This window comes from Spea bombifrons, chromosome 8, assembly GCF_027358695.1.
Source record: "Spea bombifrons isolate aSpeBom1 chromosome 8, aSpeBom1.2.pri, whole genome shotgun sequence".
Taxonomy (NCBI): Eukaryota; Metazoa; Chordata; class Amphibia; order Anura; family Pelobatidae; genus Spea; species Spea bombifrons.
The window spans coordinates 30,480,698-30,624,876 of NC_071094.1; the positions used below are offsets into that span (position 1 = coordinate 30,480,698).

General features: G+C 41.1%; 5 protein-coding genes across 8 annotated transcripts in view; 1 reads left to right on the forward strand and 4 right to left on the reverse strand.

Moving 5' to 3' along the window:
- Nucleotides 1-11,245, reverse strand: part of GPR50 (G protein-coupled receptor 50) — a 19,689-nt gene extending 8,444 nt beyond the window's left edge. Inside the window, exon 1 of the mRNA XM_053473562.1 lies at nt 11,053-11,245. Coding sequence (XP_053329537.1) covers nt 11,053-11,245 — 193 coding nt within the window. The remainder of the gene's footprint in view (nt 1-11,052) is intronic.
- A 15,822-nt stretch (nt 11,246-27,067) lies between these two features.
- Nucleotides 27,068-31,603, reverse strand: HMGB3 (high mobility group box 3). Its single transcript, XM_053472446.1, has 5 exons — nt 31,495-31,603; nt 29,218-29,374; nt 28,974-29,113; nt 28,703-28,877; nt 27,068-28,585 (listed from the first exon to the last, which is right to left on the reverse strand). Exons 2-5 carry the CDS (start codon nt 29,365-29,367, stop codon nt 28,442-28,444), a joined length of 609 nt encoding a protein of 202 aa, XP_053328421.1. The 5' UTR covers nt 29,368-29,374; nt 31,495-31,603; the 3' UTR covers nt 27,068-28,441.
- A 25,626-nt stretch (nt 31,604-57,229) lies between these two features.
- CD99L2 (CD99 molecule like 2) lies at nt 57,230-91,777 on the forward strand. Of its 2 annotated transcripts, XM_053473420.1 has the most exons (12): nt 57,230-57,425; nt 73,991-74,053; nt 75,701-75,739; nt 76,995-77,096; nt 77,889-77,984; nt 78,238-78,261; nt 79,862-79,915; nt 88,202-88,264; nt 89,207-89,251; nt 89,594-89,713; nt 91,240-91,305; nt 91,585-91,777. In XM_053473420.1, exons 1-12 carry the CDS (start codon nt 57,365-57,367, stop codon nt 91,641-91,643), a joined length of 792 nt encoding a protein of 263 aa, XP_053329395.1. In that variant the 5' UTR covers nt 57,230-57,364; the 3' UTR covers nt 91,644-91,777. The 2 variants fall into 2 exon arrangements, with proteins under 2 accessions (XP_053329395.1, XP_053329396.1); XM_053473421.1 differs by lacking the exon at nt 78,238-78,261.
- Nucleotides 91,778-96,533: 4,756 nt separating this feature from the next.
- On the reverse strand, nt 96,534-117,223 carry MTMR1 (myotubularin related protein 1). Of its 3 annotated transcripts, XM_053473738.1 has the most exons (16): nt 116,910-117,223; nt 114,539-114,644; nt 109,581-109,631; nt 107,545-107,620; nt 107,171-107,265; nt 106,614-106,721; nt 105,903-106,004; nt 105,126-105,209; nt 104,438-104,587; nt 103,673-103,861; nt 103,379-103,564; nt 102,803-103,009; nt 101,404-101,496; nt 100,969-101,082; nt 99,680-99,856; nt 96,534-97,276 (listed from the first exon to the last, which is right to left on the reverse strand). In XM_053473738.1, exons 1-16 carry the CDS (start codon nt 117,050-117,052, stop codon nt 97,112-97,114), a joined length of 2,046 nt encoding a protein of 681 aa, XP_053329713.1. In that variant the 5' UTR covers nt 117,053-117,223; the 3' UTR covers nt 96,534-97,111. The 3 variants fall into 3 exon arrangements, with proteins under 3 accessions (XP_053329713.1, XP_053329714.1, XP_053329715.1); XM_053473739.1 differs by lacking the exon at nt 109,581-109,631; XM_053473740.1 differs by lacking the exons at nt 109,581-109,631; nt 114,539-114,644; nt 116,910-117,223 and adding an exon at nt 110,940-110,983.
- A 5,486-nt stretch (nt 117,224-122,709) lies between these two features.
- MTM1 (myotubularin 1) lies at nt 122,710-142,992 on the reverse strand. Its single transcript, XM_053473626.1, has 15 exons — nt 142,877-142,992; nt 136,964-137,036; nt 135,191-135,263; nt 135,009-135,103; nt 134,321-134,431; nt 133,793-133,894; nt 128,336-128,419; nt 127,280-127,429; nt 126,452-126,640; nt 125,416-125,601; nt 124,788-124,994; nt 124,196-124,288; nt 123,954-124,067; nt 123,298-123,474; nt 122,710-123,198 (listed from the first exon to the last, which is right to left on the reverse strand). Exons 2-15 carry the CDS (start codon nt 137,024-137,026, stop codon nt 123,031-123,033), a joined length of 1,812 nt encoding a protein of 603 aa, XP_053329601.1. The 5' UTR covers nt 137,027-137,036; nt 142,877-142,992; the 3' UTR covers nt 122,710-123,030.
- Between the last annotated feature and the right edge of the window lie 1,187 nt (nt 142,993-144,179).

Here is a 144,179-nt window from a genome sequence, read left to right on the forward strand (position 1 = left end):
TGCTAAATACATATCAGCCAGAACACTTTAAAAAATAAATACAAGCTATTGCCCATAGACGTGTGGTTCATTTTTTGTGTGTCTCTTTGGGGCCACGATAGAATAACAACCTCCAGCATCCAGGCGATTGGCTGCTGCTACTCCCTTCGAACGGGAGTCTTACTGGGCATGTGCAAGAAGCATATTGTAGTATACTCTGTGCTTTCAGGAGTTAAATGAGAAAGCGGTGTGCACGAACTGCAGTAAAATACACTAGTAGCATCGCCTGTCCTCACAACCAGCCCCCCACCCAGGTAAAAAACTACCCCGACCGCTCCAAGAAAGGAGTGATAATCCCTGTGTATATAAAAGACCTGTATCCAAGAACATCTAATATAGTGCCTAATTTGGGAATTAACAGAGATTAGTCGTTATAAATACTTTGGTGGGAAGGAACATTTATATCTACATAAATAATATCAGATGTGCTCAAAATGTGGTTTTCATTTTGACCAATAAAAGAAGCTGGTTCTGCCCACAATACCGACCACAATCAAGAAGAAAGCATCACTTATTTCAAAGATGCAAGTATTCCTTAAAATAAACAGGTGTACTTCCATACCGTTCCGCTAAACTTATTCTGGATCCTTTTATAGACTGTTTCAGATGATTGGCACATCTTAATTTTCGAAAGAAAAAAATGAGAAGCTATTACTAACCAGCACACATGAGCATTTATTTAATACATATGGGGCACATTCATGAAATGTTCAGTTTTGTTATTTTAGTATAATTTGTGTTTTTATATTCTTATTTTTTTTCATTTAAGAATTTCTGTAGTATTGCTAATGCAACCTTTATCTGACATTAATTTACTGTTTTGTCTTCCAAGTACAAAGTTATGAAACATATAACACAGTCTATGTTTATAACATATAATTTAATGTCCCAATCTGATCTAATGAGGTTTATTAACTTGGAAATCAATGGTAAAGGGTTCACTAATCTGCAAGTTGTTTGTGAGAGCATGCAAGTGTATGCAAGTGTATGCAAGTTTAAATGTTGCAAGTTGTCCTTGCTGGAAGCTTTCAATACCCCCCGAGCACTACAATTAATAACAAAAACACATTTAAAAACACATTAAAAAGAGATGGGTTCCCCAGGTCCATCTCTCACCCAAATGGGCAATGATTGCCCCCCTATTCCCCATCTTGTACCTATTATATATCCTAAATATATCCCCCTTCCCCTGGGCATAGACCCAAAGCATTGATTCACTCTTACCATTGATCCTTATCTTGGTGGGATGGGGGATTAAGAGCGGTGCAAAAAAATGAACAATTAAAAAAAGAAAATCACTAAAAAGTGCAAGATGCAAACAATCCATGCCCATCCAGTGGACAAAAAATGTATGTAAAGTCCACTTCTCTACCCACTAAGCTAAAATATTTTTAGATTTTTCAGATTCCTGGGTTGCTTCTAGAATAATAATGAACACCTATCTAAAACATAATATTGGAGATTCCGTCAGGTGGCGGGCGAAGAAATACATGGCCATATAGTGTGACGTAATCCCCAATATTCTTTCAATGTTATTAGATGGGTATGGGTCTCACTTTGTTTCATATATACAGCATATTAATATATACACGTTTACTTTATCCCATGGATAGAAGCAAAATTATAAATTACCTAGCAAAATTATAAATTATTACAAAAAATTGTTTTCCCTCTTAGTGTTTATGGGTTTATGGGTAAGGTTTCAAAAGAGTCTAAAAACTGAAAACACAAAGTATAATGTGGGCAGGTAAACTAACTGAGAGGTAAATTACGGTCAAAATCTTCAGCTTGATTCTTTAAGGGGTTAATTAAAACGTTGTGCTGGCTGATTTAGTCACCTAAGAAAAAGTGCAGTAGAGCATCAAATTATCTTTCAATATTTTATTCACAAATTTGCCATTTGTAAAGAGAAAACAGCAAATTGCTCTCATTGTGACGTTTCTGGCGGTGTAATTACTTGATAAGCTTTCAATCAGTCTTTCACACACGCAGTCATTCGTCTTTGCTCTGTCTATACATATTCATAATTATTATACTTTGTAGACATAAATAGTCCCTAATTTCGTATTTGCCAAATAAGTGATTAGTAGAATGTAAAAAAAAAATCAAAATAGCGGTCCTATTTCATAAAAGAAGAGCTTACGAGTTGATGAAGGTCAGTAACGGGCCTCTATTTAGGCCTCACACAAAAAACTCTGTTGAGACCTTCTTGTCTTCCTTTCACCCCTTTCCAAACAAATTAAAAATATTTTATTGAAAATAATTAAAAACAGACATTATTATGGAATGGACTGAGTTACTTTTAGCCCTGGGAAACAGTTTATCGGTTACTCAGTGCTGTCTGCTCTGGAAGTTTCTGGTAATGTAAATATGGCAGCATGCACAAGGAGGCCAATAATACCCTAGCAGGATCAAAGCCAAGATGTCATATGATCTGACTTCTCCGATGGGGATAGCAGTGCTATGAAAAATGAGATTTAAAATAAAATAGATAAATTAATTAGTTGGTGTTTTATGAAACCGTTTCTGTTGCTGATCATAAAAATGAAAGAGCATTAAGGAATTTTTAGGTTAACACCTAATGTTGCAAATTCACTGCTATCCTCTAATTTAAAAATTATTTTAGCTAATATGGTTTTATGTAACGCTCTTTATGCTAGGGAAAGTGTGCCTCTATCAGTCTTTTTTACCCAGTTTTGTTAACTAGAAGCCCCAGTGGTCCCTGCGGTTGTCCTGTATGACACCCTTTAAAAACTGGGAATGCTACCATGAACTATGATGGTGAATCATTGCGGTGTGTTTATTAAATTTGATGTCTTAGGTGAGTCTTGAGGATTTTACTCAGAGACTTCCCTTGGCCTTCTGAAGTATAAACCCCCGTGCATTATGCATGGCCAGCTCAGCCCTTATTACAGAAGAAGCCCTGATGATTTGGCCCATCAAAGAGTAATGAGAAGGAATGTTCAACTTTCCTGCAAACTCACACTCTACTTGAATCCCAATAGCTATGCTGGCTTCTCACCGGTTTTAACTAGATTGTATTTAACATCTTGTGTGACTTATAATATAGTGCCTCAGCCAGACGAGTCACTCACCTGGGTCGACCTTTCAGAATTCATAATGATCATAGTGACATCAAATGTTTCATCCCGCCTGAACACGCGAATTAGTGAATAAACCCCAATTTATCTCTTTATGCAACATCCTTAGAGTTCTGGCGGGCAAACATGTTTATCTGTATTACAACTCTGGGTCATATTACATATTTGGATAAAGTCCACATTTAGTAGATTTCTATATTAGCTTCAGATACAAAACTTGGCAATCACAGGCCCATTATGATCATTTCATTACTAAAAAAAGACCTTTTTAGGTAGAATCCACGAAAACACATATCTGTTTTTTGTATTAAAGCTATTTTGTCTCCATGGCTTTCAACTGGACAATCATTATACCCGAGATCCAAAGTTGCCTGTGGCCAAATATAACAACCTAATTCACTTAAGACCTGTTTTTACATATAATTGGAATCAGCTTTTTGGATATTTTCTTTTAAGCTGTGTTGTGTATTATGTGAAATAGATACTCTTTAGAGTTTTCTTTATATTCCGTACAGATTTAACGAGAATCCAGAATGGCTGCTTCCAGTCTGACATACCTAAAGTCCATTTCTAATAACAAAGTATACGAGAGAGAGAGAGAGAGAGAGAGAGAGAGAGAGAGAGAGGAAGAGAGAGAGAGAGAGGGAGATCAATTCATCAACCTTTCACACAATTTCCAAATAAAATTGAAGGTACCACGAGAGAGGGAGAGAGAGAGGAAGGAGAGAGAGAGAGAGAAATGGAGAGGGAGGAAGAGAGAGGAAAAGGGGGAGGAAGAGAGAGAGAGGAAGAGAGAGATAAATTCATTTCACACAATTTCCAAATAAATTGTAAAGTACCCAGATATATCTTTCAGCCAACAGATACAATAAAAAAAGTAGCACCCCAGGAATTTTGTAAAATTTTGTGTTTCAGTGCCAGCTAGGGACTTTTAACAAAAAGAGATCTTTTCATTGTTTGTGTATATATGATGTTTACTCTACATGAATTATTATTCCTAGGTAAAACATAGATTGCTTTGCATTAAACATTAAAACAGTCCTGAAGAATCTGATATGATAATTGCCTTAAAAGCTTTGGTTGATCTAGTTCCATTCCCTGATGTTGTTATTAACTCCATATTTAAAAGAACCAAGTAAAGCTGTTCCTTGCAATCAATTTGCACGTCATAACAAGTGACGTTATGACATAGGGTGAGACTATATTGGCAAATGCCCTCAAAATAATTTACTGTGCCTGAAACTAAGAGTTAATTTCCTTTTTGTCTGGGAGTTATATCACAGAGCGGTACTTTAAGTAAATTAGCTTTTTAGTAGTACATGAGAATAACTGAGAATGTTACCCAGGTTTAATTCCCTATAGTAAATGTTATAGCTTTTATATTAATAAAAAAAAATGTATTGGTTCAATACGAAAGTGCCGTTTAAGCCTTTGATTTGATCGACTGGATTAACAGAACTTTTGGAGTGGACGTGTTTGCTTCCCTAAAGCTTGCCTCATTGAAAACTTTCATCTTAACTTGATCCGTATAATATTTTCTGGACACTCAATGGTTTTTGAATCTGCGGTAGGCCATGGGTGGTGTATCGCCCTATCGATAGTATTCACCTTACCCTCGCTTATCCCATAAATCACAGCAGATATGATACAAAAATATACTGTATGTTACATATGTTTTATCCTTTTATTTATTTTAATATTTTTTGTATGGCTTATAAACACCTTTAAATGCTATTGAACAGAAAATAAAATGATTAAGGAAAAAAGGCAGAATAGGGTTAATGGTATGTATCATTTTACTTCTACTTCATTAAAAAAAAACAAGTGGCAATATTCATGTTCACTAAGCCTTCAAACATGACCTCTAGTAGAACCGATTTTGCTCCTGAAACCGCATACTGAAAGATTGGACCTTTTCATTTGCAAGAAAAAAGGAGAGTGGTTAACTTATTTTTAACCCCGTTTCATAGTTTTGTCACATTCTGCGCTATTTAAGTTTTCAGCAGTGTTTTAGGTATTTCCATCCGGAGTCTGTGGTTTGCAAGGCTGGGATGAAAACGTTCACATATAGCTAATTAGAGAAGACGAGTCAGAGTTTTTAAAGTCTGCAGTGAACTTCCCCGTTTGCACAAAAGAACAGTTTTTATAAAAGTTGGTAAGTGGTAAGAAAATGTCTGACTATAGAGGTTTTTTCGTCGAGTTACAGAAGGTTCAGCACCCTATTGCTGGGATGATGTAAACTCCCAACAGATAATGGCTGGTTATATTAAATTCTCCAAGCGTGGGACCATCTTTAATTGTTTTCTTTGAACGTGTGTGTAACCGGGAAAAGCAATTTTAAAGAGGTTTTATCGCAGCGTTCTTACACGGCCAAAGGTTTCAAATACAAGTGACCAAAATCTCGAATCCACCGGAATAAAGAGAAGCCCAGAGAAGTGTCCTTCCCTCATGGGAATCCCCCAGGCTTCTTTGTATTAAATGTTATTAAATCATTAAGTCACCAGTGAGCAGATTCAGATATTCATTCGGACTTCAAATCACTTTGGCGTTAGTGATTTCCCTTAAACTAATTGGAATGGCAATGTTTCACCGCAGTCTCAGAGCGGCACTTTGGGGATGCACAATCACACACACACACATCAGATTTACGTGACCTCACCATCATGCATCAGAAAGCTGGGAAATTAGAATCTCTTGTTCTATGTGTAAAAAGAACGAGTAAAATATATTTGTAAATGTCTGATTTCATCTATAATTTGAGCACATTCATTGATTTTAAATTGTTAAACGTTGCAAAAAAATATTGTATAGAAATGCCACTTGTGTAAATAGCCTACTGTCCTCTAATATTTTGTTTCCACATAGAATAATTAATTTATAGTTTATCCATTGGGGAGTAATGTAAACATTTTGAGCTCCATATGGTCTGTTCATAATTCTTTTTATTTGATGAATCTAATTATTTTTGCCATACATGATATGTGTGTATTTGTACTCTAAGGGGAAGTAGAGATTCAAATGTCAAACTTTTCATTTACATAGAAAGGCCAAAAGTGCTTAAATTAAGCCAACTGCATTGGGAACCTTGCTCCCTGAGAAGTCTTGCCTGTATCAAATAGCTTGTTTTGTCTATAAACAGCATTGTAATGTATAAAAATTAGAACGTGGGTGCTGGCTTCTTCATTTTTTAATCCTGTCTATAAGACTTCACAATTGCAATCTGATTTCTCACTTAAAAAAAAAAACAAGCAATAACTAATTGTATTTTTATCACCAATTTTAGCCCCTCTTTGCCAAAAAATCATCTAAGCATATTTGAAAAGCATCTATCGAATTTGATAGCACGGCATCTGTTATTGGGGTATTCCATAAACCCCCCTCCGAAAATGCAGGTACCCCAAATCTGTGTCTTTAGAACCTCTAGTAATCGGGGAAACGTAATTGGGGAACACTCTGTACCAGGGGAATGGACCCCTTGTGCCCGTGCCCCCCCAAAGCAGAGCCCCTTCCAAGGCCAGGGATCATAGTCTGTAGGAAGCAGGCTGGCCCTCGGGCCTGAAAAACAAAGTAGAAATAATCATGTTTCTTAATAACAGACGCTTTGTAAAAATAAAAATGACATTTATTTATGTAAAACGCAGACTAAATAATTCCAATGAGTCCCAATACCATCTCAGTTCTTGTTGCTTTTGTTTATTTACAACGTTTGATGGAATGTGATGAGCAATCAGATTATCTAACTCAGTATACAAAACACTGTCTGTTATACATAACAAGTTCCTCTCTCTCTTACTTATAATTATCAAAAAACAAATCTTTATCATAAGACTATCTACTGCCGCACACTTAGCCTTGGGCTGCGGAGGGACACAGCGCAATTATTATCAGGAGCATCTATGTATGATTTCATAAAGTAAAATCGCAAACCCGATACAATGTGGTGATACAGTTCAGTACTCACAATGCTCTCTGGAAGGCTTTAGAAACACAACTCATTTTCCATTTTTCCCATTTCCATTTCCAAACACTAAGGTGACAATTTAGTATCCCTGACAGTATTTAAATATCCATTCTTCAGAAACAGAAAACACATTTACCTGAGGTAGAAACTGCAGCCTTGCAGTGGCAGCTGCCATCCTCTTCCATGTTCTCACTATTAGATCTCCAACTAATCAACAGGAGCACTTTCCTCATAGAGGCACACAGAGCCGACCGCAGAGATCCCCCAAGCTAGCGCTAGAGCTGACTGGAGGGAATTATAGTACATGCATGGAGACATGTTTGCCCGAACACATCACCTGCATGGAAAATAGCCTTGGGCACAGTAATGGGACATCACAAAAAATGGAAAGGGACAACGCTGCTATCATATGCAGTAAAGTACATATAATGGCTGAAGTGTCCAAGATCAATTAACCCCTTAAGGACAATGGGCGGTCCCTAAAGCCATTGAAAACAATGCATTTTGAGCCCGTACATGTACGGGCTTTGTCATTAAGGGGTTAATTTACATAAGAAAACCTTTTTAATGAAAATCACATCACACCTCCTTATAGATCTATACTGAATCCAATTAATTATGCAGTTCTATGAACACAGTAGTTTAAACTGAATTTTAAGAATTTAGATTCCCAGTTTAAGATCTAGTTAAGTTTTTCATCCAAGGCCACATGCTGCTTCTACTTTTTCAGCAACAAAGAAAGTAGAACAAACGCTTTAAATAATATTAATCACTGAACTTAGCCTTTTAAGAACACAAGATGACCACGTTAAGGACACTGAGCGGCATTATTGTATAGAACGCTTCCTTTCCAGTGATTATTATCTAAGCAAATGTCAGAAATGTCAACAATCTACAACAATGTATGCAACACAAAACATTTACATGTTATGTATAGTCAACTACTATAAAAGAATGAGCTATAAATAAACCACACCACAAATGTCAAACACATCAAACTAATCTAATATTTTTTCACTTATTTGAAAATTGTTTCCCAGCACTTGTACACTTCACCTCTCAGTGACACAGTGGCACTGAAGCATAAATCCCAATGGGTCTATTTAGTTCTGCAGTTGCTTCCCTTTAGTATCAAAACTCTCTGGCACTTCCTTTGTTTTGTCTCTAGCTTTATCCAACTCTTGTTACCAGCTAAATGTCAGTACAGAAAGACACAGTACTGGTACTGGCCAATGCCCCATAATGCTTATCAAAGCAAGGAGTAGAAATCAGCATTCAACATCCAGTTATGTAGATCGACAGAAGTAGGCACCAACATTGCTCATGGTGGACATTTACTGGGGTACATTGGGGACAATTTAATGATGGGTTTTATGGACCTTCACAAACCTTGTCACAGGCACTAATATCCTTGTATGGATCCCTCAAGATTACTGTTCTATCGGCAGCGCAAAGAAAACGGTTGACAAGAACAAATGTCACTGAAGACTTACAGTTACAGAGCTCAGCAGCCCGTAAGCCGCCATACTAAACACAGCTGCATGTACGTGGTTGGCATTCTGGATTGAGTCTGCCAACTACAAACTTTATTGACGCTTCATTGATTTCTACACACAGTACATTTCTGATTCAGATCCAAATTCAAATGTCAGAAAAACTATTACTTATTTATGAGATCATACATGTTTCATTTTTGTATATTACATGGTAAACAATGGTGATGAAAGGTCTCTAGGTTCCACAATCCAACAGTCTATAACTTTTAGGTTTAGAACTGAAGATTGATCACACGGCATATCAAAATTCACGATCTTAACTTCACAGTTATAATGTGTTTTAAGCGCCTTTTGTCCGGTGGCAAATTCTGGCCTAGAGGGAACAGTTTAGCCCACTTCCAACTCCCAAATAATGCAAGGCTATTTGGGGCTAGAACAGGCTCATCACATGGCTAGCCATGCTCGTCACGCAGTTAGCCCTGCCCACATACATGGCTACCTCTGCCCCATTGCGAAGCTCTATGTAGCCTGACCTGGGAAGTTCCCAGCTATTTATATATACTAAAGCTCCATAAATTAACCCTACAGAGTAAGTACCGGTAATTATACTATTGCTCTGATGGCTGTCGAAGCACAAAAATAATAACTTTAAATAAATAGATGCTTATATCTCAGACAAAAGCAGTGCTTGCAATTAGTGCATATATATTCCATCTTCAGTAGTAGCTCAGAAAAAGCGTCCTACAGCTTTAAAGGTAACAATAATGTGTACAGAAGCAGCAGACTAGCAATAGCTTTAAAAAGTATAAATTTATTATAAATGTTGAAGGTAGGGCTAACACAGAACTGCTATCCCAGTTTTGGGGCAAAAAAAGATCTATCTTCTGCTTCCCACTAGAAGCAGTATGGTCACGGAATGAACTCAGTTATTGAACTTTTGTTTTAGGGACAGAAACATTTCTATTTTTCACACTCTTCTATCTTATGTTCTACATAATTACCTGCGCAGGTATTATTTAGAATAACATGTAAATGGCCATGTTCAATAACGTTCAATAGAATTCAAGCTCTCCAGGTTAGTGCATTTAGTGCATCTCCTCCCTAACCTTCCTCAGCTTTATATTAGCATATATTATATATTAGCATCAAGTGAGTAAATTAACCATTAACATAGAAAATGTGTACCACAGGATAACATTAAATTGTTTCTGCCCTGTAAGAAATTTCTCCTTTAAAGTATCTAGAGAGCTTTGAATAATCTGTTACGAGTAGGAATGTAATAAATGGTCATAGTCCCCATTCCCAACATTGAAAACCAACGAGAAAGCTGAACAAACACTGACTAAGGAACAATGTAAAACAGAGTGCATGCTTTTAGTATAATGCATAAAATTATAACCCGATATTAAGCTCATATAGTAATTAAGGAAACCAAAAATATTTGGAAGTGTTCGTAATACATACAAGATCATTGTTATGTCACGTAAAAAATATCATCTTAAAAGTATAAATCAGCATGCTTTCAATGCTAAGGGATCTTACTTAATTATGATGTTAATCCAGTTGAGATCTAGAAAGTACACAGAAACATAGAATAGAAACATAGAATTTAATGGAAGGTAAGAACTTTTTGGCCAATCTAGTCTACCCATTTATCTTTAGCAAGCAAAGAGTTAAAATCGTATAGCCTTATTTTTAAGTAACATCTGAACCAAAAACTCAAAGGGAGCTGGTTTGCTTTTCATCTAAATCACAAGTTTAGAATTCAAGTGTGGTTATTGGTAGCTGTAAAAGTGACCATTACTCTGTATATGCCCCATGCAATGTTGAGTTCAATATTATATTATAAAATCATATTAATATACAGATGTTCCTAAAAAGCATAATATTCTGTACCAAAAGCACAAAAATACATTTTGTATGCAGTCAATAGTTTAATGTCATTGTCTTTTCATTGTCTCTGATTAGCCAAAAAAATGAGAATGTTTTCATCCTGGAATTTTCAGAAAAGACCCATATATTCAGAAATGTTTTAGAAAACAATAAGAAAAAAATATATTTTGCTTTTATAGAAACAAAAGAAAAAAATATCTGTACATATAATCCCTTTGTCACAAAGATACCATTATGTATTTATTTTAATTTCTGTACATTTTGTATATTATTGCGATATGTTTTGAGTATCTAGGCTTCCTCAAGTGTTTTAGAGAATGGTGAGAATACTGAATTAGTGGATCAGGAAGACCAGATTGTTATTTAAATTTATGTTGAGATTAAACTCTTAATATGAATGGGCTGCAAGTCTAGCAGGATAGATGAGAAGAGGGTGGTAGGGTTCTTGTTAATGAAGGTGCTGTCAGGTGAAGCTCAGAATTACACACACAGACACACACATACACACACACACACGTGCAGTGACCTAGACTTCCAGCATGCACATGGCTTTTATACCCACCAGCGTTCTGGAGCTTCTTGTTCCTCAGAACTGACAGAATGACCAGTACGTTGCCTAGAATGTCCACAACGATGGTGAAGATCAGGACAACAGCAAGAGCAGTAGTCAGTCCAGGAGAAGCACCTTCATCTCCCCCTATGCCATCAGCACCAGGTGGCAAGCAATCCATGCAGGTCCTGTTCACCTCCATCATCTCTGCCAAAGGGGAAATCAGGACAGGAGTGTGCCCACAGGACAACACTGAATATCTTGAGTGGGTGCCTTGCTCCGCATTACAGGGGGTGGGGCAGGTCTGGTGGACCACTTGCAGTTGCCCCCACACGAGCCACTTGATGCAACCCCTGTGGTTGCAGCACCTTCATCAGAGTAGAAATAGGCAGAGATGGGAAGGTGTTAAACCAAACCCCCTTCTTTGACTTTTTGGCAGCTTCTTAACCCATGCCATGCCAGAAGGGACAGAGCACATGATCAGTAGTCCAGAGATGAATAGCAGAGACACCAGCTTTGTGGAAGCAGAAGGAGGTTGTAAGATGCAGTGAAGGCTTTGCAGTGTCTTTCTTCAGGCTGTAAGTCTACACCTCCGCTGGATGAGGATGGAGGGGTGAAAGTATTGTAGCTCTGTGTGCAGGATGAAAGTCACTGTCTCTGCTCAGGCTGGGGATGGAATCTGCTCTGGATGATCCATCAGAGAGAAAAGACAGCTCAGATGCATCCGTTGGTGATTACTGAAAAAATGCTGTTTCAACTAAAACAGTTTTTTTGTCTTTGGGACAATCATTAAAAAAAATGTGTTCCATTTGAGTAGAGAAAACTATTTACAAATAAGACACATGTTTGCATAACACTATGCTACCTTTACTGCCCAAGAAGAAAGCTGAAGCAGCTAGTAATCTGTCATAAATCAGAATCTCTGATCTGTTTCAACAGGGCTTTGGGGCATTTTACATCAAGCAGAGAATACCAGTCAGACTTCTGTGTTTATTCAGGAGTGTAGCTTCCTCAGGCACAGTAATAACAAGCAGAAGGGACCAGCTTGGTACTAGAAAATTGCTCTTCTATGCAGAGTATTGTCTATATGCTACACTTTAACTCCATGGGTGCCAGGAGGATACAAAGGGGTAAAATATATGTGTGACTATATATATATATATATAGCATCAGAATCAGTGATGAATCACACAAGGGTGAACTCCTTTAAACGAAAGCCTGGAAGGCTTTGGTATAGTGGTAAAGATGTTTAAATAATATATTATTACCCCATTTTTTCCCCATAAATTCCAACAAAAATAGCTAAAGTAAGTAAAGCTAAATAATTTTGTCAAAAGCTTCCACCACCCCCTCTTTTGGTAAACTTACACACAAAACAAATCTGTGCCAACTTGTCATTTATATTGAGAGCACTGGGTGTTTTTATAATGGAGGGTCTCTCTAACGCAAGCCCTGATCCTTGCATGGCAGCAGGGTAGCATGCTAGCTGATGCCACCTGATTTCACCATAATTACCAGCATTCTGCCTCTAACATTTTGTGTTAATATGGTAGCAAGCAGCCACATTGGCTGCCTTCTCCATGGACCCCTTTAGGGAGCAATTGATTTACTTGTACTTAAATTTCCCCAATTAAATAATAGAGCGATTAGCAGGCTTTTCTTCTCCCCATGCTACAGACCCTTAATCTTGTTTAAGACTCATTTCGAGACATTTGTCTTTAAGTGTGACTTTAGCTAAAGATGGCAAAAGAATCTCCACTACACTTCAGAAAAGTAAAATGATCAGCTTTAGAGAACAAATTGCTGCTACACTAGAGATATGCACATGTGGGGCTCATTGCATGAATATTTAGCCAAGGATGGACCCTGGCCACAAAATTCAGTTTGATGATGTACCATATATCCTGGAGGCCAGGTTGATCTTACAATGTAGTGTGAAATAGGTAATCCAAAATACAACAGGGAATACATTGCTGTTATAAAATACCGCTATAAAATGCATGAAATATTCAATGTTATTGGAGCTGGAATATTTGTATAGTGTGTAACCCTTTTTCATGAAATTATTAGGAGCATCACAATTCAGGTGCATATCCAGGCTGGATTTATTATTCTGTCTGAATATTAGGTTGCTGAGATTAACTTCTGGTTTTAATCCGTTTGTGCAAGTTCAATCAGCAAATATTTAATTAAAAAACTTTCTTTGGATTGCAATTATGAGCAATTATCTGCAACTGTTTCAAAGTATGAATCCAAACAAAAACAGTGTAAATCTTAACAATACAAAACATTCTAAACAATTTATATCTTAGGTTTCAACATTCCTGCCATCTAAGTCTACTCTCTGTGCAGGGTTCTACGCTGTCAGCTTGGAAAGGACATAACCTTTGTTCCTTATGGAAACTGCTCCCTTGCACTCTGAATACAAGTACATGCAGTTTGATTTCTGCAGCTTGATACTTGGGGAATGATTCAGGATCAATCGTGCAATTAATCAAAGGTTGAGATACCTACGTTCAGTAAACTGGAGACTTGTAACACTAGCTCTTTATCCTGAGTGGGGTTATGGATAATATAGTAATTAGTGCTGTAGATAAGCTAATGAGTTATAGCGATCACACATTATTTAGCACCTATAATGCATTAATTATATTTATATCAAATATTTTTTTGTACACAAACTGCAAATTACATGGCAAGGACACTGCATATTTAATGAATGCAAACTAACAAGGATTACTTAACCTGGCTGGCAGAGAAAATGACTAGTTAATTGTATGTTTATCACTCCGACCACTGACAAAAGTTAATTACAGAGGTCTGTTGATTTTTAGAATAAAAATGCCCTATTACTATAATATGCCATAAGAAGCAATGGCAAAAATGCATCGCTGTTTCCCCACATTTCAGCCTCCTAGCTTCATGCAGCAGGGAAAAAAAAACAAAACTGGATACTCCTGTTATGTAACAGAGCCTCCATGCCAAAACACATCCAGTGTTTTGTTCAGTAATGAAAATGACATAAGTTCAATGCGCTGTTACATCATACAGGAATGAATGACATACGCCACTGACCACTAGTAATAATAGCACTTAATCATAATCTGTAACTAGGCCCAAAAAAAACAAACAAAAAAACTTCTATCATTATAAAGAAAGCTGGACACAGACAGTGGTACACCATGACTTTCATCACTATATACTGGCCCAGACATTGACACTGGCTCAGCATCACTATAGATTAAGCCAGTCACAGATAGTGATACAGCATGACTGCTATCATTACATAGACATCCGGACACAGACGGTGGTACAGCGTAACACCCATCACAATACTGAGCCAGACATTGACAGTGGTATAGCATATCTCCCATCTCAATATACACAAGAGATATTAGAAGCAGTATTGAAGTGGCTTTCCAGATAACCGGTAAGTTATTATTACACTTCCCTTGTTACGGATATATTTATTTTTCCTTCCTCCAAATAGTTTTTCCTGCTCCTTTGCCTGTAACTTATAGAAACACATAAATAAAGCATTACAAATGCCCCAGGATTTCATTTTAAAAATCTGACTCAGACACAGGATATATAAATATGTATAGATATGGGGTTAGTTCAGGTTTCTTTGGTAAAATAAATACAGATACAACCCTCTCAGCTTTTTCACGGTGGACCTTGGGACTTTGTTCATGCTTTGGTTACTGTGTTATTCAGGCCACGTATTACCAAGACAGAATCCACACAGGCCATGTCACTTCAGCAGGAATAATCTTAATATTAAGGTTTTTATGTAGGTAATCAGTTAAGTTTTCACTGAGCACAGGGCTGGTAATAGGGTTTGCAGGGCTAGGTACAAGATTTGTGAATTTTTGCGTTATCTTTTTTTTTTACATTTTTTATTTGATTTTGCTTTTTTAAAAAATATGTTTTCATATTATTATTTAATATTATTTTATTTATTGAAAAGGGATAAACGTCTTCCCACTGATTACATTGTCTGCTGATCTTATGGTTATCTGGTTGTATGGAGGAGCGGTGTTATGGAGGGCCGTATATGTTAGTACCGGGATTTTAAATTTAATTCTAAAGGTAATAGGGAGCCAGTGGAGGGTTTCACAGAGTGAGGAAGCAGAAGAGGAGCAGCGTGCTAGGAAGAGAGTCGAGAGAGTGGAATGCCCACCAGAAGAGTGCTGCAGTAGTCAAGACGGGAAATGATAAGTGAATGAACCAGAGTTTTTGTGGATTCTTGGATGAGGAATGGGCGGATGCGAGAGATGTTTTTTAGGTGCAAGTGGCAGGATCTGGCGAGGGACTGAATGTGAGGGATGAAGGAGAGGTTTGAGTCAAGGATGACCCCAAGGCATTGGGCCTGGTTAGTAGGAGAGATAGTCGTGTTCTCAATGGTGATAGAGAATTCAGGTAGTGGAGTGGAGATGGAAGGAGGATAATGAGATAATGAGTTCAGTTTTAAAAAGATTAAGTTTCAGGTAGCGTTGTGACATCCATGTCTTTAGGCCTTTGGGCACATTGAGTTTCAGCATTCATAGCTAATAGCACCGGTGAGGCAGACAGGCAAAAGATAGTAAGACGTCATTGTTCTGGACTTTAATAAGTCTAAAGCTTGAGACACGGTACAATATTCTCTAAGCGTTGTAGTAACAGTCACTAAGGTGTCACACTGCCCCCATGTGGCTTAACATAGATTTACCATATGAGTCTTTTTTTTTCCAGGACACATAGATCATGTTGCCAACCAGCACATTAAAAAGTGCTGTCCGCCAGGATATATAAACTCTCAGAAAGGAACCTCACATACTGTAGGGCAGCACTTTATATGTGATGGTCAGCAGCAGATATATGCACTTACTTTTCATGTATGAACCGCACGTGTCGACTCATTCTTGAAATCACATGACCAAACCTTATTTTGCCCCTTCACTCTACCCCTTTTTTCTTTCTACCTTTCACTCATCTCTCGCCCCCTCATTTTGCCTCCCCCTCCTCGCTCTCTCCAACACCTTCTTACTCTTCCTGTATCCCCTGCTCCTTTTTCTCTCTTCTCCTGAGTTTTTGGTATGTGGTCTACTATCAGGAAGAGACTTCCGCATTGTGCCTCTCTCGGTTAAGCTTAACGCGTTATGCGGCACTATTCTGATGATGTCAGCTGGTCTCTCTGAAACAATAGTATAAAGATCCTGTATACAGCCATAACAGCATTGCCAAGGAAGGATCATTGGTCTGATCCTGCTGTTCTCGCAAGATCTCTGCAAGTTATTTTGATTATTCACTTACTTCTTTCTGCACACCAAGTGTTTTTTTGCTGATAAGGAGCTCCTATTGCTACACGTATGGCTGAGATCTCTTCATTTACTATTTTTTTGAACATCGGGTTTTCTCTGTGGGCGATCTGTGGACTTTGAGCATATGTTGTTATGAAAAACTATTATTTTTGCGCAGGAGGCATTTATATTTATTCATTTTTATATACCAAATTACCATTTGGACTGATGTCATATGTGCCCAATGCTAGGCAATAAGCTACATACACATGAAAAATAATTTTGGGGATCCTATATTTTTTATTTTTTATAAAAATAATTTTTTTATTATTCTTTTTTTCACTTTTTTGAACCATAGATAACTTCTAGACATTGACGTTGCTCCACTTTAGTCAAATATGTTTCTGTCATTTAAGTAAAAGGAATAGTTTGCTTGAAAATGATATATTATGTGTAGTCCTGCTTTTTTGGAGGTTTTTATACTAACACACTCATACAGGAATACGATTAGGAAATGGACCTCCAAGGTAGCATTTACAGAGATACTACTTGTGCCATGCACTGAACAACTAAGACAGAAGGAGATTGGGCATCTTAATGCATGGCTGGAGTCTTGGCTGAAAGTGGTATTTGTACTTGGATAGGGACCTTGTTGAAAATGGCACATTGTTCAGCTGGACAAAGCTCTTCAGTGACTGTCCTTGAGCTTGGAAGAATGTACTGGAAGCAATGTCACAATTATACTGTAGTAGATGATGCACAGTAGGATGTTGTTTCTTTGCAAAAGGATTTAGACAAATGGGAGATTGGGCAGTTAATTGGCAGATGTGCTTTAATGTAGATAAATGTAAAATCATGCACTTGGGTAAGAAATGCTACTTGTACTCTAAATGGTTTTGTCTCATTCTCTATGGAAAAGGATTTGGGTGTTCTTGTCGACAATAGACTTTGCAGCTGTGCACAATCTCAGGCAGCTGTTGCTATGGCACACAAGATTCTAGCATTTATTAAAGGGGAATAGGTTTGTCACAAATCAGAAGATCATTTTGCCTATTTATAAGTCATTGGTAAGACCGCATCTAGAATATGCAGTGACGTTTTGAGCACCAATAGAAAAAAAAGGACATACTAGAAATAGAAACAGTTTAGAGAAGGACTGCAAAAATGATTAAAGGAATGAAAAATTTCAGCTGCGGAAAAATGCTGTAGAAAATGGGATTGTATTCTCAGGAGAAAAGACGACCTCGTGGGGATATGATAAACCTTTACAAGTATGTCCAAGGTTAATACAGAGGTCTTTTTGTAGCTTGTATCTTCCAGACAACACGTGGGGATCCTTTAAGATTGGAAGAAAGGAGCTTTCGTCTTAAACATAGAGCAGTTACATTGTGGAATAGACTGCCGTCTGAAGTTGTTTTGGCCAATGTAATCAATATATTAAAAAAAATACATACAGGGTCATCACATGTAAAAGTACATAAGATAATGTTAATCTAGAGTCCAACTGCCTTGGAGTCAAGAAAGATTTTTCTTTCCCTTTGAAATTACATTACGGTCTTCTGGATCAACTATGAGTTTGTGGAATGGTTGAACCTAAAGAAGGTAGGCAGCCTTCTTTTTACCTACTCCCCTCCGCTGCCTACCTTCTTTATCTACAAATACCAGTGTGGGATAAAGAAACTCCTAAGGAGACTACACTACACTCTATGTATGGGCATATTTATGCCCTTTAAATTGTAAGGGTCCGATCTGCTTAATAGCGTTTTTTTTAAGACCTACTTTGATATACTACACCATAATTTTTTCTTTCTTTTTTCTCTTCCTTTTATACGAACCTTTTGAATACTGTGTGTGGGAACGCTCGCTGGAAGGGTATCTTTATATATATTATTTTTGTGTTGCACATATAATTTACTCACTTATTAATTGGGTGCGCAGACACTTGTGTGGTTTTGATACTGTACTTCTTGTATGAACCACTGAAGTAGGTAAAAAATCTTATATGCGCTCAAACATGAAAATTGATTGCTTTTAATCACACTTAGGGTCGTTAAACTGTATATTGTTTCATATTAACTCTTTGAGAGGCCAGACCCATTTCCATTGTTTCACTGTAGGTAGTGCCTTACACATTACCCAGGGAAACTTCTATATTTTTTTCAGGAAAATATAAGGTTTAAGACAAACTGGGCATCTGATCACATGGTATAATTGTAGACATACCAAAATCACCAAAACATTGTATTAGTTCCCCTATTATTCCCCTATAAACCAAATATTTGAGTGCCAAATCAAAAAAAAGTAAAAGTAACAAAAACAAAATAATTTTTTATAAAAGCCGCGCCCTTTAAAGTTACATTTAAAAATGTAAATTTGACCAATAGCTGTAGTTGCATTGCACATGTAGTTGATATAATTCAACATACATCATATACACTATATCACCCCAGAGTATGTGGACACCTGACCATAACTCGTTGGACATCCCATTCCAAAACCGCCTCCACAGACCATTTTTGCTCCTTTACCAAACTCTACAGCAGGCACTAGGTAGGTAGTGTTCTCCTGGCATCCTCCAAACCCAGAGTCATCCATCAGACTTTCAGATAGTGTAGGGTGATTCACCTCTCCAGAAAACATGTTTCCACTGCTCCAGAGCCCAGTTGCAGCTCATCTCACACCACCCCAGCTGAAGATTGTGCTTAGTGATCTTCAGCTTGTGTGCGGGTGCTCGGCCATGGAAACCCATTTTTTGAAACTCCCGACGCACAGTGCTTGTGCTGATGTTGCTTCCAGTTTAAATCTCTGTAGTGAGTGATGCTACCGAGGACAGGTGATTTTTATCTACATGCTTCAGTACTGAGAAGCCCGCTCTGTGAGTGCGTGTGGTCTAATGCTCTGTGACTGAGTTGTTGTTACCCCTTAACCCCTTCCACCTCACAATAAAACTACTTATAGTGGTCTGGGGAAGATCTAGCAGGGCAGACATCTCACAAACTGTTTTGTGGCAAATATGGCATCCTATGACAGTGTCACATTTGAAGTCACAGAGCTCTTCAGTAAGAGCCATTCTACTGCCAATGTCTATGGAGTTGGCTGTCTATGTGCTAGATTTTATACACCTGTTAGCAATGGGTTTAGCTGAAAGACCAGAATTCAATAATAAGGTTTCAGGGCAACTTGGCTGAGAACAGACAGCCGCTTATAGTGCGTAGTACATGCTTACAATGACAAAGGACAAATCTCCAGTCTATATTAGTCTGATCGTGCCCAAAAGGGCAGTCTAGAACTAAAATGCAAGGCACATTTTCTCTACATGGGGCATCCCACAACCCAAGATGTACATTTTGGCTTTTATAGGCCTTAACAGTGGTGTGTCCCTCTAAACACAAGTGAGCAAGAAGGTCCATGTCTGGACTCAACCAGGAACAGACAGCTGCTTAATAACCTGCTCCACGAAGTGTCCCCACTTCAGGTATGCTTTACCGGGCTGATCCTACCACTTCTCCCAAAGCTGACACCTGCCTTGAAGCTACGCTTACAACCCCTAAGTACTACTCTCAACCCACATCGAAGTTTAAAAATCTCTTGTAAAATGACATGCAGTTTTATGTCACAACATGTTCTTAATCCTTTCTAAAATCATCTTATGCGAGATGACCATCTTACCTGTTTTTTTAAAATAATTATTGTATAAGATAACGCAAGTAAAATCTGCTTTACACAGAAGGGGGGTCTGTAGTGTTCATTTTCACTTTACATGCTCGCTTGCTATAGAGAAATACAGCTGTGTTATATCACCATCTTGTGGATAATTGATATTATTGAAAGAGCCACTCACTTGAGCGACAGAATACATTCATTCTCATAACAGTTTTATTTATGGAAACTGTCTATAGTGTGTGCTTTGTATTAGGCATTCAGTGTAATTCTTATGGAGATGTTTGGTTAGCTTTATGAATAGTGTCAGAACCAGCATTTTCTGATCAATGTCATGTCCAAACGTTTGCCTGATCCCGGCCTGAGCCAATAAAAAACAGGGAGCCTCCTCCTCCATGGTCTGACATTTGTTACCACTCTCGTAAACTGATAAAACTCATAAAGTGTTTCATTCTCCTGCAGGTCTTGGCTGAAGTAAGGTCAATGCATCCTCTTGAAAAGAGATAGAAATGCGCTGACACCATACCAAATATATATATTCCGCCGATGCGCTTTCTTGAAGGCAGTCCCTGTAGGATTAATAGCTGGTCAATGAAAAATAATACTGGTCTGCCACCCAGGAAGCAACTTCACTAAATAAAAAATAACTGATTAATTTGACATGACAAAAAGGCAACTACTCAGTAATATGATGTCGATGTGTGAAAATCTTTCATACATGTTCCCTTAGCAATACTCATTTTCTAGCCCAGCCCAATCTAGGTATCTCCTGTCACAGTACACCGGTTCTGGTAGTTTTTGGTTAAGAATGTATTTGTGTGTTTGTGCATTACAATTGTGTTTGTGTCGTCATCACTAAAGACATTGTTCACTACCAGTGAGTGCGGAGTAAATAATTTGCCTAATTTTGCCTGATCTTACAGCACCATTAAGTAGATAAATAAAAGGAATATAATTAAAAACAAAAAGTGTAATTAAACACATTTAGAATCTTCTTCTTGAAGAGCCTAAGATATGTTGTAGTGTGGCTCATTAGTGGTTAGGGGCTGCACTGAAATGGTTAAAAATGTGTTAAATTACCAGAAATATAAATGGATTTCCTCTGTGTGCCACATGAACCTTTTGTATTTTATTTTTAAATCTGTCTAATTAGAGGAATGGTGTTTGTTGAAAACTAATCAACAGAATTCTGAGCCACATTGTAATTAAACAGAAGCTAAATGTTGTCCGCTCTATATGCATGAAGATTTTTGATTTAACGTTCAACATAAATAAAATGACAGCCAAGACCTTCAAGCGCGTTGTTTTTGTAAATTAGCAATCTTGGCGAGGTTATCAATAGGTTTTGTTTTTTAATTATCAAAATATTTTATTACAACACATAATTAACTATTTAAAATGAGAGCCTTCTTCTGTGCCATACTTGTTGAAGCTAGTTCTGCAATCGTCTGATAATCCTTAGCGAAAATAACGACACTCATGGGTGCGGCTATATTAAAATGAATGTTCTTTAAATATAATTTGCCCTAAGATTGCTCCTGCTTATGAAACTGTCTGAAAGATCTACCTACAAAGGCCTGAGATGCTCTATAATACATTGGCATTTTCTGTTGCTTGATCAGAGGGGTAATTAAAAGGACGGTCTGGTGTTTAGCGTGCGTTCCAATGCACTTGTAACATGGAAATCAGTGCATGCATTCTTTAGTTAGCTGTGTATTAAAATGAGACATCTGTCTAATTTTTCTTCTTTCACTAGGTGCCTCTTCTGAAATTAGGAAGTGTAAACAGGAAGCATACTCAAGTACACTTCCTGCATATGCTCTGTAGTAGAGCCCTGCACGGATCTGTTTCTTTAATCCTGCTTCCGTTAAATTTCTGACCATTCCCGCCCGCTCCCGCAACATATGTGTCCAATCCCGCAACATATGTGTCCAATCCCGCAACATATGTGCCCAATCCTGCCCGCTCCCGCCACATATGTGTCCAATCCTGCCTGCTCCCGCAACATATGTGGTCAATCCTGCCCACCCCCTTACCTGATCTGCAGATTTCCCGCGTACTCCCACAAAGCTGCCTTCACGTTGCTCCCTCACGTGACTCCGCTGGGTTCCTGGGCGAAACAAGAGAAGAGACGCTGTGTGCGAGCAACGCGAAGGCAGCCTTGCAGGAGTACTGGGACCCGCAGGTGCCTTGTCTAACCGACTGCTCCTGCCCAAAAGTTTTTTGACGGGTCCCACGGGACCTGCATCCCAATGCAGTCCTCTACTACTGCAGCCAATTCTATGTATGTTAGTTGAACGAACAGCTATGTACAGATACCTGTGATTGGCTGCCACTATTCCTATTGATTTCAATGAGAGTGCTACAGAGAACGTGCTGGAAGTGAACGTTTGCTTCCTGCTATCAAGAGAGACAATGGAATAGAGGAGAAAAACGAGACAGGTTCTAAGAATCCCTGCAACAGATTTGTGTTCAAACATATGTGTTACAGGCAAAATGCACCGAATATGAGTTTTTCATGAAAAACTGGATTAGGTGCCCATCATCCAGGTATATTGAGGAACAGGAGCCTACCTTCTTCTGGGTCAACAGTGGAAAATATTTAGAGTCACTCTCAGAGGTCTTCAGATGGAAACAAACACAATATAGCTGGTAACATTTAAAGTTTTTAGAAATGTATTGAAAAATGAGTATGTTGTCACAGTCTACAATCAGTGGATCACATAATTTCATTAATAAATACACTGAAAGAGAAAATTACACTTTTTGCAACATCAGATGTTACATATCAAAACTGAGAAGTGGTCTTGTCACCATAGCAGCCAATGAAATATACCTGCTGATTGGACTGTTTCATTGGTTACTATGGCAATAAGGTCACTTTTCAAGCTGTGCACCAGAATGTTTGTACGCATAAATCTGACTGTGTGGCACAAGCTGAGCAAAGCCATATAGCTTGCATGAAATGAGCTTTGTGCGGAGCTCCAGAAGGTGGCAGAGTAACATTACCACAGGCTGTAAAGCATTGTTAGCATTGGGGTATTACACAATCAGCAAACAGCCTGATTCCAAAGGACAGCGCGTACTATAAACGCATACTAAAAATAAGTTGTTATGAAGAGAAAGAAAAACCGGCCTGAAGCTTTGGTAGAATAAAATGCGCACATACAAATAGAAGCAATTGTTAAGTAGTTTATGGCAGAGCATTGAATGAATTTTGATGTTGGGCACAAAGAGGTGCAAATAAAATCTTTAAAGCGGAACGTAAATGGCCATGCCGGCTAAACACTTATTTGGAAGGAAAACATCTTTACATATTGTAATATAAGACATGACATTAACCTGATTTTATTTATAGATGGCCTGGGGAAACCGGGCAGTAGTTAAGTTGGGACTAGGGTGCTCTACCTGAAAGGTTACCTTTGACAGCCTTGGTAAAGCAGGGTGGGCATTATTGTAATTTTAAGTATGTTTGCATGCAACAGGTAATTTCAGAAATAAATATATGAAATGTTTTACTATTTTTTTTTTTTTTTTTTTTTAGAAAAAAGGTGAGCTATATTCCTATACCTGTTCACTGCCTGGAAGGGGCTGAAGGTGGGACAGGGCTGGAGACAGGAATGGAAAAGGCCAGAAGCAGGAGTATGTGGGTGTCAGAGACATGACCACCCACCAGGCCTGGACCAGCCATATGGCAAACTGATCAAATTCTGGAGTGGCAGATTGGGTGCTGCAGCATGCGACCAGCTGCACACTATGGGATCATAAAAACGTAATGTGCAGCAGCGCATATACACCTACCCACGTCATGGCGCTCAGCTGCAGAGCGTCCACAGAACACCACATTGGAGCTGCAGTGGAGTTCTGTGTAGCAACACCATAGACCTCATAGATTTTATAGCTCTGTGGATCAGAGGATCTCCCCACCCATGACCCATGATCCCTCCACCCACAAAAATTGGGACTGCCCTTAATGTGATCTAGTCTTTAAGGAGGCAGGGAGTGGATATGATCAAACACTATTCCCCACCTCAAGAGATTGAAGGTACTTCCCTCATGACTCCAGGTTCTCAGGTATGTAAATAACATATCCATGGATAGACTATATGCCTTAGGGGGATGTGAGGCTATAAAGTGATGTTAATAAGAACTCACTCCCATGCAAGCTTGTCCACTTGTGGAACTAATGTATTTTTTACATATTACGGTATATGTGTAATATAGCAGGAAAAGAGCATGTTCATCAACAACAGGATATCTCCTTTCATACCAGTACACATTAGAGGGTAGCAGCGGCAGGACTATGCTGAATGGTGGCGAGGAGCTGGGAGTTGTCCTGATGAATTTTTCCATAGGAGTACATGGTGCTCTTAAATGCCTTATTTCTTCCATGACTTGTAAGTGGGATTCTTTTGGATACCAGCAGAGTGCTTTACATTGCTGTACTTCTATATCGTTGCTTTTCGCCTTCAGTTGAGTTTAAAATAAGGTTCCCCCGCCATCAGTGGGAGCAAATAAGTATGTGCACAGTTTTATGGGTACGGGTGCAGAGAACCATGCAGCGCTGCGTTACTCAAATCTATAAGTAGCTACTGGGGAAAGAAGCAAGTGTTTGTTATTTGTAATTGATTGCAATTGCCCCTTTTAATATAGCAATTTCCAAGTTCCATTGTTTTGGTCACGCTAAACAAGAATACAACTAACGCAGTAGAATAGGCTGTCTGTGAAGCTGGAATTGGACCATATAAATTCATCCAAAAGCCTATAGAGGGATTTCATGTGTTGTTTTGTTGTATTGCGGCTTTGATTATGCCATTTAATGTTTGTCAGCACAACATATGGGTGAGATAATTTGTATTCCAAGTATTAGGCTGGCAGTGTAAATTATTAAAGGCCCAATTCATCGAAGCATTATCCACCATATGATTTTTTTTTCTTGTTTCACAGCATTTGCTTAATGCGTCTTCTCAGATTAAATAGAGTAAGCATAATTTTCCAAAGTACCAAAATGACGATGTTTATTATCCAAACATTAACCAGAAGGGATGATTGTGATCCCATACAACTGTAACACAAGCTGTGGGTAATCGCATAAACAAATCTTGAAATGAGTATTACATTAATTAATACATACATTTATTATGTTTGTTACAGTATCCCACCAAAAGTTTTTTGATAAAATGCGTTTTTGTCAGTTAATGAATCTAGTCAAGTATTTATTATTTCATTATAGTCTATGCAAGAGTTTCTACTCAATTTCTTGTGATGGATTTATCTCCGGCACGGAATTCCTCCTATTGTTTCTTTTCAAATGCAATATGACCATGAGTATGTGGACACCTCTCCTGATTATTCAGTTTCAGCGTTGTAGCCACATCCATCAGGCGGATTAAATCAAGTACATAGGCCAGGGATGTCCAACCTGTGGCCCTTGGGCTGCTGCAGGACTACATCTCCCATACTCATCAGCCAGGCCCTTAGCTGAAAGAGCGTTATGGGAGATGTAGTCCTGTAGCAGCTGGAGGGCCGCAGATTGGACACCCCTGACATAGGCAGTGATCTCCATAGACAAACATCAGCAGTAGAATGGGTCGTAGTGAAAAGCTCTGTGACTTTAAGCATGGCACTGCCATAGGATGCCACAAGTCAGTTGCGGTTTGCTAGGAACCTAACCGTGTGTAGGGAACATTTCAATCACTGAGAACGTCACAGGCTTGCTTAGAGACTACTCCATCTTTTCTTTTTTTGGTTAATCCCCAGTCCTCGTTCACCTGATCACCCCAGCCTTTGTAGGTCTGTCATACCCCCTTCCACATGTTTTATTAAAGCTGAAAGGCTGCTGTTTCTACAAACAGCTCCCCTTTTTTACCATTATATTGTGTGTGACTGTCTCTTTCAGGTGTACTGTTTTGTTAATGACAGTACACAAATGCTATCTCTGTATGAATGTATTTATGCTGCTGATGTTTGTGTTCTGGATCTGGCCTGGTCTATAAATGTATGTTTAGTACTTAAGTAAAATCCAATTAATTAGGGCCACTTTATTCAATGGACAAGGTGATTATAGTTTTCTATTTTAGTTGAACACACCATTAGAATTATTTGGCCCAGGGTGAGTTATGGATTAAAATACACTATAGGGGCAAGAGTATTGGGACAGCTGACCATTACACCAATTGGGACTTTCATGACATTGCATTGTAAATACAGACAATATGTAGTTGGTCCCCCCTTTGGAGAAATATGGAGTGTTTGTGGGAATTGCTGCCCATTCATCCAGCAAAAAAAATAAAATAAAATAAACCTGGCTCACAACCTCCATTACAGTTGATCCCAAAGATGTTCGACGGGGTTGAGGCCAGGGCTCTGTGCGGCCAGACAAGTACTTCCACATCAAACTCATCCAACCATGTCTTTATGGAGCTTGCTTTGTCACACTGGAATAGGAAAGGGTCATCCCCAAACTGTTCCCACAAAATTGGAAGTGTAGCATTGTCCAAAATGTCTTGGTATGTCTATGTATTTAGAACGCAATGTCAAGACTTCCTGTTGGTGTAATAGTCATGTGTTCCATTACACTATATATATATATATATATATATATATATATATATATATATATATACACACACATACACACTGTATAAAGTTTATATAGCACGAGATACATGCACTATTATTATGCGAGCATTGGCAAAAACCAGATTTTCTCAAAAATAAAAATTCACACACCTGGCAGCTAATATTCCTACCAGTCCTGCGATATTTTGGGAACCGTTCTCTGCTCAAAAAGACCACACTGGGCATGTTTTTTATGGCACTGCCAAGTCCGATCCTCAGTAGACTTTCATTAGTCAGGCCGGGTGATTCAGACTAAGCCCTTGAATAGTTTATTCCTAGGCAATATGAGTCAGGGTGTTTGTTTAGTAGATCTAGGCCAAGATAAAAGCTATAAAACAGTTAACATGCAGGGTTTTGTAAAACGAAAATATAAAGGTTCTCAGTCGTGTGTGTGTGTAGGTTTCCTTATGGCGTATGAAATGGACACACTGTAGGCGTAAATAAAGACTTTTCCATGACAAAGCTTTACCTGGAGTTAAAGTTTCTTTAATATGTCATATTTAAACTATGAAAAGAATCACATGTATACTGAAACAATTCCATAAAGTCTGAAAAACCGGACCAATGACATCTGTAGAATGAGCCACAAAAGAGATTGTTGATAAAATGCAACTTTCAAGCGATTGTTTTCTGCGAAGAAATTATGGCAAAACTTACCAATTCAGTTTTATTTTTAGACATGACAAAATGGTTTCTTATTTTAAATAGACTAGGAGTCTCATTCCATTAATACACTTTAATGGGAAAAGTGTAAGGCACAGTAACCATTTATTCAAAGTTATTGGGCATTTCACAACTGTAAAAACTAACTGCGGGGGAATCAACCAAGTTTAAATCCAGCAACTACCAATGCCATACAGGCATAACACACTTTATACAACAGACCCAGAAAGCAGCAACATCGGTACAATAAGACGATTCCACTGTTAAATGAACTCAGAACTTTGCCAATAACAGTCTTAAAAATGTAATACTGTTTTATTTTGCTTCAAAAAAAACATTTCTAAACAGAAAAAAAACAAAAAAAAAAACCTAAAGTACAGAATGTTTCTGAATCCCCAAATCCTGTACTCTTCCTCCACTTTATTCAGAGAAGACGTGCCTACATTCTTAGTTTAAAAACTACTGCACTGAACTATTAAAAAACAAAAAGAAAACAAAAAATCCATACATTTCTCATGCCAGCTGAACCCCTTCCAACATCTAATGGCAGAGTGCTAATTCACTATATACAGAAAAGACAACTTTAAGCTAAATGGACGCCCAACGTAGTGTAAATCGATCTCTGTGTGCATGCTTTGGGCCAAAAGGCGAACCCCAAAAGATGGCGTTAATAATCCAGGGACGTTTTAGAACCCCGAGGTACCAACAGCTTCAAAAAAAACGAGAAAATAAAAATGCACCATAGGTATTTGTCTAGTTTACAGATTAGATATGTACAGTTTATTACCCAGGATTTTCTAATCAAGAACCATTTCGTAATACCTTAAATTAAAAAAAAAAAAAAAGTAAGAAAGAAAATGCTCGAAACATTTTTAAATGCTTTGTTTACATCAACAGCAAAGTGCACAGAGTGAGGAGAACACTAGAGCGCTTTTTCATTTTTAAAAATGTTTGGAAATATGTACAACTTTGATACAGTTTCAGATGCTCTGTTTACCACACTGCTACTTAATGTAAACCAGTTACAACGCCAAGAGCCTCTCTTTTTTTTTTGAAACTATGATATCAGAACCCAATTTTGCAATTAAACCTAATGAGGGAAGTTGACCATCATGAAAGATGGCAGACGGTGGTTCCCCTACTCTATGGTATTCACATGGAGAAAATATACATTTCTATTCGTCATCATCATCCTCATCTTCCTCCTCTTCATCATCTTCATCGTCGTCGTCATCATCTTCTTCTACCTTTTTCCGAGCAACTTTAGGAGCTGCTTTTGGGCAGTCAACCTTTCCTTTGGATTTGTAGTCGGCAACATCCTTGTTAGGGTCGGGGAAAAAAAATAAATTATAAGAATATGGTCTCAAATCGCTCAGCCACAGGAAGGTTGTACTTTATAAGATACTTGGGGGTCAAGGGAGGCAATAATAAGTTACCTTTTCATATTTTTCCTTCAGTTTCGCTGCCTTGTTGTTGTAGGGTTGTTTCTCACCATCGCTCAAATTATTCCACATTTCCCCCAGTTTCTTTGCTACATCACCAATGGAAATGCCAGGATTTGTGGATTTGATTTTAGGACGGAATTCAGAGCAAAATAGAAAGAAGCCAGATCTACAAGAACATAAAACAAGACCAGCTCAGTTATGGAATCCCAATACACATTAAAAGAAATGGGTAAGGCAGAGGGTTGGGTTGTGCAGTACTCACGGTGGCCTCTTGGGAGCGTTGGGGTCCTTCTTCTTCTTGCCTCCCTTGACTGGTCCATAATCTTTCATTTCTCGGTCATATCTCACTTTGTCTGCTTTTGCCAGATCATCAAACTTGGACTTCTCTTTGACTGACATTATCTAATGAAGACCAGGAAATAAGTTAACCAAAATAGAAACCTAGTCAAACAAACAAACAAAAAGAAAAAAAAACAAACCAAGAAAATTGGTGAGGAAGAAATTACCTTCCATCTCTCAGAACATTTCTTGGAGAACTCAGCAAAGTTGACTGGGATTTCAGGGTTCTTCTTTTTGTGCTCCTCCCGACATGTCTGCACAAAATAGGCATAGGCAGACATCTTGCCTTTTGGCTTCTTCGGGTCACCTTTAGCCATATTGATTCTAGAAAATAATTTAAAAAAATATATATGATGTAACATCAGGTTAAAAAGGGGAGATTAATATGGCCTCAGAAGAGAAACAACAAAAAAAAAAAAATAAATACACACACACACACACACACACACACCACACACATTTGGTCCAGTGTCAAGTTTAGCCTATGTCCTGAAACAAATGGCCCTTCAAACTAAACAGCTGTACCCAGAACTATGGTAAAAAGTCAGATAAACTAGTTTCAAGCACACCACAAAAAAAAAAAAAAAATTAAAAAAAAAAAAAATTTGATAAAAAATGTTTACATATGTTTTTATTATATAAATGCTTCGATTCTTTAAATATTGTGGTAATAAAAAAAAAAGGGGGTTCCCCTCATGTGCCCCGCCATCTTCCCCCACACTCCACACCCAAGGTCATGATTAGTATAAATAAATTAAAATAAATAAACTAGAGCGGTGTAAAATGTGCCCCGAGTGCGCCCCGGTGCCGGGCTGCGGGCGGGCAGAAGGGCCGGTGGAGCGAGACACAGCCCCAGTCACTGCATAGGGCTGCACCGGGAGAGAAAGACGACAGGTCACCAAGACACCAATAATTCATCTTCCATTTTGTGAAATGCTTCCTCATGAAAGAAAGTCCCCCTAAAATGTAGCCCTCTAGAGCCCTAGTGGGGTATTTTAATGTGGGGAGAAGCGATAAGGGGTGATTCGGTATTATTTGCCGGTCCCGTACGGCTACTGTGCCAGTATATAGCCTTGCTATGGAGTATATAGAGAAGCCTGGCTGTTCTTTGCAATGGGTTCTCCATTCACTAAAATGGCTTCTCTCTCTATGCATAGGCAGCAGCGAAAGGGCTATACACACACACTGCACTGCCTCCGCCCGCAAACAGACTCGGTTATCTCCGCTCGCAAACACGGGATCACCTCACAAATGGCACGGTTGAGAAGGGCTGACTCTCCTCTATCCGAATCTGGGGGTTTTATACCCGCGGGGTACACGGGAGAGGCGAGGGAGCGGGTTTAGTCGGGTGCCCCCTTCCCACCTCGCTGAGGCTTAGCGCAATCCCATGTATAACAAAAGAGCCGTGTTCAGCCATTACAGGAATAGAGGCGGCGGAGGAGGACGGGGGGGAGGGGGTTTAAAAAGTACAAAAACGCCAATACCGGGGAGAAAACAAGCCCCAAACCGGCACGACTGGAGAGAGCTGGGGTAGGGCAAGTCGCCGGGGTAGTTTTGGGGCAGCTGGAATAATGCCACGGGGAAAGGGGACAGGTTAAAGAGCGAGGGAGCCGAGTTCTCCGCTGTCTCCAGCAGTCATGTTATTGAAGGGAGTCACAGGGCAAAGCTGCAGAGAGAGGGGGTAAAGCCTATCGTGAGGGGCATCGGTGTGCCAGCAAAGGGCAGAAACGGGGCAATTAGAGGGGCTTTGGTGGGGATAGAAGGGTGACCTCTCCCCCCTCCTCCCTCCCACCGTCGTCTTCCTCTCAAGACAGGGAAACAACAAGGCAGAGGATGACAGGGACAGCCATGTTAATGCAGAGACATTGCAATGCAGCCACCCAGCACCCAGCCAGGGGTGCCAGCTAGCACCCAACAATGGGTGCCAATGGGACGCCGCTCAATTTAACCCCAAACGGCCAAAATACAATTAGAAACACATTAACAGAAGATGCATTCACCACAATTTCCAACAAAAGCATCGCAAATACAATAGCCAAGAAATAAAAAGATTAAAGGGCACAAAAAAGAAGAGATCCCTGGCATGGGGGTTGGTAGGTCTTTGTTTTGCCACCGCATTGCCAGCACCCTTGGCAGGGCAAAGGTTAATTTTTAACACATTTCCCCATCCATATATACAATATTTAAACGGGAAATAAAAATATATAATCATAACAAAAAATACACACACAATATAACAAGTGACGATACGGTAAAAATAATCATAGATAATTAAGGCAAGACAGAAAACGGCAAGAAGAGGGTTAAAAGTTAGGAAAAGGAGGAAGGTGACCCAGAAGGTGCGGCGGCGGAGGTGATGGAGGGGGAAGGTGTGATGTTAGGCAGGTGAGAAGGCACGGAAAGTTTGGGGCGCAGGAGAGCCACAGAGAGGATGCTGGACCTACCTGTATTGTTCGCTAGTGTGGAGCCCTGCGCACGCCGCTCACAACTAAGCCTGGCTCGCAACCTCGCGCTAGCTTACTACGAGAGCGACTCTGATTGGCTGGAACACACTCCCGTTTAAAACAACCTCCCAGCCCGGTCATTGGGTATGGGTCTCATGAATATTAATCGCGCTTTTTGCTTGTGATTGGTACAGTAAGCAGAAACGTCATTCATTCAAAAAGAACACCCGCCTGGGGGAAATGAAAGAAGTTGTAGAGTCAAAACAACGCATCAACATACAATGGGTATATAGAAATGCATGCATATAGCTCTTCGGTAGGAGCTATATACGGTACATATATATATATATATATATATATATATATATATATACATATATATATATATATATATATATATACATATATATATATATATATATATATATATATATATATATATATATATATATATATACAAAGCCTTCGTGAATTACTCAGTTGTGTATACATAGCACTATATTTATTTATCATTCTACAGCGTGCCTGTTTGTTTTTAGTGTTTTGTCAGGCTGGAGTGCATTTAGATTTTTGGACAATAGTGGATCTGGGCTATTGTTATTAATATTATATTTTATTTATATAGCGCCAACAGTTTACACAGCACTTCTCGCAGTACATACATTCAAAACTATAACTGACAGACAGACCAACTGAGACATGAGGTAAAGAATGCCAATGGTGTTCATGTGGGTAACAACTCATCTACAATCAGGTACAATTTGTCCCATCTTTGCGTTTAAAACAAAAACTGTCCCTTAGTGCCCGTGACCAATAACCTTTGATCAAGTCCTCTTGACCCAAAAAATGAATGTGCACTGAATATGGCTTGTTTCTGCTGCATTGTGAGCTACTCACAACCGTGACCATGATGGGTGCTCACTATGAAAACAAATTAGACTAAGAATACCTCAAGACTTTAAAAGCTAAAATGTTCTTTGATAATCCTCTCATCCGAGTCTCCCACTTAGTGTCAAGCCATATGGCAAGTTCATGTCTGTACATAGGTAGATAGATTTCATATTACTGTATGCTCCTGATCAAAAGAAAAACGGATATTTTTTATTGGACTCTGGTCTTTATGAGAGTTCACCGACGTCAGTGACATTACCGTATTCCACAGATGGACCATTAACAAAGTATGTAGCACCCCATAGGAGACTGCATCACTTGTGGCACTAGAGGATGATAAAGTATTTTCCAGCCAGTAATGATGTTTCTTAAACCTGGGAATATGATTTTTAAACATTCACTGAGGTGCCAAAGGTGATGGAAGTCAAGTCAAAGTCGGGCTTGTTAAGTCGGGTGGAAAATTTGTATGTGTGCAACTGCAAATTTTCAAGCAACCTATGTTTTCAACTTAGTGATTTCATTATACATTATGAAGGGTCAACCCAATGGAATCTGTACTGCAAAAAGTGATTGTGTTGCTGTTAAGAGTTTTGGCATGGGAGTGTTTATGAGCGATAGACATCTATTCAATTGAGTCAATACAGCACCTCACTCAGTTCTTATTGGGGAAGTCTCATGAATACAAGCTTCAATGGGTTTATTTACTAAAAGGAGAGTTGGCAGGAGGGTTGTGGTTTCAACACCCTCAATATTGATTATGAAGGGCCAGCAAGGGCAAGTATAAATATACATTATAAAAGGCCAGCCTGTTCCTGCAACAAAAGCTCACTGGGGTTGGACCTTCATAATGTATAGTCAAAACACGGACTTGAAACCGCGTCTCCTGTGAACTATCCATTTAGTGAATAGTCCTCTTTTATGAACAGTGTTGTATACAGTAATTTAAGCAAGTACTGAAAATAACTAGGTTTTGTTGCACATTCCTCTGCTTTCTTTGTCTGCAGCTCTGGAGGCCGCCATTGGAAGCAGTCATGATATTTCAGTCACACCACCCTACGTTGAATCTTTATGGCAATGCTAATGAAGCACCTTTCCCCACTCACTGTAATTAGTAAGAGGGTCCCTTTTAAATGAACATTTTCCCCTTGCAAGCATTTGGCAAGGTTCATAGTTTTGCTTGCAAGAGATGGGTTTGGCCTAGAATTGCCCCCACGCAAAAGGGCAGACTTCTTAGTTGTTTGAGCTATATGAGACACTGGAGTGTCCCTTTAAGGTTGATATATTCTACTATTTACTACAAAACAGATAACAGATGCTAAACATGTGTATTTTGTGAAAACATAACAAAACAGAAAATCTTTTTAAAACCTTTTTTTTAAAAAAATTGATACCATTATTAAATTCCCCTTGAAAAAAAATGACACCTTAGAAAACCTGTGTTGTTATACTCAATGTTGTGAAAAGACCTGGGGGGGGGCAGGAAATCCCATTTGTTCTGTCTTTGTAAATGCAAACACTGGGAGGACCCTGCTTATGGTAGCACTATCTATTGGATCCATTATACCGGCTTCCTTCATCAAGCTTGGGGTCTCTCTTCATCATGCTGTGGTACAAAACAAAATGAAGCATACAGATCTTCATTACAGCACAACCTCCATTGTGCCTCTACTTCCAGACTAGGCTACAGCTCTTGGGGGGTCTTGGGGGACATCGGCAGCATTAACAGAAGAGAAAGATGCCTATTTGCTGAAAGGGCCTGTTGGGGAGATAACTCTTTTATCAGATTAATCAGATTCTGAAGTTTGTCTCTAGATGGTAAACTATGTGGTAGATTCGAGGTGGCAGCAAGAATCTCTGCAGACAAAATGGAAGATGAGCCAGGATGTTACATTTAACATAAAGACTTGTAAAAAAGTAAAGAACAGTTCCATCATTTCAGAGACTTGATTTCTGTGTCCTGTAGGGTCCTCAGGTACGGGACTGGGTTGCTTTTGATGAAAGTCTTGCAGGACTGAGATACATATCATTGCAGTTTTGCTTTCTAGAAGCCTAAGGTATCTTGTTCTTCCACTCATCATGGAAAGGTTGTGATGATGATCCAAAGTATTAGGGCCGCGGTGGAAACCAGAACCTCAAGCTTCCTCTTCTTCAGCCGTACTCCTCCTCCTTCATTCTCCGGCCTACAGGAGAACCGGATCTTTTAGGGGTTTTTATGGCTAAAAAGCAATGAAAAAATATGCTAGTGAGTGAATGAAGAAAAATATTAGTGCTGTACCAGGCACAACAAAATATTTTCTAATTATGCATTTATTTAAAGTAAAAAAAAATCCAGAAGACTTGTTAAAAGTACAGAAGACTTCAAAAGACAAATCTCTGTCTCAAGAGGACACTTGTATATATGATTATTGATATATATATACTGTAAAATTATATTTATTTTTCATTACTCAGGTCTCGCCATTAGAATTATTGGTTGTATTCCAAGTTGTCTTTTCTCAACTGAAAAAAATGTCTCCTGGTTTGTTCACTAGTGTTTTTTTTTTTAATTCCTGTAGCCAAGATTTATCTGATGTAATAATTCTCATATACAGAAAGACAGCTTGCTCAGCTCTTTGTTAGAACTTCTAAATTTATTTTAGCTTCCATCCAAGCAAAAAAGAATGGATGTGATTTAGATCTACCGGTACTTGTTGTATACCACTAGGTTGAGAGGTGACATTTTACTCTCTTGAAATAAGATAATCAGCCTCCTTAAATCTAAGGAGGCAGAGAACGCTTCTGGTGACAGAATCTATCTGCTCACCTTCTCAGAAGCCACTTTGATTTGGGACATACAACAGCTGCTTAGCATTGCCTGAACAGAATTCAGTACGACAACCCTGTCAGGTGTGAGCCAGCATGTCTTTCAAGGCGCTGCTGTGGATGGAAACCACTGATTTAAATAAATGCTGTTTTCCAGGCTCTTATGCGTAATATTTAAGCTATATCAAATATAATGTCAACATCAAGAATTATATATATATATAATAAATATATAATAAATATATATATATATATATATATACAGCATACAAGGACTTACAATTAGGAAAATACAGCAATCGAACAGGCTAAGAAGCCCAATAAGAATATTAACACCTTCCCAAAGAATAGGTGTTATAAAATATATTATATAATATATAATAATATGTCCTAGGCTGACGGCTGGATAGACTGACGGCTGGACAGCTGCTAGCCTCAGGCTGAAGCTCGAGTGAGTGTGTGGTGCTGGTGGCCACCGTCCCACCAGGCGTTTGGCCAGTGTGCCTGATGGCATATATGTGTGTATATACATTAGATGGATAGATAGATAGATAGATAGATAGATAGATAGATAGATAGATAGACAGATATTCATGGGGCCTCTAACTAGTTCTTAAGAATCTTATATGTTAGGGCCAGGGCCGGCCCTATAATGGGGCAGACTGGGGCAATTGCCCCAGGCGGCACTTTAGAAGGGGCGGCACTTTGCCGCCCCAAGCGCTTTTTTTTGAAGCGGAGGAGAGAGAGAGGGGCACCGAGTGGTTTTCGCTTACCCGCTCGGCGCCCCTCTCTCTCTCTCCTCTGCGGCGAGTCTCCCTGTTCGGTCCCGGTGCCGGCTTGTAATGCAGAGCGCCGGAAGTGACGTCAATTTCCGGCGCTCAGCATTACAAGCCGGCACCGTGGCAGAGCAGGGAGACTCGCCGCAGGACTGTTTAAAGGTAAGGGGGGCGGCGTTTTAAACTTCGCCCCAGGCGGCGTTAAGTCTTCGGCCGGCCCTGGTTAGGGCTTACTACCTATTCTCATAGACAGAGAAAGTAGAGTCATATTTTCTATGTTGCCTCAAAAAAAGGTATTACCGTATTTGCTTCGTTATAAGAGATTTTTTTTTAAAGCAAATGCTTCTATGAGGAAGCGCCAGCGTCACATGACCTTCTGGTGCTCCATCATAGAAGTACCGGCAGCAGCGGAGGTTGTCATTGCACAGACGTTCACCGGCTGCCAGAGAGGGGGATCCGCAGCACTACAGAAGTCCTGGATCCTCCTCTCTGGCAGCTGGTAAAGTCTGCGCAATGCGTGCAAACAACCTCAGCTGCTACCCGACACTGGGGCTTCTGTGACAGAGCATACCTGGGAGATTGCCGGGTGAGTGCTGCTCCTCCGGTTCTCCGGGTCAAGACCGGGAGCGGGGTCCTGACAAGCCCCGTTCCCCGCCCATTTTTTCCTTTACATGGGGGTGTTTCCCCCCGACGTCAGTGGGACCGCCCACTGACATCAGCGGGAACTCCCCCAACGTCAGTGGGACCGCCACCGATGTCAGTGTGCAGTCCTAGCCGTGTCCTGCAAGGGAAGGCTGCCCCCACTTGACACCAGGGAGTCTGGAGCATGGGGGACAAGTCAAGGGATGCATCGGTAAGTCGGGGGGGGCATATAGGGGGAATAAGGCATATCAGGTGGGCAGAGTGGCATATAGGGGGGTGTAAGGCATATCTGGGGGGCAGAGTAGCAAGCCGGGGGGCAGATGTGCATAACAGGGGTACAGGTTGGCAACTAAAAGGAAATAAAAACAAAAAATTCATTTTTCTCAATCAGTTTTTATTAAATATGAAAAAATTGTTTACATATGAATTAATATTTACTAGTAAAACTTTTTTCTTATAGGGTAGTCTTTCAGGCTTTTTATTTTTTTTCTAAATTAATATTTAATTTTTGAGGGATTGTCTTATAATCAGGATCATCTAATAATTGAGCAAATACGGTAATTTCAACTAAATACTCCATCTCATCTTGGACCACTAAGCTATATTACGAGGGGCCGTTAGGGACATAATATACAACGGAACATGGGCTTTCCATAGTAATGCAATTTTACCAAATTGTCAGTATGTACCTCTTGTTTAAAGTGACAGTGTGAAGGATTGAACATTGAAGAACTTTCTAAGTATAGAGAGGTAATATAAAATATAAATCGTTGAATATTTTCTTTAATGACACAATTTCTTTGTTGAAGGGTTGCTTTAATGGGGAGCATGGAAAGCACACAGAATTTTTGCTTTCTGCAGACACTAAAGATAAGTGAAGGTTTCACCCATAAGGGTTTTAAGATGACACAATTCCCAAATAACACCCAGCAGTTTTTTTCTTTTTTCACATACGGAAATAAGAATACAGAAAATCCCCAAAACACTGCCGTAAATAGCAAATAATTATGTTTCGGAATTCACTATTCATTTCTAAAATATCCACTATGAATATTCAGCATAGGGCAAGCAAGGCTTGTCCTATTGTTAAAGGTAAAGGCTAGATGATTCTGATAATGAACCACAACAACATATTCAGTTGCAAATGAATGGTTGACAATTAACGCTTTGGCACTTGCAAAAGTCAAAGACTAGGTAGAAGAATACGTATTATGTGCAGACAGTAGCGGGAATGATACATATTCAGGTATAAACTATAATTTAGAATGTGCTTTGATTACTAAATGTTAGCTGGAAGTTACTCTTTTATATAAAACAATATTTATTTTTCATGAATTTTATACGTTAGGAATATTTCCTCTTATTTTTTGTATTTTAGATAATATATTGAATAATCCCTGCTGGAGACAATTACATTTATACTTGTTTAACATCTGCATGAAGAAGATTGTAAAAAAAAAAAAAATGTACATTCCCAAAGTTGTTGAAAACTAATTTGTGATGATGGAGAGAAATACAAGAAGGGAAGCACACCCAAAAAATCATATAAATTCTGATTCCGGATCAGAAAGTACCAGCATGTACACACAAGAAAGCAAGAGATCAGCACACACATAGAAAATACTATGCCTATATGAGGCATAAATATTGGGGATTCCGTCACAATGTATGGCCATATTTTGCTTAGCCAATTCCTATCTAATCCTAACAACAATTCTTGTATTTTTGTGTGTATTAGCTGGTTCTGACCAGACCTTAGGGTTATGCACCCTACCTACCACTCTGGTGCCTCATTAATGGTGACCAGAGAGGGCGTTGAATTGCAGAAGAGTCTCTGGGTTAAAATGCAGTGCAGTCCCACCGATTCAGCTCCCTGGTAAGCAATAGAACCATGTTAGGATTAGGTAGAAATTGCCAAAACTGGGGTACTTTGTTGTAGTGGTAGGCTAAGCAACATATGGCCATATAGTACAGGAAAATCCTCAATATTCATGGCTCAGATAGGTGCTTTTAAATAGTATTTGTTGGGTGTTTCCTTAGTCCTTACTTTGTTGTGTGATATTGGAGATGTTTGTCAGGGCCAATCCTGTTCCTAAGGTCTGTGGCTCATATGATTATTACTAGCGGCTTCCTAGAGTGAAGGAACATGAGTGTAGCTGAGACCTGGGTGATCCTTCTTTTTTATGTTCTAGTGGCAGGAAGCAGAAGAACATGTTCCTTCAATAGCACTGATCACCTGCTGTTCTTCTAAGCCACGGGTGCACAACTCTTATCGTCCTTGCTTGGGATAATGGTCAATGGAGTTACTGTACTTCAGTTGCCATCAGACATTTGAAGGCCCTTTTTAAAATATATTCCTAATCCCTACCTTTGCAGGCTACAAGGATCCATAATTACCAATACAAATAAGATACAAGTCCCTCTAGTGGCAGACTAAGTAGGTGCAACTGGATGACACCTTTTTGTAGGTTCATGACCCAACTAGTCTTTCATGTTCACTCTAGCAGGTTCGGTCACTTAATTATAGAACACTGGGAGTGTTTTCCAATTTAATTATGTGTTACATTTCATACCATTTGACCTGTCATTAATACTGCAAATGTGATTAGATTAAACCTGGCAATGCTCGCTAGCTGTTGCACATTCTTTAAAAGCCCTTATCCCACCCAAATGCATTTAAAAACAATAATAGGTGTAGTACTATTATAGTATAGTATTATTGGTTTTATTTTATTTTTTTTTACATATTAACATCAGGCGTTTTCTTGGGACTTTCATGTGGGCATCCACTGAGAATTCTTGGGACAAGGCGATATAAAATCAAGTCAATAAATATTCCCCATCTCAAATCAAAGCAAGTGGTAAACTATTCAACGTTATTTTAGTAAAATATATATTTAAAGAAAACATTACATTAGCCACAATCAAGCATCAATACTAATTCATATTTCACTGTGAGTTAAAGCTAATGTAAATCCACACAGACATTTTTTACAATAAACCAATATATTTAATGGAGTTGCTGTATTTTGTGGTTCATAGAGGATGAGGATTGTGTTGGTGGCAGAAGGGTCATCTCTCCATGCCAGTTATTTATCTTGGCATTGGCAAATTTAGCTTGTCAGGTATTGTCTTGGTACTAGAAAAGGGGGGATGAAAATGCTGGTAGTGTGACCTAGGGCACAGCTCTTTGACTTCCATGAAAGTCATGAGCTATATGCTAGAATGTAGACAACCTACTGATTCAATGCTTAATCCAATTCATACAGGGAAAGACACCAAACTCATCCAACTATGTATTGCTGGACCTTGCTTTGTGCACTGGGGCACATCATGCTGGAATAGAAAAGACCCTTCCACAATCTCTGTAATATTGCCAACCTATACCCTCTCCACTTCTAACAAACGCTCAATAATATTAGACCATGATGATCCTTCCTCATTTCAAATCTTTATATTTTTGGAATACGGGTGCATATAGTAGCATTTGGTCATGAGAAATTTAAAATGTCCCTCTATGTGACCCTTACATTACGTTGGAGATCCCTTTTTCAAAACGGAATAAAATCATAGTGGAGGCCCAAAAGTGTGCCCAGCATGGTGTTCTTCACATATCGTTCCACCGTTTTGTGTGTATAATTGGTAGGAATGAAATATAGGAGGACACATAAAAAAGAAGTGAATTCGGATGCTATGTAATGATGTTCATTTTGTTAGCAGAACAAGAGACAGAGCACAAACTACATGAAATCAAGTGCTATATATTGGATGTTACGGCAGTAAACAACCTGGCTTTCAATTAGCATGCAGCAAACATCCTTCAGCAGCCATAATGAATTAGCCAAGGGGCAGAGAAACAATATATTCCAGTTGTCTAATTGCAATCCTGTCTGCCATGCTTTATGGATGCAATCTTGGAAATGTATGTTTACAAATTCCTCTTTAGATATCTTCTTTCTTCATGCGCCGGTTGGAAAGTGTGCATATTTCACAGAAATGTTCTCTTATAAATTACTGTGCAAAAAAAAACACAAAAGCCAAAAACAATTTAGAATCATGTGGAAAAAAAACTTGCAACTGCAGAGCACTGAATAATTACGTGTGAGTCACAATCCATTTCTATTCACTTCTTACAAATGTAATGTCATATTTTATGTTGGGTCTAGGGCTAATCCACCACAAATGATGGGTCAAAGGTGATTTGGAACAAAGAGTCCCCTTGAACTATATATATATACATATATATATATATATATATATATATATATATCTATATATATATATATATATATATATATATATATATATATATATATATATATATATATATATAGTCCCAGCTTGGCATGACTCTGTATGATTTTGCCTTGTGTCCAATGTACATTCTAGATTCCTCTATGCCCACTCTTAAGCAACATATATGCAAGCCACAAATACATGCATTTGGATACACTAAAATAGTACCTCATGTAGTTGTAAGGGATAATGTAAACCAAATGATGTAACCAAACTTGTTTTGAAATAAAGACAAACACTCTCAATGTGGAATAAACAGGCCGTGTACTTTTATTTAGCTTTTATCAACAACTTACATACTTCAAAGAAACTCTTGGCCCAAACCCAGAGTCTCAGCACCAAATAAATTAAACCAATAAATATATATACATACAAAGCCATCCGCCCCTAAAAGCCAGAAGGCCGACACCATATCACCAGTCCATCCCTATAAGGGATAACTTTTACCCCAACAAAAGCACACGACAAATAATTTTTTTTTTTTTTTTTTTTGGGAGGGTGGGTGGGATTTTCTCAAGCAGCAGTTCCATCTTCTTCGCCCGCGGCTCTCCTGCACAGCCGAGTATACCAACCTTGACAGGTAAGTAACAACAGCCTAGCAGTTCGCCTTGTGGCATGAACGCTAGCGCCTCAGGCACCTCTATTTATAGTGCCAATTCGCGCCTTTTGCGCGGCGCGAGGCACCTCGAGACGCTTCTAAAGCGTCCTCGAGGCAAAGGCGGTTAACACCTAAGCGGCGCGCGCAACCTCCCGAAGCTTCTCAGTTATGTAACTTCGCTATATTTTTTTTTTTTTTTTTAAAGAAGATGTTTGAACTTTTGACCCCACCCTATCCTTGCTAGCTAACCCCTGCACTTTGATAGCTGACCTCTGTATGAACCCAAAGCCTATCCCCACAACTACATGTTGCCCAGCGCTATTTAGGCGGCAGGGCTCTTCATGTAGTTGTAAGGGATAATGTAAACCAAATGATGTAACCAAACTTGTTTTGAAATAAAGACAAACACTCTCAATGTGGAATAAACAGGCCGTGTACTTTTATTTAGCTTTTATCAACAACTTACATACTTCAAAGAAACTCTTGGCCCAAACCCAGAGTCTCAGCACCAAATAAATTAAACCAATAAATATATATACATACAAAGCCATCCGCCCCTAAAAGCCAGAAGGCCGACACCATATCACCAGTCCATCCACCAGCCGCAAATGCATAAATGCCATTTGCGGCCCTACCCCATAAAAGACACGGCCTGTTCCACCATATTTTGCACGTTCAAATTAAAAATGTCACAACCTATATCTGATAGGTGCACACCATCCTTTCGAAATAAACCTTTACAACCACCTTCTAAATCAGCATGTCGAAAACTAATTAATCCTTCCATTAACATAAACTTTTCCATCGATCTATTCAATTTTCTTCTCACTCTTTCCAGAGCCTTAAACTCAGGTCTGGAGGTCCAAATCAACCTTGGAATAATTTCCGACCAAACCAGCATAGCATCCTTGAAGTACCGTCTAAGGTTCATAATTAACTCCTTAAACAGCAACAGTAACTCTATTGATTTTGTTTTCCCCAGGTCATTTCCCCCACAGTGTATAATAATAACATTTGGCATTGGCAACATATTAACATAATCTAACAACATAGATTCTAACTGGCAAACATTTAAACCCCTAATACCTAACCAAAATAGTTTAACAAATTTGCTATCAAACCCCAGATTTTCACCGTAGCTCCTTTTTGCTGCTCTGTTCTGGGCCCAATAAACGAAGGAGTGCCCAACAATCCAAACTATACATGGACGTGCACCTGAAAGAAAACAGCATCAATATCTTATAATAAACCAGGTCTAATATAACCCAAAAACCTATTGGAATCCCACCTGCCTATTTTCTTAATAATAGATTTGTCCAATCCCAACATAGCCGCTTCTGTTGCTGCCCCAATCCGAAATGAATGTGACGAATAGTCACAATTACCCAAACCAAGCTTTAAGAAACATTTTTTTAGCACACTCCGAAATTGAAAAATTGTCAGCGGTAAACCTGAACTATGCACCAGCCAATTACCATCTCCTGTTGGCCTGCTAACATTGAACAATTCCGCGTTTAAAACAGGGCATAATTGCGATTCAATCCTATATAATTCTATCCAACAACCTTTTCCTGACCTGTCTGTCTTAGAGGATCGTAAAAACATTCGCAAATGCTCCCCACAAATAACATCTGCTTTCTTCAATCCCGAACCCCCAGCCTTGCTGGCTGCCACTAATTCACTTATCCGGAACGCCCCAAAAAACGCTATAATAAAAGCCGTCCGGAACAAACGCCGTTCAAAATCATTCCAACACACTTCACTCAGAACATTTACTAATTTCCCCAAGATTTCAAAAGAAATTGGCTTCCTGGTATCCACACCCTTATCCACCTTATTATACCCTTTTAAAACCTGCTTAATTAGAAACTCTTTAAAAGCCGCACGTTTCCCCGCTAACTTAAAGAAAAAAGAAATGCCCAGCAAATACCTATCAATAAAAGCTCTAGAATGACCGTTATTAATCATCATTAACACAAAGTCCAAAGCTAACTCTTGCCTATCATCAAATTCATCTAAATTCCTGCTTGTAACAAAATCACACCAAAACTTCCACGCCTTCGTGTAAGCACTCCAAGTTCCTTTAGACAAAGACTTAGAAAGTAAGGCACTTATCTGGGAGAAGTTATTTCCCAAACACTCCTTGGAACAATCAGTCTCTCCTTCTCTGCATGCGGCGCCAACCTCCTGAAAGTCTTAAAATCAAAACGTGAAAGTGCGTCAGCCAAAACATTCTTTGTACCAGCTATATGTTTAGCTTTTAACCATATATTGTGTATTAAGCATAAATAAACCAAACGCCTTAACACGTTGATAACCGGCAATGATTTTGCTCTTAAAGTGTTAAGCACCCAAACAACACCCATGTTGTCACAATTCAACAACAACCTTCTATTTGCCCATAAACTACCCCAACATTCAAGCGCCACCACAACAGGGAATAACTCTAATAAAACCATATTTTTCGTCCAGCCGGCTTTTATCCATTGCGACGGCCATTTGTCAGCAGCCCACCTACCTTGCCAATAAATACCATAACCCGTGGCTCCTGCCGCATCAGTAAAAAACTGCCATTGATCATTAGTAACAAACTCCTCCTGCCACACCGCAGCCCCATTGAACTTATCTAAAAACAGACTCCAAACCAGCAAATCTTCCTTTATCTGTTTAGACACTCTTACCCTGTGATAAAGCTCCTTTTTTCCCGAAATACCTTTACCTATAAGCCTTGAAAATACCCTACCCATCGGTATTACCCTTGACGCAAAAGTCAATAAACCTAACAACGATTGAAAACAATTAACTGTAACCTTACGTAAACCCAAAACCAAACGAATCTTACTCTTCAATTTCCCAATCTTTTCATCTGGTAACCTAAAAATCATCTGCTCAGTATCAATCTCAATACCCAGAAATTGCAATCTGGTCGTGGGATAAACTGTTTTCTCAACTGCTAAAGGAACACCAAAATATTCTGAAATCATCATGAACGAATTAAGCAAACTTAAACAATCTGAACTACCCGCTTTACCTAAAAACAAAAAATCATCAAGATAATGTATAACCTGAACCAAACCAGAAACCTGAACTACTGCCCATTCTAAAAAAGTTGAAAAAGCCTCAAAATAATAACACGAAATCGCACAACCCATGGGTAAACATTTATCAAAATAAAATTGACCCTCAAACTGGAAACCTAAAGAACAAAAACTATCCGGGTGTATGGGTAAGAGCCTAAAAGCTGCCTCTATATCCACCTTAGCCAACAGTGCACCCCTGCCCAAATGTTTAACCCACTTTAAAGCATCATCAAATGAAGCATAATGCACTGGAAACTCAAATTGCTTTACTTCATCATTAAGGGAATTACCCTTAGGGTAAGACAAGTGGTGTATCAACCGGAATGCACCTGCCTCTTTTTTAGGCACCAAACCCAGCGGTGATAATCTGAAGTTAGCAAACGGTGGTTTTAAAAACGGACCCTCAAATCTACCCAAGCTTAATTCCTTTTGAATCTTTGCTCTAGCTACCTCCAAATTTTCATTCACTGTTTTTAGATTCTTGACCAAAATACATTCATCACCCGAAAAGACTGGTACTCTAAAACCTTCCGAAAAACCTGACACCAACAATTCAGCTTTCTGTCTGCTTGGGTAGCGCTCTAAAAAGGGGAGCATTCTTTGCCACCTCACCGGCGTCTCCGCCTTTTTGAACCTCCTTTGACTGGTTTCTACGAAAACAACGCGCTGCCGGATGGCTACCAGCACAAATTGAGCACTCATGCCTGAATTTACATGAATTGGGCCACTTGCATTGCGCATCATTAAATGCCCAACATACCCCTTTAGCACGCTGCTGACCTGCAAAATTTGGAGACCTCATCACGGACGTATTTCTCTGAGGCAGCATAGTACTAATCCATGTACCCACATCCTTCATCCCCCAGTCAAGATTTTTGTGTACAGATAACTTCTGACGAAATACCTCATCGTAGTTAAACCACGCTAACCCACCAAAATTCTTGTAAGCCTCCAGAACCGACTCTAAATGTTGAAATAAACCAGAACTTTTTGAACTATGCTTCTCACAATATACACTTGCATAAATACAGAATGCCTGCAACCAATTATTAAAGGACCTGGCCACCGGCCTACGTCTATCCTCTTCTTTATCATGCTTCGTGAGAAACTCTTTAGAGGCAGGCAGCAACGATAAAATATCCACATAATCATTACCCCATATTTTTTCTTTCATAACATTACTTAAATGAAAACCTAAAGCCGAAGATTCACATGGTAAAGATTCTCTCATGCAAGCTTCATTAATTACATTCCTTCTTTGTACATCAGCAGACCTCCCCCAAGCCTGAGCTGGGTTGGCACCTTGCAAATCCTTTAAGCAACCCACTAAAGATCCCACTAAATCATTCAGTTTACTCAGCTTTTCATTTGTATACTCACCCCCGCTAGCCCCAGCTCTGCCTCTGTCCTGCTCAACCTCTGTCAATTCCTGCCGCTGCTGTCCTGAACCGGTAGCTGCCAACACCTGCTGCCCACACCGGTCCTGAAGCCTCTCCTGCTCGTCTTCGTTGCACTGAAGCAGCAACCGCTTCTTCACCCCTACCCCTTTAAGGGCCGGTGAACGAGGTAGGGGCCTCTTCTTCTCGGAAACCGGCTTTTTACCCCGGTTTCCATGCTCCTCGCGAACCGGAGATTTCTTATTTCTTCGTCTGCTGGACCTCCTGGCAGACTCAGGCAGCTCACTTGAAGACCCATCAAAATCCCGCGATGTTCCAGCAAACTCTCGCGATACCGCAAGCAGCTCCCGCGATGATTCCTCCAGTGAAGCCGGCGCCGCCCGAGAAATTGCTACATCTTCAAACTCCGCCTCCGTGACTACTTCTTGCTCACTTCCCAGCCATCCGTGATTCAAGCCGTCTTCATCATGGACTCCAAAGCAGCTCTTCAGCCAGGCTTCTCCTCCTTCGGACAGCGCTTTCTCCCGGATTTTCTCAAGCAGCAGTTCCATCTTCTTCGCCCGCGGCTCTCCTGCACAGCCGAGTATACCAACCTTGACAGGTAAGTAACAACAGCCTAGCAGTTCGCCTTGTGGCATGAACGCTAGCGCCTCAGGCACCTCTATTTATAGTGCCAATTCGCGCCTTTTGCGCGGCGCGAGGCACCTCGAGACGCTTCTAAAGCGTCCTCGAGGCAAAGGCGGTTAACACCTAAGCGGCGCGCGCAACCTCCCGAAGCTTCTCAGTTATGTAACTTCGCTATATTTTTTTTTTTTTTTTTAAAGAAGATGTTTGAACTTTTGACCCCACCCTATCCTTGCTAGCTAACCCCTGCACTTTGATAGCTGACCTCTGTATGAACCCAAAGCCTATCCCCACAACTACATGTTGCCCAGCGCTATTTAGGCGGCAGGGCTCTTCAAAACACTCACACTTCATAATATCACATCAAGACACATCGTTACCTGAGCAAGTAGACCCTTAGCATGTCTCCTTCGGCATACCAAGACATTTTGGATGCTGCTATGCTTCCAACTTTGTGGGAACAGTGTGAGGAAAGCCCTTTTCTATTCCACCATGACTGTGCCCCAGTGTACAAAGCAGGGTCCATAAAGAAATGGTTGGGTGAGTTTGGTTTGCTAGAAACACCTTTGGGATGAACTGGAACAGAGAATGCGAGCCACGCCATGTCCACCATCAGTGCCTGACTGACCTCACAAATGCTCTACTGCAGGGCTCGACAAATCCCAGGCGCCAGGTCGCCATGGCGACAGAGAATTTTGCCCTGGCGCCTAGGTTTTGTCAGCCTCTTACATCCAGAAAAGATTGTGGATGTAAGAGGCTGAGTCACCACATGGGGGCGCTGCTGCTGTCTGCCCAGGAGTCTGGGCAGACAGCACATCCACTCAGAGCCCGCCCCCGAGCCTGAGATCACTCCCACGGAGTGAGCCTGTAGGCTGAAAACGCGGTTGCTGCAAAACCAGCAATCGTGTTTTCAGCTGCCACAGGCAGCTTCAGGGAAGGGGGTTGTGTGTTGATTGGGTCCCCACACAAGTGTGGGGACCGGACCCAACACCCCCCAGCTGCCTGATCGCTCCATGAGAGCAACAGTGCAGCGTTAACCCCTTCAATGCCACAATTGTGTATGACACATTCGTGGCATTGCAGGGGTTAACATTTGTCCCCACAAGCTTGTGGGGACTAAATATCAATCAATGCTGTGCTCCAATGGAACATCAGCATCGAAAGAGTTAAAAAAAAAAAAAAATTAATTAAAAAAAAACAGCAATGACCTGAAAGTCCAGGGTGCTTCCAGGTCAAGCGCTGTGAGTTTAGTAAGTGGGCTGATGATGATCAGATCACTCCTGACCAAGTGTTAGTTTAAAAAAATCCTGGCTCCTAACTTTTTTACCTGGCGCCTAGATTCACAACAAATTTGTCAAGCCCTGCTCTACTAGATGAGTGGACAAAGATTCCACAGAAACTCTCCAAAATCTTGCAAGTAGAAGCTGTCATAGCTGCAAGGGGGGGGGGGGGGTCCAACTACACTTACCCTTGAATACAAGACATTTAAGGAGCTAGCCTATTATTTGAAATATCTAACCCCAGCTTATCTGACTCTTCCATTGCCTATAAAATTAAAATAAAGCAATATAACGCAGTGAATTGATGTGTTTATTCCACCACGTGGCAATGTTTCAATCCAGCTACATCATGATCTTTTTAAAGCACCAATAATTTGAGTGCTGCCTAACACGAGGATTGTCCCATCATCTATATTCCTAAAAAAATCCCTCAAGACCCACTTCTTCAGGGACACCTATCAACTGACTAATAGTATTTCTTTAATTGTGTTTACACTGAGATACACGTGTGTGGCAGGGCTACCTCAAACATTTGTACTTTCCACCAACTCCTTCTAGAATGTAATATCATTTGAGCAGGATCCTCACCTTCCAGTTTGTCCTAATTGTTATTCCATACAGTACTTGTATTATGTTTACCTGTTGTACAGGTAGATTGATGGAGCTACATAAATCAATAAACAGTAATTCTATATCCATTTATATCAAGCTAATATTCAGCACACCTCATTGACTCACTTAAATGTAGCTGTTTTCTATTGAATTCAATGTAAGTTTTTCTTTTGGTCTGCGGTGTAGAATGCACAACTACAATTTTTGGGTTTAGTCGGGGTGCTGAATCGCATCGGATGAATTACTAGTAACATCAATTCATTGAATTGTGCCCAATAATTCATACTGCCGCGTAGACTTGGGTATTAAGCCTGTAAAGCCAGACATGGATTGTCTATAGAGACAGGACAGTGCCCTAGTGCTTCACATAGCACACCTTGACGGACCTGAACAGGATGCCCTTACCAGTTATCTGTCCTGTAGTTCAGTACTTGTATAGCCTCCGGCTGTGAAACTATGCTTTTAGTTTTATTCAAAGGCAACAGATGGAGAGCTAAACGGATAATCCTATATAAAGATACATATTTTGTGTTTAGCAATGCGGAATGGGAGTCTTATTTACTGAAATAATCCTATATGGATAAGTAAATCATGTTTACTGCAAAATACAAAAATATAAAATAATTAACTTGCTATTTCACTCTTCCTTGGGGAAGTCTTAATTTAATTATTCTGTACTCGTTCGAACCTCCAGTGATGTTTGGAAGGGGTGTATGGCCTATTTATTTATTAATTAACTCTACTTCTCACCCAGAGCAGCTGGACTACTGTCCTAGTAATTAATTAGGGCTAACCTGTGCCCGTAGGGAAGAGTGCTTCATTGTTATACTGGATATTTATGTGGTTATAAGTTACAATATGAAATAAAAGGGGTGTGAGAAAGCCTTTGCAACTTGCTCTTCACCACAAAGAGTTAAGGACAACAATCTATAAAAAAGTTGCACAATTTGTAGGTTTGGATTTAAACTCTGGTAATTTGTCCTTCTTTGTTTTTAAATATGTCTACGTTTTCATGTCACTGCTACCTGCCAGAAAATTAAGAATAAGTGACTATAGCTTGTGCGGTTTAGGTGCTGCTTAAGTCTAAGGTGATACCTTTTATTGGACCGAGTCCAACACAGTAAAACGTCACATGATCTTTAGGACCTTCTTCACCTGGAGCTGGTTGGGGGTACATCAAGAGGCACTGGAAACTTATTTTGCCAGTGTACTAGAAACCCCAGGGCTAGAAAACAAGAGTAGAACCAAGACGGCTGCTAAAATAATATCACCTTCATCTTATCATTGGATTATTCAGTCTAATTAGAGAAGCTAAGCTCTTCTCTAAATTGGATCTGCCTATGACAGCCAGGGGAGTACTTGGCACCTGGGGTGGATTCTGTATGTGGCACCCCCCCCCAAAAAAAGAATATTTCACAAATTTTCAACTGGAAAAAAATAGAAATCTGGAAAAATAATTTATTAATTAATTTAAATAAATAACACTTACAGAACAGATATGGTACAGCATAATTCTCACCACTATACACTTAGCCAGACATTGACGGTAGTGCAGCATAACCCCTATTACTATATACTAGGCCAGACATTGACATGGTAGGTCTCTGCCCCTAAAACAGCTTGCCTGTGCCACCACTGCCCTTTTAGCATCCCAACTGTACCACCGCTGCCCCTTTAGCATCCTAACTGTGCCACCACTACCCCTTTAGCAGCCGGCCCGTTGCCACTGCTGCCCCTAAAACATCCTAGCTGTGCCACTGCTGCCAAGAAGCAACCTGCCTGTGCCACCGCTGCCCCGGAAACAGCCTGCTTGTGCCGGCCGAGCATCACCAGGGGGGCGGTGCAGAGGCTACTGTTGGCAACCTTAATGTGATGTACAATAACCACAACTTTTCTTTGTCTCTGCTTGTACTGTTCCTTGTCCCATTTACATGTGTGGCGGTAACCTGTAGGAGCATTGATTAAGGGTAGTGACATCACAACCGATGGTGAGCCACCAACCTGGACAGATTTCAAAATGTTATTATAGGATGGCATGTGGTTCCTCTTATTAATAACATCGATTTGTAGATTATGGTTGATTCATCTTCATTATAGACTCTTGTCAATGATTTAGCACCTTGCAAAAGTATTCACCCTCTTGACATCTTTCCTATTTTGTTGCATTCTAACCTGGAATTAAAATGAATTTTTATTTGGATTTCATGTAATGGACATACACAAAATAGTCCAAATTGGTGTCGTGAAATGAAGAAATAACTTAAAAAGGAAAAGTGGTGTGTGCATATGTATTTGTCATGAAGGCCGTAAATAAGATCTGGTGCAACCAATTACCTTCAGAAGTCACATAATTAGTTTAGTCCACCTGTGTGCAATATAAGTGCCACATGATCTGTCACATTATCTCAGTATATATACACAACTGTTCTGAAAGGCCCCAGAGTCTGCAACACTACTGAGCAAGGGGCAACACCAAGCAAGCAGCGCCGTGAAGACCAAGGAGCTCTCCTAACCGGTCAGGGCAGGACAGATCAGGTTATAAAAAAAAAAAATATCCAAAACTTTGAACATTCCACAAACCCAACACCTCTCATCATCCCGAGAACACCATCTCCACAGTGACAGCATCATGCTGTGGGGATGTTTTTCATCGATAGGGACTCGGAAGCTGGTCAGGATTGAAGGAACAGTGGTGCTAAATACAGGGAAATTCTTGAGGGAAACCTGTTTCAGACTTTCAGAGTTTTGAGACTGGGACAGAGGTTCATCTTCCAGCAGGACAATGACCCTAAGCATACTGCTAAAGCAATACTCCAGTGGCTTAAGGTAGAAGGATTTAAATGTCTTGGAATGGCCTAGTCAAAGCCCAGACCCTTTATCCAATTGAGAATCCTGAAGTATGACTTAAAGATTGCTGTACACCAGTGGGACCCAACCAACTAGAAGGAGCTGGAGCAGTTTTGCCTTGAAGAATGGGCAAAAATCCCAGTGGCTAGATGTACCAAGCTTATAGAGACGTTCCCCAAGAGACTTGCAGCTGTAATTGCTGCAAAAGGTGGCTCTATAAGTATTGACTCTGGAGGGTGAATAGTTATGCATGCTCAGGCTTTCTGTTTTTTTTTTCTGTCTTATTTCTTGTTTGTTTCACAATAAAAAATATTTTGCATCTTCAAAGCGTTAGGCATGTTGTGTAAATCACACGATACAAACCTCCAACAAATACACTTTAATTCCAGATTGTAATGCAACAAAATAGGAAAAATGCCAAGGGGGTTGAATACTTTTGCAAGGCACTAAGTGATCCTCCAACTTTTTACAGCTCCTGTGCTGGACGAATAGCCTGTCCTAGACCTGAAGGTCTAGACGGTAAGTCTTTCTGATACGTTTTAACCTTTTTATTCTTCCGCAAGCTGATTTCTTGTGGTTGCACAAACCATGAAACCCTTCACATGGAGTTGGAACGACTCTCTTGAGCCCCATCTGCTGACTGTGCTATTAGTCATTGAAAGAACACATTAGATAGTCCTGGCTGGCTATGACCTCAAATTTCAACTTTAGGGAGCACTCTCAGTGGTCTTCTTAGTAACAAATAAAACCGATTCAGAACTTAAATACAACATAACGAGGCGTCTTTACTCCAGGGCCGGCCCGACAATGGAGCCGAGTGGGGCAACCGCTCCAGGTGGCACTTTTGAAGGGGCGGCACTTTTTGGGAGAGAAAGGGTAGATAAGGGGGGGGCTGCATTTTAAAATTCACCCCAGGCGGCATTTTGCCTTGGGCCGGCCCTGGTTTACTCTAATAATACTGCTATACTGTTTGTGCAACAAAAGTGTACAATTTATCAATTTTTGTGCTTAGGAAAAAAATATTTGAGATTAGTGTCCAAGATGACAACCCCCCACATACAACATTGTCTTGTGTCCTCAAAAACATGATCCTTAAAGGTGAATTTATATAGAATAAAGAAAGTGGCTTGTTACTGAAACTAAGCCTTACATTTGCTGAAGGAAAACAGTAAAATGCACAGAGGAACTTGCTTAGCTGCAGAGATGAAAGAATGGTTAGAAGCCAATTTTTTATAGAAGAGAAACCTTGCAGCTCTGTCACTCTCAAGAAGAAAGCTTTGAAGCGGCTTTGAAGGAGGAAGCTGCGCTTTGTATTAGAGCTGTTTCTCTTGTGATTATAGCCGTGCGACGGTCGGATGAGACATAAAGTGCAGGGTTTCTGAGCACTGATCTCCGAGCACCTTGTCTATCAGTGCTGATGCAGCGGAGGGTCACCGACTTATCTGCTAGACGCACTGCAATGGCTGGGAGGGGCCTGGCTGCTGCAAAGCATGGAAGCAGGGCAGACTCTTTGGGCCTGTCCGCTCCGTCACACACACTTATTTTTAGACTGTCCTTCTGCCTCCTTCTCTAAAAACGGGTTGACAATGACATTTTAACCACAAGCATCGCCTATACAAGTTACGGCGATTCAAATGCCTGCCAGTAGCACGTATAAAAATAAAATATATATATTTTTTTTTTAATGATGTGAGTTACTTTTGTTCTGTCTCATTTTATGGATAACAATGAATAACAGGATGTGAATGATTCATTAAGAAAATGTGCTGTATATAGTTGCGGCTTTTCAATTTTTTATATGTCTTATCGATACATTATAATTTGCTTTCTTTTGTGCAGTTGAAATGAAAAGTAGATCGTTACATGTAATATTAGCCATTACAGGGGTTTATTCACTTAACCATTTAATTGTGTATTAATGTTGACATGATAAATGTGTGCAAGGTTGCCCATAGGCAGGGGCAAATGGCCTGTCCCAGGCCCCTGTAGGATCCCTGTGCTCTAAGCGATGGTATATAAAGAGCATGTGTGAGGTCAGGCACTGATGTTGGATAACATGGCCTGGCTAGCAATTGGCGTTTCAATTCATCCCAAAGTTATTCACTGGAGTTAAGGTCAGTGCTCTGTGCGGCCACTCCAGTTCCTACACACCAAGCTTGTCAAACCATATCTTTATGGATCTTGCTCTGTGCGCTGGGGCACAGTCATGCTGGAACAGGAAAGGACCTTCCCCAAGCAAAGCGCAACAAAGTTAGGAGCATACAATTGTTTCAAATGTCATTGTATGCCGTAGCATAAACATTACCATTCACGGAACTAAGAGGCCAACAACAAACCTTGAAAAATAGCCCCGACCACTATCCCTACTCCACCAAACTTTACAGCAGGCACTATGCATTCGTAACGCTCTCTAGGCATCCGCCAAACCAAGATTCATCCATCAGACTTCCAGATAGTGAAGATCACTCCAGAAAACATGTTTCCTCTGCTCCAGAGTCCAGTGGGGTTTGCTTTACCCCACTCCAGCTGACACTTGGCATTGTGCATAATCATATTTGGCTTGTAAGCAGCTGATCAGCCATGGAAACCTATTTCATGGAGCTCCCAATGCACAGTGCTTGCGCTGACGTTGCTTCCAGAGGCAATTTAGAACTCTTTAGTGAGTGATGCTAGAGAGGACAGGCAATTGACTCTGTATGGATGCATAGTCTACCACTTCATGGCTGCTGTTACTTGACAGGCCTCACACCCCGCCCATTTCCTCTTTAAATGGTGGTGTTTCCCATGATATCAGTATACACCAGTACACATATACACACGCTGCTGCTTCACTGACATATACACACTGCTGCTTCACTTACATGTATACACACTGCTGCTTCACTGACATATACACACTGCTGCTTCACTGACATATACACACTGCTGCTTCACTGACATATACACACTGCTGCTTCACTGACATATACACACTGCTGCTTCACTGACATATAGACACACTGCTGCTTCACTAACATATACACACACTACTGCTTCACTGACATATACACACCGCTGCTTCACTAACATATATACACACTGCTGCTTCACTGACATATACACACTGCTGCTTCACTGACATATACACACTGCTGCTTCACTGACATATAGACACACTGCTGCTTCACTGACATATACACACTGCTGCTTCACTAACATATATACACACTGCTGCTTCACTAACATATACACACACTACTGCTTCACTGACATATACACACCGCTGCTTCACTAACATATATACACAGTGCTGCTTCACTGACATATAGACACACTGCTGCTTCACTAACATATACACACACTACTGCTTCACTGACATATACACACCGCTGCTTCACTAACATATATACACAGTGCTGCTTCACTGACATATAGACACACTGCTGCTTCACTGACATATACACACTGCTGCTTCACTAACATATATACACACTGCTGCTTCACTAACATATATACACACTGCTGCTTCACTGACATATACAAACGCTGCTGCTTCACTGACATATACACACACTACTGCTTCACTACCATATACAAACACTGCTGCTTCACTGACATATACACACCGCTGCTTCACTAACATATATACACACTACTGCTTCACTGACATATACACACCGCTGCTTCACTAACATATATACACACTGCTGCTTCACTGACATATACACACTGCTGCTTCACTAACATATATACACACTGCTGCTTCACTGACATATACACACTGCTGCTTCACTAACATATATACACACTGCTGCTTCACTAACATATACACACACTGCTGCTTCACTGACATATACACACACTGCTGCTTCACTGACATATACACACACTACTGCTTCACTACCATATACAAACACTGCTGCTTCACTGACATATACACACACTGCTGCTTCACTAACATATACACACACTACTGCTTCACTAACATACACACCCTGCTGCTTCACTAACATATATACACACCGCTGCTTCACTAACATATACTCACTGCTGCTTCACTAACATATACACACTGCTGCTTCACTAACATATACACACTACTGCTTCACTAACATATATACACACTGCTGCTTCACTAACATATATACACACTGCTGCTTCACTAACATATATACACACTACTGCTTCACTGACATATACACACCGCTGCTTCACTAACATATATACACACTGCTGCTTCACTGACATATACACACCGCTGCTTCACTAACATATATACACACTGCTGCTTCACTGACATATACACACTGCTGCTTCACTAACATATATACACACTGCTGCTTCACTAACATATACACACACTGCTGCTTCACTGACATATACACACACTGCTGCTTCACTGACATATACACACACTACTGCTTCACTACCATATACAAACACTGCTGCTTCACTGACATATACACACACTGCTGCTTCACTAACATATACACACACTACTGCTTCACTAACATACACACCCTGCTGCTTCACTAACATATATACACACCGCTGCTTCACTAACATATACTCACTGCTGCTTCACTAACATATACACACTGCTGCTTCACTAACATATACACACTACTGCTTCACTAACATATACACACCCTGCTGCTTCACTAACATATATACACGCCGCTGCTTCACTAACATATACTCACTGCTGCTTCACTAACATATACACACTGCTGCTTCACTAACATATACACACTACTGCTTCACTAACATATACACACACTGCTGCTTCACTAACAAAAAAAGGCTGTGGCCGCGTGTGAGATGTTAGGTTGGGACCCAGCTCCTCCGACACACACACAGTACAATGCTTACACACACTAACATACTTACACATATAAAGATATGTACTTCCGCACACAGTAACATATTTCCACACACTAACATACTAACATACTTACACACACATACTAACATATACACATACAGTAGCATAGCTACACACAGTATTATACCTACATATCCACAATAACATAGTTACACGCACATACTTACACTAACATACACATATACCAACATACACACATAAATACAGCTGCACACAGTGACAGGTAAGTGGGCTCAGTACTGTTACTGTATTAGGGGACACGGATGAGTACTTAGTACGGTTACTGTATTAGGGGACACGTATGAGTACTCAATACTGTTACTGTATTAGAGGACACGGATGAATACTCAGTACGGTTACTGTATTAGGGTAAATTGATGAGTACCGAGTACTGTTACTGTATTAGGGGACATTGATGAGTACCGAGTACTGTTACTGTATTAGGGGACACGGATGAGTACTCAGTACTGTTACTGTATTAGGGTACATGGATGAGTACTCGGTACTGTTACTGTATCAGGGGACACGGATGAGTACTCAGTACTGTTACTGTATTAGGGTACATGGATGAGTACTCAGTACGCTGACTGTATTAGGGTAAATTGATGAGTACCCAGTACTGTTACTGTATCAGGGGACACGGATGAGTACCGAGTACTGTTACTGTATTAGGGGACATGGATGAGTACTCGGTACTGTTACTGTATCAGGGGACACGGATGAATACTCAGTACTGTTACTGTATTAGGGTACATGGATGAGTACTCAGTACGCTGACTGTATTAGGGTAAATTGATGAGTACCCAGTACTGTTACTGTATCAGGGGACACGGATGAGTACCGAGTACTGTTACTGTATTAGGGGACATGGATGAGTACTCAGTACTGTTACTGTATCAGGGGACACGGATGAGTACTCAGTACTGTTACTGTATCAGGGGACATGGATGAGTACTCAGCACTGTGCAGCCCCCCGTAACCCACAGGGGCTGGGCGGGTCTCCGGGCTCCTCCCCCTCCCCGCACACTGACTCTCCGTCTCCGGGCTGAGGCTGGAATCACTTCTCCGCTCTCCCCCTCTCCCTGCGGCCGGGGCTTGGTGCGGTACGCGGCGCGGCAGCTTCTCCACGATTGAACGGCATTCGGCTCCCGGGGCTGCAAGATGGCGAAAGGCAGCGTGTCTGCGGTACTTGCTCTGGCTTTACTGGCTGTGACCTGCAGAGGTGAGCGGCAGCCTACACAACGGCCTACACGCTTACAGTAACGCTGTGCGCACCGGGCATCCCGCTTAACGGAGCCATGCATATATAATATGTGTGTATATACATATATAAAAATATATATAATGCGCTAATGGGGCATCAGCAGTAAGTTTAGTTCATCTGCTTTTGTACTTTGGTTATTCAGACGTATCTCGGGCTATTAACCAGTTTATTGAAATTGCATTATGATGTCATTAAGAATCTGGAATCAGCAAATTTCCTAAATTTTAAGCAAAATGCCCCTTGTGCTTTGGCTGAATTCTCTAGTGCCCTGTCTGTCTGGGACAGTAAGGGTTAATGGCTGGCAGGTTGTATGCTTTTGGCTTCCCAGGCAGCCAGATCTTCCCAGATGTTCTCCAAACCCACCCCTGACACATCTAACCAGATGGCTTTGGCAACAGATGGCTGTACTGGGTCCTTTATATGAAGGGTAACCCTGTTCCCTTGGCTGTGGGGATGGCTGTTTGGCTACATTAGGACCGGTTGTTTCTCAGCAGCATTAATTCAGTTTTTCAGTATGATGATGTCTGTGAATCTGCTTCAAAAACCACAATGGTCTCCAAATCCAAAACAAACCTGACCTCCTACTGTATTGTCGTGGAGGTGGCATTCATTAAATTCCAAAATGTACGATCTCTAATGAGAATCAAAATTACATGTGTGACCATAGCATGTTCATGTATGTTACTCTCACGACGATCAGAAGGACACAACCCTGGAGACTTATTTGTTGAGGACACTCAAAGGGATCCCAGACGTAACATCCAAGAAGAGTGTGCATGATCTTTATGTCTTCCTTGTCTCATTTTATATTTCCCAAAAGTGGATGCTTCAGACAGCTGGAACCCTTAATATTCCAGTAGGGACATGTCTTGTAGTCATCAAACTATGGAACGTTGGGCAGATGAGGACTTCTTCATACAGATTAGACTCTTGGCCAGAACTTGACTCTGTTGGTATTAAGGTGTTATGTCACGACCCATGCTTAAGCATCCAGCACCTGTCATATTATGTAACATCCATTAAACATTCCAGTTTTGTGCCGTTGGGGCAGTGCTGTGGTGTATACTGTTGCTTCATGAATAATACAAAGTTGTACTCTAATGAAAAGCTATGTGACATGCATTTCATGAATCATTTCAAAGGAGAACTTTTAGAGCAGTAGGACACGATCTATGACTAGAGGATCAGGGGCTTAGATGATTTGTAAGGAAGCTTTACTTTACTAGGTCGGCAGTAGATAGGTGGAACAGACTCCCAGTAGAGGCTAATACAGTAACAGAGTTGAAACATGAATGGGATAGGCATATGGTTCTCCTGAATCTAAGAGGAGGCCAACAACTGAGTCTTTAAATCAGGAAAAATGGGCAGAGTGATTGGGCTGAATGAGTCGTATCTGCCGGCACATTCTATGTTTCTATGACCTGTGATGGAAGTTTCTGTAATGATAAGGATATCGTCCTCCCATGGAAATTATTAGCGCTGGCTGTTTAAACTTTCAAACAAGTTCCGTGCTTTTTTTGTGTTCAGGAATTCTGCGGCATCAACATTTGGCGTGTTTTTTTTTGTTTTTCTCGAATAGAAATAGCTAATCCTTTTCATTTTGTTGAATAGCTTTGGGATTACAGAAGGACTGCATCAAACCATTTATGTTCTGATGTGGACTGATGTGGTTGATGTAGAGCTGGGTTGGAGGAATTATGTTATTAAGATCAGATCTCAGCGTGGGGCGCTTATTGTATTAATGCACCCTGATCCTTACACGTGTTCCAGAAGAAACATATACCGGTATAGTTCTAGAATCCCATATAGATTAGAAGCCATAGACGTGCTATTCTTACCTATAGCACTACACATTGATGGGCCTATTATTATAATCATAAAAATGCTAAATAAACAAAAAAGGGTGCTGATATAGTTTATTTTTTCTCATTCAATGCAAATATTTTAAACATTTGTTCATCATCATAATAATAATTAATAATTATTATTATATGTCTCGTTTAATATTATTTACTTTTGACTTCGTATTTTTTTTAATTAGTGAGGTTTTATATATAGCCGTAGAATTTGACAGCCGATAAGAACTGATAGGCCCACCTAGTCTGCCTGTTTTAAAGACTCAAACCAGGTCCTTGGTCTCGTCTCCTGCTGTTTTTTATTTAGATTATGACTGAGGTGTGAGTTATTGTATAGAATATCTGATTTTCTGGCCGTCTCGGCATTGTATATGGTAAGAGTTTCCTTTTGTTGTTATAAACTGTCTCACTTTGTGCCAATTATGTACCAGAATTGAGGGTGTTTATATTATTATTATTATTTGTGTTATATAGCGCCATTAAATAACATAGCGCTGTACAATGGGTAGACGGGATATAACAAGTAGTATGTAACATAACAATTTGCGGAGGACCCTGCTCTAATGAGTTTACAATCTAGAGTTTATTCCAACATCTTCTTACCTCTTTGTGTCTGGAAGATCCTCATTAATATTCTGTCTCTCAGAGGATCCTTGGGCCAAATATTTCACTTCACACGGACAATCTAAATTAACCATGGGTTTCTTATTCACTCTTAGTGTGAATTCTTAATTCACAATCTCTGTATTTTGCTGTCGCTGTCCCTGTATTACTGTATATTCGTATAAGCAATCCCAGACTCAAATGTGTAAAGTAACTGGGGAATAAACCTACCTAATCTCAGGAGCTTACATTCTAATGAAATTCTGTTATCAAAGCATCTTCTTTACCAAACTGTCGTATTTCCTTTCCATGGCCAACACTGATCAAACCCTGCTGAGATTAAATTTTGAATTAAATGCAGAGCGCAGGTACAAGGGGTCCATCAGTATATTAAAAAAAAAATAGCAATTTTGGTGCAGTGTGTTCAATATGGTGCAGTGGGCAGAACATTCCAAGTATCCACCGTGATTGTGCCACATTTAGTGCTTTACTATAAAATCGCTCTCCGTTCTTTCCACATAGAAGACGGTTCGGATACATGGCGTGTCTGCACGTGGCTTAGTTTACATCTCTTATCTCCTCGTGCCCGATAATACATTCTTATCTACAGTCACCGAGGATCGCAAACAAAAAGCTTTGGTTTTAGAATTTCGAATCGTTCGAATGACTCAAGTGTTGCATCCCAACCTTCTCCTGATTTCTGCTTCTAAAACAGGTAACACATGGTTACAAATGTAGCGGCTAATCAGGAAGAGGTCACTGGCCTGTCCATATTGCCCATGTTACACTCATGTAATCAAAGCACATGTTTGACTCCTGTAAAGCAGTATTATTGTATGTAGTGATAATAGCTCACAGTTTTCTAAGACCATGTTGAAGGGACGCTCTAATGTCCCATAGAGCCCCACTAACGGGCTTTGGCACATAGATACTTTTGGCAGAATACATCTACTACAAGCCTAAGAGCTAGGGGTGGTTAAAGAGGCAAATGCATAGGGGGATTTTGCTGAAACCTTCCGGGGGACACTCAGATGTTTTTCTGCTTTGTAGCTCACAGTACCCAATGCCCCATACACTTCACTACAAGTTCCCTTGCACCCGCCAGCCAAAATAAAAAGCAGGCAAAGGGTCCGGGTGCATTCTGTGTACTTATCAGCAACATTCAGTGTAGTGAATGGTGTGATCCAACACAGGAGAGCACTCAGGGGGCAGAAACACATTGGCCTGCAACATGCCTAATCTCAATTCCAATGGATCAAGTTTTCCTATTCAAAGGAGCTTGATTTTAGCCAAAACTTTATGAAAGTCAAAAGATGCAAAAGCGCGATCCTGTGTTTAAATTAATCACCCCTTATGTTTTGTTACTTTTCCTCTAAGGTAATGTTTGACAGTTGTTGTAACATTGGGGTGAGGAGAAAGAGATGTGATTAGGTATACTAGTTGCGTGAGGTCATGGTAAAGAATTTAATGTCTCAAATTGGGGCTAAAAGACCCCAAAAATAATTGTGGACTTGATGTTGACTTAATTTAGCGTGATATGGTGATAGCGAGCAGGCAATATTTAGATTATTCACGCCTTACATTATGTGAATTATCCCCATAGTTATTGTTGTATATGCTTGGAATTAATTTTCCATACATTGGTAGAATACAAAATGAACCTCGTATGTACTTTCCCCTTACTGGGTAAAATATTAAATTCGTGTTTTTAAACATATTTAGGCTAAGGCCATGGGGCGGCACCATCACGTGTGTTGTGACCTTCATGGCTTCCTCCTTTTTTATAAGGCTGGTGTATTAGGGTTCCAGCATCCCTATATTACTTTTACTGGGTCCTTGATTTGCCCCATCAGTCAGGGAGTCATGTCTTCTAAACATGACTGACATGAACCTTTTAGCAGTTAGTGTAATTCATATTAAATAGTTGTGGTTTTCTAAACAATATTTCTGCTGACATGAACCTTTTAGCAGTTAGTGTAATTCATATTAAATAGTTGTGGTTTTCCTTTTCCATGTACATGCTAGATGTCCATGTTAGATCTTCAATGAGCTGCTCTAAGTAAGGTTCAGGTTGTAGGAGCTTCAGCTGTCTCTGTTTTGTGACAAATCCTTCAAAAGTTTAGTTGAAGCTTGAACTCCTCATGGCCTGTGTAGTATACTAGAAAAAGCTATCACTTCCAAATTGGCTGCTGAATTCACCAGTACGGCTCTTCCGTCAGCCTTTGTTGTGATACACTTCCTATTTCACGGCTTGCAACATCAAGAGATAGCTCTGTGTTTATTTAGACGTCACTTGATGTTGTGGTTCAGTCTATTGAGTGAGTGTACGTCTCACCAGTCTTATCTTAATATATCTCTGGCAGTACATAGGATTAAGATTCCATATTCCCAGGAACAGACGTATTATTCAAGGGAAGGCAAGATGTTATTCAGTATGAGCCCAAACATCCGTTCTTTAACCACTTTATGCTCTCAGATATATTTTTAATCGCTGCATGTGCTATATGGGTAGTATCTACAATCCATACTCCTGGGTTTAACCCGGGTTCTACCCACTTATTGGAGTTCCAAATACACATGATAATGGAAAGCAAACCCGTTTTTGTTCAATGAGGGGGTGTTTTGTTTGGGTGCTGTCATATAGAAAAACGTCTGAACGTGATATAGAAGTGTAATGTTCTGTTTAGTGTTTAAAGCCGAACTATCACTGTCACACTTAAATGGATTTGTTTCTTAAAACTACCTAAATCTTGTGCTGTTTGGCAGAAGTTTACGTGATATGTGTTTGTTTGACACAACATATCTAAAATCCCATCCCCTCGCCCCACGCTAGGTGCCTAGGCCAATCGACTACAATCGAAGAGGTAAAACTGGAACTGGCATCGTTTCTGGGGACAATAATTTAATTTAAATCTCATTATTAATCTGTTCTTGTTTAGAAATTATTTGTCATTTTGTGATATTTTGATCTACCAAAAGTCAAAATTTTTTATCCCATTTTATGCCTGGCAGCCCTTAAGGGCTCTTCCAACTCACACGAGTGTGCCTTGCAAGACTTACATGCAGTCTCTTCTTGAATGTTACTAAATATTGATTGTAAATCTTCTTGAATGTTACTAAATATTCCAATTTCATGCTGTAGCATGTAAATGCATGTGAGGCTGGAGTTATGTAAGCTAGGTTAACCCTTTTACTCCCCAAGCATTGCTTATAGTGAGTGCAACACTTAATCCTCCAAGCACTGCTCTGCTATAACAGGGAGGTCACATAATGTCACTGTTATCTGCATCATGAAAAGTGTAGAGGAGTGTAGACCATTTAAACAGGACTCATTCAGAACAGGTTTAACCAAAAAGGGTCTGGACAATAATGCAATTCTTTACCTCTTTGAGCTGCCCATAGCTTTGGTGAGAGCTATTAGGATCCTGGTTTGGCAGGCTTCATGGGGAAAAAACTCCCAAGTTTTCATATTGTAGTAGTATTATTATATTTTAATTTGGAATAATCAAACTACAGTAGACCATAGAACAAAGCTAGAACATTTAAAGTGGTTTTATATACACTACATGATCATCACACCTATATGAACTTGTTGGCCATCCCATTGCAAAACCATTGGCGTTAATATGGGGTTGGCCCCCGTTTGCGGCTATAACAGCCTCCACTCTTCTGAGAAGGCTTCCCACAGGATTTTAGAGTATTTCTAAGGGAAGTTTACCCATTCACAGAGTAGAGCATTTGTGAGGTCAGGCACTGATGTTGGACGAGAAGGCCTAGCTCACAATCTGTTTCAGTTCATCCCAAAGGCCTTCAATGAGGTTGAGGTCAGGGCTCTGTGCGGCCAGTCAAGCTTCTTCATACCAAACTTACCCAACCATATCTTACCAACCATATCATAAGGACCTTGCTTTGTGCACTGGGGCACATTCATAGTGGAACAGGAAAGGGCCCCAAACTGGTGCCACAAGGTTGGAAGCATACAATTGTCTAAAATTTATTTGTATGCTGCACCATTAACATTACCCTTTACTGAAATTAAGGGGCCAAACCCTGAAAAACAGCCCCAGACCATTATCACTCCTCCACCAAACTTTACAGTAGGCACTATGCATTCCAGTAGGTAGCTTTCTCCAGACATCCACCAAACCCAGGTTCATCCATCGGACTAACAGATAGTGAAGTGCGATTCATCAATTCAGAGAACTCGTTTCCACTTTTCCAGCATTCGGTGGCGGTGTGCTTAACACCACTCAAGCTGACGCTTGGTATCTTGCATAGTGATCTTTGTGTATGCATCTACCCTGCCATGAAAACCCATTTCATGAAGCTTCCGCTGTGCTGATGTTGCTTTCAGAAGCAGTTTGGAAATCTGTAGTGAGTAATGCTTCAGAGGTTATTTGCTTCAGCACTAGACAGCCCCTCTTAGTGAGTGTGTGAGGCTTCAACACTAGACAGCCCCCCTAAGTGAGTGTGTGAGGCTTTAGCACTAGACAGCCCCTCTTAGGTCAACCGCTTTCTAACTCCTAGACACTTTCACTTCACTATAATCCGACTCACAGTGGATAGGGGCAGAAATTTCACAAACTGACTTGTGGCATCCTATGGCACGTTTAAAGTCACAGAGCTCTTCAGTACGACCCATTCTACTGCCAACGTTTGTCTATAGAGATGGCTGTCTATGTGCTTGATTTTATACACCCGTTACCAATTGATTTGGGCGAAACATCTAAACTCAATAAGTAGAAGTGTCTACATACTTTTGGTCATATCGTGTATATGGCATTTGTTAGCATGGTGATAAACCCCTTTTTAAATTGTTTGTTTATTAAGTATACAACATCTGATACAGATCAATAAATTAATGTAGCTGTTCCAGTGTAGATTAAAATCGTATAATCAGACAGTCACCGGATACCCAAGGCCTTTTCTTTTGCTGTTTCCGAGCTAGTATCTATATGTGGTGAGCATGCCACGTGCATTGTTATACCGCAACGCTTTCTTTTGTACAGATACTTGTGTGGATTGAGTTGCGTGAGACATACAGATACAATGTGACACCTTGAAAAGTGATACGTGATTAGATCAGAATATGAGTGTTACACCAGCCATGGGGTATCGCAAACAAGTATCCAGTATACAAAGATACAGGATTTTACATAGAGACTATGTAACAAAGCAGTGGACAGAGAGGAACAACCACAACCTAAATGGTAATTAACAGTAGACAACTATATATGTATTTTTAACACTTCTGTAAAAAAATAAGTAAAAGTAAAAAGTTTAGTAAAAAGTAAAAAAATAAATTTAACCAACAGTTTTGCCAAACTACGGCAAATATGTTTGCCAGGATTGATATTGATTTACCTTTTGATGTGTATCATCAGTCATTTAGTACGTCACCAAAAATTAAAAAAATAAACACATTTTTTTTAAAACTTTGATTTTGTAGAAAGCAAAGGTTTTTTATATTTCTGATAGGAGGGCTGTGGAATGTTGGAGCTTATTTTTATGTTTTATACAATATTTTCTCACAATTTATTTTTTATTATTATTAGCTTTTTAAGTCTTTTGGAATAGAGATTCCCTTTGGGGTCTTTTTAGACCTTATAAATGTAAGCAGGTTGTACCCATGCTATTTCATTATTCTTTTTTGGAATTAAAGAAGAAACTTTTTTCCCCCTCTTCTTTCTCACTCCATCTCCTTCTGTACTATTCACATGGTTATCAGGCCAGCATGGTTCTATAGCATTGCGTTTCTGATCACAATGTATACAAACGGCCCCAGAGGTGTGATCCAAGATCCCAGCATGATCTGGACTGACTTTCCTGGCTTTCTAGTCGTCGGCTCATTCCTTCTATTGGCTTCTGCCGTCAAAACCGCATGATCGGGGACTCAAAAGGCGCTGTTACACTAGCTGTTGGCCTCCTGACAGGGAAGGCTTAGCAAAAACTGCTAAATGTACTATGCCATCCTAGTTTTAACATTATCCCCACAGAAGCTGAGGTCGGTGTCTCAGTGGCCGAAACCAGCATTATCTGATCAATTTCTCTAATCTACTCAATCACCCATACAATCTACAACAATCGGCAAATTAACATCTACGGTGTTAAAGATATCATATAGTCATACTTTTTGTGATCGAAGGACGTTAATGAGAACCTGTCATAGTTTTTTATTACCAGCATTACATAAGAATGAGCCTTAAAAGATTTGTTTTTATAACTATGTGTCTTTCGGTAGACCGTAGAGTCTTAATAGTGGGAAAGTCTGCGTAGGAAAGGGCTTTATTAGGTATGCAGGACTTCATTAGCATTGCCATAAAGAATCAGCTTGGTGTGGTGTTTGAGCAGGATAGTCACATGATGGACAACAATGGCCGCCTCCAGATAAAGGAAGTTTATTTAAACAAAATGAGATAACACCAGGCTAATACTAATGAATGACTACAATATTGTATACCGCACTGTATTTTATCCTGAAGGAAGTTTTTTTTCCCATTTAACTCTTAAGATAAAACCCTAACTGAATTCTGCTTTACATCTCCTGTGTGTAGGGGTTGGACAGTCCCTATCTATATTGGAGAGGTCAGATATCGGTACAGCTGCTTCTGTTCTGTGTGAATCATTTCATTGTTTGCGGTGTAGGTTCCTTGATATGTCAGAATTATTTTTACAGAAGCATTTGGCCCAGTCTGCAGCAGGCTAGGCAGAGGATAGGCCCTGGAAGCAGCTGCTCATCCCGACCTTCGCCTCTAAAAAATGCTTCTTAAAGATGACATGGAGGTGAAGAGAGCGTGAATTGAAAACAAATACTAGCGCCGGTGATACAAAGAAGCACTAGAGGAGAAAACAGATATTAACCTTTCTGTTTAGCTCTTAGCAACCAGAACTAAAAGACATAATAAAATCTATGTTTCTGTCACAGTCCATTACGATAAAACGCAGAGGAGGGCACCCTACAGAAAATCTCATCCAGATCTCTCTTCTAAAAGCTCAAGAAAGAGATGATATACTGAGTGGGATCAGGGTCTCGGTTTGATATTTCCCCTAATGAATATTCTTATTGGAATAAGAAAGTTATTCTTAGTTCTGGATAATAATAATACATTAATAAAAATACATCAATAATAAGTGAAAAAAGCATTACTTGGCTCCTGGAATTTGTCCAGCCTTTTATAATCATGTGAAAAGGAAAGCACACCCTCTTTGAAGTCTAGGATTTTTACATATCAGGACATAATAGCAATCATCTGTTCCTTAGCATGTCTAAAATGAAATGGGTAAATACAACCTCAGATGAACAACACATGACATATGACACTGTGTCACGATTTATACAACAAAAATAAAACAAAATGGAGAAGCCATGTGAAAAAAAAAAACTAAGTACACCTCATGATTCAATAGCTTGTAGCTATTGCTAAATACTAAATAGCTAAATACCTTTAGCAGCAATAAATTGAAGTAATCGATTTCTGTATGTCTCTCACATCATTGCGGAGGAATCATCTTTACAGCCTTGCTTCAGAGCACTTCAATGGAGTCTTTTCCACACCACTGTAAATATATAAATATATTTAGCACATTTGATCCATGCACTCCAGTGGACAGGGGCTAATTATACTGGTACAGTCACAGCAAAAATAATATAAAAAATGGAGAAAGAAGCATTCAGAGTGCTTGAATATAATGAAAATTGGTTTCTTATAAAAAAAAAAAACAGGATTTTTTTCAAGATAATTTGATAATCAACACTAATTTTCATCAAGTCTTCTGAGTGTTTGTTTCTCCGTTTGTTATATAATATATATTTTTTGTGCTATTTTTATTGACCTTTTAATGGCTTTTAACCAGAAACCTGAAAATAAATAAGTTTTTTTTTAAAAACCATTCTTTTCTACTCCTGGTATCCTTTTTAATGTTTTAAACACGCAAGTTTATATCCTTGGTGGGGATCATTCCACCTACGCCAGAAGGTGTGAGCAATCCATTTATTGCTCGCCATATTGTGAGTATATAGTGAACTGTTTTTATTTGTTTTATTCATTTTATATATATACAGAAAGCACTATGCCAATTTCTGTTTAACTTTTTATGTGCACCTTATCCTGAGAACCAAAAAAAAAAGAACTACACAGGACTGCTGCTAAAGATATCCCCAGGCGAGGATTGTATCGTCCATGCAAGTTTTGTGGGACTAATTGCTTAAGTCCCCAAAAAATGTGAGTACCCATTCCCTAACTCTTTACCACACGGTGCCAGCCACATATTATATTACTGTGACTTTCTTCTCCTCTATGCGCAACCACTATCTTCTGTGACCTCTAATATATATTTTAGACTTGCACATTCGGATTTGTAGGACTTGCAAATGGAATTTTGGCCAATTCAGCAATTCGTAGGAAGCCACGAAAACGAGGCCAGACCCTCCACAAAGCAGACCCTTTCATTCGCTCTCACACTCTCATTCACTTTAAATGAGAGCATCTTCTTGTTCTTCATCTTCTCCTCTCTCCTTTATCTTTCATCTTCATCCGCATCTCCGCGGACATAACCCGGTGTGCCTTCATTCCCAAAATTAAAAATCCCAACCACCTTTCCCCCGATTTTCGTCTGAAACGAATGGGCAGGGAATGTCATTCGTTCCTCTAAAATGAATGGGTCAAAAACGAACCGAGAAATGGGTTTTATATCTATAATATGTATGCGTGCGCGTGTGTGCTGAATAAGATTCTCTATGTATCTCACATTTTATTTTTGATATGTATCGCAGTGAGGATTTTTGCCCTCTGTTCCTCTAATTGAGTTTGTAGCTTGTGGAATATTATGCTCATATTTCTTCCAGGTAGAACCAATATGTCAAGGCAGGCTACAGCTACCAGATAATTAGGTTTCACATCAATGCATTCTCTTCTGAGTACGTATGGAGAAAAACTGAAGGACTTCAAGAGGCATTTTTATAAATATGCATAATTGTATTAACATTCTCAAAGTGGCAATTTTAATGTCCCCGACAGTCATACTATTGAAGAACGCATATCAAAGTACTCTGTGTGTAAAAATGAAAGCACCCAGTCAGTGGCAGGGAAACACCACTTTTTCCATGCATATGCGCAGGGGTCTTAATAGACCACCGTCTGCTGGAGCACACCACAGTTGAGTACATTAAAAAAGGAGGTAAGGTAATGAGGATGAGTAATTATCAGAATCTGAGAACATGACGCTTAGATGGCTGCTCCCGTGGAATGCATATAAGATATGTTTCTATTCTGTGTGCATTGCCGATGGAAGCCTCTGAACACAATTACATTTACTGTGACAAGCTTTAAAATACAGGATTTGGGATAAATGACAGATTTGGTTTAATGAATAAACCCAATCAGTAATGGGGTTTGTGATTGTACCCAGTGTCCCTGTCACATTTAAGTCTCTGATACAGTATTGGAAAATACTGGAATTAACATTCTGCTAACTGGAATGTGATGGAGTAAATAACTGTGCTGGATATAAGTATGTCTATTTTTTTATTGTTTTCACTGCATAAAACATCATCATTTACAAAAATGTTGGTTTTTTTTTGGTATTGAGTGATTTTTGGTTTGTATATTTTGCCGGTGTGATTATGGCAGCAGCTACAGCACAGGCTTGGTATTAAAACTGATCTGTCATTATCCCCAAATCTTACACGTTACAGTTCTGTAAAATATATATAGTCTAAGTATGAATTTTTTGGGGACACCCTTTTTATACCGTATTTGCTCGATTATAAGACGACCCTGATTATAAGACGACCCCCCAAAATCTGAATATTAATTTAAGAAAAAAAGAAAATGCCTGATTATAAGACGACCCTATAGGAAAAAAAAGTTTTACTAGTAAATATTAATTCATGTAAACTATTTTTTCATATTTAATAAAAGCTATGATTTAGAAAAATATTTTTTTTGTTTCATGTCCTTTAATTTGCCAATCTGCCCCCCAGTTATGCACATCTGCCCCCAGAAATGCCTTATACCCCCTATATGCCACTCTGCCTCCCTGATATGCTTTTTACCCTCCTATATGCCACTCTGCCCATGATATGCCTTTTAACCCCCTATATGCCACTCTGGGGGGTTAAAAGGCATATCATGGGACAGACTGGCATATAGGGGGTATAAGGCATTTCTAGAGGCAGAGTGGCATATAGGGGGACACTTACACACCCAGACACTAATTTACCCACTTACATACCAAGACACTTACATACCCACTGTGACACACATACCCAGACACTGATATACCCACTCAGACACAATTCCAAACCAAGACACGCACTCAAGCAACTAAAGCACTTCACTCACCGCGATGGCTCAGCAGGCGCTTAGTATACTGCGGCTCCCACGGCATTACAGCATGACGCGCTGTGACCCCGCCTCCTCCAGAGAATTAAAGCGGTAAATCTACCGGATCCGCCTTTGACTTTGTGACGGCACAGTGCCGCCCGGGTCCAACGGGGTCTTGCTTCTGGAGTGCCGTGCCAAGATCAATGATTTCTCTCAACCGGCTCTGCTCCCCGGCAGTGGGCCGGCTATCGCGGCGCGGAGGAGGCGTCCCCCCCCCCTGTGCTGAGAGCACACTATGCAGATAAAAGGTACGCTGCTGCCCAGCGCTTTCACGCTTGCTGATAGACGCCTGGTAGCCGCTGAGGTTACCAGATCGGAGGATCCAGATTCCCTGCAGCGCTGCAGGGAATCTGGATCTTAGTCTCATAGTCAGACCTCTGTTTGAGGTCTGATTAGAAGACGACCCCGATTACAAGACGAGGGGTATTTTTCAGAGCATTTGCTCTGAAAAAAACCTCGTCTTATAATCGAGCAAATACGGTAATTATTAAAGCAGTGACAAGAAATGTAGGAGGAGGGCAGCTAGGGCACCAGGGCTGCATCTTCTAGGTCAGGCAACTAATTTTATTTTGAAGGATACATATTAAGGTACTCACAGAGCACTTTGATATGCATTTGTATTTAATGAGGCTGTGTGAGACGTTACATTTTATCACTTTGTGTTTGGTTTCTGTGAAAATGATGCACTTCAAAACTGCAGTCACCAATGCGCTAGTGCCAACTGTTTAATGCTTTTGGTTTGGAACCTGTGTAAGGTTTTTCTAAAGTAATTTTTTTTTTTTTTTTTTACATTTTCTGGAAGTGTTATCTTTTTATGTTTCTTTTTACGTTTTTTTGTACCGCACTGAGATTAGGGCTGTGGGTTGTTTGATGGGAACTCAGCTGTAATCTGTAATCAAATAGGGTTATACAGCCTGCCCTTCTGTTTGGGTACTCAGATGCTCTCAGTGTAACAGTGCTTTTGGGTGGTCTGAGGACCACTACAATTTTTTCTTTTTTCATGAAACAAATGGTTTTTTGATGTTTGCATACTCTCAGGACACCTTACCTGAAGAGCCATCCAGCTTCTGGGCGCTGCAAGGTGGCCACATGGGAGCTGCAGTGGAGGTCTGTAGTTGGACCTCCATTGACTTTACAGCCCCCTGGGACAGTCAGGCGAAATCAGGGGATCTCCCAACTAGTCCATGATCCTCAGTTCCTGCAATAGCAGCACAGTGGGACAGTGCCCAAAAATTGGGACTATCCCATGAAGACCAGTTGGTATGTACTTGTTTATATTGGTATTTATTTCTCCCCTCATCTCTGCTGTATATTATCAGAGGATCTATACAGGAATACGCTCTATTAAAAAAAAAATAACCTATTGTGCAGGAGCGTTTCCCCCGCTGCATGTATTACCTGGTTACTTTTACATTAAATCAGCTTGTTATAGAGGTACAGGATTCTATAATAACATTCTCTGTAAGCTTCCATTTGTCACACTGTTAATATGTCCGTGTAAGCAATGGGATCATTATTTGTAATACATGTTCTCTGGGCCATACTATGTACAGCATCAGCCACTGAGACTTAAATTAGATTAATGCTCGTTTTACATATGTAGCTGTATTCCAGGGAAAAGAGTCAGGCATTCAGGACATCCATCTGGGTATTGTTATGTTTGTTCGTGCAAAGGACCAGAGTGGATTATGAGGAAAAAAACATCTCTGTAATATTCTATTCATTGTGTTGGATGCAGAACTGCAGATCACACTTTATTTCAATGTTTGTGATCTACATGGATGCAGAATCTTCTTAAAGGAGCAGTATAGCTTTGCCAGCAAACAAACCAATAATCTATTTACCAACCTATAACCGATTTGGCTTAAAATGTGATATTGCAGTAGGATGGAGGGTAATAAAATAAGCATTTGCGTAGACTATACCCTACTAGCTTCAGGTCAGAAGTAAACCTTCCTCCATCCCTGAACTGTGTCCGGTTTAAATAACTCAATAAAAGTGAACCCTGCCTACCTTTTTGGGTACCAGAAGGGTGCGTAGTGAAAGTCACAGTCTATAGGGGAGAAAAGACTTTGCAGTGGCTATTAATTCAGTTCCTCCTTTGCTGAAGGCAGCGCATGAGAATTTAATGATGAGGAAGACATATTCTAGATGATCAAGGGCTGCTGTGTTTCCACTGCAGCGGGTGCTACACCCGTGCGTCCGACGGAATTTCTCCTTGCTGGGCTGTCCTGCTTAGTAAGCGTTATGTTAATATCATACGTTACCTCCTGGCTGCTCCGGACTTCAGTCTCCTATGGTGTAAACGACATACAGCAGCCATCCAGTGCTTTTATTACACAGCCCCGATCATTCTTATCCATTTGAAAAGAATCTCCATTTGTATTTTGGTTGGCTATTTGTAATTTTAAGACAAACACATTCAATTTGTAGAATAAGTATGTAGAAACCGCAAAGATGCAATAAATATGTGAGCAAAAAAGTACTATAATGGCTGCCGGGTTTATGTTAAGTCAAGGTTATTACACACCGTCCAAATCCACATAATATTGCAATTATGTTTTGGGTTTTACTGCATTTTTGTAGCCATTCAGATTCTACTCCATATTTTTATTTGGGAGGAGGGGGGTGCCTACCTTTAACATAAACAATAGATTTTGTTATATAAATGCCTAGTAAATTTCCAGGGTAGGGTACCCGGAGCTGTCCCTTTTTCTGGGGTCAGGGCTAGCTAAGCATAGTTGCAGGGCTAGCCACACACAGTCTTTAGTAGGTTTGAAGTGGGGGGGTCAGAGAGTGAGTGCTGCCAAACGCTAATTCCCTTCCAGGAGAAAGACACAACTGACCCGGAGACCCAGGGAACCACAGCTTCACACGGAGACTCTCGGGCGACCCCAGAGAGTTCACAGGAATGGTTATTTGCAAACAAAGGAACCCAAAACATAGGGTAAAATGGGGACGACACATGAAAAAACCAAATATTTTCCTTTTGAGAATCTAGAAAAGTGCAGTATTTAGTAATATAGTTTGGTACATTTGGTTACACTACGCTGAGCTGACTGTTTGTGACAAGGCTTACGAACGCCTGCTTCCTCTACGCGCTTATTCACATTGTACGGGTGATTAAGACGAAGTCATTTGTTTGTCTGTTGTCTGTTTGTCTATTTGTTTACCATAGGCTGTACCAAATCGGTGTTCTTGTGTTTGCCTAGTAGATTGGGCTACAATTACACAACTAGAACACAAATGATTAATAGGCAACTGTCTTGATGTTAGAAGCTGGAAAAATGGGCAAGCGTAAGGATCTGACAGACTTTGACTTTGAACTGCAGCTCTTGTGGAGTGTTCCCGGTCTGCAGTGGTCAGTATCAAAAGTGGTGAACCAGCGACAGGGTCATGGGCGGCCAAGGCTCATTGATGCTGGCTGGCCCATGTTGTCAAAAAATCATATATGTAAGACATCATTTTTACAATCGTTTTACAGGTGTATAAATTATACACCGCTAGTGTACCAAAAATATATTTAACTTGCAATGATTTGGAAACCCTCCTTTATGCCTATATGATTTTCATTAATTTCATGTTTAGGTCCAAGTGGAAGTCATATTTCAGTGTGATTTTATTATGCGTGGGAACTGTGTTTTAATAGACCATCCAATTGTCGTATATTTTGTTTCAGTTTATGGGGACAGTGACGACTTTAACTTGGAAGATGCTTTCAGCAATGGTCCTACAGAGAAGCGTGAGTATTGGAATCATAGAAAGGATATCTGTGTTAAGGAGAGAATAAGATCTGTTTGTAGCATTGTTATTACTTGTGCTGAGAGGGGTTAAGGTGGTCTCATAGAGTTGAATGTAATTGATGCTGGCTCCATCAGGAATGATTCACAAAGAAAGCACATTGCGCTGGATGATAACCCAATACGCGTTATGGCAATTTACAGGTGTTAAACACAACATATAGACATTTTTACATGATCTGTTGATTAATGTATTTAGATGTCTAACTTTCAATTTGGATGAAGTTTTTTTTTTCCCTAAAAAAAAGGGAAATGGTGTTTTGTTTGCCATTCCTGGCTAGTGAAAGGAAATTGATTTAGCACATTGTTAACGGAGCACCACTCCAGCATGTACCTGTTCCGTATTGACAGTGTGAATCCTGCAGTTATTTCCGCCTCTGTAATATATACTTCTGAACAACTAAAAGGCTTCTGGCTGTTCTAAGAAGCACTTAGGAAATCTTGATAAAAGCAAGCAGTTAAAAAAGTTTTACATTAACTAAATCCAGTTTACATGAGAATATTCTTAGTTAACCTCTCCTCTCCGTGAAAGCCTGATCCTGAAGGTAAGTTAATAGTATACTAAAAGGAGGATGATAGAGCAGCCATATTTACTAATGCTAGTTTGCAGAAAAATGTTTACATCATAGAGGTGGGAGATGGCCAAGGCGATGGGGATAGGTTTAGGAATCAGGATAAAGAGATGCTTTTAGTAACATGGAGAAAGAAAGTTTTAGCAGAGGTGCCTTCAGCAGGGTCATGCAAGGTTGATGACCCAAATTTGTTTAAGAGACATTAATAACCGCCAAAAGAGATGACTGTTCTCATGTGAAGACCGTGCAAAACCTAAGTGTCCGGAAGCCCCCACAGTGTTCATTGTCAAACCTAGACGAAAGTAATGGAAGCAGAAACGAGGTAGAGACCTCAGCGCCATGTCAGACTCACCGGTCTCTTAATAAACTATTGGTAAAAGACACCTTCTTTCTGCCCCCTCTGTTACTCTTCTTGTTATCCCTGCCCCCATTCAGTTTCCTTGACTTCCCAGTCATCCCGTCACAGCTGATGGCACAGTACCAGGAATGGTCCTGCCATGTAGGCCAACTAGGCAGCTGCTGAGAGGAACAAACGGCTAGGTGGCACCACCATGAGGTTGTGTCTTAGCAGCCAAGTATATGTAGGAGATGATTGTAGAGCAGGGGTGTCGAAATTCTTGCGTTGAAGGGGTGGAATAAGTTTCAACCATTTTGAGTGAGACGCCTTTCCTGATTATGGCCCTCGAGGCATGCTGTTTGGCACCCCTGTTCTAGAAACATAGGTGACCTACAAAAAGATAAAAATATTAGAACCAGCCCCTCACAGTCTTCGTGCGTTGTTGAGGGAGAGCGCATGAAATTCATCCATGTTTAGGGGTACATTTCTGTGCAAAAAACACTTGAAACGGTGAAATATTTGCATATTGTACAGGAAGGTTAAAAGGATTATCATTTGTTCCTGCTGTTATATGCCTTCAGCATTTGTGGACAGCATTATTAAAATTAAAAACAGAAATGTATCTTTCAGTGGTTGCATTATCACTGATAATTCCTAATATATTTTCTTTTTGTCCTCAGCTAAACCAAAACCACCCAAAATTCCAGCCAATAAACCAAGTAAGTCTTCAGTTCATTTGATAAATAATATGGCGTATTACTTAAGTACGGGTGGTGAATAAAATGTGACCTGTGATATTAAGGTAATGGAATCAGTTTTAACACACAGAAAATATTTTAAAAGACTAAACTGTGCACCAAGATAATCTTAGTAGGTATCACTCGGAATATAGATGTTACAAACCGTTTGCTCCTTCCCCTCAGGTGAAAGCATGGATCTAGAACTTGTGATAGTAATGATGGTGTTTCATAGCCATTAAATGACCTTTTTCATATATGGAAAACATTAATTTCACTCTCTACCAAATAAACCATAGCAGATATGGAATCTTCCTCTGAAAAAACCTTCTATTATATTCGAGCAAATGCGGTATTGTTGGGCCTTATAATGTCATAACGTGCTGCTGGGAAGAATAAAACTGATCCTTCGCACGTTGTCCCTTGTGGTGTTACATCCCAGTTTATTTCGTGGAAATAAAGGATATAATCAAATATACGAGGGAACTGATGCTTCTCAGAGAAAGCAGAAACATATCGCCCTTCTTAATGAATTTAATACAGCCGGGTTACTTATAGAAAAGGTTTGTGCTGGTTTAATATTTGTCTGTAGTTTTATTAAATATAGTTTACATGCCCTTTTATGTTTAAGTAATATCTAGTTAACAATTCCTCAGAGTGGGATTTACTTCGATACAAATAAAAAGACTACGTTGTACCGAGTGACAGTCTTCTGACAGCTCATCAATATGACGACTGTCAGGATGCCTATCTCCTAATGTCAGAGACAAATGTCTCGTTGTGATATCTCTGTAACGTACATGAGCGGCGGGCAGACGGTTTTCTGGCACTTTTGAGCGTACATAATATAGTTTACTGCCTGTAAGGCACTGTCTCTTAAATAGGAATGCCGTATTATATATAGTGGCAGCCTACATCTAAAGAATAGATTGTGGATCAAATAGCAAAGCAGCCCTTTGCTTTTTTAAACAAGCCAATATTAGCCCAAAATGACCACTGAATACTCATAGCTGGAGCAGAGTTTGAGGATGAAGCTCTTCTCTAAAAAAGTGGGGTGAAAAAGTCTTCACATTGTTTTGTAAATTGCTTAAGCACCCGAGTGCGGTTAAACTGTCTTGTAAAAAACATTGTGTGTTTAAACATTGTGTGTTTAAATGTGTTAAACTGTACTACTTGCTATCAGGGTGCTGCATTACTATCCACACGCTCGTTGGGTTCATGTGTACTTGTGTCTCAGTTGCAGATGACGATTTGGATTTATTAGATTTTTTTGATACCCCAAGCAAACCAACGACGAAGCCTCCGAGGCCAGCCCCGAGACCCCCGCCAAAGAAACAAGGTAATAAATATTCAGGGTTTGTTACGGGCAGCTTACCTACAACTCAGACCCCAAAGAGCCGCAGCTACAGATTACAGGAGTGGATGAAGACATTATTTCCATCAAGAATAAACATACTGCATCAAAACATACAGTAGATTCTGAGATGTGTTATACAGAATTCCTCACTCACCATACAGTAGGGTAGGACTGTATTTACTTACATTATGTTTACAATGCATAGAAAGAAAATTTGAATTGTTTTAATCATTGTATGAATGTTTTTTATTTCCGGTACTTTTTTCTCCTTAGTTTTCTGTTTATTTTTTTTAAGATACCTGTTTAATATTTTAGTAGAAAGGAATGTTATCTATAAAAAAAAAATACAGTGTTGTTTTTTTTAAGATATGGCAACATAAATATCTTAATTATATTCTATTGTAACATCTCCGGGGTTCTTAAACTAAACCATGACTTGTAGGTGACTTAAGACGGCACCATAGCTTATGAATGAAGCAGGATGAAGGACAACCTGGTCTAGTTCTTTAAACAAGATGGAGTGAGTTACATAGTTAGAAGTCACACCTTCCCATTCAAAGTAGATAAAATACCGGGCTAGCTCAGCCACCCCTTCAGGTCACGCAGCATCACGTTCGTACCATCAGCTTCATAGACAGACTGGCATTGGAGCATCAGCACAGGTACAAGCTTTGCCTGCTGGTGTGTTATGCCTGACGCAGGTGGAAGGGCCCTGTTAACAGAATTTGAAACTTTATTATCTCTTAGTTATGGAGTGTCCATGTGTTGTTACAGGTGATGACCTGGATTTAGCCGATTTCTTTGATACCCCAAGCAAGCCAACAACGAAGCCACCTCGCCCAGCTCCAAGACCTCCTCCAAAGAAGCCAGGTGAAAAAACTTGTGGGATCTGACACATCCAGTATAATCTGTGTCCATATATTCTACTGGAATCCGTATTATGATATTCTCTTAATTAGCTATTGACCTTTGTTACAGTATGTGATGGACAAGCTATTGGTAGTTGGTGGGAGTTGGATGCAGAAAACATATACACTACTACTGATACAAGCCTAATTCTGTTCCCACTGTACATCTTTCACATATGTTGTCATAAATAATGATTTAATTGCTTTATTTGCAGATAACCCCAAACCCCGTAATCCAGGTAATCTCATTTTATTTTCCTGAGATACAATAATTTAATTTAATTGTTCTAAATCATGGTTTTTCTTTTTTAATTACATTTTTATTTGTATTTCTTTGGTGTCAATTTCACGGAATCTAAGGAAATTAATCCAATATACCGTATTTGCTCGATTATAAGACGAGGTTTTTTCCAGAGCAAATGCTCTGAAAAATACACCTCGTCTTATAATCGGGGTCGTCTTCTCAGACCCCCCAAAAAATGTCTGCTGGGGCCATGCTGCTTACCGGTCGCGAGCAGCGTCTCTTCTGTTAGAAGCAGGAGGACAGGAAGCTTGCAGCGTCCTCACAGAGCTCTATCTCCCCCTCCCTCCTCTGGGGGCGGGGCCAGAGAAGTTGCTCTACAGCCGGTCCCCTGCAGAAGTCTTCGAGTGAGAGATCTGCAGTTCAGGTAAGGGGGTGGGGGAGGGTTTTTGGGTAAGTATGTGTGATTAATGTGTGTTTAATGTGTGAAGTATGTGTGATTAATGGAATGAATGAGTATTTAATGTGTTTGTGTGTGATAGCATGGATGTGTAAGGGGGGTGGGGGTTGTAGCATGGCATAGGGAGGCTGTAATCCCACTACTATCATCCCCAGGTTCCAGCATGTACTGGCTGCCTTGGCTTGATAGGAGTGTGATTGCTGTTAGCAGTTTGATATAGATATATATATATATCTATATCAAACTGCTAACAGCAATCACACTCCTATCAAGCCAAGGCAGCCAGTACATGCTGGGTTAAAAGGCATATCATGGGGCTGAGTGGCATATAGGGGGTTAAAATGCATTTCTGGACCTCCAGAAATGCATTTTAACCCCCTATATGCCACTCAGCCCCATGATATGCCTATATACCTCCAGAAATGCATTTTAACCCCCTATATGCCACTCAGCCCCATGATATGCCTTTTAACCCCCTATATGCCAGAGTGGCATATAGGGGTATAAGGCATATCATGAGGCAGAGTGGCAAATAGGGGGGTATAAAGCATTTCTGGGGGCAGAGTGGCATAACTGGGGGGGGGCAGGTTGGCAAATAAAAGGAAATTTAAAAAATATATTTTTCTCAATCATAGCTTTTATTAAACATGAAAAAATAATTTACATGAATTAATATTTACTGGTAAAACTTTTTTCCTATAGGGTCGTCTTATATTCAGGCTTTTTGTTTTTTTCCTAAATTAATATTTTGATTTTGGGGGGTCGTCTTATAATCGGGGTCGTCTTATAATCGAGCAAATACGGTAATACCAAAAAAGCAGGCATAACTTTTTATGCTGATAACATTTTATAAATTGATATTGATAAGTGTGAGCCAAACTATTAGCTTAATTTGCAATGATGCTTAAAAAAGCCTTTTTGTTTCGAGGGATATAGAGGTTATTGTGTAAATAGGCATATGTTGTGTAGTTTGATGGAATTATCCATTTGTGATCTTTTTGTGTATGTAATTTGCCATTTTTTTCTGAAAGAGGGGGTTACCTACGTTTTCATCACATCTGAGAAGTTATTGTTGCATAATCATATTTTTTGGGGTTTTCCACAATACATTGTGTGGCTTTTTTAATTTATTTTTAAGATCCAAATGATTTTGACTTGGGAGACGCTTTAAAGAATAACAACGATGGGAAAGGTATGTTGTGCTGATGGTCATGTTCAAAATTGTGTAATGAAGAGACAGCCATAATACTGGAACATTTCTGTGTTTAAATTCAGAATCAGGGAAGCTAAGCTCAACTCAGAAGCGTTTTCATTATTCTACCCAAACTATATATTTATTTCCATCCTCCCGACCTTATTAGCGTGACTCACGACAAACAGTGTAGAAGCTGTGAGCATGACAGGAGTTTTATGACATGTATTTCTCTCGCCTCCACACCGATGTGGCCCACATTCATAGGGACGTAAATATTTAAGACCCAATTCATGTTTTGTGTTGTTTTGGTTACACTCAATACGTATCCAGTGTGAAACACCCCCCCCCCCGACCATATCCTTTTTTGGGCATTTTTACCCTTTTTTTTTTCCAAAACTGTTTATTCAAGCACAGCGTATACATTAGTAAAACATTTGAGTTCAACATGGAGTAAATGTATCGACAGTCCAGAATGGAAAGATCTGATAACAGTAAAGTTAAAATCACGTCTACTTGGTGTCGCATTGGAGTTACAGAGTATGCGGGGTCAACCCAGCCAAAGCATCATATCATGATATACAAAGAATGTGCAGTGAATTCAAACTGCAGCGTAACTCAATGTAGAGATAAGACTATACACTTGTGCTTTTTTTTTTGTTTTTGAGAAAATAACAAAAATTAACAAAGACAAGAAACGAAATGAAAAATAACAGTAAACGAATGAGACCGAGACCAGGAGAAGTATATGCAAGTACCACGCTTCGTCCGACCAAGGGGCCAAGCAACAAAAGCCATTGTATCGCATGTAGATTATGATTCACAACATAGCGATGGAAGACAAGACATATACACCATTAGTTAGGTAGAGGTTAATGCCCGCGAACAAAACCATACAGTATGCTGAAAGACCATAGTAACTTGACGTTGCAGTTTTGATGGCAGGGTGAGTATGTACGGTTCCCACATCTCATAAAATTTCTCACCATGTCCCTCCTTATCGCGTAGGACCATAGTCCATTCCAGAAACATGGCCTTAGTGACCTTATTCTTCCAATAAGATAAAGAAGGAGCTAACGGCTTTAGCCAGTGATCCAAAATAGATTTAACTGCTATCAGTATTAAGTAATCTAGCAAGGCTATCCTGTACCTCCCCCTGATCTCTAATGAATCATAGATGCCCAGCAGAATATCAAAAGACATAGTAATGGGATCACCACCCAGTATGGTGCCTATGACACGGCCCATAGACCTCCAAAAGGCGAGAAGGTTGGGACAGGTAAGTAAGCAGTGATCCATATCAGCCAATATCATGGCACACTTACAACAGTGGCATGGTGTATGGGGGGTAAATGTGGATAGCTGTCTTGGAGATATGTAAGCTCTATGCAGCAATTTGAGTGTGGTGTCATGGAACCAAGAGGCTTGTAGGTTCTTCAGTCTACGAGTATAAGCTTGTAATAGATCACGTGTAGTGAGAGAGCTAGTATGGAGGATAGTAGACCATCTGGTGATGCCAGATGTGGAATCGGAATAATTCAGGGGATGGAAAATCGCCCTGTATAGAGTGGATATGGAGACTTTGCCTGAGTATGAGGGATTAAGAAGCAAATCCAATATATGGTTCCTTTGGGTGGGATGTATACAGCGTACGGTTTGTTGTAGATAATGTTTAGCTTGCATATACGGCCATATATGGGAAGGAGGTAAGGAGTACTTTTCCTTGAGGAAAGGAAATGTATGACAATCCCCGGAAGATGGGTTGAAAATATCTGCTAATAAGTTTATACCCTTGGCCCTCCAACTCTGAAATCTGGTGTCTGGACTTAGCCCTTGAAATTTACAGTTGCCAGTGAGAGGCAAAAAGAGCGAGTAGGCAGAGTTGCCATAGAGCGACCTACGGGCACTACGCCAGGCTTGTATAGTAGCCATTATAAGGGGATTAGAGCGACAGGAGACTGGGATGTCTCTTGTAGGAGCGTGTAAGAGATAATTTAAGCTCCACTCTAAGCAAAAGTTTTGGTCGCGTCTCCAATCAGTGTAGTGGTCAGTGTGAGAGATCCAGTCCTTCGCAAACCGGAGAAGACAAGCAATGTTGTATAATTTGATATTGGGAAGGTTTAGTCCACCATTGGACTTTTGTTGTGTCAGTTTCTGAAAGCTAATTCTGGGCCTCTTTCCTCTCCATATAAAGCGAGAGAATGCGTTGTGTATTTTCCTGATATCGCGTGGGGATATTATTAGTGGTAGCATGCTGAGGCAATAGAGGAATCTGGGAAAAATGACCATCTTGATGAGATTTACCCTTCCAACGAGATTAAGTGGAAGAGTGGTCCAAGCTTTTAAATCCGACAAAGATTTAGTAATGATGGGGAGCAGATTTAAGTCAAATAAACTGGATAAGTCTGTAGAAAAAACAATTCCCAAGTATTTAATGGAAGTTCGGGCCCAACGGAAAGGCCAGGATTGCAGATCGTCGGGAGGTCTAGGTCCCGACAACCACAAGGCCTCCGATTTATCTAAATTTATCTTGAGCCCAGAAATTAGTTCAAATTGCGTCAGGTAAGACAGCAGGATAGGGATAGTAGTATAAGGATTCCCGACGAAAAGCAACATATCATCCGCAAATGCGGTCACCCTCATCTCTCGATCTCCCACCTGAATGCCTTGATAAGATGGTGACTGCAATAAAAGGCGGAGAAAAGGGTCTAGAGCCAGGTTAAAGAGGAGCGGAGATAGGGGGCAGCCCTGCCTGGTGCCTTTACCTAGAGTGAAAAGAGGGGAGTTCAAATTATTAGTTGTAATAAAAGCTTTGGGGGTGGAGTAAATGGCCTTGATGTATGCAATGAAGGGTGAACCGAAGTTTTGAAGTTGAAGGAGGGAAAAAAGATATTGCCAATTTATATTGTCGAATGCTTTTTCAGCATCCAAATTTAGTAGTAGGTGAGGGACATGTGGAGTCGATTGTGCTTTAAGAATGGCAGCTATTATGTGTCTGGCGCTTGTGACTGAGTGTCTGTTCTTTATAAATCCCTTCTGAACCGGAGAGATAATAGCGGGGAGGAAAGATGCGAGTCTGTCTGCCAGTATTTTATTCAAAACCTTGAAGTCTGAGTTTAGCAATGAGATTGGCCTATAGGAAGCCGGAGAGTAGGGGTCCCTCCCCTCCTTGTGTAAGACAATTATACGAGCGATATTGGAGTGAGGGGAAACCTCAGATGTAGTAAAAGAAGTGTTGAAAGCTAAGGTGAGTGAAGGGGTTATTTGTTCTTTCAGGATTTTATAAAATTCTGCTGGGAGACCGTCGGGACCAGGAGCCTTGCCTAGCTTGAGACCTCCTACAGCCCTATCAACTTCTGCTTGTTCTATGTCCCTATTTAGGTGGTCTTGTTGGGATTGTGCAAGAGAGGGTAGGTCTATTTGTTGCAAAAAGGAGTCTATTGAGTTTGCAGAAACAGTCTTGGAGGTGTATAGTGACTGGTAATAATCTGCAAAGGTGCAATTAATATCCCAAGAGGAAGTACTTAAGGAGCCATCCCCGAGTCTAATGGCCGGTATGGTAGATCGTGTTGTGGCCGATTTCACTAATTTTGATAGGAGAGTTCCCGACTTATTCGCATGATGGAATAAATCTGCTTCTCTATATCTAATATTTAAAAGCGAAGCATTGTGTAATAAAGTGTCATAGGCTAATTTCGCTTGTGTATAGGCAGTCGTAGAAAGAGGAGAAGGGTCTACAATGAGTCTCCTCTTCGCCTTTGATAAATTAGCACTTAATTTATTGAGATTGGTTACGGTTTCTCGTTTTTTGTTTGTAACATAGGAAATTATATGGCCCCTGAGGGTAGCTTTAGCTGCATCCCAGAAAAGAATCGGAGTGTGTTTATGTTCAGCATTGTTGTCCTCATATTCTGCCCAAGCCAGTTTTAGGCTGGAGCAGAAGTCCTGGGATTTGTATAGTAAAGGGTTCATCCTCCAATTGAAGGAGGAGGGTATGGGGGGGCGGAATGTGAAAGATAACGTAATTGGAGCGTGGTCCGAAATAAGAATATCCAGTATCTGGGCCTTGTGGATGAATTGGGAGAGGGATGCTGCACATAGAATATAATCTATCCTTGTGAAAGAATTGTGTGGGTGTGAGTAGAAAGTAAAGTCTCTTTCAATGGGGTTCAGAATACGCCAGGAATCAATAAGCTGAAGTTGTTTACAAAGGCGAGAAATTGGATTATTTCGAGTTCCCGTTCTAGGATAGGTTCTTTTACTATGATCTAACTGAGGATCAGCCCATGTGTTAAAATCTCCCCCAAGTATCAAGTTGTCACTATGTAGAGGGAGAAGGGTGGCGTTGAGAGAGTTAAAAAAAGTGGCTTGCGAGTGATTGGGCGCATAAACATTACAAATTATCAACTGTTTGCCATGAACAGTGCAAAAAACCATCACATATCGACCACCCGGGTCCGCTATGATTTTTGATATGGATAAATCTAAACAGCGATGAAAAAGAATAGACACACCCCTACCCCCATCTGCTCTTGATGCACCCACTACCTTACCCACCCACCCTCGTCTAAGTTTATCATGTTCGCTTGATTCTGAACAAGTTTCTTGCAGTAAGGCGATATGAGCCCCTAGCGTACTCAAATGTTTAAGGACCTTAGTTCTCTTTACTGGGTTGGATATGCCCTGTACATTCCAAGAAACAATTTTTAAATCTTGGGAAATTACGTTAGACCGTGAAGATGGGTGCATTGTACTATGGGATAACAGATCTGAGTCGTGATAAGTGACATTTAAGCCAAAAGACATGTAAGAACCATCGTCTCTCCCAGCGAGGAGACAATGGTATGGTACTTGCGATCACAGTTGGCAGACGTGCAGGCGAAAGTCTCTCGTATATCAAGGACGAAGCAGGACAAGGCATATATCTGACTGAGGAAGACGGTCGGAACGGTAAGGAAGACAGCGTACAGCAGCGGTTCCAAGGTCTCAGACTAACAGAAGGTAACCTAAAAATTAACCAGATAAACCATAAAAACAGTAAAGACATTGGGGAAGCTAGAGAATTTAAGCGTGGAGCTGGCATACTATGTGCGCTCCAAATGGGCTTTTCGAGGACTGATGTTGGTAGATAGGAAATCGTCTGGAGTATGAAGGGAGAGTCTAGGTGTTTCGGTAGTCCAGAACAACGACGAAGCTGAGCGTCAGTGACTATGAATCTGTGACCATGGTCTGTAGGAAAGTCTTGGCATCCTCTGGAGATGTAAACCAATGGGCATGGTCTTTGTAGACAATCTTGAGTTTAGCGGGATATAATAAAGCAAATTTTATCTGCCTGAAGTGTAACTGGGAACAGATAGACGAAAAAGCTTTACGTTTAGATGTCACAGCAGCTGAAAAATCTTGGAAGAGAAGGAGCTTCTGGTTTTTGTACAGAAGGGCAGGAGTGGTTCTGTACCCCGCCATTATTTCTTGCTTGTCTCGGTAATTGAGGACTTTGAATATCACTGGTCTTGGTCTTTCCTGCTCCGTTCGGGTAGGACGTCCAATTCTGTGTGCTCTTTCAATAGCTATTTGGAAGGCAGGTCTACTCGGGAATAGAAGAGCAGGCAACGTGTGAGATAGGAAGTCATATAGCTCCTTGCCAATCACAGATTCCGGGAGACCTATAAGGCGTAGATTATTGCAGCGGCTCCGATTTTCTAAGTCGTCTACCTTGTCCTCCAATTGTCGAATAGTATTTTGGAGGTCTCCAACGTCAGATTGGAGTTGCATCGAAGTGGATTCTTGGGTAGAGATTCTTCCTTCCGCGTCATCCAATCTGTCTATGGTTTGTTTCAGGTCTTGTCTGACAGCTTCCAAGGTGATTTGGAGTCTGTCGAATTTGCCTTCCAGTAGTGGCGATAATTTTTCTACCACTCGTTGAGCAATGGTATCCCCCCCCATCGCTAGCTGTGTCAAATAGAGATTGATCTTGCGGGCCCTCTTGGCTTGTGTCCGTAGGCATGGTCCTGGATTTTTTGGAGGCTTTTTCTCTGTGTTGTTTAGCAGACATTGTCGCTGAATTATCTAGAAATTTATCCATCCGCGTGCGGTGGTAAATGCAGAGGATATGAGTGAATTCTGGACGCAGGTGTAAGTAGAAGAATAAAAGTGTGAGTCAGTGAAAGTAGTACTCAGTCATACATTACATACTCCTTTATAAGTGAGATCCTCAAGCCCATGGGGGTGGCATTAACCCATGATGTGTTGAAAGGCTGTTTGGTAACAACAGGACATGCCTCCTGGCAGCAGAGTATCAGGGGTTAAACACACACAAAAAAAAAAGGAAATGATGATGTAAATGGGAACTGAAACAATAATGTACTTCAGACAGGTGCATAGAAATAGCTTGTGATATGCAAGTGAGTTGGGTGCCTGAGAATAAAACCAAATAGTTCCTGGTTGAAATCTCTTCACTCCATGGTGGTCTAGGCAGGTCATATACGTGCAGCAGGGGATGTATAGAGTAAAATTATATACTGAGCGAGTGCAGGGTATTTTTTAGTAGAATACAGCATGTGTGGTGTAGCAGACTTGGATATAGGCCGCGTTAGGCCCAAAATACTGCATCTAGCTCGTGGCAAATGCAATCCCTCTCTCTAGACACAAGAGTTTCCCCTGCTCAAATAGGAGGAACGGCACCAGGTATAATTATATGTTTTACCGGTGTCACGGCGTCCACGGATGTTCATCTATGGTAAGAAGGCTCCGGACAAAGTAATTCTGGGCCTGACTCCTCCAGCCACTCACAGAGAGTTGACGGACCCCCGGCCGGCATCTGTCTCCATCCGCGGTGCAACGCGGTCGGTAAGTCCAAAAGAGGCAGCGTCTGATGAAGCCCGGACGTTCTCCTTTCCTCCCAAGTCCTTCTTTAAGACGGCGGAGCTAGATGTCCGCGTATAAGTGGATGATTGTCTGGGAAGGTGCAGAGCCAGAACGGCGTGCGTGTGTTCTCTATGGCTGCCGACCGGAAGTCTACCCTTTTTAATTATGTATTTATTGTGTCATTCAAATGGCATAACAGACGTAATGATGTCATACAATTACAGAGTTAGAATAACATTTTAGGTTTTTTAGGGCATCTGGGGTTCGACATCAAACAATCCCAAAAATGAGTTCCGTTTTATATTCTAAATTTCCAACAGGGTTGATTATTCCCTTTATAGGGAGAGACAAAGGGAAAAAACAAAGTTACAGCGTGGAGAAGGGAAAGATGAAAGGAGGGTCAAGTACAAATTGGACTAGATGAAACTAGATCTCAACTAGATGAAACTGACCCAGCAAGTAACTTTTGTGGCCAGCATGACTTTTTTAGAACTTTTGTATATTAAATGATGTTATTTTTTCACAGGGAAACTACACACGTGATCACGTAAAATCGAAATACTCCATGTGCAGCATGAGAACTTTACGTGAATACATTAATCAATGCTTTTGATCCCCTAAAAGTGATTTCTTCACAATTATGCTAAAAAAAACATACAGCATAGGGGGAAAAAAACCGCAAACACAAAATCGGTAGCAAAATCATTTAAGAACCAAAGTTATCACCACTCTAGTAGACCGTTGGACATGAGGGTGTGACGTGATATGTTGTGTTTTAATGGATTGGTAACGTCTTAGAAGATTCCATGAACTCTATCAATAGGTAGCTGCTGCACGAAGGAATTCATCTGTCTTTTTTCCCAATTAATATGGATTTTAATTATTTGTAACTATATTGTGATTAGCTCCCGGTTTTGAGATTGAAAGGCACTCACAGCGAATCACAGAGATTTGTTGCATGAAATAAGCGGTTTTCGTAGGAAGACGGTGAAAGACAATAATCTTTTGTGAAGGGCTCTTGACATTTTGCGTGTGGATGGGAGCTGAGAGCACTGAATAGCTGCCATAGTCAGTAAACTGCTACCCACACCCCAAAGGGCCACAGAAAAAACCGAGAACACCCTGCAATCACATATACAAGTCAATCATCATTTTATTGCAGGCAACACATCTAAATGATGGATCTCTTCAGGAACCACAAGCCGTGGCCCCCCCAGTCAGTTTTTTGCAGGCCCCTATATCTTTTACGTAGAACCCCTATAAAGCCGATCCATTGCCAATAAGCTATCCTCGTAAGGCCACCAATTAGCGGTAGATCATTTTTATTGGGCTTTAGGGGTGCGGTATAAATTAAAGTTGTAGTGGGACATTGATGGACATTGATGTGATTCTTGCGATTAACCCTTTTAAGTTCCTTTGCAGATATTTCGGATTCTGATTTGGAGGACATCTTTAATGACGGTTATAACCCAGACAAAAAGAAAGGTAGAGTATTTAGAACGGGATGTTACCCCTAGTGGGCTCTTGGTATGGCCCAAACTGAGTTCCCTACCGGACACAGCCTTTCGGTGCACAGTAGTGTTTGGTTCTTTTAAAAGGAGCTGTAACAACTACAAAAATTAAGCAAAAATGCATAGTTTCTTAAAAGGAGCTCCCGTGGATTTTATTACTAGATTAGATTATAAACGTTCAAGCGAATTGTTATTTTTTGTTTTAAAACTGTTCTAGTTTTTGCGCAATATAATGTTTTCAGACAGCTCCATGTTAGTCATTTGTATGGGTTCTGACATGATTAGCTCGGTCTTAAACACCCAGACAGACACCTGAGCAGACAGTCTATGGAGGAACGGACTTCATTAGCATTGCCATAAAGAATCATTTCAGTGTGGTGTGTGAGCAGGGAAAGTCACCTAAAATATCGCAAAACAGGCCGTAATGGCAGCATCCAGGTAAAGAACGTTTATTGGAATATAATTAATTTTGTATCCACTGGTGAAAGCGGAAAAAGATATCTGCACCACTGGAACAAATATCACTGCTACCTCAGCAGCTCACCAGGAATACTGACCCCTGGGCAGAGATTAAGGAGCAGAGCGGCAGGGGCACCTCCATACCATAGTCTCGGCCACCATCCATAGATGATATGCATTATACTGGCACATTGCTGTATATTTATTGCTATTGCGATTCTAGATAATTATCACATGAGTAGAAGGCATATATGCCACCGTTTGGACTCACGCACACCTGAATGGTCTCTGCATTCTGCAGGAGCTGTTCATTCGTGATCAGTGATAGCGTTTGTCTTGCACTGGTTGCCATCTCCTCACCGATTTACCTTTTTCTACGTCTACAAAGAAAATCATTTTTCGCCGTTTACTTCTTTAGTGTTGGCCTATGCAATAAAAGAGGTGTTTCTCTCTTTAGGTGGAGGAGGTAGAGCTGCCGAAAACAACGATCACTCTGACACCGGTGGGTGAAAATGTTTTTTTGTACACCCAAAACACGGTAAAACTTTCAACCAAACAGGACATGTATGAAATATGTATAGCATATATATATATTTATAATGCGATTCACAAATATCAAAGGGGCATTATCTTTAACTATTACTCGATGACATGACTTATTGTGACTAGTCCTGCAGATGGAAATGACTCGTTTATGTTGCCCCACTTTATATAAGTAACTGACTTCTGGTTCTTATCTTCTTGCGGTTTGGCGGCTGGGGGGGGATGCATGCAGTTTTTGTTACACGTCGATGGCCATCATATGGGTCTATAGCCTGTCTGTACAGTGTCCTCTGTTTTGCAGGCAGTCAGACGGAGACGATGACCATCGCGGGGATTGCCAGTGGTTTGGCGATGGCATTAATTGGTGCTGTGTCAAGTTATATTTCCTATCAACAGAAGAAGTTCTGCTTCAGTATACAAGGTGCCTGGATTTATAGCTTCTTATGCAGATCTAGATCAGATAAGAGAAGTCATTCTCATTTCATTCATTTTATTTAATCACCGCCTCATGTAACAGACACCGTGCTGTCAAATTTAATAGATACCTTTTAATTATGGGCTGGATGATTGCAGAGTAGAATATACGGGGTATTACGGGTTATAAAGGCAGGATTTGGTAGAGCTCGTTCATCCAGTGCGAAATCAAAAAGTCAGTGTCGGATTTTTCTTCTGAATCGATGGCGGGGTTGAACCTGATGGACTCGTGTCTTTGTTAACTCTGAATTACTACATTACTATATTAGATCAGTGTCTGTTACATGGGTTGATATAGAAATGTAGGATTTGTTAAAAAAACAAAAAAAAAAAAAACAAATCTGCTTTAGTCTCCTTTATTGTTCTGGCCTCTATTATATTTTGTTGAATTCTTTCTATTTGAATGTTTCCATTATGTCTTCTCAACGCGTTCTCTTTTCCATGTGGGTGTGTAGTAATATCACCAGCAACAGAGATAACCCAGCTGGAAATATACAACTTACTCTGTTGTATCTTTTTGCAGCCTGATAAGTAATTGTGTTTAGTCTATGCAAGAGTTAGACAAGAGAACAAGCTCATTTCTTGGATTCCAGATGCCCTTTCCAAGGTCCTTGGTGTCCTACTGTATTCACCATGTTATCCTGGAAATAGAAATGTCTATTGATCCGTAAAGAGTTTGTCTGTAAGCAGCTCGTAACGTTTATGCTCGAGGTTGTGTTTTCAGTGTGCATGAAAAATCCATTACGTATTATCTTTCCAGAGGGTCTCCAGGTTGGACCTAGAGCCTCCAGGAGTCGGAGCTGATTTCCGATCCTCCCAGGGCAGTGGTTGATTTATTTGATGAAGGGCAAGGGGCATCTGGCAACTCCCACTCCCCTTCCTTTGTGTGCTTGCTCTGCTAACAGGACGGATCACATCCCCGAACTCAGCCTCCCACCCAGAGAGATGGACCTCTGAGGACCCCAGAGAGATGGACCTCTGAGGACCCCAGAGAGAGAGACCTCTGAGGACCCCAGAGAGAGAGACCTCTGAGGACCCCAGAGAGAGAGACCTCTGAGGACCCCAGAGAGAGAGACCTCTGAGGACCCCAGAGAGAGAGACCTCTGAGGACCCCAGAGAGAGAGACCTCTGAGGACCCCAGAGAGAGAGACCTCTGAGGACCCCAGAGAGAGAGACCTCTGAGGGCCGGTTTTGGAAAGCTCCTATGTGTGCTTATAATGCTTTAGTACATCTCTTTTTATCCCACTCGAAATAGGATTTTGTGCCTTTCATGAGAATAATGCACTAGTGTCAAATGCACTTTAAGTTAAGTATTTACTGCCATTTTTAGCTTTTCTTTAAAGAAAGGGAGTAGAGCGTCTGCTATATCTATAATTATGAAATCCTTTTTTGGGGGGGATTGTGTGGTTAAATGTTCTCACCAGTTGCCGACAAAATCCACTTAATATTATGGCCTCTCTTTTAAATCGACAGAAGGACTAAATGCGAACTATGTAAAGGGAGAACAAATGGAAGGGGTAGTGTCTGAAGAACCACCAGGTAAGGAATCCTGATTCAATTGAGATAATTTTAATCATTTAAAGGGATGGCATAGAAAAAAAAACTCTCTAAATCCTTTTTGTCTATTTATTAAAACTTGTGTCTTTCTTGTACAAATGATATATATTTGTTTCTGATGTAGAGCCCCTTCTGTCTCCCACCCATTGGTATGATTTTCCCACGTGGCTGGGTTATATCATCCGGGGCAGTATAATGAATCCTTATTCATTAACGTGTCTGTGAAGGATTCAAAGCTAATGATGTCATTCATTTTCGCAGTGAAACATTCTTTTCTGGAAACTCAGGCTTCTGCTCCAGAAGATGCGGCGAAGGTGTGAACCCCCAATACCAACAGCAGATTGATTGGCGGCCGGGTGGTTGCCGGGGGCCTGTATGTTTGCCTTTAATTTATTGTAGCTACTCCTCCTAAGATTAGGTACTGTGTGTTAACAATAACGGACTGTTTCTTTAAGGAGTTCTATGTTTACATTTCTGCTAAAGGTCATTTTTTAAGGATTTGTTTTTAATTATGTCAACCCCAATGGTGTGAATGTAAGAAAACTTGTGAAAATGTGATTGTTCTACCCCAAGGAACATCCAAATATGAATTTTACCGTAATACCCCCATTGTTAAAAGAATACTGTGTGGATGAGTCTCGTGTCACTGAATGTGCCACTCAAGACACATCGTTAATGTACTCACCAGTCACGTTGAGGGCTCTCTCTTTCCTGCTGTTCCTCGCTTTAAAACATTTCACACTTTTCAATGAGGCCAAGAAATTGAGCTTTCTGAACCAAATTCTGCCCTTCCTTTGCTCCTCTTGGCCTTATTTAATATGAAACTATGCTGCACCAATAAAACATAGTAACTCGGCATAGTACATAGCATTGCTGATACGTTACACGTGCGTTCTGGTATTGAAGTTCTCACACCAGCTGGTTCCTTCACTCGTGGAAGCTTGTCTAGATGCTTGAAGTTAGTAGGGATATCAATGAGCAGCTTTTTTCTAATAAGGTTAATAACAAACAAGAAGAACCCCATTTCCATACCCTGAGAAGATTTATGTCAAGAGGATGTTTTCTGCCGTGGGGTATATTCTCAGACCCTCACAGAGATAACGGCAGCGGGCTTGGTGGGGCCTGGGTGGAGGGTCCCAAAAAGCTTGTTTGCCTTATTTTATGTCCCAGCCAGGAACAAAAGTTTGTTTTTTTCCTTCTTAAACAATGTTCATGCAGTTTTCATAATGTTATTAAAATCAGTACAGTTTAACTAGCTTACTTAGCTAATGAACTTGGAGGCGCATTCTGTGTTTTCCGTAGGGCAGCAAGGCTGTCCGTGGGGCGAACACAATGGAAGATACACCGGAGCAAAATGTGTCTTTCATGTTTAGGAGACCTTTAAGCCTTTCACTTACATTAAATGGAAGGGGGCTAGCAGACATTAGACCGGACCGCAGTCTTTGTGACTGCAATAAAATAAATAAAATAGTGCTTTTTTGTTTTTAGTAGGCCACGCAAATATTTTATATTCTAAGAGTAAGGTCCTGGTGGTTTGGCCCAGCTTTTAATAAAGGATAAATTACTCAGAACCTTGTAGCATAGAACTGATTTTGATACATTCATCAGCAAACCAAAGCTCCATCCTCAGAATTTGCGATTGCCATGCTCTTTTTATTTTATTTTATTTTATTGGTATTGGCCGTGTGTCTTTTCAATTCTAAGCATTGAAAAGCATTGTCACCTCTGCGTCTTCACACCTGGGCCGCAGCGTCACTGAGAGCTTGGCCCAGGCTGACAGACAGCCCTACCAAACGGGGGACACATTGGTTTATGACAAAGACTCCTTCGTCTGCATCCATATACCGTCTTCTTTGCTCGTTGGTCCTCCATGTACCAGAATACTCCCAAGCCAGATGGTTGACTTGAGCGTGGTGGCTGTACAATACGAAACAGCAGGTTTCACCATTGGCTGGATGCATCTCAATAAAGGCGCAACGTCATCTAAGGTTTTCAATGAACTAAACGTATTTTGAACAAACTGATTTGGTGACCACAAAATTCTAATTCTGGTTCACACTCTCCATCGCTAGACAGAAAAAACCTACTATTTCTTGCTCCTTCAGAAGTAATAGTGTCTGAAAGCAGCATTTCCATTGAACATACAATGGTGCTTGTCAGCATCCTACAGGGCAGACGGTAAAATCACACATTATACACTTTAATGTGATACACACGTTTCGTGACGATGGTTTGGTGAACGTCAATCTATCATCAGCATTGAAGGGGCACTAATTCCACTAATATAAGGGAGTTGACTGTATTTGAAACAGAACTTGCCACGTCTCGGTATGTTTAGTAGGCTCACTCAAGTTCTTTATTGTCTTGCATTTTAGTGGTGTAAACGTATTGTTATTTTGTCTTCACATGAAGGACGTTTTAAGGCATGATTTACTAAACCTCACAAAGACTGTCAAACACACACATTTGGATCTTTCACTTGGGCCAGGGTGGGTGACACTATGGTAGACAAGCCCAAAATGATATTCTTTTTAACTTCTGACTGTTAAGAGTTGAAAACATGTAAGTGCGGACACTCTACTCAATGCAGGTTGCTAACGGGAAGGTTTTCTATATAGTGTTACGCATCTAAGAGACACAGTTACAGTGTGGGGGAAATAATTGTTGGGAAAACAACATAATAAAAATAATTATAAAAAATAAGGAAGCGTGTTCTCTGTTTGTATAACGGCTTTGGAAATAGAATGTATGTTTTTAGCCAAAACACATGGATACGGCATAGACTGTGCTTGGCTTCTACGTTGGACGCACCGGATTGGGTGAGTAGATATAACTGTACGTGGCACTTGCTGGACACTCTGGATTGGGGAGAGGCATTTGGTTAAGCCCATTCCCTGCCCAGGCTACACCCATTTCTACTTAGTCTCCACCCTTTCATTGTCTAAGTGGGGTTAGCCCCTATCATAGACACACCCCTTCCTGTGTCCTATAAAAACCAGGGAAGGTGAGCTCCAGACAGGCAATCTTGGGAAGTCCCCACGACTGAATAAGGCCTGATTCTCTCCATCAGCAAAAATGGGAACACAAGACGGGCCGAAGGGGTCTTATGTTCTGTGTCTCTATGTGACAATATAACACAGGGTGGGGTGTGTGGCAACCCTGGTCTGGTCATCTTAACTCAAAGCCCAAATCCAGCTCACAGTAGAAAAAGCAGCTAATTTTGAAGGAATATTCCATTTGTTGCTATGGTTACGGGACTGAAATTCCATTCCAAAATTAAATAATAAATCACGTATTCACGTGGTTGGCTCTAAAGTCAGGTTTAACCTGTGGACATTACATGCTTGGCGAATGTCCCAGTTTACAATTTTATAGCATCACCAGTAGAATGTGTTTAAATGGGAACCATCACAGGTCACTAAATCCACTCAGTTAAACCTACCTATAGCTTCTACCTGTCAGCCAGTCAGTGCAAGTAGTATGTAGTTTAATTAGCGAGACAAGCAGCAGTCTGTGGCAGGCTTAGCATTGCCTAATTAATAACCTGTTGAGAAGCTATCACCTCCTGCCACAAGACGTCCGGACCCATTAAACATCAATCGAAATTTTAACAATAGAGCAAAAAGAACGTAATGCAGATGGCTGCTCTATGGCATGTTTCTATTACATACATTGCATATTGCTTATTCAGTCCAAACTGTCAAAAGCATCACCATAGTACTATTCTATACTTATTTTAATCAGTAAACTCGATTGAGTTTATTTAGTGTATAGAACGTTTTACTTTTTAAAATTTGGAATCTACCAGCAAAAGCAGGGCGTTCAAATTACGCACTTATTAGTAGAATCAGATGTATTTCCCAAACAATTGGCACAATCTTTCCAATCTTAAATTGTGTGTTATTTCAAGTAGTATTGAAGGTTTACTGTCACTGACTGCCCCAGTAGAGAAGAATGTATTTTAAAGTACTTAATAGAAAGTATTTAATATGCATTAAAAAATCTCACTTACCAGAGGTAGAAGCTGCAGCTCTCCTGCTTCTCTGTGGTCCAAAGATTCTTGCCACGGATTGGCTGCTTGAGCAAGAGCTGACTTGCAGTAAGGATATCACATGCATAGAGATGTGTTGGGCCTGCAGAAAAAGCTGGGGGCATAGGAAGGGGCAAATTCATATGGGGGGATTCTGAATTACCCCATGCACTTCAAAAGCGTCACCAGGTTTTAACGTCCCTTTAACCTCGTGGTTATTATTACCTATTATTTAAATAGCGCCAACAATTTAAATTATTTATGTTCCTTCTTTAAAGTTATTCAAATTATCTTCCTGCTGGAACAATGTGCTAATGATTGGGGGGGGCAGTTTATATAAACTTTTTATTTTTAATAATAAATTAGTAAAAACCACACTGGTAACCTACTTAAAAAAAGGAGTTTTATTTAAACAGAATACTTAACTGCCGTACAATACGTTCACAACGTTTACATCATATAGGGTGAAGTAATCCATTATAAACACGGAGCGATAAATATACATCAGAACTGTGAAAAAAGAAACAAATACCATTATCTTTACGGTATGTTAACGAAGAGTACAAATGTATCTAGTTCTGTGTTTGGCAGTAAACTACCAAAAAAATGTAACAATCATGCAATAAATAGCGGAGCGTGTGAAAGGAGTCATGTCATATAGCTTCATTCACCAATTCCTTCGCTTCTCTGGGGAATATTAGGGTGGTGGTATTTTCTTCTAGGTGTTTTTCCTAAGGAATATGAAATACAGCCTCAACTTGTGCAGTGTAGTCTATGTTTACATAAAAGCATCAGGGAACTTCGGTCTAAAACTAAAACAACGTAGCTCGTTGATGTGTAGCGCAAGAATGACCAAGGTGATTTCACGTGTCCACATAACATGTTAAAATAATTAAAAAAAAAAAAAAAATATTTTAATATTTCTGTGGTGACATTAATTATGTAAATGGAATGCACCAGTGTGTATGCCTTCCAATGCATCATAGGAAAATGGATACCAGTGACCTCACTGCAATGACAGCAAAGTATTGTTTGATCTATACACACACTGCCGCCGCCGGCTGTGTGTCACACTGCAAAATATTTTAATTTCAAAATGTAAAATAAACTGTATTCCTCAAATTTATCAAATCCTATAATTGAGCAGAATGTCAACGTCCTTTACTTAAATGGTAATTTGTGGTATTTCAGAGGCGGAAATCGATGCATTTCGTGCTTTCCTTCTCTCACAATTCACACTTTTGCAATATTACAATTGTCAGTTTATGTAGATTAAAAAAATAATCTGTTCCAAGATGTTTAAAATAATAAAGAAAAACAACCTGGATTCCTTCATAGAGACTTAAAATAAGTTTAAACAAAGTGCTGCGCTACGATGATACAGAATCTGATCTTGTGTTGAGCTGGAAATATCCGTGTGTCATTTTAAAAGGAAATAAAAAAAATCAAACTATAAAAGGAATAAATCCTTCCTATAACATTACATTATATAGGAACACATTATACCATGGAGTGCACTCGGGATGTAAACATGATCGGAGAACTATCGTTATAACATCTGATTATCCAGAGACACGTTAACACGGGCTTTCCCTGACCTATACAGCTGCTGCGGGCTCCTTTGGCAACAGATGGTCGGGGAAAAGGAAACCCTAGTCAATGCTTTGGGCGTTAGAAGTGTTGACAACGCCAAAGTAGACCTGCTCATTCAGCCCACTTGCATGGGAAGGGGTTCCACATTTCAGTTCATGCTGCTTATCAAACAGCGGTGTGTACAGGAGTGGCGGAATGTGATGGAGAAGACCCTCGGTCAGATGAGGAGGACACTGATCTGGTTGCAGCTTCACGCTGCAGTTCTTCCACTTTCTTTTGAAGTTCTGCCCTGATAGAAAGGAGATCCTTCAAGTTCTGATGGATCGGCATCTAAAAATAAAGCAAACAAAATGTGGGTTTTTTTGGTTATAATAATAGAAAATGTCATGGGTGCAATGAATGGGCCCTCACACATTCCCCCGAGCAGAGATGTGCCTATACCTGGAGGGTAATAAATGGCCACTTATATCATTCAGAGAGTGACAGACATGGCTGCATCTAAAAGGGACTCCACCTTCCAAACGGCAGAGGAGTTAGAAGAATGCCTATAAAATAGAGCGGGATGGAAGGAAATGTTGACGCATGCGCTGGGAAAGCCTGGTAATGCTACGATAGTTCCTTGCGGCGTGGAGCAGAGTTTGTATTGAATACACTGTATAGAAACGCATGCTGTGAGAGCGCTGGCCTCTTTCGTATACGGTATGTTTAATGCACAGACAGTAGATTATGTAGGTTTCATGGAGGAAACGTTCTTAGCACCAAGCCAGGTCCTTCAGGTTCACCTCATTAGAAGGCAACACAGGTACTACAGACATTTCTGTCACGACATACTTATAAATGCTCACTCCTGGGTAACATGTTGGATCCTGTTTGAGTTAACATTTGCTTAAATTAAATGTGTTGTGGGGGGGTGGGGGAGCCTGTGATCGGTAACTCAAACCACGCGTGTCAAAGTAATACCCCCCGCTGTGTATGAGACGGATGACCTACTAGAAATCTAGGACTGCTTATTTTTCCTTCCAATTATCCTTCGCGTCAGTGTGGAGCGGCTTAATTACACACGCTGTATGTACGCTGGGGACCACGCACATATTATACACTACTGTACATCACATTTATAGCGGGGGATGGAGATGGGGGGGTGTGGTATTTAGCGATCAGACGTTTAAATTTATACATAAAAGCACTGTCTCTACCCCAGAACATTGTTGAGGTAGAATGGGGAACGGGCCGGGGGAAGGGGAGACGTTTACAGGGACATCCACACAAAGGCTCGTCTCCTGTTTGTGGCGGTTAATGTTCTGCTCCTTCTTCCCAAGGACACGCATTACCTTGAACGTTACCAGATGAATCTGTTTGTTTGTGCTGAATGAGTCGATTTTTTGTCTCCTTCTGCTGTGTGAACTCAGAGAGCTCCCATTTATCTACAAAACCATATCTTTCCAAACGGCTCGTTATTCCTGAGGCCTCGACATGACGTATTCCTTTATGTTTTTTAAATCTGAATGTATTTTGTAATACAAAATAGCCCCCTTTTAATAGAAACAATTCCCATTCGATCAGCGTTTGAGAAGACACCGAGCATTCCTAAAAGAAGCGCCAACACGGCCGTCACTTTTTAAGGAGCGGAAAGGCTCCCCTGGGGTTGTGACAGGAACATCGGATTCACGCGTAATAATTTTAATAAAAACTTACCGTGCCGGCCCAAAGGAATCCCAGCATCGCACGGACAGCAGCGACTACAGCGGGTTAGAGAATTCGCCATCAGCGAACACCAACATACGGGGGGGGGGGCTTGGGGGGGTTGGACCGGTTTCACCTCCTGGAACATGGCTCCACCGGGCACCTTCTATTAAGACTGATGGCTACTAATGGTTATCTTTGCACTTTGGTGTTTCTGCCCCACGTGGTATCTTATTCTTACTCTTTCCTCCCAACGTAATTGACACGGGATATACCTACACTGTATAGTGGTGTGCTGTATCTACCGGACCACACTCACCGGCAGGTGGATTATAAACTATAGCACTGCTACCCCCGAGCGGACAGCACTGGGGTTATTATTCCTAACAAAAGATCTTTAGAGAGTATTTGCATGATACTACATGTAACCTGGGACAATAAAACAGAATACAACAAGAAGCTGGTACAGTCAGGGGCGAAACAATCTCCCGTGGATTCCTTCCCATATCGCTTTGCCGGTACTAGCTCATGTGTTCGTTCAATAATGTCTATTGACAATTACTACCTGTTCCTTCTTCTATGAGTTCTTACATGTCTGAGCAGAGACCTTCGTACAGGATAAAGCTAATAGTACTTTCTCTATGGTGTATTTCCAATGGAGAAGCCAGTCACCATTCATAAAATGCTGTGATCGCTCAAAAAGCCCACGGAAAGGATTCCCATTCACAAGTATACACAGCTCCCACATGGATACAATGTAACATACAGATACTATCAGCTAGTCTCGGATGCAACGGATTACCCACAAGAGGGAACGACAACCTAAGGCAAGGGGTTCACTGCAAAAGTTTATGGTGGCAAAAACATAGGGGGCAGTGAAAAGCTAATTACCCCACAGGTGGCATAAAATAATTGAGCGGGTAATACGTAGCAGGCACATCCGGCTTATTTACAACAATCTATGTATGCGTTTTAATAGATCACATCAGCAAAATGCATTATATAAATATCATTTAATGTACAATGGGGAATCTTATGACCGGTACTAACCTGAGGTCTTGTTCGAGGGTTCCATCTAATGTAATAATTTACCCAGAGTTCCAAGTGGCTCAGGCTGGCGACTGGATACAGCACATGGTGCTCATAGTTCACATAAAAGGGGTTGGTAAATTCGTCCACGTGGCTATTAATGTAGGACCAGAGAGATATGGTCTTGGTGCTGATTTCCTACATCAAACAAGGAAAAACCGAAAGCTGAAGCCATTCGCAAAATCACAATTAGTAAAATGAACAAGAAATATATTCTCGGCCTGGGAAAGCAATACACAGTGATATCTCCACGAGGTTTTGCAAAGTTTGCTGCTGTGCCAAGTTACAAGTAGAATAAACAATGCTTCAAACATTTGATCTTTTTTTAATGATGTGATTTAGAAGCGGGTGAAGAATATAAAGAAATCTACATCCGCACGAGCAATCATTCGGAATACTTTGAGCGCCACCTTGTGGCCAAAGCTATGGGGCATTTTATTTAAGCTACAGCAGCTACCAAGCAGGTGCGTGTCATGGGCTGTTTGATGTGTCAAGAAACTGCCTCCAAAAGGAGATTTAAAGTAGGAACTAAACAAAGCACTCTTACTATAAAAAGGGATAAAAAATAAAATAAAGATAAACCGATTTATATTAATTTTTTTTAAAGCGAAATCTGCATTTTTTGTGCAATTCTTTGGTTATCTGTGCAATCTAAATAAACAGCATTTATGGAAATGATTAACTATGTTGTCCTGCATGTTGTCCTACAAGCTTGTTGTTTGTCACTGCAGTGTGTCCATTAGCAAATGGCTTGTGGTTGCCGAGATGATGGATGCTAGCCGGCTCCCACCCTGACCCTTGGCCTGTAAAAACATTTGGGTTTGGGGGCACACGGATATCTAGAAGGGGCTTCTATGTAGGATGAGGGTCCCAGGAACAATGTCCCCCCTGTCTCATCAAATGCCAGGAGCTGCTCTGGATGGCAGCCAACAAAATCTGATTCATGTCCAGTGAGTCTGGTTTAAATGTGCCCCTCCGTGTACTTATTATCTGAGCTTGCTAATAAAAGTGCTTCTCCTGCTGGGGTAACATGTTTAACTTATGAAGCTAAGCCTTTAACCAACATCCTCAGATGTCTAACTTGTTTGATGTAAAAAACCCTTATCTTAGTTAAAGGCTGTTTTATAATAGAAAGCAGGTTTTTGTGCTCACAGGAAGGACTCCCAGACAGACATCAAAATATCACTCCTTAAAAACACATCTCTATCAATGACTTCACAAGAAAAGAATAATGACAGAAAGGAACACACCTCTTTCACTCGCTGTTGTTCACAGTTGTATAAAAATGTCCCAAACAGGCAGCTATAAAGGTGATCCAATATAGTGATGAGGAAAAGTTCATTAAATTCAAACGCTGCTGGAAACTGACCAAAAAAAAACAAAAAAGACACGATTCACCGGAAAACCATTACATATTAAAACTGTACTACAAGCTTTACAAAGCTGGCCAGTTTCAGACACTGGAGAGATGTATAAATCATATATCTTTATCATCAGTATTATAATTACGGATGTTTTCTTATACAATAAATTCAGATACAGACACCAGGGAAGGGTGGAGAAGAATTTGGACTCTAAAATAGGGAGTACATTGTGTTTTCATTGATTTGATATTAAAATTACTTCTGAAATATATGTCGCTGGCAACTAAGTGAATTCACATCACTGAAGCAGTAAAAGGGTACCTGATTTGTCATCTGCCACACGCAATCGATGAACTGGAGGAAAATGGGAGAGCGATCAGCATCTGCGTGGTTGTTATCTCCGTGGCCCACTCTCTGCATGAGATTATAAACACACCACAAAACTGCATTATTAACTCATATATATATTTATATTTCTAAATCCTGACTTTCAATAGCGCTTCCCCTATTTACATCTCCTCACTCATCTCTAAACAGACTCCGCTCATCCGATGATCTCAGTTTGTTCTCTCCTTTGATTTCTAGCTCTCATGCGTGTTTACAAGATTTCTCAAGAGCTGCCCCTATCCTCTGAAATGCCCCCCCAGCCTATCGGTTTCCCCCTTTAGTTCTACAAAAAATCCCTCAAGACCCACTTCTTTAAGGACGCTTACAATCTTACACAATAACACCCTCCCTCCCATGTTCCTTAACACACCTTAGCTTAGTGGCACCTTTACCTCTTGTGTACCACACTCTAACTCCTAGATTGTAAGCTCTTTGACCAGGCCTTCCTCACCTGCTGTTTCTGTAACTGTGTAATTGTTTTGTAATATACCGTATTGGCTCGGATATAGGCCACACCTGAATATAGGCTGCACCCTAAAAGTTAGGTGCTTTTTTAAAGAAAAAAGTGTCTGCCCCCCCCCCGAGATATGCTGTCACTCTGTCCCGAAGATGAACCCCCCCCCGAGCTATGCTGCCACTCTGTCCCCAAGATGTCCCCCCCCCCCCGCCAGACTTACCGGTGCAGACTCCACGGGGTCTTGCGGGGCCGGTGGGGGACATCTATGCATAACGCGTATTCAACTTCCAGTGCCGGCACTTCCCCCATGGGAAGTACCGGCAAGAAAGATTGTTCGCGCAGACGTTCACTTGCAGCGGCGATGCGAGCATAAACAACCTCCGCTGCCTGGCACGTCTGCATGATGTGCTTTAAAAATCTCACTTGTCGGGACTCCCCCCGTGGAAAGTGCTGGCAGGGGAGGCTGTCTGAGCGTATCAGAGAGTAGGATACGGGTCCCCTGCACCGCTGCGGGGGATCTGTATCCTAACCCTGCTGCCTGCCCGGCGCCCGGAACTGCATGTCCTGGGCGTCAGACCCCGAATATAGGCCGCACGCCCACTTTAAAGACTTAAAGTGGAGGGGAAAAAGTGCGGCCTATATTCGGGCCAATACGGTATAACTTGTTATGCCCTGTTTACCTGTTGTACAGCACTACGGAATATGATGGCGCTATATAAAACAAGTTATAATAAATATTCATCTAAATAGCAATATAATGACTTACTCCATATCAAACCAGACAAGATATTCTACTCTGGAGAGTTATAAAGCATATGAATTAAAGAACCTCCCCAAGACAATGCTCTAAGACGCAGCGCAGTATGTCCCCCTCACCATAGCAAATCGATGGCCAAAACTTATCCATTCTTTCTCTATGAGAACCTCGAACCCGTTGATTGTTCTGTAATAGCTGTCCAGCATTAACATGGCCAAGGACGTCAACTGCGCTGTCCGGTCCCAGCCGTCGCTGCAATGCACGACGACCGACGTCTTACTCGACTCAAGCTTGTCTGCAATCCTCACCGAGCCGGCAAGAAGCATCTAAGAGGGGTAAAAAGGGGGGCAACATTTAAGATGTGTATACATTCTGTATAGACAATAATAGTGATATTTGCATGTGTTAAAGTGTCACCTGTGCAGCTAGCTATATTTAATACAAGAAAAGGCGTTAAAAAATGTCACACTTTCTCCATCAATCAATAAAACAGGTTTTCATTTCATACACAACGTATGGTGAGCTGCCTCAATGCATCATCACCCACCAGACTTTCATGTTCATGCATATGTATTTTATATTGTTCTACAGGCCATGAGTGGCGAGTAGAATAGAATCTCACTGATCTCTATCACGTGCCATGATTTAAAAGAGGTAAACGCGCACGGTTTGCTGATCAGCTGAACGGGCCGTACCCTTATGTATTCGAGCCAGTGGGTCCCGTCGATGTTGGAAAGCCAGCGCGCCTCGTCTATTGACGGATACACAATCTCCTTCACTTTACGGAGGGATTCCCGCATCACATGGATGTTGTGGATCTCCAAGAAGACCAGCTCTGCGTTTGGGTAGGCAGTTTCACTTTCGTAGCCTCCTCCTTTTGCCTGCAGCACAAAAAAAATATGTTTATTGAAAGCAAATATTCCCAAATGCCCCACGAGCTGATAACATTATTCCAAACACACGCAGATAAGCATTAGAGAATGTATCACCTTATTAGTGTCGGCAACGCTGTTCTGTCTGGCATCGAAGATGATGAGTTTGTGAGACTGCGCGTTGGCGTCCATGATTGTCTGCAAATACTTCTCGTCCTCTTTGCATCGCTTGTCATTTGGTCCGACTAACGGCTGACTGCAGCGAGTTATAGTGGCTTGGCTTTCAGGGTGAATCCATGATAAAACCTGAAACACGCGTTACGGGAGAGAGCACAGATCGCATATTTGTTGTGTATTTCCAGTTAGACATTTTGGTTTCTTGTCACTAATGCATTTAATGACCAATTTAAAAATGAGTATTATTTTACCATTTAAAAAAAAAAACCACGTTTTCCCCTATATTGCCCTCTCTCTATATAACTCTATATAGAGCTTTATAAGCTAGTATGGGGAAAATAGATTTTGCCGTATGAGCCCAAAAGAAAATGGAGCCTTTACTCAAAGATGGCACATTTTATAAAAGTAACATGTAAAAGTAACAGAAGTTTTTGGGATCTCAAGGTCTCTTCTTCAGATGGAATGTATATCATGAAAATGCGCACCTTTATCGACTAATATGTTCAGTGCAGATTTTGAGGACCAGCGTATTCTCTTCCACATTTAAAACTATTAAATATGTATACATACACAGATACATAGAGTTAAGGTGAACAGCCAATGCTGAATTAAGATGTCTCGTATAACTTTAATGACCAGCCGGAGAAGCCCCCTGTAACCTGTATAACCCCAAAAACACGTTGGGGCGTCTTACGAATTGCTTACCGGAATGCGTCCTTTTGATCGAAAAGCTGCAACCCTGGCTAGATCGTCATCCGCCACACTTGTTGGAACAACAAAGACGGCAGGGTACGTGTCACACAGCTCATACGTGCTGTTTATCTTTGTGATTTTCCAGCTCTCGTTTGGCAAACCCTGAGAACAAACACATTAAATAAATGCATCGTAAAACACAGCGAATAAACCAAGCTGCAGGATTTTAAGCGCATGAACTACAGCTACGTTGCGTACTAAGGGACTGACAATGTGGGTCTATTCACTAAAGGTGGCCTTGACAGGAGAGTTATACAGCGCAGCTCCTTCCCTTCACTATACATTATCAAGGGACAACCCTAGTGAGCTTCTGCTGCAAGAAGAGCTTGGCTGGCCCTGTATAATGTATAGTTAAATCAGTGCCTTTTTTCCCTGAAGCTACTTTCCCGTTGAGTTACGTCTCTCTTCGTCAGGCAGATTGAGAAAGGATCAGATATTCTTTCCATCATTTTAGTGGCTCTTTAGTCGGTGAGAATACCATTATTTATTTGAATAAACTGCCCACAACGTCCTGTTTCCTTCACCGCATATGCATGTTCCTTAAAAACTCTGGCTTGTCAAGACTACTTAAATAACTCAAAACAATGGGTCTATCAGACATGAGATAATATTGTTATAACACTGTTTACCCTTAACGTACCTGTCTTTTGTACTCTGCCATGGGATCATAAACTTTCCAACCATTCACAGTGAACTTTTCTTTGTAGGAAAACGCAAACAGTGGCTAAAGGAAAAAAAAAAAAAAATTATATAAAATAAAACCCCGTCTGTTAGCTAACGCAACGGTAAGCAATGTATTATTGCTTATTTATTAACAAAATATTGTATAATGACATATAATTATATAAATTAAGATATTATACGCAATACTTGTGATGACAGAACACAAAACAGAAGACATTTAGAAATGTCACCTTCTATACATTTGGACAAGACCAGAAACAGTAGTGATGGTGTTACTCTGAATTAGGAGTGATGGTAAGCAATTAGCTGTGAGGGGGCAAGTTGTTCAAAGGTGGTATATATTATGGATATCTCTCTTAAATCAGGTTTGGAGAATCTTGAGACACTTCTCATTTGCTAAGTTTATCTTCTTTAAAGACTATTAATGTTTCTGCCAAACACATTTCGTGAATTCCATAAACAGTTTGTTAAACGTATGGCAAGATCTCAACATCTCCCCTCCCCCTCAATGACATCCTCACTATTGCCCTCTTCAGCGGCACGGACTCTGGTGGGTCATGTCCATAAAATGTATAGGAGACATGTTTCCTTTTACTAAAGGAAAAGCCGTTCTCTTTAAGAAGAACGTTCTATGTGTCCGTCCTTCTTGAATAGCAAATTCAAATAAGTATGAAAGATGCTATCTTGGCAGAAAATCACAATATAGGTTGGATGAATCAATGACCGTACTCACCATGCCGTTAGAAAGAGGAAACGCAAGTTTAATGAGATTTTCAAATATCTCCAATTTACTCTGTTCTTCCTGTTTATACGCCAGGCGTAGATTTCTCATGTCCTTTCAGGAAATAAACAAAAGAATTAAGACCTGGGGCTAGAAAAAGGAACTAAACCCAAACACCGTTAGATGGTGCTCGTTGCCCTCTTTAGCATAAACTGTTTTGTGGAGGTCTGAATAATGCGGATGCCAAGCATTAAGATATACAGCCTGCTAGTGCTGTATGAAACCAGGGGGACCCTAGTCTTCCGGCAGAAAAGCTCCTATCCTGACGCTTTTGATTTACATACAAAGCAGTCGGCTACATTTTTTATGTTACTTCAGCAAAAGATGAGATGCCCCTTAAAACAAGACGTTTCTTCCATGCAATCGGCTAAGATGGACAGATGTCACTTGCAGAAAATGATGTCATCGTTTCATTTCCCTTCACATGAATTCAATAAGGGTTGAAAAAGATGGTGAGCGTTTACCTACGTACACATTACCATCAAACCCAAGCGTCCCTAATTAAAGATGCTCGAGGCATCGGCAGGATATATGCCGCCCTATAGCTTTGTCGGCTATATACAGATGTAGCCGTCTACAGCGGAACGAGTCATTTGTTGATTTAGCGTACGTATAATTTTTATGTATAATGTAGAAATCCTTACAAACAATGCGTACAAATACCTTACAGACAATCTCTATGCCGCAGGAGTTATTCCCGTGGCTTTGTACCCCGATCTTCTCCACTCTGCTGATCACCCCCAGTGGAACGTCCAAGATGAACGGGGGGTCCTGCAAGCAAACAGAGGATGAAAATGATGTTAAATTTGGCAACGATACCAGTAGCGTTAAAAAAAAAAAAAAAAAAGTAAACTACGGAAACCTGTTTCAAAAGCCACTTAAACCGAATGTATTTCTATAAAGAAATCTTGAATAATTCAGTAAAGATGAGTCCTCTCCGAAAATGTTTAATATTTAATGAAAAAGCACCTAACTTTGGGAGAAGCTGCAGTAACTCAGCTTTAGCTCCCATCCTCCTCTGTGATTGGAAAGTGCTCCCATACAATGAGAGTGCTATCAGTCACATGGGGGTCTATGAGCCCCCGCTCGTAGGGTTTGAAGGTATCTCAGCTATCGCATGCATTAAAGTCTACAGACAATCTGACGTTTTACTAAACGATCCTTATGAACCAACGTAAGCATCTCGCTCATGAAAGTAAAACGCTGGAAACAAAGCTCACCCTTTCCACGCTCTTGAAGTACATTTTAAAGTCCGTCACAGTTAGCGTTCCGCTGACGGCCCCCCAAAACGGACAGATGTACATAACATCTTTAGCTGCAGAAAGAAAACATCAATGAACTAATAGTTGTATGGTTTCATAGGTAAAGCTTTCACCGGTAATACTTTGTATATCATCGGGAACGCTGACTACCGAGACTGTATTCGCTGTAATGAGAATTTTCTACTCGCCGTTTGGGCCGTTCCACTAATTGCTATGACGATTGCTTGTGTATAATATCTCATGGTTAACGTACATGCACACGACCCTAGGCATATCTTAATAAATCTAAGGGTTTATAATAGGTTCCACGTGCTTCTGGGCTTTCCTCTCACCGATTGCCTTGATGGACTCTCCGGGAAATAGCGGAGCCTCTTCCATCTGTGCCAGCTTGTTTCCATCTCTCAGAGCCTGCGGAGGGTCCAAAAGCAACAAATAAATCCCACTTCCCATCGGCATTTCTGCCACGACTTCACATCCTCTCACCCTACTCTAACAGGAGCCCCGTAACCGATGCCGCGCATGGGCTCGATAACACAGACCGAAGCTCTGCGTCCAGGCGGGATCATCTCCTGCCGCGGTCATTATTCCGGGTGTAAAATATTCATTGTTCTCAATGGATTCTTGACGAGAAAAAACTCAATTTAAGGGCAAGGTGCCCGAGTCCACACAGAAATAGATTTTCCCCCCCCATCTGGCTTATTAAAAGGCGCTCCTGGATGGCAGGGGCCAGAGATATACTCCCTGTGTAACTATTTCACGCAACTAATAACATCTCTCTTAGGTTCTACAGCCACAGCATTTTAGCGTTCTGCGCATGTCTGACAAGTAGTAATGTATTAACGCGGGGAGACTTGGCATTGAAAAGCACATAAATCAATGCGTTTCAGTGCCAAGCACGAGGAGCGCCATTAATTAAACGGATGCTTTATAATCTCTCTTAAATAAACAGCAAACATTCTTAAATATTATATAAATATCTCTCTCTCTCTATATATATATATTTATATAATAAAAGCGGTCCACATTCAAAGCCCCAGCACAGAGATGCAACGCTCCCAAACCCCAGACAGTTGATAGACATTACGATGGGATTAGTGATATTTGTTAAAAGGCTACAAACCCCTAGAAGCTAGATTTTTACCCCAAAACCCGTGTTATCAGAGTCTAACCTAATCACTGACCCGAAAACTCAGGGATCGGATAAGTGACTCAAGAGAAAGTTTTCGCGGCCCCAAATGAGTAAGACTGTCATGTTTTTCCTTTCTTTGAAGGCGTTTGATGTAGAAATAAGACATCCTCTTGGACGCGTTATCAGTTCTTAATGAAATCAACGCGAACTTCGGAAGTGAACGCGGTTTGGAACCTCAGGATCTTCGGATCCCGAGGAACTAGTTAAGTGACGGTCGTTCGACGCCGCGCTGAATTATAGGAACGCGGTTAAGTAACCCGTTACACTCGCAACTAACAATACAGCTAAAAGTGTTCTACCCAAAAGTTTGGGGTCACTTAGAGATTTCCTTTTCCCCATTAACATAACATGAAATAGATCAGAGATACAGCGCAGACGGGGTAAATGTTGTAAATGTAAATGTTGTAAATTATTTTTAATGGACTATCATCGCACAAAGGCCCTTTGTCACTCACATCACTCCTGTGTTTCATGGCACGTTGTGTTCGCTAATCCAAATTTAAAAAGATAGAAACGTCCTTGTTTTCCATGAAAACAGCGAAGTGACCCCAAACTTTGAGTGGAAGTGTATACATGCAGCTGACAATCTGGATTAACCTCTCAGCTGCGTTTCTATCTAGTTTATATTGGGGTTACGTTAAGATTACGAATGTATAATAATTCCTCTGTGTGACAAACATGATAATGAGGAGAAATGTTAGTACGGGGGACATGCTGGGGTTTATTCACTAAAGGAGAAGTCTGCAGGAGGGCTGTGTATTGAGTTTTATAATAGTTTTTCACTATTCGTTATGAAGGACCCACAATGGCAGGTTCCTGCAGGGCACAGCTGGCCCAGTATAATGTATAATTCAATGTACGATGAGACTTAAAAGAAATCTCCCCGATACAGGGCCGGCCAAGCGCTTTCTGCATCTGAAGATAATGGAGACTGGCCTTTAATAATAGAAAGATCGGCTCTTTAGTGAATAAATCCCAATGCCAACCAAATGAGCAGAGTTCTAAACACACCTGCTAGCCTAACGGGGGGAATGGATCTCTCTACACACGTGAGGTTACAGCTTCATCGATGGTGGCAATTAAGCACGCATCTACTAAGCAAAGCGCTCATGGCAGAGGATGACAGACAGACAGCGGGACGCAGGCATTCACATATAAGAGAGGGAAGGAACTTGCCGCCTGCTCAGCTTCCGTTTCAGAATGATAGCCATTGTGGTCGTCCTGAATCTCCTGTGCGAGGCAGCGATGGGCAGAAACAAGAGGCAACAAGAGAGAATCATGCAGACAACAGGTAAAAGTACTTGGACAGCGTGTCTCATAGGCGGAGGAAGGGGGGTTTGTCAAGTATATTTCAGGAAAACTGTATTAATAAAAGAAATCAACAAAACGATTAACAAGCCAAGAGAAGAGATGCTTTGTTACCACCCAACCGGGGCGAAACATGCTTAGCGGGTAGAAACACAGAGCAGGACATCGCAGGGTTAATGTTTAGAACACGAATAACCGGCTCTTTAATAACAAAGATCTCAAGAGTCCCTATGGAGAAACCGAGAGAGAAACGAGTTTAATCCAACCCTGAAACCAAAAGCGTTTTAACCCTTTATACACTGGATCTCTCCTCACCAGGAAGGGTTAACTTCTGCAATAACCCATTACCGATCGCTGGGAAGGAGATGAGCCGGATACGCTTTAGTTCATTAAAGCTTTACGTTAATTCACTTTTACGACGGTAACGAAGCATTTGCCCGAAATTCGGAATTAAACCAACAGATAGGAAAAGAAGCGGGAGAAACGAGCATGCGTTATACGGCTTTGTTGGTTTTGTGAGCAGCGATAACAAAAGGTGTTGGAATTGTGATTTCAGGTTCATCCCATAATGATTGTTTATTAATGTATATAGCGCTGTCATATACCGCGGCGCTGATTAATTCCGCGGATATGTCTACAGTAACAGGACTGTCGCCCGGGCCTGGGTTCTGGGATCTATCACACGCCGCTTTAGGAACTCATCATCATTAAAAGCATCCTCTGTGCAGCCCACGTTATGACAGCCTGGACTAAAATAAGCCAGCAGCACAAGGGTTAAACACAGCATCGTCCGTGTCTGTCCTTGGAAGTTACGGATCTCCCTGAATAGCAGGACTCAACGTATCATCACTAAATGTCTCTAATGGCTTTAGAGAACACGGCGAAGAAATCCGCAACGCAAAGTATACACGGGAGATATATATATATATATATATATATATATATATATATATATATATATACATACATACATACACAAACACAAAATATACACAGGAGATATATATACAAACGCAAGAGGAGCGCAAAATAAATAAACCCGCTCCGTCTTCCACAATCCCCCAAAATGATGCTTCGTGGGGACCCCTCACATTATAAGTTAAAATAACACCCCCGTCACGTATTATGTGAAAATCCACTGCAAATATGTGACAAAAACCGACAAAACGCTAATCACAAAGGGTTAAAAGACAGTCCACGAAAACCAACGTACGCTCAAAAATAACCTACACGGCTGATAGACGGTTCCTGATGTGACCGGCCCGGAGGGATCATAGGAACGGGCCGGAAAATGTGCATGTAATGCCCCGCTGGGGAAACATATGAAGCGCTAAAACACGATGTAATAGGCACCGGGAGCAGAGCCGGGGAATCTGAATGTGCATGCCTTTCATGCTTTTTAGGTTGTGTGCTACCCTTATGCTTTATATGAGAGAAGATTGGGGCAGCCCCCCACCTAGACCCCGACACGCAGCATATCCTGCAAGCCAGCCACAGACAACGGATCAGATCCTAGATGATCTGATTTAAAGCCCCTGAATTCCCCTCTAGCGGAGATATAGTAGCTCCTGAAGTAACATTTTAACCCCCGCGGGGATGGATTGATGGACCGTTACATATAACAGGCAGTCGCCACGGCATCTGATGGAAGGTCACTTTCCTTTTATAGCCAGGGTCGTACAGCGGCACCTTTCCGCATGCAGGTCACAAACGGCCCCCTGACTAATGCACCTTAGTAAACACTCTAATCTATAGTGGGCCGGCTACTGATCAGTTTCAGGCTGCTCTATCACTGCCCCTGAACCTGGAGAGAAACAAAAGGAGAATTTACCACGAGAAACACGCGCAACGAGTAAAAGCCGAGACTGAAGCATCGCAAAGCATACAGGAGACACGCAGAGACAGTACCGTGACTCCCCCAATAACACATCACCGCGGACACGTCACGGAGACACGTGTGCTGACACTACGCCTGTGACACGCAGCCCACGGACGTGGCTTCACGAGCAAAACAACAACACACATTTACAATACACAAGCGCAATAATCACGTCACACGTGGAATAATCACATCACAAGCGGAGACACACCGGGGGCCAAGAATCAAAATCTCAGAGAATCAGTCATTCCAGATGTATCGATAAATTGGCAAGAATGAGAGATTTTGATACTTAACCCTTTCATGTCACAGCACAGTAGACAGACGTGGCGGAAGCCGGTGATACTTTACCCTCAGATCAGGCCTCTTGAACACCTGTTAGAAATGCACACGGTGCCAATGGAAAGACTGTTAGTCATGTGATAAATCCATATACTATATCATTATAACACAACAGCGATATCCTGCGCTTCATAACAGGCTGAGAGCGAGCCGACGAGCAGCTGACACGCTATCTGCGGAATCTGTCAGCGCTTTATAAACAAAGTATAATAATAATAATAATATACAACGCCGCCATCTTCCTGAACGCAGAAAACGCTCTCCAAACCGCCGAGACGTCTCGCTTTAACGTCCCCCCAGAAACATTTCCTGTGTCTGACAAGAGAGCGGCTTGGGACCCGACCGCCGCGGCCCACAAAGGGAAACGCTTCACAACAATTTCATCTCGTGTCAGGGAATGAGGAATTGACTTGTTCTCCTTGCTATAAATTACTTTTATGGCGGTTTAAAAAGCCCACAAAGTCTAATGAGCACAAAACTAATAAGTGATAGTAAAAGTGTAAATTAACTGAAAATAAAATGCTACTCCCTGACTTTGTGTGGAGACTTTGGGTGCAAGGCTGTTTTATCACCATAGCGACCAATGGAGCAGTCCAATCACAGGGGGACACTTCACAGGTTGCCAAGCTGATAAGACTTATTTTTACACAGAACCCCCCCTGCGGTATCTCCTTAATCCCAAGTATAGCAGAGCCAGTGGGGTACAGTGTGGGGAGACTATGAGTGTTATTGTTGCGAATGATGTCATCGGTGTGTTAAGATTTCTTTAATTCAGAGAGAATCACTAACGGGCAAAGCCTTCCTGGTTATTTACAACCATCTATTACACCTAATCAATTTAAATTATTAAGGTTCTTTGTGTCATGAAACAGACACAACCAGTTCAAAACAAACCCCCCCCAAAAAAAAAAGCCCCAGAATGTAACACAGAAGCTGTGGCCGCCGTGAATCCCCTGCTATTCACGCGATGCACAGAGTTCTTCCAGGAGCAAAACATTGCAACTTCCATCTCAGCGGGAAGCTTGGGGAAATAAAACCCATTGTAATCCCATTGAGGGAGCGGAGGGTATGGAGGGAGCGGAGGGTATGGAGGGAGCAGAGGGTATGGAGGGAGCAGAGGGTATGGAGGGAGCAGAGGGTATGGAGGGAGCAGAGGGTATGGAGGGAGCAGAGGGTATGGAGGGAGCAGAGGGTATGGAGGGAGCAGAGGGTATAGGGTATGGAGGGAGCAGAGGGTATGGAGGGAGCAGAGGGTATGGAGGGAGCAGAGGGTATGGAGGGAGCAGAGGGTATGGAGGGAGCAGAGGGTATGGAGGGAGCGGAGGGTATGGAGGGAGCGGAGGGTATGGAGGGAGCGGAGGGTATGGAGGGAGCGGAGGGTATGGAGGGAGCGGAGGGTATGGAGGGAGCGGAGGGTATGGAGGGAGCGGAGGGTATGGAGGGAGCGGAGGGTATGGAGGGAGCGGAGGGTATGGAGGGAGCGGAGGGTATGGAGGGAGCGGAGGGTATGGAGGGAGCGGAGGGTATGGAGGGAGCGGAGGGTATGGAGGGAGCGGAGGGTATGGAGGGAGCGGAGGGTATGGAGGGAGCAGAGGGTATGGAGGGAGCAGAGGGTATGGAGGGAGCGGAGGGTATGGAGGGAGCGGAGGGTATGGAGGGAGCGGAGGGTATGGAGGGAGCGGAGGGTATGGAGGGAGCGGAGGGTATGGAGGGAGCGGAGGGTATGGAGGGAGCGGAGGGTATGGAGGGAGCGGAGGGTATGGAGGGAGCGGAGGGTATGGAGGGAGCAGAGGGTATGGAGGGAGCAGAGGGTATGGAGGGAGCAGAGGGTATGGAGGGAGCAGAGGGTATGGAGGGAGCAGAGGGTATGGAGGGAGCGGAGGGTATGGAGGGAGCGGAGGGTATGGAGGGAGCGGAGGGTATGGAGGGAGCGGAGGGTATGGAGGGAGCAGAGGGTATGGAGGGAGCAGAGGGTATGGAGGGAGCAGAGGGTATGGAGGGAGCAGAGGGTATGGAGGGAGCAGAGGGTATGGAGGGAGCGGAGGGTATGGAGGGAGCGGAGGGTATGGAGGGAGCGGAGGGTATGGAGGGAGCGGAGGGTATGGAGGGAGCGGAGGGTATGGAGGGAGCGGAGGGTATGGAGGGAGCGGAGGGTATGGAGGGAGCAGAGGGTATGGAGGGAGCAGAGGGTATGGAGGGAGCAGAGGGTATGGAGGGAGCGGAGGGTATGGAGGGAGCGGAGGGTATGGAGGGAGCGGAGGGTATGGAGGGAGCGGAGGGTATGGAGGGAGCGGAGGGTATGGAGGGAGCGGAGGGTATGGAGGGAGCGGAGGGTATGGAGGGAGCGGAGGGTATGGAGGGAGCAGAGGGTATGGAGGGAGCAGAGGGTAGACAGAGTAGGGAAGGAAACACAAATAAAATGTACACCTCATACAAATTATGAAAATGTACACCTTAACATATATACACAAAAAAGGGAAACACAGCAGTACCGGCCGCTGTACAGACATGTTTCTCAGTGGGTTTCTCAGTGGGTTCCGTGTCACAGGGAACCGAACACGTCACTTCCATTGCAGCTTAGGGGCGATCATTTAAGAAACACACTTACCCTGTAATCTCGGGATACATTTTCTGAGGGCACGGACCCCGAGATCTGGCTGGATATCGTGGCTGCTATCAGCTGCTTGCACCATTCAACATGTGATCCAGTAGGGCTGCGAGAACAAAACATGAGCACAAGGGGTTATTCCTTATTCCCTGCGGAGGGCTGGCTTCAGGAGTGAACCCGCTGTCACCCGTCATGCCACCGGCCTGCTAACCTGCGGGTCCCGATAATCCCGCAAAGCTGCCTTCACGCTGCTCCCGGCCTGCTATCTATGTAAATATGTATTATTTAAACAAACACTAGCCTTAGGGAGAAGCTGCTGTTCCCCACTGTCTCTGTGATCTGATGATTCTCACCACCGATTGGCTGCTTGAAGAAGCCAACTAGGCAAGAGAGAACTCCCGTTTAAATAACGTGCGCGTGCGAGTGCTCTCACTCGTCACATCTGCCGAGCCGGCGCTGGAGTGGACACCTCCCAGCTATAAAATGCATTCAAGTGTCCCTTTAATACTCTGCTGAGGGCCCCGGAGCGAGCATTGTGTACAATAATTTGAGGAACAAAAGGAAAGGTTTGCTTTTTCAAGTCCTGTTTGGAATTTAACCCCTTAACGGCAGAGCTGCTTTTTATGTCTTGCACCCTTTCTTAACATGTTTGCGGTGCTGGTTTAGCTGTAATTTTGGTCTTTATCATATCATTTACTATATATTTATAATGCTGGCTTTTTAACTCTTTCCTTGCACTAATTCTACCTCCAGCCTTTGTCGAAGTTTGTGGTAGTATTTTTTGGTGTTTTTTCCCACCCAGAATTTACCGCTCCTGGCATATGTGACACGATAGCCCAATATGTGTTCAGCAATATCTCCTGAGTACAGTGATACCCCTATGCATGGGTTTGTCAGGTTGTTTGGGGGTAATAGGTCACATTTGGGGCATGCGCAATTCAGTTTTTCAACTTGGCATGTCCTATTTAGGAGACCTTTGAAGCCAGTCAGTTCAATTTACCCCATCAAACCATATAGTTGTGGAAACTAGATACCCCAGGGTATTTCAAATGTTAGCATTTTAACTCTTTCCATGCACTAATTCTACTACCAGCTGTTGTCAAGTAATCCGCTTCTGAGCCAAGCCCTCTTCGACTAACGTGCCAGCCGGTCTCAGGCCGCGTTAAACTGTGGGTGCTGCAGAAATAAAAATGATCGTGCTGGGGACTTTCTCAATGAGCCCACCCCGAGACTCTTCAAATATTAACCCTTTAATAGCCTATCGTGAAGATTCCATGTAGTGACTCATCAAATGTGTTAACACTCGTCAGCAAGGAAACTATTATTTAAAGATACACCACACCTGCATTCAAGCAGGGATATCAACCATAACACACCGGCACCACAAGCACCAATCAGGAGTCTTATATATGACCACAGCCGGGTAGAATAGGAGTCAGATCCAGACTGTGCCACGCTTCACCCTGAGATTGGGGCAAAAACCCAGGTATGATGATCACATAAATGGAGAGAGAGAATTTTATCAGGACTAAGCGTCAACTCAGCTGAAATGTCAGCAAAGCCTGGGTTCCTAAACACTACGGGAATCCTTTCTTACAATAAGAAAAACAGGACGCAAACGTGCAAATACACACTGAAAGCATTACCCGGGACAGAAACACACCGTTAATACACCACAGATTTACGTACAGCGCAGAGTACGTCACCCCAAGCTTCTACAGAGAGAGCTGCCAAGCCCTTTAATATGCTAGAGAGTCCTGACAACCGTGCAGACTTTTTGAGCAAGACCACAACGTTCAGCATCAATGCCACGGACACCGATACAGACAACAAATACATGTAGTGGTGGGTCGGGCACATGCCGAGCTACCACAGGTTAACCACAAATGTGCACAGATGTGCTTACAGGAGGGCATCAAGCACCACCGGGGGCATCAAGCAGGAGACATGGGCTGCAAACTTATTGTTAGAGTGGGTAGTAACTCTCTTTAGCAGCGTGATCACATATTCTGTGTGTAACGATTGCTCTGTTCCATCTGAGAAAGAGACCTCTGAGCTTCCAAAAGCTTATGTGACTTCAGAGCTTTTTTGTATGCTGGCCAAATAAAAGGTATCATATTCACTAAAATCTCTAAAAGGTATCATATTCATTAAAACCTCTAACAGGGCAATTACACGTTGTGACGATAATTACAATCCTACACAAGCCAATAACCCAAACCCTGGCACCGGATGTTCCACCTGCAAAAGTTCAACGGAATGCTATGGGTGGTGGGAGTTGTAGTCCAGAACACCCAGTTGTGATTTAAACACACCCCCCCCTGTACTCCGCGGCCCACCACATCCCCTCACCTCCCCAGACCTGCTGTACCTGTCCAGAGTCTCCACGCTGGGCTGGCGGGAGCTGGGCACGGAGGGGGGCGCGGATGGCCGAGGAGGTTTCCTGGCAGCAGCCCCTCCAGCGCTGCCTCCTACTCCTCCAGCCGCAGACTCCAGTCCCGGTAGCTTATCCATGGACTTTTTTTTCCCCCTTCCCCTCCTCCTCTTCCCCGGATGCTCGGACCGCCGTTGACCCCCTTATCGCACAGGAAAGACTGGATTGGAGGCCTCTCTTCCTGCCGGCTTCCTGCAGGGAGGAGGGGGGTTCAGGAAGGAAGAGTCAGTCAAGCGGCGGCCATGAATCGCGGCTGTCACTGTGAGAGGACCAGCATGCACCGCGGCAGCTGGGTGAGGCTGTCATCGGTGACTAAGCAACAGCCAATCAGCGTTGTCTGTCTGCACGGTCTGAAGCAGCAGAAGGTACTGAAGTATGTGAGGCATGCGGCCTGCGCCGTGCGGAAGGAAGTGGTTTCTCTCAACGAGACGATACCGGAGGAAGCGACTGAAAGCTGCAGAGAGCACGCCATTATTATTATTATCGTTATTAATAGTAAGAATAAGGAATTATTTATTCTTATTAAATAGTAATTAATATAATTGATTATCGTTATATTATTATTATTACAGCCCATATATTCACCTGCTGTGACAAAACTAGAACTGACAGCCTAAGACAAACCGGTACACTAGGTCAAGAGCTTACATCTATTTAATATAATATCCCACCATGATGAACTGGTGTTCTGATTCGCTGCAACGGTTGTCATCTTTGTACCTGCCTTTTGCGACGCGTGCTTTATGTATATATATATATCTGCATCGCAAAATCCTTGAAAAGTGTTCCGCAAGATATAAAAAAAAAACAAGCCCCAATAAATGGAAACACCAAGCTAATAATTCATTCACCGAGTAATTCATTCACCTAGTCATCGATCAGTCGCTTTCCCTTGTCAGCGTTCTGACTTCCAACATGTTAGCGGTTGGCTGATATAGTAATCTCATTCCTGTTATTTATAATAATTTACTGTAAATTTCATGCATGTAGAGCAATGTGATATCCTCATGTTCTCCAACCATTAGATTCTTCTAGAAAAGATGTGTCAAGGGAATTGGTGACCAGATAAGGGACTATCCCTCCTGCAAAGGGACACTTGGGCGGTATACACTTCTTCCTTCCAGGAAAGTCCATGGTTCTATATGAATAGGAGCATTTCCAACACCCAACATTTTTTATTTTTATAGCGCCACCATCTTCCGCAGTGCTGTACAATATCTTACCAGGCCTGGGGTTGGTTAAAAATGATTTTCCTTGTAACGGTTAATATCCATATTAATTATGGGTTTTTTTTCCCAGAAAGGGAGGCAGCCGTGATTATCGTCGTTATGCCAACCGTAACGGGAAAGACTAGAAATGTGTTCCTAGTCATATGGCTATTTAAAATGTTTGAGATATAAAGTATGGCTGCAAAAAATTCAATTGTCTCCTTCCTATTTGGTTGGCAGACTGATATCTTGCGTCTTCTGGATTTTTATCATTTGTATATAATTGTAGATTTTTTTTTTCAATAAGATTATCATGAAATCTCACTGACAGAACCAAATTTACAGTTTGGAAAAATTCCTTTGATTCCATATTTACGTTAAGAGGAAATTTTCCGTGTAAATTCCATGTTTTGTCATCCCTTGAATGGGAAGGGATTTAAATGTTTATGTCTCTGGTTATTTTTAGCAGATGTGGCTCATTCCACCGCTGTTGGTTACAAAATCTGTACATTTACAATAAAAACATCCAAGAACGAGAGCTCTGGTCTCCGTTATTCATATTTTGTTCAAATTAACATTTTAAAATCAAAATTCTTCATTTCTTCATAATTTTGTGCTGGACAGAATTCACTGAAAAACAAAGCATTTAGTAGATATGATAGCAGAGTTTACAGATATTACCCTGGCCTGAGAACCGTCAGAAGGGGTGTCATTGGGCCCCGTAGCCCCTGTTGTGCAGGTGATCTCAAACGGTCCTCCAATGCTGGTACTAGTGCCCAATAATAAGACATGTACCTTTGTGTTTTACATGGATGTGCAGTGTACATTTTAAAAGCTCCAATGTACAAACCCAAGATTACCTTCGGAGAAACATGACAATAGGACATATACATCGAGAGATCACCCATGTGTGTACAGCTCCCCCAGACATGTTGCATTCTTGTAAAGTTTTAGGACCTACTGAACAAAATTACCCACAACATATATATATATATATATATAATTAAAACCAGGCACATGGAAACAGCATTTTCATAAAGTTTTCTCCAACTCACAGCTGCAAACATTGCCTTTGTCACGTGACATTACACACGATTCACTGTAGAAGCGATCGCAGAGAAACGTGGGGGACTTGCTGCAGACCGCTGCTGCTCAGGCCACGGAGCTTCTGCGACCTGGCAGTCACGGCATCTTGAAAGTGGTTTTAACCGATGACGTACCAGGTGCGTCAGTGATCCTGTAGGGCCATTGTTTTGTGACGTTATGTGTCGCAAAGTGGCTAAAGTACTTTAATATGAATAATATGAGTAATTTAACAATTATACAATAGAAAAAAAATGAAAGTTTATATATACATGTTATTGCGATCTCTAATATGTAGAACGTGTAAATACACGCGCACCCAGCGAACACTTTAAGGGACATAAGGGCAGTTACACTTTGAAGCTATGAAGTGCCCTCGGAAAAAGTCAGTCGTGGACTACTTTAAATGTTAGCGTCTACAAAGTAAAACAGAGTAATATAAGCTGAGGATATCGCTTAGCTTTGTTTTTACTTTTAGTTTTCAATTATCATTAATTACACAGACACATACAGTATATACATTTTTATTTAAGGTAACATTTTCTTCAACATGAAAGTATTTTTTTTTAACAAAATATTTTCTAAGCAATAGCTGATGAATATGTTTTACAAACTCTTTATTGCAGGGAAATTCTGCTGCCTTAACTTGGACACCTTCTGTCTACACAACGTACTACGCCTACATTGTGATAACATTTTAATTATATAGATTTGTCTAAAAGGCACACTAAGGAAAGGAAAATACATAATATACAGGTGTAAAAATAAATATAGCCCGATTGTGTAAGGGAATCCTAACAGTATAAAGACCAGACTTTGCATTTCTGCAGGAGGACCTGCAATACATTTATATTACAGGTAGTAAGAAATGCATATGACATGCAACTATTTGCATATACACACCATCATGTTAATATCCCAAGAAGAGAAAGGCTTTTCAGCGGTAAAAATACAATTTGAACAGTTTACGGTTTCCTGTATTAGGTAAAATGTCAATTCTTTGCAATGCTCATTAAATCTCTCAGCAATTAAAGGGTTAATGGACCCAAAGAAAAGTGTAGCAGGCTTAAAGAGGACTACAGCCCCACCAACGTGTGCATGTAAAGGTCCATGACATGATGCTATACCATGTGCTAGTTAGCCAATGTATAGAAAACTGCACCCAGACAGGCAACGTTCAGGCTCCTATACCGAGTGGGGAGCGCGCTCTGCAGCAGCAAACCCTTTCTGTGCTGCTGCAGAGCGCTATGCGGCCCACAAAGCCAATCCAACAGCCATTTCTCATCGGTATGCCTCCAGTTTGCAAGATAAGAGCTTAAAGCCGTCAGCTTATATAACTCCTCACTTATACATTCACAATCAGAGACGAATACAATGCATAGGCAACATTTTGAAGCCTAGAAAGTGTTTTTTTTTTATAATAAATGCGTTTTCAATTTTTACTTTCCTTTCATATACAAAAAGCGTTTGTTATCTTTGTACAATAACTATCAGACTTTAAACAATGTGTTATCCAACAGACCTAACAAATCACTTAATTTACAAAGCCATAATAATCCATAAAGATCCCTTCAATCATTGCAAAAAGCAACATACTTCAGTATACGCAAAGATCTCCTTGTCCATACACTACACAAGTTTACATGTAAAGCAATATGAACGGTTTCAAATCGTAACATTTTAAAGAACCAAGTAGAAACTTCAAGTAGCAAAACGCAGTTTGCAGTTAAACAGACCTGTCTAGAGTACGATGTCTTTAAATTAACCATTATATCAAGTTTACAATATTAAACCCATATGCGATATAATCCCTACAAAAACATACATCAAGGCAACGCAGTCACATGTTCTCTCAAAAGTAAAGATAAAACCAAAAAGAAGTCTTCCATTACAAATATTGTATAGGTTTAGGGAGTCCGTTGTGTGGGTTGAGTCAGCTGATCACCGATGTATATACTGTATACCCATGCATTGTACCATTGGACTCTTTCCTATTCCAAGTCTCCTTACACTGAGAAAAATAGAACCTTATCGTGGATTCAAAAACAGCTGGAGACTTCTCGCTTGGCATAAAACAAATCCAGTGTAATTCATGATCTGTTCGAGCATCCATGCGCCAACCAGACCTTTGGGTCATGTATCCCACCTTATTACACTCCATATCATATAAACTATGGATTACTTACAACAAGCTTAAAAGATTATCTAACAGTGTGATCATATTTTTAAATACAAGATATTAATCATGATTAGGACTTCCTATTGATACCACTCTCCATAGTATATCTTTTGCTGCCTTCTATGGCTTAAAGGAGAATTCAGGCCATTTTCTCCCCCATCGTGATTGCTTTGCCGTCCTTCCGAGAATCTTTTCATCACGTAAGTTGGGGTATACAACTATTTCTTTAGGATTCTTCAGTACAAATGCTTAAGGCTATTCGATATCAGTGAACAACCTTTAGCTCTATACTGAGAAACCGAACTGAACCACAGCCGACATACAGGAATAAAAACGCCTTGGCATGAAACATTCTAGGTACCACTTAAGAGCACATGCTGATGTGACGCGTTTGGGACTGTTCAAAAACTGCTTTCAAACAATAATGGCATTTGGTAGGAATAAAAAGTGCATATTAACAAATAAGTACTTGGTTAGATCAGGTACTAGGGGTACTTGGCAGGAAAAAAACCAAAACATTAAGACTGAATTTTCTTTATCAGAACCAATAACTACCCTGGTGTGTGCGCTACGTGAGGATTTGAAATGAAGCAAATCTGTATTTTGGGTTATCAAGTTCCAAGTTTATATATCTTTTTTCTCTTGAACGTTAAATGTGAGCAGAGACTGTTACAACAGATTAGCTCTCATATGGCTTTTAGATACAAAATCGGTTCTGGGAAGAGAAGATTATGACGTGGAAGCCTCGTTACCCTCCAAGAGCGGAAGCTTTACTACGCCTGAGACTACGTACAAAAATGATTGCGACCAACTGTTGACACCTTCTTCAAGCTGTCGCAGTACACCGTACATCATTGGATGTCCCCTCCCCCCGATATGACAACAAATTAACTACTAATCTTTGGAAACTGAAGACTCGCTTATATAAAACTGATCCAAAAACATGCCCGTCTTCTACACATCATCATTTTGTCTACAGGTCGGTTACACTAATAATGAAGCGGCGCAAAGAAATCAGGAGGCTAATACCAAAGGTCACGTTAGAACAGGGGAGAATGAATGAGAAATTCGGGGGAAAAGGCACATAGAAAAGGGCAGAAAATCTGGCACCATAAAACCATCATTTACTACCTCGTGTGACCAGCACAAGATGCGAGGAATTATTGGGCAGACTGCACAGGAGACTCGCCTAACGCAAAAAGTCAGGCATGATTAGGAGGAGGAAAGAAACCGAAAGCAATATCTGCTTACAAAGGTAAAACCAAACAGTTACAAGAGTTTTCTTTAATATATATATTTAAAGGTTAATGCCAAGCGGGAGGGAAAAAAAAACGCAAAGTGAACTGGATTTCCTCCAACGGTTAATTCATTCAGAAGTCCAGTGTGATCGCGGTTCGGACAGCTACGGGTTTTCTTTCTATACTGTGTGAAGACAACTGCAGACCGGTGCTGGGATTTCATGATTTGGAAAAGGCACATTTCTTTTCAACCAGGGAGTATCAGATTTGAAAGTAAGGCATCATCCAAAACGGCCTTTGCCAAAATACTGCAGTTTGCAACATTGCGTCATATAGAAAGCACTTTGGGCTCAAAACGGAGTCTGCAACTGGGACATCATTTGCGACGGTGAAGACGGCGAAGTGGAAGAGTTGCTTATTTTCTGTGAATTTGTGATCTGAAGTTCTTCGAGTTTTCTAACATAATCATCACGTAAAGCCAGCAGTTCCATGTAACGCTGCTCCACAGCATTTGGTTGCTACAGGGAATTACAACAAAGAGAAGGTAAATAATCAAGATATACCTAAATGATATGATTTACATCTGCACTGAAGACCGACGAGCCCCGAACACATACTTGTTGTCTGATCCTGGTGTTCCATCTGATGTAGTAATTGACCCAAAGCTCCAGGTGTCGCATGCTTGCCACCGGATACAGCACCCGATTCAGTTCCTTCGTGTAAAACGGATTTGTGTACTTTGTCTTTTCACTGTTTATGAAAGACCACAAGGATTGGGTCCTTTCTTTAACCTTCTGGAAAAGAAGAAAAAATACAGCATGAAGTAAGGCCAGAAGGAGAGGCAGAGAAGCAGCCACTGACCACTTTTAAGAGTGATGCGACACTCGACATCATCAATAATATATGATGTCAAAGACAGGCACGTTGGTCCTGGAGCAGCAAGACATATTATATATATATATATATATATATATATATATATATATATATATATATAATTAATAATATAGCAAACTTCAAACATTTTCCTATAAATGCTCATTTAACCAGTTCCAGCTCATGAACCTCAAAGCAGGCAGTTGTTATAGAGCACTGCTTTACAGCCAGTGAAGAATAGGTATCATCAAAGAAAGAAAAACGAAATCTGTCTACATGCCTAGGGCATAAAACTAGCTTACACGTGAGGAGGACCAAGGACTGCATTCATTCGGCAAAACTAAAAATATAACTTTTCAAATGACCATTCCCATTATGAAGCACAAGATCCACTTACTTCTTTTTCTCTTGCAAATTCACAATTATATAAGAACGTGCCGAATCGACAGCTGTAAAGCTGATCCAGGATTGTGATGAGAAAGAATTCATTGAATTCAAATGCTGTCGGAAACTATAAGGGGAAAAAATGATACAATTAAGCATACCCAGAAATTACGAGGTTTTATCGAGAAATGCATATACTTATGGGGTCGAGATTGCTTATTTTTAGTCTGCCAGATTAAATGCAAAGCGTGGTACCTGTTTGGACATTTGCCACACACAGTCAATGAATTGCACAAATATGGGGGACCGGTCTGCATCGGCGTGGTTTTTATCTCCATGTCCTATTCTCTGAAAGAGAAAATCATTCATATTTTTATCGATAAAACCACATATAATAATGTATATTTGGCTGACCAGATGTGCTAAATAGATGATTATGGTCTTATCAGACACAAAAAATATAACAGGGTTTTGTATAGAGAGGAATTTAGAGCCGTGTGACATTCCTGATGGCTGCTCCAGTTCTATTACCGATTACTACAAGGTAAATGGGACAGCCTTGTGCAAAAATGGTAAAGGTTGGTACAAGGAAGAGTTTAAAAGTGTGTGTAATATATATATATACATACATACATACATACACACACACACACACACACACACACACACACACACTATATACAGCCATACACACACTATAAATTGTGAGATATCAGCTGAGGTTAAGGAAAATAAGGCTTTTAGTCACCAGAAAATTAGCTTTATAAGAAGGGGTGGCCAAACGAGGCAACCGGCCTGTTACGCACATTAAGCAGTAAGAAGCATTATTTGCAACGACGACACTTACCGATGAGAATTTGTGTCCAAAGCTTATCCACTCCTTCTGCACCAACACCTCAAAGCCGGTAATGGTCCTGTAGTAACTGTCCAGCATCAGCATGGCGAGGGACGTTAGTTGTGCTGTTCGATCCCATCCGTCACTACAATGCACGATGACAGAACTCTTCCCAGACGCCACTTTATCAGCTACCTGGATGGCGCCGGTCAGAACCAGCTACACAATGAACAGAAAAGCCTATTAAAACAATGTCGGTCTGCTGCATAGCATTACTGCATTGACATATGTGCTGGGCAAGGCCATCACAACTTGGAAAAAGGACAATTAAAACATTCAAGAGTCATCAATAGGAATACGAAGTAAGACTGTAAATTGACACTGAACCATACAAAAATCCTAAGTGTTAAGCTGCTTTAACGGGTTTAACCGTAAAACACAACCAAAGTCAAAACATTAGGCATCTAAGCAGCAATGGGAACAGAATTCTTCAACACAACGATCATATAGGAAGGAGATCCTTCTAGAAAATAAATCATTAATAACCACAGATTAAGCGTTTCCACCATCTTTTCAACACTTTAAACTTAATTCATATTATAGGGTGGCACAGTAATATATTATAGCATAGTTGACCTACCTTAATATGTTCCAACCAGTGAGTTGACTCGAGACTTGAAAGCCAGTGTGACTCTTCTACATTGGGATAAACTATATCTTTCAGTTTCTTTAGGGATTCCCTCATGACATGAATGTTGTGAATGTCCAGGAAGACCAGCTCTGCGTTCTGGTAGGCATCCTCACTTTCATAACCTCCACCAGTAGCCTACAGCAAGCACACATGGTTATGTCTTCTCTACACCTAGATTCCTCATAGGTTTAGAAGCAGACCTCTTCTCATACCAAAATGCATCAGTAATGTAACTAAACTTCTTAATTTCACTTGAAACAATCTGCTGACAGCTCAGAAGCCTCACGTTAATGTAAGGGTTTCAGCAGAATGCTGCAGAAACTATGGCCAAGAATCTATTAACTTCAGCTTAAACACAAATTCTCATTGAAGTCAACAAAGAAGTATATTCTCTAAAAGGAGGGTCGATGGGATTTCGGCTCTCCCGCTTCACCATTCGTTATGAAGGGCCAACACTGGCAGGTTTCTCCAGCAAGAACCGCTACGGTGGCCCTGTATAATGCATAATTCAATGTGCCTCTGAAGAAATCTCACCGATTAATCTATGAATTATACAGAGCCCGCCAAGCTCTCCCTGTAGCAGAAGCTCACATTTGGTCCTTCGAAACATACATTGAAGTCATGGGGTTGGTGATGGAACATTTAAATTTCTACTCCGCTCCCCTGTATAACGAGTGATATGTTTACTGGTCAGCTTTCAAATGGGCAAGACCTGCTGATCATGGTCAATCTGTTCTCTCTCAAGGTAATGTATTGCAGTTCTACTAAAAAGGCTACACGACTGCTCCTTAAATGTCGGCATTAATTGCACGCACTTACACTTACACATGCACATTGGGACTGTGAAAGTTAACCACAGCATTTATTAAAGATTGTTTACGCTCATAAAACAATTTGATGCCCGGGTTACAGAATTAAACCTAGCCAGATACATGGAAAATGTCCCATCACCCAAGTTGTGTAATAAGAGAACCTCGCTGCTCACCTTGTTGGCCACAGCATTTACATTCGGTCTGGCATCATAGATGGTAAGTTTGGTTGTCTGCTCGCTCGCATCTCTGATGGTATCCAGATACTTCTCATCATCTTTATTCCGTTTGCCACTCATGCCCACCAGAGGCTGGCTGCATCTCATGATGACCGACTGATTGTCTGGATGCATCCAAGACAAAACCTAAACAGCAATTAATATATTAATATAATACCGGAAACACGAAAAGGTACACAATAGCATCATCCGGCCCGAGATAATATTACAACTGCTTACGACAACTTAATAAAACTACAGAGAGCTCAACCAGTGCCGGGCAACCAGTAGCACACCGACCAGTGAAAGGGGACAATATGGACAATAACATTTTGTGCCAAGTTTTTTTTTTACTTGTTTTGAGAACACTTTGGGAAACAAACTGGGACTAAATTGTTATTATTCAGAGGGTCTAAGTAGCAATACCAGGCAGCCGCCCAGCTCACGGACAGTTGTATCAGGAGTGTAGAATGTGTGCAACCCATAGATCTGATCATTTTGTGTAAGAGAACAATGTGGCCTCGACAATGCTCAATAATTAGCAATATGTAGTTCACCAAATGAGGTGATCTTCAAAAAAACATTTGACTGCTTTAATTATGCTTTATACAGGGCAATCCTAACCATTCATGGAGCTTAAGTTGACCCTATATAAAATTATGTCAGTAGGAAGCAGGGGAAGGGGGTTCCAACCAATACTCTCTTTTTGTGAACAAACCCCTTTCTAATTACTACTACATCCTACCCATCACCAGACACACAATTCTGCTCCACTAAAACACTTACTGGAATTCTATTTCTGGACCTGAAAGCTGCAACTTTTTTAAGATCTTCATCCGAGGTATCAAACGGAACTACCAAAAGTTGTGGGTAGGTGTCACACAGTTCATAACTCTGGTTTGCAAAAGTTATTCTCCACTTACTGTTGGGCAGTCCCTGGAAAGAAGTTTAAAAATACAGATGTAAAAAGAAAGAAAAACGGTTAAAATGCTAAAATCTGGCGTTGTGTACTGTTACCATGTGACCACTTGGTGGTGATCAAATCTCAAAATATAATCAAGGTCATACCGAGGATTCTATAAGTAACAGCAAATAAAAATAATAAACGAAAGCCGTAACACTTTACCTGTCAGACACAGCACATGGTTAAAGCATCCACGTGTGCGGAATGATGTACATTGCATCCAAGGAGGATGAGAAGGCCAAATATACAGACGTAGCGATGAAAGTGAATCACTACGGAGTATGGACAGAGGGTGGAGTGGTCACTGAGACTACAGATGTTCCACTCATAGTCTGACTCTCCTAGCATATGGAAGTGCTCAGAAAGTGATGTGGAACCACCTGCTGCCAGTCCACCACGGATGATGGGGATATCCGTAAACGCGCTTCTGCCCAGACTACATTAGGAAACAAAGCATGTTAGAGGAGTCTAAAACCCAGGCAGCGGTACATGGAACGCATGCACCTTGCACTGGTCTCCAGACCTTGGTGAGATTACAGCGACTGCTTCAACAAGTCTTTGTTCCGAGGCATTAGATATTGGATAAGGATAATATATATATTAGTAATAACAAATAAAACATTTAGCCCTTCTCCGGCCAGGAAGATCTACCATGCAAGTAAAGCAGAAATGTTTACATATGATCATACTGTACTACATGTAATAATCACACAGAGACTCCAGGTCAAACTTTCTGGGTCACACCATACGGTCATATGCTTTTTAGGTGGTGCGCTACTCTTTTTTGTATGTTTTTTTGGTGAAGCATCCCTATGTGTGGCTAGACCCACCACTGAACAGAACAACTTATGTCACTTATGACAATCAGGTTCACCTACCTGTCTGCGGAACTCATTTATCGGGTCGTATACCGTCCAGCCGTTCTCTGGAAACTTCTCTTCATTTTGATATGCAAAGAAAGGCTGTTGGAAAAGACATATATATTTATTAGGGCACAGATAAACAGATTTCACAACAATAAAGAGGGTAGCGCTAGTACACCTTGGAATATACGGTCAGTGTGCATGGTGGTTCTCCATACTCTTATCCTTCCAACATGTAAAAGCATTAACCAGAGGAGTGCAAAGGTAACAAATAACGCCTCTTAAGGAAAGACATTTACAAGCAATGAACGTTGACAAGAACCTAGGTTTACAGTATACAGATAGCGAGCTCCCCTAAATGCCCCATGTCTACACCGGTAATTCCACCAATCACTTTTATGCTGCGATTGCCCAATTTACAGCTCTAAAGAATGTGTCGGATCTTTCTAAACAACCCCCAATCACAGTAATACCCTCTATAAATTAAGGAGCAGGTTACAGAATATAGTGAATGAACCCTTTATTATAATCATACAGCTGGGCAAGCACGGCCTTTAGTTTCACCTGAAACACCATTGTTTGACCATTCAAAGAGAAAATATGCTCCATACTTAATAGACTGACATCTCATATTGTTTAACATAAAAATATGATGGTAATATATTTAAATTGTAATATAAATTAAATGTTGACTTGAAATAAGTATGCTTATGTACAGAGAACCTTCCAGCGATGCCTCCTGGGAAAGAACAATATGGTGGACTTTATAGTCCATTTAACGGGAGTCATCTCCAAAACACGTGCACGCATAATTCTCTGCAACCCTTTAAAGTTAACCTTAAATACATTTTGCTTTCAAATAACTCCTCAGTATCTATGGGGAGTCCATGGGAGGAATGATCATCTAGATACGGGTGTTTGATGACAAAATGAAGCACCAGAAACATGCAAACGGGGCAGGAAGATACCAGCACAAGATCTGCCGTTGGGGCGACTGTACCTGAAAGTGGAAGACCCGTCACCAGCCCAGCGGGAATTAGCTAGGGATCCAGATGACCGGTCTGTACCCGGTTCAATCACAATGTAAAACTTCTGCAATAACTCAAGACCCATTGAGGCTCCAGATATTAAAAACGTGCCTCCTGTTTATGCTTAATCGACATAAACCAACAGGCTAATACGGAAATACAGCGAAGAAGCCTCTGGAGGTTTAGTTGCGTAAAACACAAAAGTTGCCTTTTCAATTTCTAAAACAATAAGAATTTCGGTGCTTTCAAGTCATCGATGGAAACCCAGCAATGGAAGTATCCAGTAAATCAAACCGGTGGCATCGCAGCACGGGACTGAAGGCAAGCAAGAGCAGAGACGCTGGAGACAAAAGGAGCCATTGAGCGAACACCTGCAAGAATCTCTGATCCCCGCTTACAAAGGATTTTCTGTTTCTAACTGGCTGGCTTCATCTGTTCTCCGCGCTATAAATCACCAGCCTCCTATTCAATGAAATGCCTGCCACTTTCACCGCACAAACACTTAAACAAAACTGTTATCCTTTCTCCTCACAGTCCCTACTTCATCGCGGACTATCGCTTCCAGTCAACAAATCAGGATCAACAATGCGAAGACTTCAGCTTTTCAATAAACCGCGCCGAGCGTTGCCAGAAAACCTCTCTCTGTGTATTTCGCTGCCTTTTCACGGCAGAGAAAAACAAATCTTTGTTGCGAGAAGCGGCATTAATCGGGGATAGGGAGCCAAACCGCAGTACCTAGAACCCGGATTTACCAGTCATGGAAACCGATACAAATAGGAACCTTCATCAAAACATACCCAACGTCAAGATAATAAAGAAGTAACGGCTCATAACCAAATGAATCAGATCTCGGAAGTCAAAGCGCGAGAGGAGGTAACTTCTAAAGAGATCCGAACAATGGGGTTACGTATAACGGGGTCAGAAGAGGACAACAGACACAACGCTTGGAATCATACATGTAGATGACCTAGCATGCGGCGTTAAACTTAGTTATTTTTTGCGGACCAAAATAAAATCAAAGTATTTCTGTGCGATATCCTGCAGGAATGTGATCCTTCGCTCACAGACCTCATTTTCTACACACGTGTTACATACAAGGGAAATCGTTCGCAAAGTACCAGTTACGCTGCCGCAAATGCAAGACCTCGATACACGAGTACAACACTTTTATACGATCCTCAATGTACACGGCTTCGCTTTGAACGACAAACACATAAATTAGTACATCTGAATCGTTTTTTACTAATATCCTACTGTATATACATAAAACACACGGGGAGAAAAGGAGTCATTAGCGCTAACATATCCCACGAACGCCCAGCTGACGCTCCTAGTTTCAAAAAGCATCATCAAATTAAGAAGTAAAAATACCAGAAAAGAGAAGAAAAAATAAATAAATAAATATATATTTTTTTTTCACTTGAATGAAACCACATACAATAGGAAGCAAGTCAGGAAATACCCTAAACAGCTTTCTGTTACACATCCTTGCAGGGTTGAGGCTGTGGGGTTTTTTTCTGCAGATAGGGACTTTTACATTGATTTGATCTACACATTGTGCTGGCTTTATTCCATTACATGCACACGACACATGCAGAGACTCCCGGTACCTCGCAGAAATACCGACGGCAGATAAGAAGCACTTGTCCGCCTAGACTGCGATACCTCCGTCGGCTTTACCCACAACACTATTCTCGTACTTTACTTCTGTACACAATCCTAGAGTATTATTGGCTTCATCGAGGTATATGGAATGATCAAACTATATTTCTAGGCTAGAAATTAGACAATTATTTATATGGAGGTAACACAAACGATTGTGTGATATATCTTCCATTAAACTGCTCTTCATTCATGGTATGATCCACAGCCACAGACTGATTCATTGGCCTGAACGCAGATGAACACACTGTCTTGAGACGTAGACGCTCGTGACGGCGGAATATACTCAATCATCACGCGCAGGGCCATCTGCGAGACGGCGGTGCAACTGCACAGACAGCAATAACATTTCACAAACAGTTGGTATTCCAACAGCATAATATTTTATGTGTTGTGTTGCATTAAGCTCTGTCAAAATACACTGAAAATGAAATACAAAAAAAAGGACTACAAAAAGCTAGATCAATAGATGTTCACTACCAATGAGGCAGCAGTAAAAAAATAAAATAAAAGCGTACCCTCCTTATCTGTCATAAATATTTTACTAACTTGGAAGGTGGTAGGCGCATGTCCTCACACCCCAATAGTGAAGCGGCTGCAATGAACTCTTATGGTTAAGCCCTAGTGATCCACTCCGGTAGAAATATATTACTTCCCTCTGCGCATGGAGAACATTCCCAGAGAGTTAAATGAAAATAGCAGTCAAGATATAATGGAAGAGCAAGCCAAATTGAAACAGAAAAGCCATTTGTCTTGGTCAACCGGCAAGATACAGGACAAGGTTATTCACATCAAACATTCGGCACGGTCCATCAGAACAAACCTGTTGTTCGAGGAAGAGATATTTATTTAGCTCGGCACATAACGGATATACGGGACTGCCGATTCTTGGCACGAGGCAGCAAAGACATTGAAATTAAAAATAGTCTACTGGAAGGTGTTTATACAATCGGAATGTTTTCTTTTTATATACTGCACGCAAACTGTATATATATATATATATATATATATATATATATATATATATATATATATATATATATATATATATATATATATATATATATATGAAAAGCAAATGTGATTAAAATTAGCATGTTCCTGAAAACGTCATTACATTAAATAACCCAATTACAAAAGGGAAGAGTGAAAATCATAAAATTAAATTGAGAATGTACAAATTGATAATAACGTTAACATATGTTGAGACATACAGGTACAGAATGAGAACACTGCCCTGCCCTTACAACGGTCACTTTTTCAGAAATGTTTATATGATTACAGGCACATGAAATTATAGAAAAAGCATTGGTTCAGGGAAAATGGGAAGTGCAAACACTTTCATTGTTTCCTTTAAAAGAAGGAACCAGATCAGTAAAAAGGGAAACCCTTTAAACCCATTTAATGTCCCTGACAGCCCACTAAAGAATGTGTATTAAAGTACTCTATGAGTACGGCCGCTAGATTACTTCGTTTTCTTTTACTTGTGCACAGAGGTGAACATCTCCTTTCAGCTCCAGTGCCGGTTCGCACAAGTACAAGCAAAAATGCATTCATGGATGGTGTACGGGGCATTAAACTGTCCCTTTAATGCAGTGAGATAAGATTTCTAAATTCATCTAAAACTTGCTGTTTGAGAAATAATGTGACTTTGATGCTAAGGTTCCACTGTATATAACCAATGTGTGGTTTTCCAGGCCTCCCAGAGTTGTGGGAAAGCAGCTTGTACGTTAGAAGTTACGAGCTACTTTCCCAGAGCGTCTGGAACGGTCTGCTTGCTGGAGCCACTCCTGCACCGACTGCCTGTTCCTACATACAGTGACGGTATGACGTTTATTCACTAAAGCGCGAGTCGTGGTTTCAAATCCTGCATCTTGCACGGCTGAAAGGCAGAAGAGACATTCGAGGTTTCACAGGGCCGGTATATAGCTCTTCTTACGGCAGGAGCTCGCTGGATTTAGGCCTTCGTAATACATGGCGAGATGAAATCACATCTGCTAACTGGATTTATTCAGTGGGGTTTGGTAGGACAGACATTTACCAAGAATATGAGGGGACAAGTTTAGTTCCCCGGTACCATTTGGGAGCTCAAACATAGGTTAACAGGTATACATATGACATACAGATAAAGCATCATGCAACCAACTCCCAAGGCAGAGCCAAAACATTGAAATAATATGTGAGAAACTCATGGTTTTTTTAAAAGCAAAAGCAATGAATGCAGTTCCCACCTTTTCATCGTCGGTGTGGGAAATAATGCAGCAATATCCAAAAACATGGATGAGAAGAAGCAAATGCACATGGGGGGAATTCTGCATTTGCAAGTGGGACACCACGGAAATTCAAAGGGACTTTATGGAGTGTCCAAATTAAAGCTATTAAAGGACAGCAATTATTGGTCTATATTTACCAATGAAAGGAATTCTACAGATATCATTGGAACATTTATAATTGGCATAACCTTCGCAATATAATTTAAAATAAATGAACGTTAAGCCGTTCTTAATTTCCGAAAAGCCACCTTTTTTAATACATATCTGTAGAAGCACTCAAAATGATTCAACAATTTATAGGTTTTATTAAACGTAAGGCAACCCAGTCAAGGAGACTATTTGGATTCCATGGTCTGCAGCTCTGTCCAGAAACAAACATGGCACAAGCTACTTCCAGTTTGTGCTCCATTCGTACAAGATGAACATCCAAGGCCTCTTCCAATATAAAATTACGAAGACTCTAATCTAGCAATATGACGCAAAGAATTCATTAGAGCAAAGGTTCTTACCAAGCCATGAGACTGGGGAAAAGCATATTTTGTGAGATCTTCAAATATCTGCTTTCTGCTGTGTACCTCTTGTTTCAGAGCAAAACGCAGGTTCCTCATGTCCTAAAAGAACAAACCACAAACATCTGTGAATATATTTAATATAATGTTGAGTGGGAGCTGTAGGGAACCATATGACAGAAGGACACACCGTCTAAGCAGTAACTTCCTATTGTTCCGGTAAAAGTTTATTCCTATGTGTTGAGCATTTTACTCCACCTAAAAGTGGCGTCATGTTATCCAACACATGATCTACAATACACAGACCTCAACATATTCCAGTTACATTAACCAAACTATTTCCGAACTAAGCGGTACAGATTGATCCACAGCGTCTGCACCATTAAATGGACATTACTAGCCAGCTCTTGTAACATGGTAGTCCTCCTTGTGTTTAAACTCATATAATGTAGAGGATGTAATATAACAGTAAGGTGTGAGAAGCCTTCTGGTGTAGGCAGACGTGTTGTAGAAAATCTTCCAACATACTTTGCAGGTTATATCCAGGCCATACGAATTTTCTCCTCTGCTGGATGCACCCCCCATTTTCTCTATTCTTCCAATAACGCCAAGAGGAACACTGAATTTCATCAACGGCTCCTAAGACCGAAATAAAATAAAGAGACACACGTTAAGTTTGACAAATCCTACAGCCAAATGGTAAGTGGAACTGCAGCTTTAAGTTTTCTTAAGTCCCCCCCCATCAGGGGGATGAGGGTCATTTCCAAAGAATAAATTAGATGTGTTATCGGAACCACGTATTGTCCTGGCAATGAACTTTAGAACTTAGGCTGTGAAGCGCCTGCCGGGATCTTGCAAGCCAAGAGAGTCCGTAGTAACACTAATATTTAAACAGCGCAGTAACATTTCCCTGTATCCTGCGGTGTCCAAGGGAGGGTTGGCGTAAGGGTAGATGATCATTTCACCCTTGGCTGCTCTGACATGCAGAAACCGTGCCACTGATTCTTAACGTACATGGTCACTGGGGCTAGCCGAGTAACATATAGCAGTATTTAGTATGCAGAGTGACTCCTTTTTCATAAAGTATTCTGTTTTTTTCATACTAAATGATAGCTTAATAGATATATGGGTAATGTTTAAAAAAAAAAACATGTTTTGAGAATCAAGCTGTTATTCGTAGCAAATGTAAGTGAAAAATCATCATTTAATAACTTACCGTCTCCTCACCTTTGAAGAACAGTTTATAGTTTGTGACGTGAATACTTCCCTTTATAGGGCCGTTAAACGGACACATGTAGATAACATCCTTGTCTGTAAAAAACAAATAATTGGAGGCAAATTAGGGATACATAGAAATATCAACTAGGAAAGTACAAATGATCACATCTCTCCAGTCACCTGTAATAACGGACTCGCCGGGCAGACGGGGGATATCCTCATTGTCCTCCTGGTTGACACCATCTCTGGGAGACTGAAAAACAGTAATTAAATAATAAAGTGTCATTTCCGGAAATAGCCTATAACAAAATTGTTTTCTTTCTTTTAAAACCAAAAATACAATCCATGAGCTTTGTGCAGGATGAGCTCACAAGAAAACTAACATTTTTATAATTTTTCACTATTTAATAGCACAAGAAAATTCCCTGTTTGCTCTACAATTAACTCGTTGATACTCTATTTAGATCGCAATTGACATATAGTAAGTCTGACACACGTGGGAAAAGAATCAGCTTGTAGCGAGTGGTGAAAGTGCGCTTAAGTCGCTTGCTTTTTGACATTAGCATTTTATAACTTGCTGAGAGGGAGACGTCTTTTTCTGAAGAGTCTAGGAAGATAATGGCTACCGGACGCCAATGAGGAATGGGTGGTGAGAGTTCCTTGCTTGTGTAATATCGTTTTTGATCCACTGACATTACTTCCATACTCCAGCAGCCTAAACCACATTTTTCATTTTTTTTCCTCTACAAAAAATCTAAAAATATATAATTTTAACATTACAGTTTCTTTAACACAAAGTGTCAATTCGCAACTGCACCAGGGAGATGAGTCGGCCAATGAGTAACAAGAGATAACCTAAAAGCGAACCTAGACTACTGCATGTGGCCATAGCATCCTTCAGAATGTGCTTCCCAAAATCCAAGTAGTAAATGTACACATTGCGAACATGATGGGCCCTAACTCGGCACCTCGACGGATGGCTTCCTGCTGCGAGGACATTCAAATCACACAAGAGTCTCATGCACCCCAGGCATGTACGGATGGAAGAGACACCGGATCCCAAAGGCATGGACTATCGGCGACAGCTCCTATCCGCTTTCTGCTCTCAACATTTATTCACGGATTACACCCGACCAGTCTCTAAACTCCGCTTTTAGCAACCTGCGCCGATCTGTTCAACGGCAGTCTTCTATTTAGATAAGCAAGAATGAAAGTACATCTTGCAGCGTTAGGTTCCTGAAATAGCATCTTTTGTACATTGGCCCTCCCGGACTTTGCTTGTAAATCCTCCACATTAGGAATATTTCTGGAACGATTGGCTCGGTGATCCCCGGGACCATAATCTGGCAATGTGTTCTTCTCCTCTGTTGTCGTGATTAGCGTTAAACGGCTAATCAGCTCACTTGTCTAGAAGGCTGCGAATAAGCTGCTGCAGGAGAATACGTTGCTTACGTGCCCAAGTCTTTTATACACAGGGACACAATAGATTGTGGTGTTAACTGCATGAATTCAGGAATATCAGGGGATGGTTATCTCATCTTATTGATGCCAAGGATTTTAAACACATTTTTATCAATCCTTTAGCTTGAGTTGATTACATCACGTTAGCCTTGTATGTTATGATGCAAGGACCTAGGAGCAGATAACATGTGAATTTATGATGGAGCATCATTCCTGATACACTTGATAGTATCCCCATCGAGCAATGCAGGAACTCAACACAATCCAAGTCCTACAATTACAAGTTATTTTGGGATAGTTAAGGGATAACATATGAATGATCAAACCCTTGTGCCAACCAACTGCTGGCTTTCAAGCATCTATATTCCAGAAGGTTAAATGGCTTTATGTAGCCTTTTACACGCAGGGGTTTGGAAACACAAGAAAAATGTCAATGAGCAACACCATGACCAGGATCATAACAGAAGGAGATAGCGATCAAACAGAACTCACCCTTCTGATGGACGAATTTTCCAACGAGTGTGAATTATACTTTGGCGTTGAGGATGAGGCCATGATGTGAGAGCTAGAGAAAGAGGGAAAGAAAAAAATGGCGTAAATGACAAATGGAGCTGGGTAGACCGTTTTTAATTGGGGAAGAGAATCGCTTATTATCAAACCATTCCTCAGAAGGACTGCTGACAGCAAGTTATCACTTGGGAACGAGAGAAGTGCCAGCCAACAAGCTAGAGCTGCTCAACACTATCGTTTGAAGTTAAAGTCCTTCACACACTTCAGATACCAACGCCGAGGGAAGCACTGGATTCAGCACTGGGGAAATTGGTTTTCCTTTTACATTTTCCGCCCCCAAATTTAAACGGGTATTTTAATATCAGAAACAGACGGTGGCCTTTTCACAATATTTTAAAACTCTTTTTATATTGTGTCTATACTTTTGAGTTGATGAAAGTAGAATAAACCAGAAAATAAAACACACGGTTAATTCACTCTCTCTCTGACTTTCCAGTTTTTCATAAATCAATCTGAGTAGAGTTCTTTGTGTGACTTTTTATCCTTACAACCCATTTGGTATTCATGATACAGATAAAAACCAGGGACAAATGTTTAGCTTTCTAGTGCAATAAACATATAAAATGTCATGCGCTAAAAATTAAGTTACTTTGACTTCTCTGCACGGCCGGTGGAAATCCGCTTATTCCATCATTAATCATTTTAACCACAAACACAGGTATAACTGCAACTACACCACTTTAATACACCCCCACTACCGACACTGGCCAATCAGAGGGCACATACTTGTTGAGAGCTGTCAGATTGCAACCAATAGTTGGACACCCTGCACACCCGCAGGGATCGCTCCTCCCGATCACATAACCGGAAGTGCGTCTCTTTTAAAGGGACAGTACACAATACAAATGCATTTGCTTTATTTTAAATCACCCCTGCCCTGCTCTCCAAAAAACATTGCAGCGTCTGAAGATTTACCAAAAGGCACCTTGACACTCGCACAACGCTACCAGGAAAATGTCTTGTATACTGATAAGGCTAAGGTTGAATTGTTGGGGGAAGGACACACAGCACTATATGTGGAGTAAAAGGGCACCGCATACCCACATGGAAACATCACCCCAACGGTGAAGTACAGTGGAGGGAGCATCATGGTTTGGGGCTGTTTTGCTGCCTCTGGGCCTGGACAGCTTGCCGTCATGGAGGGGACAATGACTTCCTAAGGTATCATACAAGACAATGTCAGGGTGGCTGCTGACAGGTGAAGGTCAGTAGACGTTGGGTGATGCAGGACAATAAATCTAAACATCAAAGCAAGTCTACTGCAGAAAAAATAAAAGTAAAAACCTTAACCCATTAGAAATGCTGTGGAATGACCTCAAGAGGGCCGTTCACACCAGACATCCTAGGAATACAGCTGAGCTTAAGAGCTTCTGTAAGGAAGAATCGTCCAATATTCCTCCTGAACGTTGTGCGGATCTGATCCGCAGCTACCCAAAGAGCTTGTTTGAGGTTATTGATGACAAATGAGGTTCGACCCGTCATTAAATCCAAGGGTTCACTTACTTTTTCCACCAGCACTGTGAATGTTTAATGGGTGTATTCAATAAAGACAAGAAAGATTATCATTGTTTGTGTGTTATTATCTTAAACACACTGTGTTGGTCTAGGCTGGTGACTTGAATGTAGATTAGATCACATTTTATGAAGAATTGATGCAGAAAAACAGGTAATTCCGAAAAGTTTTGCTTACTTTTTCTCGCCACGGAATGTGTATTGTTTGTATTAATCTACCCTTTCTAAGAATGGAAATACCAATAAAGGCTTATAATCTAAGAATGTTAGATCATAAACTCGCCATTCCAGCCGAGAGGTGCTATACGGCTAGATTGCAAGTTTACAGCAGGGTCCTTAACTCCTTTTATAAGCTGTATGGACTTGTAATAGTGCTGCGGAATACATTAAGACTCTATAATGAACGCTTAAAATAATAATGAAACGTTAAGTACAAAACCTAAAAAAGCTACACAATCTGTATGACAGTCACAAATACGATGTCAGAGACCAGTGTTTTTGCAGAATGAAAAGCAGCTGCAGGCTAATTCTGAGACACACTTTATCATACCGGACAGAGTACAAATAGAGATAATTCCATTTAAAGAAAAGAAAAAACTCCTGCGGAGAAGGGAAAACAAATTTAAGATTCAAGAACTGCCTATGGCAAACCGATGACAAGACCGAATAAGAGCGCCAGGGTCCCGTCTGTTTTAGTAGAAGACCGGGAGAAGGAATTCAAAGTGCAAAGGCAGAAAATACTCTAGAAGTTTATCCAAATGAGTCTACTCAGAACACGGATCCCAATACAAAGCATGTAGACGATAGGTCTAAACATGTATGGAAAACAAAAACGTCCTTAAAGCGGAACATAAATAGGGGAACGGCTGGCTGCCCTTTACTCGCCAGCGGCCTCATAGCGGGGTACACCTGTATATGTCTACCACCGGCCATCTTTATTCCCGTTACATTCTTTATTCCTCCCATTTTGTTAAATAAATGCTTTGGACTTTGTGTACGACACGTCAGCTCAATTCTCGTAACAATTAATATAGCAGATCCCTATTAAACATTAATACGTGCACGGATGAACCCAGTGGTGTGTCTGTGTTTTCATCGTTATGCGGACGCAGGCTACATGCCATGCTCTGTGGGGGTTAATCTCTAACACTACGTATTCGCATCTGCCTCGTTTTTCCAACACTTTGCGTACACTGAAATGGAAAGAGTCGTTTTGCGAACTTATCCAAGCGCCAAATGTCTATAACACTAACAACAATGTCTGCTACTATAACAGGTTCGTGATCTAAAGGAATTCTCAATACGTGGCCAGGTTCTGGACTGTGCTGCTACCCGTCCACGCAAGCGACGCTGACGTGTTCATTGAACAGACCGTTAAGTGATTTATAACACGCTTAAGAAAATAAAGTGCTGCGTTGAAGAGGGGACAAGCTAATCGGGCATTCTCTTTCCTGCCAGCCTGCTATGTAGATCCACAGACCTCCTCCATGCCAAGAGCTGGGGTGATTTTGCGGGATCCATTGATAGATTTGCGAAGGGCCGGCTCGGCCATCGCATTCATTATCCTCCTGGAGTTGCCCTCGTACAAGGAAATTGCATATTGTTTTTCCCAGGTTAATAATAATCCAAGAAAAGCAATGCATTAAAATGAGGGCAAAACTTCAACTTTACTTTATTGAAGGGAAAGGGAAATGACAGCACCCCTTCTGATTGGCTGATAATTTAACATCCTTCTAACATGCTTTTTTAATTGCTGCGGAAAACAGGAACTAGGAGAGGGTTTAGGTCAATATCCACTATACTCATAGCCTCAACAGGAAAGTAAAATAAATGCCTTCCTTGAAGACATCTATAAAAACACACAGGCCTGGACTGACACACCTGTCAAATACCCGGTGCCCCTCACTTACCTGTTCTGCCACTGCAGCAGCAGATGGGGCCCTGTACTGTGCACACCATCCGGCAGCGGGGACGCCATCCGGCAGCACATTAGCCATTTGGATGTGTTCTCACTCAATTATCTAGGACCAGTTTACTAGACAAACCCCGTTTCATTATCATACTGCATGTGGTAAACCGAAAACCTCAGTCTTAATCATCCAGCTGGTCATCCTGACTAATGAAAGTCTATGGAGGAACAGACTTCATTAGCATTGCCATAAAGAATCAGCTTAGTGTGGTACAGGGAAAGTCACCAAACGTATCACATGACTGACAACAATGGCGGCCTCCAGGTCTACAGAAAGTTTAATGGAACAAAATGAGATAAAGCTATTTTGTCAGTGACCGTACTGGAATTTATGCCCAAGGAGAAAAAACTAAAAATAACACACAGCCCAACCCATGCGCAGGCATAACATTATACAAACCATGCTGGCTACAAAAGCTAATGGAAACCTATTCAAAGTGCTCTTAATAGTATTAAAAACGACTTTGCGATAGAACAAGTAGATGAGATTAGGCCCACATTGGTGACCCAGTTTAAAACACATTTAGTGCACATTAAGGGAAAAAAGTAACAGGTTCATTAGCTCACTGTGGGGCGATACTAGCGGAATTAAACATATTCGGAATTTATTGCAGGCAGCGGCAAATCGTAGCCTGGCAGTAGCCAACAGCTTTTTAACACACACACACATATATATATAATCACTTGATCGGACCTATAGTAGTTTTATTTTAGGCTGCTGTCATTTATAGCAGGCAGAGAAAGCTTCATTACCATGACAACAAAAGAAACCTCTTTAAGACCCATGCCATTTTATTCTTAATGTTTTAACTAGAAGACAATAAACATTTATGGAACATTGGGCCACGCAGCCCTTTCTCCTTTAACCTACTGCCTTAAAGCGAGTATTACAACACGCATAAACGTTCCATACATCAATGTTATTGCTCAGGAAACTACAAATGAGGACATAGCGAGGTACCGAAAGCAGAAACTTTGTTTAAAGAAGTGCTTGCATGTAATGAATCCCCCCCAGGCAATCCATAATTTGCTTTTTTGTTGCAGTTGAATTGTAAAACAGAGAAGTGACCCAAACCACCGACAGCCACCATGTGATCCAAACAGAGGAGCCACACTCAGAACCACAACTATAGTGTTCAAGTGTTAACCCGTTCAAAGGGACACTTCAACCATCACATGGGCTCGAGAGCCGAGCGTCACTTTTACAGGAACGGATCAGGACTGATTAAAGGTCCGAGTCTTTCTATCACGCTAACGATACTAATTTGCCGGCAAGTTCTGTGTTTCTATCCGTGCCTGCCAGGGCTCGCTCACGGTATGCTCACATACTAGACGTCGCGGTTGTTTAACGAGACTCCCTGCACATGTAGTCATTTCTTGCTAGTGGTTATGGCACTGGCACTGGAGGGGCAGTGTGCTGCAGCTTCTCCTAAGGGTAGGCAGCTTTATGTTTGTCCTTCTTACAGGTGCATATTAAAGTACTCACAAAGCATTGCATTCTTCGCCGGCAGAGCTGTATACAGGACAGAAGGCTGCTTCTTTTAAGTAGGGTAACCGGCGTGTCCTGAGCTCCAGGGGACACTCGAGGGGTTCTACTATTACTCAGAAGACAGCCGCCTCCACCTCAGTTCTACGTATTACTAGGCAAGCTTTTGGAAGGGGTTTGACAGGAATATATATTCTTACCTGTCCAACAGCTCGGGAAACTAATAAATAAGGATTTCCTCTCAATCTGTCACCATTATGAGCAAACTTTATTAAACTGTCTCTTAGGATGAAAACACAGCTATGATGTCATCATTACAAAGTTTTTGTTTCATGCGCCGTATTCATCTTGTAAAGAGGGTAATGGATTGGGCTCTGCGACCTCTTGGAATAAATGACAGCAGTCGGCAGTGGATCATTTCTCTCCCCGTAATACTCCAGATACTTTACACTCTCATACGTACCTTTGCTCCACGGTCTCCCGCTCCCCTTCAACCTGAGGCTTCCTGCTGCCCCATCTATGCCCTCCTTCTGTGTAAACAGCCCCTTCCACCTGCTGATCTCTTCTGCCCCCCTGGGGGTCCATGTTAGTGCTCCAGACAAGGACAGGTGCAAGAAGAAACCCAATACACACATGACAGCGCCGACTACCGACTAAAGCGCCCCGTATGACACCAGACCGTCCCAAAACACGGTGTGACAGGCGGGCACACCTCACCCCACGGACCTGGCAAAGTATAAGAGATCAGGGGGGCCCAGCAGGGAAGTAGCGGAACAAGGCCGCACTCGAAGCAAACACGGCCTTCTATAAGGAGCCCCTGCGGCCGCACGGCCTTGCACTCGCTTATTCCCCGAGCTAGGCTTCATACCTGTGCGGTAGAAATCCGCCTCCGAGACCGCCGGGCTTGACAGGAAGTTCTGAAGCCACCGCTTACCTCTCCGGAGGGGGGGGGACGGCCAGGGATACGTCACGTGACCAGTGCAGGGCTCGTCCGTGGTTGAATCCGTACTTCTGATTGGTGCAAGCGAACATCGGTTCGCTGAGGATTCTGGGAACTGTAGTTCAGATGTTGCTGGGGCAGTAGAGAAGGCTTGTTGGGGAATCGCCAGAGCTATTTTTATAGAATGAGATCTCTGGCTCCGGATTTAGAAACGTCACTTCTCGATGTCTCAGCCGCCCGCTGGCTGCTTCTGGTGACTGCCCTAACATTTCCCTAGACCTGCCTTTCCAATAGGATTAAAGACACTATTCTAAACCATAGTGTTCATTATACTAGCTCATAGAATAATGGAATAAGTGAGTGCTTGTATCTGACTAAGAAAAGCTTTCTTATAGCATGCTTATTTTTGGAGCATTTTTATCATCTCTGAGATTTTACCTGATAAAATATAATGGAACAAATTGTGGGAATGTTCCACCGCAGCAGCTCATAATGCTAATGCCCTTTAGGGTTCTGCCAGGGCTGTTCCTGGAACAAAAAAGGGCCCCATGAGCAAAAAGCTCCTTTGTCGCCCCACACGCCAATGTCTTAACACCAGATGACTTGCGCGTGTCCCCTGTGTCAGTTATCACATTGTCATCGACACGTTGGGGACATTTTATGGGGCGACTACTGATGCCCCCATGGTCCAGGCAGCCGCCTGACTCACCTGGCACTTAGACCGTCCCTGCCTATGTCCTTAATAGCTGAGTACCTTTCAGACAAATTACTACCATTTGTATAAGTCGAGTATATTTCATGGGGTAGTAGAGTGTCCCTGAACACGGTAGATGGTCCTTTTACATTTAAAAGGTGTCTTTGCATAAGTCAATGTCCATTCCCTTTCCACCAATTATAAGAGAAACTTCAATGTCCCAGACGGGATCCTCAATGAGTAAATCATATCTCTGCTCCTAAAGTATAGGACCCCAGGTGCTGGGAAGAGAGGTGGCTCTGCCACTGTACAGATCTCTGGTCAGGCCTCACCTAGAATGTCACGGAAGGGTCCATCCCCTGGGATGGACCCACAGACTATGGGCCCTGGCCTTGGAAGAGCTTCTGTTTTTGAGGAGTTGGGTAAAAAGGGTCCGTTGTGACTACTTCTTCCCCCTGGTATAGAGTCCCACGTTTCACCAATTAACTGAGACCCTAAAGAATGAGGAGCTCACATACATATTTGGGGTACCTGTGT

Coding starts and splice junctions, on each gene's coding strand:
- HMGB3 (XM_053472446.1), bottom strand. CDS start 29,367: ATGGCTAAAGGTGACCCGAAGAAGCCAAAAGGCAAGATGTCTGCCTAT. Junction 29,114..29,217: donor AATGTTCTGAGAGATGGAAG/GTAATTTCTTCC, acceptor GGTCTTCATTAG/ATAATGTCAGTCAAAGAGAA. Junction 28,878..28,973: donor AACGCTCCCAAGAGGCCACC/GTGAGTACTGCA, acceptor ATGTTCTTGTAG/ATCTGGCTTCTTTCTATTTT.
- CD99L2 (XM_053473420.1), top strand. CDS start 57,365: ATGGCGAAAGGCAGCGTGTCTGCGGTACTTGCTCTGGCTTTACTGGCT. Junction 74,054..75,700: donor CAATGGTCCTACAGAGAAGC/GTGAGTATTGGA, acceptor TTTTGTCCTCAG/CTAAACCAAAACCACCCAAA. Junction 89,714..91,239: donor GTTCTGCTTCAGTATACAAG/GTGCCTGGATTT, acceptor TTAAATCGACAG/AAGGACTAAATGCGAACTAT.
- MTMR1 (XM_053473738.1), bottom strand. CDS start 117,052: ATGGATAAGCTACCGGGACTGGAGTCTGCGGCTGGAGGAGTAGGAGGC. Junction 106,722..107,170: donor ACTTCAAGAGCGTGGAAAGG/GTGAGCTTTGTT, acceptor GTTTGCTTGCAG/GACCCCCCGTTCATCTTGGA. Junction 101,083..101,403: donor TGTGGCAGATGACAAATCAG/GTACCCTTTTAC, acceptor TTTTTTGGTCAG/TTTCCAGCAGCGTTTGAATT.
- MTM1 (XM_053473626.1), bottom strand. CDS start 137,026: ATGGCCTCATCCTCAACGCCAAAGTATAATTCACACTCGTTGGAAAAT. Junction 127,430..128,335: donor TAAATGAGTTCCGCAGACAG/GTAGGTGAACCT, acceptor ACTTCTTTCCAG/GGACTGCCCAACAGTAAGTG. Junction 123,475..123,953: donor AATTTGCAAGAGAAAAAGAA/GTAAGTGGATCT, acceptor CTTCTTTTCCAG/AAGGTTAAAGAAAGGACCCA.